Source organism: Ursus americanus, chromosome 16 (assembly GCF_024610735.1).
Source record: "Ursus americanus isolate L20-20 chromosome 16, mUrsAme1.1.p, whole genome shotgun sequence".
Classification (NCBI taxonomy): Eukaryota; Metazoa; Chordata; class Mammalia; order Carnivora; family Ursidae; genus Ursus; species Ursus americanus.
The window spans coordinates 56,086,819-56,218,812 of record NC_142142.1 but is presented as its reverse complement, the minus strand read 5'-3'; the positions used below and the strand labels follow the sequence as shown (position 1 = coordinate 56,218,812).

The window sequence follows — 131,994 nt, the reverse complement described above, 5'->3', positions numbered from 1 at the left end:
GAACGTCTGTCTGCGTGTGACAAGCCCACTGGGCCCACTGGGCAGGCGCTGGTTCATGCCTAAAAGAAAGAAACGTTTCTCCTTTCTCTACTCACAACACTCATGACACCAAATGTGTGGGTTTTCACCCACCAAGCAATTCTCCAATTCTCAGCAGATGCCAACTGGGATTCCTACAATTTAACTCTGTGTTGACACTAACTACCCAGAGTTCCTGCAGAGCCCGCAGGCTAAGGGTTCAGTCCCATAGGACTGCCCCCCACTTCAGACGCCAATTACAAGTCACAGGCTGTCACCTGTACTTCTGACTGATAGTCTATCCATCAAGAATTCCCATGACCTCTTCTTTGGATTCAATAATTTGCTAGAATGGTCAGAGAACCCAGGGAAACAGTTGACTTGCTATTCCTGATTTATTATAAAGGATGCCACTGAGGAACAATCAAATGGAACAGATTCATAAGCCAAGGAGTGGGAAGCTTTTGTGCCCTCTCTGCAGTGTCCCCTTCCAGGAACCTCGATGTGTTCACCAACCCTTCAGCTTTTGGGACCACATAACTTAGGGATTTTCATGGAGACTTCATCACGTAGGCAAGACGGATTATTAACGCAGTCTCCGGTCCCTCTCCCCTCCCCAGAGGACGGAGTGTGGAGCTGAAAGTTCCAAGCTTCTCATCATGGCTTGGTCTTCCTGGTGACCAGCCCCCATCCTGAGGCTACCCAGGAGCCCACCAAGCATCACCTCAAATAAAGCAAAAGATGCTCTTGTCATCCAGGAAATCCCAAGGGATTTAGGAGCTCTAGGCCAAGAACCGGAGTCAAAGACCGATATTAGAAAAAGCAAAATGCTCCTAGCACCCCTGTCATTCCGGAAATTACAAAGGTTTTAGGAGCTCTGTGTCAAGAACACAGGGCAGAGACCAAATATATATTTCATATTATGTCACAGTGCCCATTCTTTTCTCCATTTAAGAGGCATCTGTTGCTAGCACATATCTCCTCTGTTTCCCAGTAGAAGCCTCCCCCTTCTGCTCCCGCACCCCTGTAATAAAGGTGCCCCCAGGCCACAATGAATTATGGATCTCAACCACTGAATCACCTGCTCCCTTCAACCATCCCTCAAGGATAGGCCAGAGAAATAGGAAAGTCCTGGGATAAAGGCAGGATGGAAGGAAACAGAGGGTGCCTTGGTCCCCGCTTTGGCATGCCTGTTCTGGGGTCCCTCACACCTGCCTTGTACGCCCTCGCCCACCATAACTACCTTGTAGCAAATTTATCAGTGAAGTCTCTGCCAGGCTGTCAGGAGCTACCCCACCACACAGCAGGTGCCCAGCCCTGGAGTGAATAAAAAAGCTGATACAGAAACATTGTGGTTGGAATATCTGAGGGCTGTTCCCAATACGAGATAAAGGAGACAAATACTAATCGTGCCTGTGCTCTGTGGATTTGTGTTTATTCTACCAAAACATACCCTTGTTTCACCCTCCTTAACAGGCTGCCCCAGACCATCATCAGGTCTTGCTTGGACCCAACAACCTGCCTGTCTGTGCCATGTTTCTGAACTCACCAGCAACTGAAGCAAACACAGACAAAACTTATCGCCGACCCACACGCTTCCAGCAACAACCATCCACTCAAATCTGCAAAGACTTGTTTCCTTGGGATAAGAAAACAACCTTTCTGGGGTCTTTTTTAAAAGTGTATTTAATTCTATGTAAGCAATTCTGGAGTTATAAGCAAATACTGGAAGCATACTAAATAAAGGATATTTTAAAGCAGAAGCAAGTGTCTGTTGCAAATGAATGCTTTCCAGCTTTCCCAATGCTATCTAATGTCCAAAATGCCTCTGCAGGATTCTGGACATTTCTACACTAACTTTCCTCTAGAAAATCATTATGTCTTTGAGTTTTGGATACAGGACCAGCCTACAGGGAAATGGTTACAAACTCTTCAGTGGTGTGTTCAGCTCGTGGAAAGAGAAAGGTATACTTGTGGTGACATTTCTTTACCATGCAAAATAATGGGATCGCCTCTGATATGCTGTATCTTTTCTGTCCTGCTGCTTGTACCCAGAAACTGTTGTTTCTGATGGATTCTACAACCGGGTTCTGCGTGGCCGGCGACCTACTATAGCGGCGACCTACTGTAGCGATCACTCACGGTAAACACAGCTCGGTGCTGTGGGGATATTGAGAAGAAGAGAAAGACAACCTGGTCGGGGATGAAGGACGATATGTACACCGCTGACCGGCATGGAAAGCAGCATGAAATCAGTGCCATTAGAGAGATTGAAGCGAGAAGCACCATGAAATGGGCCATTAAATCCACCTTGGTAAAGGCAGCCTTGGCGCTGAATCTTGAAAGGTTTGTAGAATTGCCATCACACAAAGTGAGAAGGGTGCTTCAGTTTGAGAGAATACTATAAACAAGGGTAGACAGATGTGCAAGTCGATGACTTATTTGAAAACCAACCATTATAGCTAGACCAGGGGCCCCCAACCTTCAGTATTTATTAAGAACCACATGGGGAAGGGAGTTTGCTTAACATGCAGATTGCCCGGCAGGATCGTCAGATAGTCCCAATCAGCAAATCCAGGAGAGACTACGGTCCCTAAGCTTTGCAGGTGACTCTGAGGCGGGCAGTCCAAGACCCCACAGTACGCTGGGATAGAGACTGTGTGAGGGAAGAAGCGATAGGCATAATGAAAGGTAGGACAGGCCAGGATCACAGAGTGCCTGAGTGCTGTGAGAAGGTTGGACTCCACCAGCAATACATGTCACATCTGTGTGTCTTAAAATGGTTGCACTCTACTGGAAGGTTTAAAATCTTCCAGTGCAATGTTGAGAAGAAACAACATGCTTGGGGAATGTATTGCAGAAATAGTAAAGTTCACTTAAGAACATTTATTTTATTTTGCTATAGAGCTATTCTGTTTGAGGAGTAAGAAAGAATGAGTTGGGAAGACCCCTACTTGAAAAAGAATACAAATCACGGGGCTATAGGATCAGTGTAGCTATGGCACTTCCTCGTCTCGTTCACTTAAAGGAGTAAAGGTAATTGGGAAATTGAGACATATTTTGTGTTTTTGGTTTTCGTTTAGAAATGTAGAGACCATAAGAGGTATATTCTCTCTGTTAGAGAAGTGCAGATACAAAGTTTTCAAATCTGTGCATTAGAACAGTCTAGAAACCCGTTTATACTTCAGATGTTCTTCCAGAGAATCAGGTCTCAAACCATGTGGTCTCAGAACACTTTTACTCTCTTATAAATTACTGAGAACCCTAAATGCTTTTTTAAAATATATATATGTTTTAAAATATATATATAAACATATATATGCTTATATTGGAAATTAAAGCTAAGAATTAAGAAAAGATATTTACTATTTATTTAAAGTAACAATAATGAACCATTACATGTTGATGTAAAAAAAAAACTTTTAATTAAAAATAACTATGTTTCCCAAGCAAACAAACAAATTTATTGAGAAGAGCGGCACTGTTTTATGATCTTGCAAATCTTTCCTGATTGGCTTCACAGAAAACAGCTAGACTCTCTCAGATTTGCTCCTTCGTTCATATGTCACTTGCCATGTAGCCTCTGGAAACTCTTCCATACATTCAAGAGAGAAAAAGAGAATAAAAGGCAAAAAGTTATTAGTTTCTGAAATTGGTTTAGACTTTGCAGACCTCCTGAGTCAGTATCCGGGACCCCTGGGGACCTCCAGATCCCACTGATCTGAAATGGTGTGAGAGCATGTGAGACAGAGCCAGGGTGGAGGTCTGCCAGACGATACCTATTTCAAGCCCTGAAATTCCAAGTCTCATACCAATCCAGACTGAACTAACTCTGTTTAGGACTGGGAGACAGAACCAAAATTAGGTTAAGCAGCCATTGTAGTTCCTTGAAGATGAATAAGGGAAATGTCAGAAAGTACCGAAAATCTGGTTGTTTGGGGTTTTTGTTTTTTGTTTTTGTTTTTGTTTTTCTCTAGAGGAGTTTATGACACTAAATAGTCCTCAAAAAGACTGTTTTTAAAAAAATTAGTTTTTTTCTATTATTTTTAGAGGGAGGGGGGACAGAAGGAGAGGGAAAGGGAGAATCTTTTTTTTATTTGAAATCAATTAAGCTAACATATAGTGTATTATTAGTTTCTGAGGTAGAATTTAGTGATTCATCAGTTGCGTATGACACCCAGTGCTCATTCCATCAAGTGCCCTCCTTAATGTCCATCACCCAGTTACCCCATCCCTCCACATACCCCCCTCCATCAACCCTCAGTTTCTTTCCTATGGTTAAGAGTCTCTTATGGTTTGTCTCCCTCTCTGATTTCATCTTATGAGAGGAAGAATCTTAAGCAGGCTCCCTGCCCAGTGCAGAGCCTGACCTGGCATGACCTGAGCCAAAACCAAGAGTCAGATGCTCAGCTGACTGAGACACCCAGGCAGCCCAGTATTTCAGAAGCTTCTGTATGAGAATTGGACAGGGCCGGGCATAGGTATTTTTACCAGGTCCACTGCAAATTCAGAGGTACTGCCGGGTTTCAGAGCCTCTGGTTTAGATCATATACTTACGTTTTATATATAATAGGAAGGTTAGCCAATTGTATTAAAACGTATTCATTTTTTATTCATTTTGATTTTTTTCTTCCTAGAATTCTATCTACATCTGAAAGATGCCTAGCTTTTAAAAATTATATACCCACATCTGCATATTACAGGCATAGATAGAACCTATATTTCCTACCAGAAGCTAAGAGCTTTTTGTTTTGCGCTGTTTTTTAATTAAAGAAATAGAAAATGCCACTGCTATTCACAAAACAAATAATGGATTCCTTGTTTCCATAATAAACTTTTAAGAGTCTGTTCCTAATGGAAATTCATTGTTACTAATAAAAATCTTCTTGGGAAGGAAAAAAGTACCTTATATATAATCTACATTGGGGATGCAAATTGTAGAGAAACAGACACTGAAGGATTTGCATGTAATCAAATCTAAAGCAAGTCATTTCAGAAGCATCACTACCATGTACAGAAGCCTTTCGCATCAGGATCAGGCTGACCTTGCCAGAGACCAGGATCCCTTATCAAGGAGAACACGACATTCACCCGATACACTACATTGCTGCTAAGAAGGAAATTCACCAGAACCATCCAGAATGGAAAGTGGTGAGTCAATGTCAATTATTACAATGTTGAAAAAAACTTTAATAGTCCTAATGTTTATTTTTAACATGACAAGAAGAGATACCCCTAAACTCTGGCCGGAGCAAGTAAAGCTACAGAAACACAGACCAGAGACCGGCAGTTTAGAGCTCTTGGTCGCATTTTCATAATTCTGGTCACACTGAATACTAACTGTTGGGTTTACCTTTGTGCCTAGAGTTTAGGCAGGTGTTTACTTAGAATCAACTCTACTGAAAGTGATTTTTATAGAACGGAGACTTACGTTATTGAGGCATTCCATTCCAGGCTAGGGAAATGTTGTATTAAAAGGCACAACTTCTGGTAGGCTCTCAATTATAAGGAAAGGAGGAGAAGAATCCACATTTATACAGAACTTGAAATATCTTTTATTCATGCATCTTGTTTTAGGGTCTTAGTCTGAGAATGAAGGACGTGCCACGTGCATGTGATAAGGAAGAGCCTGAGGGGTCATTTCATGAATTCAGACTGTCTACAGATCCTTCCCAATTTTTTCACTCTGAGGATGTGGATTTTAGTGTCCACATAGAGTAAAACCCACCCATACAGAAACGAATTTGAGACAAAAAAATTAGAATTTTAAGTGTTAATAAATTATGACCGAATATTTCAAAAATGCCTCGTAAAGTACCTTGAAAAAAATTAATATTCTTAAAAATGCCCCAGCTCTTCAAAGTCTGTAGCCGAAAAATAAGATGATAGAGCCTTCACATGGGGGCCTCTGTGACCTGCAGCCTGGAGGGGTAATTGACGGAAGTGCTAAGTTTGGGGTCCGGCTGTGAGACTGCGGGTGGGAGGAAGGCCGCCCTAGGGAGGGGGCTGCGGGCCCCTGCACGGTGAGCAAACCAAACTGCTACAGAATCCTAACACAAGAACTAATCCGGCCTCACTTTCAAAAGTTCAGTCTCTCTTTCCTGCTGAAGCTTTCATAAACAGTATATATTATTTTCTGCTTAGTAATTAATATTTGCACATTTTATCATTAATCGCAGAACTTGCCTTTCCTTGTATTCTCCTGGAGGTTTCGCATAACGAAACCGATATGACATCAGCCCCGCAGATCAGAAATGGCACCACGAAGGCCAAGCGTCTAGTGGGTGTAGAGCTAGCACATGGTATGCGTACGTGGGGATCTGCCTCCCTTCGGTAAGGGGGCGTTCGTCCTCAGCAAGGCAGGCCGAGCTGGCTAGTGGGGCAGAGAGGGGCACCCGAGCCAGAGGGTGAGCTAATGCAACCGTATTGACACCAGACCGTCCGGGTCCTCGTTCTTGGCCCTTCCCTGGCAGGCCGAGACATGGAACAAACATGGACACTGTCCATCAACGCTCCATCATTCAGGATTTTTATTCTAATCTGTCTTGAGTGAGAATGTACCAATCCATACCACGAGGGACTACAATTCAGAGAGACATCATCTATTATCTTAATTTTTCTGTTGTCGAATGATGTGACTCGAAATATGAATTGCTCTCTCCTAAAGTTATGGGATGGTTTTCTGTTCTATTCTTTTTTTGTTTCAAGCTCTCTCCATTCCCTTACCTTAGATAACAAGCACCTGCTTAGAGAACACAAGGAAATGTATTCCAGAGAGTGTCATCAAAAATAGTAAAATAAGAAAGTGCTTCAAGTAAACACCATAAATGTATTTGATATTTAATAACTAAAAACAGTTTACGAATCGCCTACATTTTAAATATTCTATTTCAGAATACATGCGTCTGTTTTGATGGAAAAAAATGTTTAATTTTCAAAAACAATAAAGCAACAGCACTATTCAGCATACTATGGGCCAAATTCTTTCTCAAAATAAGCAGCAGGAAGGCAAGGAGGTGACTGAGACAGTTTGCCAAGTGTACGTAATCACAATAGAGCAGTACAAAATTTTTTCCCAAATTCTAAAGGATAAGTTGATTCTTCTTAATAAATTTGCTTGTGCTTTCTCTCCGGAAACACAGGTCTTTGTTTTCTCAACAACTGATCTGAATGCAAGTTTGTATCTAGAGTATTTGAATAAAAACTCTTAAGCATCTCCTGGTTTATGCAGGTGTGGATTCTTTAAATAGACACAATGCACAGGGAGAAAGAAATGTTTGGTAAAAGGAATACTGGTAGAATTTTTAACTCCTCTATAAAAAGGGAGGATGGGACAGGCTAAAGAACTTTCAGAATTCTCGAAACACAAAGCATACTCCAGGTGATAGTTTAAAGAAATTGTGCTGGCCTCCATTGCTTAATTAAAACGTATTTGAATTCATCTTTTGTGCTGTGTCAGGTAAGTATTTGCTTTTTTGTAACACTGCTTCAGAGCAGAGTTCATGCCCCTGTGTCCTTGTCTCCCTACCACCCACACCCCCGTGAAGCCCTAGAGAAAGGATTTCATCCACCCCCTCTTATGAAAATGCTGTCCCCCACATTCTGAATAGCTGGCACCTTTCCAAATCCTACGGTCTTTCTGTGCCTTCATCTGCCCCTAAGACATTTTATTTACTCCACAAGTATTTATCAAGCATGTATGAGGTGCCAGATTCTTTTTTTTTCCCTAAGATTTTATTTATTTATTTGAGCTGGAGCAACAGTGAGAGAGTGAGTGAGAGAGAGCATGAGTGCAGAAGGGAAGAGGCAGAGAGAGAAATAGGATCCCACAGAGCAGGGAGCCCGGTGCGGGGCTTGATCCCCGGACTCAGGGATCATGACCAGAGCCGAAGGCAGCCGCTTAAGCGACTAAGCCACCCAGGTGCCCCGCCTCCCCCCCCCCCCCCCCGAGGTGGCAGATTCTTGACAACAGATTATTCCTTTCTCTAAGCTCTTTTTCGCACTTCCTTGATGCTAAGGCCCTGGTACGTTCCATACCTCCATTTCTGACCGCTCGTCCCCGCTCCCACTTTCCCTGTCCCCTGCCTTCCCCTGGGCATCAGAGCTGTAGCGGCTTCCAAGGCTCCATGCTTGGATGTCTACTCTTCTATTGCTGCAGAGTCTTCCCTAGAGAACTTTATTTTTGTAGTTCTAATTACCATAGTTTTAAGGTTGTTTCTTAGACGTGCTCGGCAGAGCCCCCATCTTGTCTGTAGGATATTTGAGTCTGATAACACCCCCACAGCCTCAAAGTCAACATGTTCAAAACTGAACTCTCATTTCCCCATGAAAACCGTCTCTCTTCCCTGTCTTCTTGACTTTTCTTCTTGATCCTGGTGGTCATTTTGTGTGTGTGTGTGTGTGTATGTGTACGTGTGTGTGTTTTCTTTTGAAAGTTCTCTTAAATCTGTGCTTTCCCTGTCATTTCCGCTGTATCTGGTTAGCCTCTGTTTTGCCTTTTCCCTTCCTACCTGCTTCCTCAGCATCAACCCATCCTGGGCTCCATCCTTGGATTAATCTTCCAAAACGGTATCTAAATCTTCCCCCAAAATGACAAAGTCACAGTACTCTCCTGTTCAGAAGATTTAGTGGTTTCCATCACCTACAACATAAACCATACTTTTTTACATTCTGGTTTTCAAGATCTTCAGCATGTCCATTAACCTCAACTGCCCCCCACAAAAAGGATAACTGGGGGAAGAATAATCCAGATGGAGTGGACGGCCAATGCAAAGGTCCTGAGGTAGAAGCAGTGTGCTTGGTGCATTTCAGAGACTGGTGGAGTACAGTGAGCAAGGGGAGAGTATTATGAGGTGAGATCAGCGAGATCATGAAACAAGTTTCCATAGAGCCTTTGGCTTTTACGCTGAGCGAAATGGGGAGCCATTGTATTGTTCTGAGAGGAGAAGTGACACAATTATGCTTTCTTTTCTAAAGGATCGCCCTGGGTGCTGAGCTGACAATAGAGCAGGCCTGGGGGGAATGGTACTGAAGGCTGTTGCAGTAATCTACAGACAGATGACTGGAGACTGAGCCTGGATATTAGCAGCGGAGGGGGAGGAAAGTCAGCAGCTTCTGGATGTATTTCGTAGGTAGCCACATCACGAATTCCTAAAGGACAATTTGCGAAGTAGGACGGAAAGAGAAGAACCCAGGATGATGCCTATAGCTTTGGGACCCAGCACCTAAAAGGGTAGAGATGCTGACTGAGAAAAGGAAGGTTTCCAGATAAGCAAATGGGGAGGGGAGAATGGAGTTTGGGTTTGGACATGTGGAGTTTGCAATGTCTCCTGGACATAGGAGTGGAGATTGATACCCAAGTCTAAAGTCCGGCCAGGATAGGTCTGGGCTCTAGGATATCTATTTGAAATTCATGTACATGGAGATCACATTTAAGCCCATTAACTCCAATTATGCTAGTTCCTTCCCTTTCCACATGTGCCTTATTCCTTTCTGCCTCTGTGTTTGTTCATGCCATGCCCAATGCCCACGAGACATTTGTCCCTGCTCCTAACCCATCCACATCCTTCTAAGTCCAACCTGAATCCCGTCTCTTCCCACAAAACTGTCACCGACCACCCAAATTGTACTCTTCCCTTCCCCTCCCCTCCCCTTTCACATGTGAATATCTCATTTCTCTCCCTAAAATAGGATCTCTTTGAGGACATCTGCTATATGTTCTCAACTTATTTTGCATCCCCTGTGGCATTTGGCCCGTACTTTGTACTAAGTCGGTGCCAACTGGTACATAAGACTGATTGTTTATGACAAAACTTCAGAAGTCTTGATCTGGTTATTTGCTGTCTCGTGAACTTTATCCCTCTATCAATTACCATGTGGTTATTTGTTAAACTTATTTAAAATAGGTATATTTCTTCTAGGCTTTTTGGCATACACATAAAGCACAAATTGATGAATCAGATTGAAATCATCAACTCAAAAGCCCTGCAGGAAAAAGTGAAGCCAAGACTGTCTGTAGACAGACAAGGGATCCAGGCTGAACCTCTTCGGCTCCCACCCCTCTCTCTTTCTCAGACCTGCATCCATGCCCACCGTCAGTCACCAGATGCTCCCCTTTTCACTCAGCCAGGGGGACCCAGGTTAGAGTTGGCCCCCACCTGAACGGGAACCCGATAAAGTCCTCCCTATTATGTATATCTGTGGTTCTCAGACTTCAGAAAACATTAGAATCACCTGGAGGGCTTATTAAACCATGGTTTGCTAAGCCCTAGCCCTAAAGAATCTGATTCAGTACATCTGGAGTAGGGCGTGAGACTCTGCACGTCTAGCAAGTTCCTAGCAATGTTTGTGCTGCTGCCCAGGGATCACACTGTGAGGATCACTGGGGTGCCTTCTCACTTGGACCTGTCGCTCTGGCTCTGCCCCCTGTCTTGTTCTGTTTGTGCTTGAGTCACTCTCCTAGTGCAGGCTTCTTCCTACACACAACGGCTGTCACAACCACGGATCAGGCCACCTGGCTGCCACCCCTCTCCAGCCCTTCTTTGTCCCAGTCTCAGGGATTGAGAGCCGACTTATGCCCTTGCCCCCAATTTCTTGCTTTTTCTTCAATCTCCTTCCATCAATCGCTCCCTTTTCCCTAAGTCTTTTCTTTTTTCTTTAAGATTTTATTTATTTGACAGAGAGAGACACAGCAAGAGAGGGAACACAAGCAGGGGGAGTGGGAGAGGGAGGAGCAGGTTTCCCACCAAGCAGGGAGCCTGATGCGGGGCTCGATCCCAGGACCCTGGGATCATGACCTGAGCCGAAGGCAGATGCTTAATGACTGAGCCCCCCAGGCGCCCCCCCTTTTCCTAAATCTTTAATCCCTTCCTCTGACCTGTTCAAATATCCTCATATCTCTATAAATATGGAGATATAAAAATATAAGCAAACCTCTCCTTGACCCTGTAGCTCTCTCCAATTATCATGCAACTCCTGCTTCCCTTTCTCATTCAAACATCAAGAAGAAATCTCCATCCCTGTTCGGCACTTGACATGATGATCTGGCTTCTAGCTACACTTGCAAAGCTTCTCTTGCTACGGTTGACATCAACCACTGAATGGAAAGCAGTGGGTGCCATGCTCTCCTTATCTTCCTGGACCATTCTCTCCTGCCTTTCATACTTTTCCCTTCTTCCTTGAAATCTCTTCCCCTGAATGCAGTGGATGTCTTATTCCGCTGGAGTTTCCTGGTTCTTCTCCAACTATTTCTTCTTCATTGTCTTCTTCATTTCTCTCTTCCTCCTCTGCCAATGCTTCAGATGTGGACGTTCCCCAGGCTTTCATCTGTAACTTCCATCTTTACTCCAGAGCTTCCCCAGCCAGTGTGTTGGGAGTCAGCATTATGGGAGTTCCCAAGATATCGATCCTCTGGGGCCTTGGGAGCAGCCTGGCCTGCTTATCCTGGTGTCCAGGACACACGGTACTGTTTCTGCATGAGCCGTCACATGACTCTACCTTTTGAATACTCCCCCAGGCAATTCCATCCTCTTTCCTGGTTTCATTACCACCATATCATGATGGCTCCAAAACTTACGTACCTAGACCAATCCCATGGGGAAAACTCGGGAATCACCCTTGAATCTTCCCTCTTCTTTTTCTCCCACACCAAAGTAATTTTCAGATGTATGCTCCTTGCCCTCTTATCTGTCACTACTCAGAACCCATTATCTCTTGGGCGGAGTGGGGGAGGGGTGCTGGGGGGGATTCAGTGGCCCAGTGGGTTAAGCATCTGACTCTTGATTTCAGCTCAGGTCACGCTCTCAGGGTCATGAGATTGAGCCCCAAGTTGGGCTTTGCGCTTAGCGTGGAGTCTGCTTAAGATTCTCCCTCTCCTTCTCCCTCATCTCCCTTCCCTCCCTCTCTAAAAACAAAAAAACAAAACAAACAAAACGAAACCAACAACAAAACGAACCTATTATCTCTTGTATGCATTCTTCTAGAATCTTCCTGACTCATCTCCCTGTGGCTTTGTGATTCTTAAATCCACCCCCTACACAGCTGCCAGAAAAGTCTATCTAAAATGCAAATCTAACCATACTGCTCACTTGCTTAAAAGCTTCCAGTGACTCATTGCCCACAGGATGAAGTCCAAACTCCTTTGCCCACCAGAAACTTCATGACTGAGCTTATTCCTTCCCTCTTCCAGCCTCACCTCCTCCCTCACACAGCGTGCTCTGTTCCTGCCTCCAGGACTTTTTCCCTGAGGTCCTCGATGCCCGGAATGTTCTTGCCCACGTTATCCTCACCACACAGCCCTCCCTCCAGCTTGGGTTCCCCTCTGCCTTCCCCAGACCCCCCACCCTCACAAGGAATTGACACATCTGTGTTTTTCAGAATATCCTAGGCATAATTCTGTTGTTGCTCTTAGCACCTTTGCATTAAAGTGATCTTCTAAGTTTCTCTCTCCTTCCACTAGACAGCAAATTTCTTTAAATGCCCAGTTCTGACGCAGTGCCTGACATAGAAAATACTTCGATAAATCATTAATGGGTAAATGTGGCCTTAGGCTTTTCCAAAACTGAAGGAATCACTTGTATTCTAGAAGCAGCACCTAGATTCCTTCGGAACAAACAAAAAGTCATCAAGCTTTAAACTGGAGGCTGATTTGAAAGAAGTACTTCAAGCCTCTTTAATTAAAAGATATATAGACCAAAATTAGATCCTGTCGAACTTAGACCCAAAGGACTATTCAAATAACTTTATTATGCTGAGATCAGGTTTGTGTGTCACTTTGTTTGAACTAAATAATACACTGCCTTGGAATCTAGATTTTTTTTTCCTCCTTCATTTTGTCCAGGCATTTTGGGTAAAACTTGATAGTTCAGCGTATTTTCACACGCCCATCTTAGAAAATGCTGCAGAGAGATTTTACAGACAAAGAAGCTGGGGCTAAGAGGTGTGATGGTCCCCAGTCTGTGAGCAGAGGAACACGTGGTCATGCAGGCACTGCCCGCTGGGCCCGCAGCCTCCTCCATCCCATGTGCCTCTAGGTCTCTGGTTTGGGTTGCGGTTCTTTCCTTCCTTCCTTCCTTCCTTCCTTTTATTCTCTTTGTAATGAGATTTGACTCAGAAGTCAAATATATCCTAGACTATCCACAAATTTCACCAGATTAGAGGATTTGTTTGGTGATATGCCCACGCATATACATGTGTGTACCTTCTGCCATGCGCACCGATGCTGAATTCTGGGCCAGCTGAAATCGCTAGTAAGCCAGCAACGGCTCACGCAAAATGAATTGAAACCATCCAACCTACTACAGAACAGTGATTTCAGAGTTAGAACATATCTTATAGTTCCTGCAGTTCTGCTATGATTCAGTGCTTGAACGCTTCTGTAATTGTCCAAACAGAAGGTTTTCCTGTCATTGCTTGACTGTCCTCTGTGACAAGGAACTCGCTATCCCTAGGAGCAGTGCTGCCAATTTCAGAACCTTAGGGAAACATTTTTCTCTATAGTCTGGTATCTCTCTGTAGTTTCCTCATGGTAAAAATAGCAAATGCTCCCAGTCGTTAGAGCTACAATCTAACCTAAGTCTGGATCCCAGCTCCATTGCTTACTAACAGCTATGAGACGTTGGCAAATAACTTACCTCCAGACCTCAGTCTCCTCATTCATAAAATGGATCAAATGAAATAATACAGGTAAATCACCAAGCACACTAATATGTCGGTAAGTGCTCAATAAACATTTGTTAAATGAATGAATGACTCTTCCCTTATACTTGGCGTAGTTTCAAAGCAGCACCCCTCCATGTCCAAACACTATATTTTCAATAATAAAAACTGCTTAATTTAGTGCAGTAAACAGAAACAGTTGGCTTTCTTCTGAGGAGCATAATGTTAAAGCACTCCGGTTGACCAGCTCACCCACCTCAGGTAGGAATATGATATGGCAGGAACGCTGTCACTCTGCAAACTGAATCATGCAAATCTAACTTTTGCATCAGGTAGTAAGAAGCATTATTTCAAGGTGCATCCGATTCCTGATCTTGTGCCTGAAGCATAAATTGTAAACCTTCCTGGAATAAATCTTGACCAATCAGGGTACAAAGAGCTGTTGTGTAAAAGGTGGAATGGTGGGGGGGTTTTGCAGGTAAGCAGAGCTTGGATGAGTTTCTATCAAAAGAAAGACGCTAAGTGGCTTCTATTGAAACCACTTCAAGTTCAAGTCCGCCATTCTAATGAGCAAACAGCATCACAATGACCAGCCCTTGAATACATCCCCCGGGCAGGTATCCTATCACTCCACCCACCTTTGATCATTACTTCCATTTGCTTAAGTCCCAGGAGACTACAGCAAACGTGTGTATCAAGGCGTGCGAGTGAAGCACACGGTCAAAGATCTACTGGCAGAAAAACGATCCAGGCAGACCAGTAGCTCAAGATTTAATGTAAGTCTCGATTTAATTCATCCTGAAGTCTCTGTGAGCATAAGTCCTCTTTTAAGGTTCGTTATTTCCCTCTCCCTTCTCTAGACACCAGGTCTCACTTCTTGAGTCTGATGTTCTGGAGAGCAAAGCCTTTCTTGAGCGGGCGCACAATGCATAATGGTGATCACTGATATCGTGGTACAGGTGTCGATATATGAGCGAGCCCTTCGAGAGCTCTGTGAACTTATGGGCTGGCTTTCTCAGCTAGTGGCAAGGAAAGGATGCTATGTCCTAACTTTTTCATTTCTCCCAATCATGAATTAACTAAGGTTCAGCTTGTGGGGATAATGGTAACGGTCATCGACATGTTATTCTAAATCTGGTAGAGACAGCGTAGAAAAAGCCTCTCTGTAGCATGCAAAATTGGATTGAAACATCCTAGTTGGAGATGTTTTCCATCTGAAACTTCTGTCTGCCCTCCGTGTCTTCATAAATAGCTCCGCCCTATGCTTAAAATGTTTAAGTATTTGCACCCATATCTCCAAAAATGATTCTAGGGTGGGAGTAGCAGTTGGCTGCCAAGATGGGTTTGTGATCACTTAGTCTATTGGTAAGATGTAACGACGTGAGTGTCAGGCATCCGTCGTGTGTTGCTAGGTGCAGGACACAAGAGCAAATGTGGTAAGCATGTAAAGCACCTAGTACAGGGGCTGGCGTGCCATGGGCACCCTTTCTTCTGGGGGGCTGCTCAGAACATGGGCTCGGCGTTCAACACCACTCCATGATCAGACTGCTGGGACATGTTTCAAGTGAACCAACTCCAGATTCTATTTCCTCCCATGCAAGAACTTTTATTGCACATCTTCTGTCTTCCTTTATTTTAAAGCACGTCCTCTCTTCTAGTTCAACAAATGGAGCTTAGTTGATAAAAATAAAATCGGAGTAGTTGGCTCCTTGTCTGTTAGCGAAGCGTTTCTTACCGTCTGCTCAGAGTCATGGCGGCGTGCGTTACAAATATCCCTACCAATTTAGTCTCTTAGGGAGAGAAAGGAGGAGACACAGAGAGGCGGGCTGGGGGCGGGGATTTGTTTTTATTTTTCTAAGATTTTATTTATTTATTTGAGAGAGAGAGAGAGCATGAGGAGGGAGGAGGAGGGGCAGAGGGAGAAGCAGGCTCCCCACTGAGCAGGGAGCCCGACCTGGGGGCTCGATCCCAAGACCCTGAGATCATGACCTGAGCCAAAGGCAGATACTTAACCGACTGAGCCACCCAGGTGCCTGAGAGAGGGAATTCAGAGTCTACTCCAAATGAGTCATGGCTTCATGGGAGTAATGTGGCTTGGTCACAGCTACAGCCAGAATTGTGAGATCTAATGGACGTTCCAGTCATACTGCCAATGGGGAAGGCAGGGATCACAGATTAAAGACATAGTCAAGGAGCAGATACTGTATCTGCCCAGTGTGAGTGAGGCTCTAACTCACTCCTTGGCATCATCATCAATACATACATACAATGATAAGGCACAATGCCAGACAGAATTACAGAAAAAGACAAGAAAGCATAGTATGTCCAAATGGTGGGTATAACTATATTCTTCTTTTAAAAATAACCTACCATTTTTTTGCTTAAGATCTGTAATTATCACATAATCCATTTTCATTATTTTTTGATGTTTTACTCTTTCAGAGATGTAACATATACACATAATTCATAATAAACCATAGTGTTTGATTTTATTTTAAAGTGCAGATTCCTGATCTCTGTCCCAGGCCTATTAACATAAAGATTTTGAACTGGAGCCAAGGAATGGTCATTTTTAACCTGTTCCTTGGGGTGATTCCTTTGCACATCAGAGTTTGAGAACTTGATCGTAGACCAAAGAGCTGGGCTTCAAGCTTCACACAGCCAACATCACCTCTCAACATCATCTCTACCCTGATCATAATTTGTTGAGCTATTGCTATTGGCCCATTGATACTGACAATGATATAGTGAAAGTGGAGACAAGAAACACATAACACACAGTTTGTGACATTACACACCAAATAACCTGGTGGAAAAGAAGATTTATACATTTAAAAAAGACAAGACCACATAACCAAGCTCTAGACTAAAGACAAAAGACCAGGCAGATAGCCATGTGATATGAAGACTACAATACTATTTACATAGAGACAGTTTAAAGTGCACTTCCTCGTGTTGTCTCATTGAATGGACACACTAATCCTGTGAAGTTGGTAGTTACTTGGTTTTCCATTTTACAGATGAAATGTTGAGAAGAAGAAGAGGCAGGAAGTGATGGTTCTCAGGCTGCACAGTTAGCAGGTGGCAGGTCTTCTGGCTCCCAATTCAAAATTCCTTTAAAAGGGACAGAACACATGCCAAGAACTCCATGCCAAGAACACATAGGACAGATCTATGTGGACTGGGGTGGAACAATCTCTGATTCACACTGTCTTAGTCCGTTTGGGCTGCTGTAATGAAATACCACAGACTGGGTGGCTTATAAACAGCAGGCATTTATCTCTCACGGCTCTGGAGGCTGGAAGTCTAAGATCAGGGTGCCAGCTCGCACGGCCAGATTCTGATGAGGACCCTCTCTGGGGTACAGACTGCTGACTTCTGATTGTACCCACACATGGAGGAAGGGCCTAAGGGGCTCTCTGGGGGACTCTTTCATAAGGGCACTAATAGCATTCGTGAAGGCCTCACCCTCATGACCTACTCTACTCACGTCCCCAGGGCACCACGTATTAATAACATCACAGTGGGCATTAGGATTTCAACATGGATTTTGGAAGGACACAAACATTCAGACCATAGCACGTGCAAACAAGGAAAATCAAAACACAGGAAAATATATCATGTGGAAAGAACTTCTAGGACAAGGAAAGTACAAATGCACCCTAACTATGGATAGTTATTCTCAGGCGTCAAGTGCACAGGCAGCATGAACTTAACCTTGTCTACGGGTTCACATATATTACCTGATATCTCAACACTAGTATCGTATTCTTTCTTTTTTTTTGAGATTTATTTATTTATTTATTTATTCGACAGAGATAGAGACAGCCAGCGAGAGAGGGAACACAAGCAGAGGGAGTGGGAGAGGAAGAAGCAGGCTCATAGCAGAGGAGCCTGATGTGGGGCTCGATCCCAGAACACCAGGATCACGCCCTGAGCCGAAGGCAGATGCTTAACCGCTGTGCCACCCAGGCGCCCCATAGTATCGTATTCTTATCCTCACTCCAATGCCCTGTTAAATTTAGGTAATTAAATGCATATTTCCCCAAAATATGGTTATTTGGGCTTAAGGTATCTCCATAAAGTGATTTTACTGTCCACCTGCTAACCGCTAGTCTAGATTATCTGTCTATCTCAAGAGAGACATCATGATCCTTAGAAGACCTATTTCTGTCCCTGTTGCAAGGGAAACCTGATGAGCAGGAATCATGGAGAATCACATTGCTGGTGGCACTTGAGATTCTAATTGCATGGATAATACTGAACCTACCTTCTCTTTTTCATGCCAGTGCACCAGGCAACAGTGAGTTGAATGTCTTGAATAAGTTCAGATGGGGAAGCCATCCTTAGGCACGTTCAAACTTTGCTACTGACAGCATGGGTAATAACCAGTGAGAGGCCAGCTTGAGGAGATTAGAGATCCCACCATGCAGTTCTGCCATACAGAGTGTGATAGGCCACTCTGGGGACCCCCAAAGATCCCACATCTAAACCCTGGAACCTGTGAATGTTCCTTTCTATGGCAAAATATGTGATTCAGCTAAGGACCTTCAGAGGAGGCACCTACTCTAGATTATCCAAGCAGATATTGCCTTGCATTACCCTGAATGCAATTACATGCATCCTCATGAGACAGGCTTTGAGAGACACACACACACAGAGGAGAAGACACACAAAACAGCAAGAGGCAGGGCGGTCAGGAGGCAGAGCTTGGAGTCACACAGACACAAGCCAAGGAATGTGGGCAGCCACCGAAAGCTGGGAGAGGCAAAGGGTAGATGTTCCCCTAGAGTCCCACAGGGAGCACAGCCCTGCCAACACGGTGAGTTGGGCTCCTGGCTTCCAGAACCATACAGATAGACAGTTCAGTTTTTTTAAGCCACCCAGGTTATGGCAATGTGTTACAGGAGACCTAGGAAGTCAGTACACATCTATGATGAAAAGTACATCCCTCTGGATAAGTATCCTTCAGAAAGTATCCATTGATGCCCAAATTGGTGCTCTACTCTTTGTGACAACACTTTGATAAGTTTATGCAGGCTGTGTCAATCCATCTTTACCACAATCTCCTTCAAGAACATCTGTTTTTGATACCGTGAAATGTTTTTCACATCTTCACAATGCAAATTAAAAGGAGAGAAATCCCTTTCACCAAAGACTGGACTTAAAACCACTTCTATACATCCTAGCCATGAGCCTGTGGTGTCACACTATTACTGTAGACATCTGGTTTTAAATAATGATTTTTCTCTTTCTTTCTCCATTTTTTCTGTGTTATTCTTTACTCCACTACCCGATCTTCTATCAGAATATTTAAAATATGAGCCATTCACCCACATCTAGTACCAGAAAATATATATAATTAGACCTTTGATGTAGATTTTTGTCACGTGTTTTTTTTCAATTACATGATTTCAGTTGAGTTTCATAAAAGCAGATTATTGAAAAAGTTTAAAAACATCATAAAATTCAGTGAACTCTCAGTTATCTATAGTAAAGAACAAAAAGAGATAACAAGAGGAAGCAGTAAGGCTAATAGCCACAATTATTCATTTTGCTTTGAAATTGGTTGAAGGATTTGCAGTCTCTTGAGCTTTCTAATCAGGTTTTTCTTGAGCTATCATAAAGATTCGTTTAAAATCTTTGAGTACACAACAGCTGGCGTGAGGGATGAGCCTGTGATTGGGGTCCGCTGTTCAGTTTCTTTTATCGGTTTATGGGCATGCTAATAGCTAGCTTGCCCATTCATCAAAATGCTAGAGTGAGGCACAATAAGGAAATAGTAAAGTTATTTTAGATCAATATTCTACATAAATATGAAGGAAAATACATGAAGATTTCTAGGTTGTTTTGGAAAGCCTGAATGAAAGAAAATGATAAGGTGAGACAGCCCAAGTGGGAAATATATTTGGATTGTATCAGTCTTGAATTATAAATAGCAGATACACGTACAGACCAAAAGTTAGCTGTTTCCACTTGTCATGGTTCTTTTACATCAACCTCGGTTGTTTGCTTCCCAAGTCGTAACAACTTACACTTATTTTCTTTTTCTGTATTTTCCCAAATCCTTACATTTGAATTACCTGCTGAAATCTCCATACCAAGAACACATAGGAAAAGCCATATTGTCAGCTGGGTGTCTTGGTTAATAATATTTCCTAATTATTTCTGAAAGGAAAGCATTGTAAACACAGAAAGAAGTATGATGACAGTACATATTGATGGGAAAATTTGGAGTAACAGAAGGTAAATGGGTGCCATAGAGTGCATTTATGGCTTAGAGTAATTGAAAGTGTTTGATCTTTATTGACAGATAGCAAAACTCTAACTGTGAGACAGATGTGTATTGCCTAGCTCCATCCATAATAACTGCCTGCCTTTCTATCAAGACTGCTAGTTAGAGGTTTGCTTAGTTATATATCCAGCTGCTGTTTTGCGGTACCAATCACATGCACACTTCAGTTGCCACCGAGTGTAAACATTGCGATGTCTGTATCTGCAATTTGCATTTGGATTTCTCACGAAGTGGTTAAAAAAATAGGCAATTGGCAACCGTATATCATAGCATCTCAAGATTTCTTTGATTTCTCTGAAGCTCTGAAAAACACATCCAGGACATCTCTTCTACACCAAAAGAAAAATGCTCCTTCCTCTGTCTGTTTCAACCCCTTCTCCTGGCTCTCAGTGATCATGGGCAACTCCTTTCTTCTCACTGGGTCTCAGTGTCCTTGTGAATAGAAGTAGAGAGTCCATCTCAATATTCAGTTTGGCTTGATAGCTTTTCCTGACCTCGGAACATGTCCCACGCACTGACAACACTATCCCCAACTTCCAAGGCCAAGCTGAACCCCTCTGTTTTCTGAGAAAGTTAAATCCCCTTTCCTCTAGTTCAAGCAGAGCTTTGCAGATTGAGTTTGCAAGGGAAATGGGGAACAGAAAAATCACATAAAGCACAAGACCAATTATGTGGAGTGCAAGTGTTCTGACACTAACTTTAATGTCTAGTCAAAGACTGGTATGGGTGGCACCGTGAAGGTGACTTTGAAGCCTGGGTCTCCTACTGTCACCTCGGTTCTTTCTGGGGTAGATAAGAATGTTGAATAATAATAGTTATCATTTACTACTGCTAGCTCTGAAATAGGGACTTACAAATATTTTCATTTATATACTTTACAGTATATGCCATTTATCAGCAAGAAGCACAACAGCCTTGGAAGGGTGGCCCTCATATCTATTTTTCAGATGAGGAAAATAAATATCAGGTAGAAAGCAGCGGAGCATAGATTTGACCCAGGTTTGTTGGATTGCCTTTGTTTTGCCTTCTTAATCTACATTTCTGGTCCAAGGAAGGACTAGCTTTGGAATAACCACTTTGCCTCAGGACCTCCACTCAGCTCTCTTGTCACCCTTCAGATTCCAGGCATGCTGTTGGGTGCCGGTCATGACCTTTGATCCCTCTCAACCCTCCTTTCCCTGCAGTGATTCCACAGATTGTTTGATGATGCCACACCCAGTCTCAATCAGAACCAGCACCCTCCATTTCTATGATACGCAGACATCCTCGAAAGAACTAGACACAAAAAGTTCTTGATGTCCTTCTAGAACCTATCTCTAGCTCTGTCCTAGAACTTGCTTCCAGACTGTCATTCCTCTCTGTCATTCCCCACCACTCCTGGACCTCTGATCTCTTGGCCTCTCTATAAAAAGAGGAAAACATTTCCTGAACCGCACAGACCTTGCAGACGCCTCCCTGCTGCTCTCCTGGAGATCTCTAGGGTCTACCTCACCCAGCCTACTTCTCGCTGAGCTTTTCCTCTTGCTGATAGCTCACTCTCCTGCTATGCCTTTTGATGAAGTGCGATTTCTTTTTTGAATACTACCTCACTTCCTGAGAAGCTGGTAGCCCATGGCTCACTCCTGGGAATGGATATCAAATGTCACTTCTCCCACTTGAGAAGGCAGACAGCATATCGGCTCCCTTTTGAGGGCTGGAAGAGACAGATGCCTGAGCCCAGGGAAATGCAGAGTTTACCAGCTCAGTTGACCTGCTGTCTCTGGTGATCCACCTCTTAGATACTCTTCCAGTCTCCACGGTGTCCAGCATTCTTTCATGATCTCACACACTAAAGACTCATATGCATATGCCTGATAAATATAACAGCCACCAAGGAAAGGGAGAGTAGTCTCCTTATGCTCTTAACTTCCTATGAAAGGTTGGGAAAAGATGAAGAGAGGTGGACCACCAATGGTCTCATTTCCTAGACACTAAGCCAGTTTTTAGTGTTCCATGCTAAAGACAGATGGCAGCCTTTACTGATATCAAAATCCAATTTTAATCAAGATATACCCCCCAAAACCTGCTGAAATTTGGACAGTTTATAGACTGTGCTACTTTTCTTTGGTATTCTGATGTGGTGCTACAATAATGAAGAGGCTAAAAGAAGAAAGAAGACTATGAACTGATTACCCATGCTTTAAATTTAGGGAGTCGGCCATACTTTCCTTTTTGAAGGAAAAAATCCCAGCCATTGCATCTGTGACTATCTTGTCAAATCAAAGAACAGAGCACTTGTAAGTTAAATTGAATCCATGGTTGAAGAAGGGGAAGATTTGGGCGGTGGTCCCAAGCTCTGAAGACATACAAGTGCAAAAAATATCTGTACATCTATTACAAGAAATACCCATGCTCTTCTCTGATTTCTTAAAATTACTTTTTATCTCAGCTCTCATGAACTGAACCCATCCTACAAGGTGATTTGGCTTTAGTAAGATTTTCCTGGTTGCCTGGACACAGCAAATGGTCATCAGATGACCCAGTGTTTGTCTTCCTGCTTTGCTAGTGTTTTATTTTCTTATTTGTTAGAAATACCTCTTCCTCTTGTGTTTGATTGTTAAATCTCTTAGGAAAACTATTATTTTTCTTTAACAAGTGCATCTCACTTGCCCTTGCTACTTTTTTCCTGAATTGCCAGCAGAAGGATCCACTTATTTGTAATGTTTTCAAGGTAATCAGTGTCTATCCCAGGAGTGTCTCCCCCACACCTTTTGCTTCCTCTTATATTGCAGTGCTTTGCATATTGCTTGCTAAGGTTGCCAGCTCACCCCCTCTGTGAGCCCAGAAAGAATTAAAAAAGAAAAAAAAAACATTTTCTGAGCAGGCAATGCCTTGTCAACTCAAAATGCGCACGTTTGAATACAGACGTACATATTATGTCCTTGGCATTCGCTTGAATGAAGGCTTTATATATAATGGCCTTTCAAAATAGCCCATTGTCCGACATTAATTAGCCCACTATCCTGCCTTGTTTGTAGAACTGAACCACATTTCCAGGGTTTTCCACGTTCCCCACCCAACCACCTGCTCTTTCACAATTGCAAAAATTTTTTAAAAACAATAATAAAGGCGAACCTTTTGCAAGCAACTTATTTTTTCAGCTGTTCTATTGGTTCTGTAATTCTTCTTCTTCTTCTTTTTTTTAATATCATGACATCTAAAATATTTCCTGGTGGTGAATTCTTTCCTGCAGCTTGTAAAAATCATCAGGTTCTGCAGTGAAACAGCCATGGCAAGTCCATCTGGCTGGGCTCAAGGTCTGCATATGCCGTTCTAGCCACAGTGTACTGGACTATTTGTCACCGAGCAGCCCCTGTGGTTCCTGTTGTCTAACTTAGCTACGTAAATACACAGAGCGTCCCGAAGGCGCACCAGGGGTAAAAAGAAATGTGTTTCATTTTGTAACTTAGGCAACAGGAATCACTTTCTCACAGAGACAGCCCAGACATCATTTTGTGACCAGCAGGAGAGTTTTAACAGTCGAATGTCAAGAAACTGTCAGAAATTTAGAATTCTGTAATTGTGTTAGTTTTTCAAAGGACATAAAATAGTTCATACACAGAAATGTAAGACACTTGGAATCATAGTTTTTTTTTTTTATTTTGAGATTTACAATAAAGATATGACCTAAATTCTATTTTGTTAACTTTTACTAAGGAGCTGTTTTAATTACAAAAGAATGCATGGTAAAATTTCCAAGAGAATAAAGGGTATAGAGTAAAAATAGAAGTCTGCTGACCTCTTCTGATTCCCCATCCCCTTGTCCTACTACCCCAGGGTCAACACACTTAGCTCCATGTACGATCTTCCAGAACTTTGCTGTGACATTTTATTAAAAAGAAATAACGTTGTTGTACTAACAGGTCAATGAACATCAAAATCTATGTTCAATATTTACATGCCCTATTACAAACGTGCATAAATTAATGTTCTCGTGGTAAATTCCCTTCGCCCAAGAGAGAATCTAAACAAGACTTTAAGTCTTCAGTGTTAACTGTATACTATTTGAAGACTATAAGCAAATCATTTAACCCGCTTTTGTCTCCGTTGTATACCAATTGCATAGTACGTCCTACTTCGCCAGAGACCGGCGGTAACGAAAGCCAAGCACAGAACAGGTGAGCAGGTGCTTTGTGAGGTCCATCTCCTGCAGTCGAGGGCTTTGTGGACAAAAGGCAGATGCTTTTAAGGATATATGTGTCGATATTCCTTCCTCACCATTGTTTATTGGACCTATACAATATACTATTAAATCATTTAAGAATGTAGGGGGGTTTTCTTTGTAAATAGTGCAGTCTGAGGGGGACGTGCCAGCCCCCTCTTCATACAAAGGCGTCAGCGGGGAAGTTGGTGATAAAGAAGAAAAGGCAGAAAGAGCCCCAGGAATTGGTACAACTGGGACAGGTGGCCAGCAGCCCTTGGCAGCACTCACACAGCGAGTGTCAGCCTTTGGAAGGCTCTAAAACAAAGCCAGATCGAGTTTGATATAAACGTTACCTGCTGACCTCCTGACATTCCGCCCCCGTGGAGAGCCCATCGGGCCCCCTCATCGCTGGATCTCTGTTCAGTTGCAGTAGCGCATACACTCACCCATCATCCATTCCTGACCCACCATTTTCAGCACCAGATTAAATTTGCTGGAATGCCAATACCACTATGTCCACACGGCTGAGGAGCTTCTAAAAGACCCTTGCCTGCTACTGGACAAAGTCCAAGCTCTTCAGCATGGCTCATAAAAGTCCTTTATAACTTGGCTCCTACATCCTCCACCAGCTTCTCTTCAGCCTTCTGTCGGCCAGCTTCCTGCACACATTTCCATGTCGTCGACATGCTGGCCGCACATTCGAGCCTTTGCTTTTCTCCTCAAATACAATGGCCCATATCCTCTCTGCTTCCTGACTTCCTCTCATCCTTCAAAACCAGACTCAGATCTCTCCCACAATAAGTGTGTTCAGCCACCTTCCCCCAAGAAGGCAGCCCCTCACCCCCACCCCCTACCTGCATGAAATCAGGCTCTGTCACTTACTGGCTTTGCAGCCTTGGACAAGTCCTTTATACTGTCTGATTAGTTTCCCAGTCTACAGTCTAGAGATAACTTACAACAATCTATGTCATTAGTTAATAGTGAGGATGTGATGATAACGCATGTCCGTCATTCAGCACAGTGCAGGGTACATAAACCACATAAATATGAATCTTTAATAAAAATGATGAAACGCACACTAATATACTCAAAATGCCTGCCATAGAATCTGGCATGAAGTAAGTATTCGTGAAATGCTTCCTCTCAACCCTGTTTATACAGTTATGCTACTGTCTTCGCTATAAAACTGTGTGCTCCCTAAGAACAGAACCCTGCCTTATTCCTCTTTTTACTTCTGGGAACTATCATAATCCTGATACATAGTAGGCACACAATGCATTTTTATTTAACCAATTAAGTGAAACTCTTACTCCTGACAAACCAACTTGCTTATTATTTCTTGAAGAAGGGTTGTGCTTTCCCACTTCTGTGCTTGGCTCACAAAATTCCTCACACCTGGGAGCCTCCTTTCTCCTATCTGCATCCCCTCATCCTTCAGTGTCCGTTTCAAATCCTCTGTCTCTGTTTCCCCCTTGTCGGACTTCCAGCGTATGTAGAGCATGGGCCATGCCCTTGGAAACCAGGTGCATGGACTCCAAAATCTCCCACTATATAATGTGTTTGGTTGCCCTCCCCCCCGGCAGCAGCTCACCTCCAGCGCACCTCCACATTATATGATCTAGCCTGCATTGGAATCCACGAGCTCTGCACCATGAGTAGGGGTATGTCTGCACCAGTTACTTGTTGCTGCGTGAGAACCCACCCTAACCTTAGTAGGTGATAACTATTACTTATGATTTCTCACAATTCTGTGGGTTGGCTGGATTTTCCTCTGCTGGTGTCCCTGGGGCTCAGTCACGCAGCTGCCCTTAGCTGGAAGTTCAAGATGGCCTCCTTCACATGTCTGGCCGATGGTACTGGCCGTCAGCAGGAGCATTGGAATTCACTTCCACAGTCACTCATCCTTCAGGATTCGAGACTGACTTCCTTAAGAGATCATAAGGCAGTATTTCAAGCAGGAGAAGGTGAATGCTGCAAGTCCTCTTGAGGCCTAGACTCTGAAGTATACACATCACTTCTGTTACATTATTAGATCAAGTTACAAAACCATCCTAGACTCAAGGGGTAGAGGGACAGACTTCACTTCTTGGTGGAAGAGGCAGCAAAGCAACTGGGGCCATAGTTAATCTACCACAAATGGCTTGTCTCCCCAGGTAGATCCCAGTCGAAGCTCCGGGGTTGCATTTTTGTCTCGCACATGCAACATTCGGCACTATGCCTCTCGCGTCAGAGGTGCCCAGGAAATGTCTGGTTTGATGGAAGGGCAGGTGCAGAGAACTTTCTTGTTCCATCATTAAGAGCTTGATGGAGCAGAAATTTGGGAGTCAGAGACTCTGGGTTTAAATCCAGCTCTGGAATTTACTAGATGGGCAATCTTGGGCACCTTACGTAACTTCTCCGATGTTTGGTTTCCTTATTTGTTAACCTGAGGTGGCAATATCTAGTTTATAGTAAGATAACCTCATATAAAGCACCTGACACATGGTGGATAGATGCTTCGAACTATAGTTCCCATTCATCATGGACGATTTTTTTTTTATTTATGGTTAAATTACTATGTAGCTCAGATAAGTAGCCCATAAATCAAAACCTTCCTCAAATGTTGCAAAACGAATAAAATTAGAATGGGTTTGGCATAGTTCATTCACAGTATAAGATATTACACCAATCAGAATGCCCCTGCTTCTACTACATGCTTTAACATTAACAAAGGCATCTGATTCTCTATGCCCATTTTCTTCTGGAAGAATAAGGTATTCCAACCTAACATGGATAACCATTTGAAGACTCACTGTGTTACATCCAGCATTAACTGTACATTCATTTCAAAGTTGGAGGAAAATCATATGACTTATGGTGGGTCTAAATCCAGATCTTAAAACATGGTTTTAGGGGCACCTGGGTGGCTCAGTTGGTTAAGCATCTGACTCTTGGTTTCGGCTCAGGTCATGATCTCACATTCGTGGGATCCAGCCCTGCGTCAGGCTCTGCTGTCAGCATGGAGTCTGCTTTAGATTCTTTCTTCCTCTCCCTCCCACCCATTCTCTCTCTCTCTCTTTCTCTCTCTCTCATAAATAAACATATAAATCTAAAAAACCAAACAAACATGGTTTTAGAATGTTCAGTATAGTGTCACCATCTTGACCCATCTCTCAACCATAGGTGGGATGACAGTGAGATATTAAATATATAAAGTGCTATGAATTCCTTTAAAAGGGAGCCCAGCTACTCATAAGGGGCTGTGATTACTATTATTTTAGCATTAGTAGCAAAAATTAAAGAGATGCTTTCTAAACTATGTCATTAGAATTTAAAAATAAATTATATACCAGTATGAAAAATCTTAATGCTATTTGGAGATCTTTTCCTTAGTACATTTCAATATATTTCTTTAACTCCGTTGGCACCTAAAATATTATAGGGTCATAAAAATGATGATAAATGTACTCAAGGTGAAACTCCTAATCTTATCACTTTACTACCTCGGTGACCCATTAGTTCAAATTAACTCATTTTCATGGAGGGGCTTTTGGGGCAGCTGCGAGGCTGCTGTGTTAGCTACAGGAAGTTGCAGACTGGCAAATTTCATTCAAATATAAACCTCCGAATTTGGCTACCTGGCATTGCAAGATCCTGTTGTTTGCAGTATGCAAAATAAAAATTATATACCATCTTGCTTGGTCAAAAGTTATGGGCTCCTCAATATTAATTTCAATATTATTCCTGGAGGATTCATATGATAAGAGGCAACTGTATGAACATAATATTTTGAACAAGGAAGAAAGGAATGAGAGTTTTCCCTTCGTATGTCTAACGACAACTAGTGACATGCTAAAGACTCATATTTTAGGTTGTTCTTTCTCAACTTATAAAATCCGAGAATGAGTTGGGGGAGTAAGTACCAGCTCTGAAATCTGTCCAGTGAAGCCCTTCCCGGTCCGTACCCAGGGCCTTTAGAACTCAGTTCGATGTTCTGTGAGGCAAACTGACGTGGTGCGTTATCATCGCCCTTCATATTTACCCCCTTAAGTATTTCCCAGGTCACCATAGAGAGGGCAGCACTCAGAGCTGTAAAATAATTGATTTGATAGAAATGATTATAGTAGTGGGTCACAGGAGTCTATCAAAATTTGTCAAAATTCATCAAATTGTATGTTTAAAATTTGGGAATGTTATTATATGTAAATTGTACTGTAATAAAGCTGACCCCCCCCCCAATAGTGTATCCACTGAAGGACTAAGGATATGTATGCATCAGACAGGGAAGTATCAATCTCACTAAGTCCTCTTTGTGAGCTTTCGCATAATTACATGCTCTCTCTGGATGTCCCTAAGTCTCCTGTGTACTAAAAAAAAAGTTTAAGCTACGTATGTTTTCTTATTTTCATTTTTGAGATATTAAAACGTTTGGGAGGCAGCATGGTGCTTTAGTTAAGAAACGGACTCTGAAATTCCGAAGGTCCTTATTTGACCCCACCCACCACCATCACTATCAGTTCCACCTACTCAATAACGTGGCTTATTTCTCTGTTCTTCAGTCCGTCATCATTAAAATGAGAATAATATTACTTATCTTTGAGGATTGTGGTGATAATTAAATTAGATAATATGTATAACACATCTGGGCATGTGGTAAACAGTTTGCTTATGAAATCAGAAGTATGGGTTTATGAATTACTTCTATTATAATTTAAATCTCTGCAAGAGAATTTGAAGATTATGGGAAAATAAAATATTTTATGCTGTGCAAAAATAGAAAGGTATCTACATCTAGTTGCGATATTTAGCTACTCAGTTGTTTTGGTCAGACTAGATGGTCTGGGGGTGGGGAGATCTCACCCACAACAAAACTGGGTCCTGCCTAAAACACATTTTAATAAGTTGTTGACCTGGCAGGAAGTAAAGGAAATCTCCAAAGCAGAGGGGCAGGGGATGTGGGGGAAGGAGTGTTGGCATGGGGGGCTGGGAAAGATTTTATCAGAAATTAAGCCGTTGAGTGATGAGAAGGTGATTACACCAAAAAGGCAAGTTCCTCTGAGAACAGATGTCCAAATCAGCTTTATGCATCAACTGGTCCTTGAATGGTTGCCAAGGTTGGGGAGCTGAACTTGGGACTCCAGGATTAACCGGGGGAAACTGGAAGGGAGCTGGCTCCCTAGAAATATAAATGTAAATCTTCTGAAGGAAAGCAGTCTCAAATTAGGACACCAGATTTTTACAGATTAAGGTTAACCAGCTATAAGCTTCAACCAAAAATCACCAAATGCATAAGGAAACCAACCACTATGAGTGAGAGTCAGCATAAACAATAAACAATAAATTTACATTCCTAGAACTTTCAGATATTAGAATTACCAAATACAAAATATACAGTAACTTAATAAGTAGCAAATGGTCAACTAGAGTCTATCAAAAGTTACCAAGCAGATTTTTTAAAAATCAGATGGAATTTATAGAAATTAAAAAATATGTATTCATTGATAACTTTTAAAATACAGTATATGAGTAAAACAACAAATTAACTACAGTTGAAGAAAGAATTAGTGAATTGGATGTAGATCTGAAGAAGCCTATAGCAATTTATAGCAAAATACAGAACAGAGAATCATGGATATAGAGAATACATAATGGGAAATTTGGGTTATAGATAATAAAGGTAAAAGGTTTAACATACGTCTAAACAGAGTCCCAGAAGGAGAGAATGGGGATGATACAGACAAGGCGATATATAAAGAGAGGACAGTTGAAACTTTTCCAGAGGTAAGGTGAGATTAATTTGAAGAAACTTGAAGACAAAGGGAGTATATTAAAAAACAGAGATTTTAAAAAATGGGCAGAAGACCTGAATAGACATTTTTTTTCCAAAGAAGATATACAGATGGCCAATAGACACATGAAAAGATGCACAACATCACTCATCATCAGAAAAATGTAAATCAAAACCACACTGAGATACCACCGCACACCTGTCAGGGTGGCTACAATCAGAAACACAAGAAACAACAAGTGTTGACGAGGATGTGGAGAAAGGAACCCTCGTGCACCATTGGTGGGAATGCAAACTGGTGAGGCCGTTGTGGAAAACAGTATGGAGGTTCCTTAAAAAAATTAAAAATAGACCTATCCTATGATCCAGTAATTCCATGTCAGGGTATTTACCCAAAGAATACAAAAACACCAGTTCGAAGACATATTTGCATTACTCTGTTTATGGCTGCATTATTTACAATAGCCAACTTATGAAAGCAGCCCAAGTGTCTTTCAATAGAGGAATGGATAAAGATGATGTGTACACACACACACACACACACACACACACACACACACACATACAGTGGACTATTCCTCAGCCATAAAAGAGAATAAAATCTTGCCATTTGCAACAACATGGATGGAGGTAGAGTGTATAATGCTGAGTGAGTAACAGACTCTTAAATACAGAGAACAAACTGGTGGTTGCCATGGGGGGATGGGTGAAATGGGTAAAGGGGATTAAGAGGTGCAAACTTCCAGTTACAAAATAAATGTCATAGGGATGAAAAGTACAGCGCAGGAAACATAGTCAATAACATCGTAGTAACGTTGTAGGGTGACAGATGGGGACTACACTTACCACGGTTGAGCATTGAGTAACGTATAGAATTGACAAATCACCACATTGTACATCTGAAACTAATATAACATTGTGTGTCAACTATACTTCCATAATAATTTTTTTTAGAAAGCAGTCAGAAAGGAAAGAAAAATTGTCCAAAGTATAACTGCAAGGTCAACAGCAACATGGAAGCCAAAGACAGTGAGGCGATATCTTTGAGGTGCTGAGAGAGGAATAACTATAAAGTTACGATTGTGAATGTAGCAATATTATCTTTCAAGTACGAGAGAAAAAGACATGGTATTTTCAGATAAATGAAAACTGAAACATTTTACCATCACCATCACCTACAGGAAAGGAATTTTCTAAAGGATTATTTTAGAAGATGGAAAATGAATAATAAAAAAAAAAAAGCCTGAAAAAAGAGTAAGCAAAGAAAATGGTGAACACGTAAGAAAATCTAATACAGATATACTTAATAAAATGATGACAATTATGATGTCTACTTTGGGAAGATGTAATAGAGAGAAACAAGCTAAAATACAAGAGAACAGCATACTCACGTGGGTTATGAGAGGCATAGTGAGAGTTAGCGTTCTAAGGATTTTGTCAGTGGGAGTTTTCAGATATTGTTTGTAGTCTTTGTTACATATGCAAGGTAAAACGTTACGGGTAACCATAAACAATGAAAACAGGGTTGCAATTTCCACCACAGGTAGAAGGTAACACCGTGTAGGAGAAATGAACACAAGAGGCTTCTTTTCATCAAATAGTAAATAGAATCAACTAGACTCGCAATCGGGAAATCACTGTAGGGTCTTCAGGTGCTAGAGCTGGGCTGGGGGCAGGGGCAGCAGTGGCTGTCCCACAGTGATAAAGAAGCCTCGACAGAAGCAGGAGTGTAAGAAGATTCCAGAGACTGAGGGTCGTACAAGAGAATGAGAGGAAAGCCTTCTCAGCAGAGACGCCGGAAGCTGTAAGGGACCATGTCAGCCTAGACTGAGCTTTATCCCCGCCTGGGGGAAGAGTCTGGAGGCAGAGCCATTCCAGCAAATACAGGTGCGGCCCACTGATGCTGAGGGGAGACTAGGGTGCTGATACTTCTGTCCATCGGGTGGGGCATGTGCCAGCATCTCACAGAAGCCTGGCCCAGCTTAGGCCAGAGCCGTTTCTGGGGAGCAGGCAGAGAGAGCAGGGGGGAGAAGAGCAACAGGACATCGCCCTGGCAGCACTCAGGACACACTGTACATACATAAGGACACCCAGGCGGAAGCCGGAGGGTGTGCGCCCCCCACCAGACAGAGCTGAATAAGATGGGCCCTGGCAAGATGGGGAAATGTGCCCCCACCCCAGGGCTTTATGTTTAATCACCGCCTCCTTTCCTTCCCGGATAAGATGTAGGGCACCCCGATCTACACCCACCTCTGATCCTGCCTGCCCAAGGTCCCCTTCTCCCACTTAAAAGTGTCAGTTTCTTAAACAGCAAGACACATAAATCAGGAAGGGTTTAGAGGAATATGCCATAGATCTGAAGGGGCATAGAGATGCATCTGAGGGATTAGGGCTAACACTTCCTGCTGCTTCTAGGGCAGGGACGATTCGGAGCGCTCGGCGTACGTGATATCATTTAATCTCAGGTTCCCAAGATCACACGGCTAGTAAGAGGCAGAGCTGGGGTTCAAACACATACACTCTGGCTCCAGAGTCTTCACTTAAAGAACCCATGCTCCTTCTGACTGGTTGGAGGATTTTTTTTTTTAAGTAGGTTCCCCACCCAGCAAGGAGCCCAGTGTGGGGCTTAAACTCACAACCCTGAGATCAAGTCCTGAAATGGGATCAAGAGTTGGACCCTTAACTGACTGAGCCACCCAGGTGCCCTGTGGTTGGACAATATTTGGCCTGGAGAAGAGTGAAATCCGTTTTGGTGCTATGAACTGAATGTTTGTGTCCCCTCAGAATTCCTAAGTTAAAGCCCTAAGCCCCAACATGATGGTATTTGGAAATGTGGCCTTTGGAGGGAATTAGGTTGTGAGGGTGCAGCCCTGGTGAATGGGATTAGTGCCCTCATAGGAGAGATACATGACAGAGACGATCTCTCTTTCTGCCACATGAAGACATGGTGAGAAGCCAGCCATGTACAAAGCAGGAAGAGGGCCCCCACCAAGACCCCGACCACACGGACACCCTTCCAGCCTCCAGCCTCCAGCACCAGGAGAAATGTTTCTTGTCAAGCCACCCTATCTATAGTATCTGGTATAGCAGCCCAAACTGATGAAGATAGTTGGGAAATGATGAGTTGTCTTTAAATATTTGAAGGGCCATATATAGAAGAAGGGTTAAACCTATGGACCAAAAAGATGAGAAAGAAGAAAGTGATTCTGGGGCGCCTGGGTGGCACAGCAGTTGGGTGTCTGCCTTCGGCTCAGGGCGTGATCCCAGCGTTGTGGGATCGAGCCCCACATCAGGCTCCTCCACTGTGAGCCTGATTCTTCCTCTCCCACTCCCCCTGCTTGTGTTCCCTCTCTCGCTGGCTGTCTCTATCTCTGTTGAATAAATAAATAAAATCTTTAAAAAAAAAAAAAAAGAAGAAGAAAGTGATTCTTTTCTGCCTGCTTTGTGACAGCCAGAAGTGCCCAGAGAAGAAATGGGCTTTGGGAGAGGGTGCTGGGTTCTGCAGCCCTAGAGGCTAACTGTACCAGTGTTGATAATATGGACAGGATTTTTGCATTGAGTGGGTGGTTACACAAGGCTCTCTATAACATCTCTTCCAACTTTTGAGAGTCTGTGGCACTGCGAGGGACAGGGGCTCAGATCCAAAGAACCAGATGTTGAGGACTCTTAACTTTTGCAACAGCTATTTTTTCCTACATGACTTTGTTCCTGGGCAACGTGGAGCCAGAATTTGCAATCGTATACTTTAGGACTCTTCACACCTAGATACCCTTCCTCCAGAGGTCAGCTTTGGCATCACCTCCTCCCGTTCCCCGGATGTGTTCCCTGCCCTATCCCTGACACCAGCTTAGATGCCCCCCTCGCTCCATCTGTCCCCGACCACGTCACTTCTCACACTACACTGCATTGTCTGTTTCTTCGTCAGTAGCTATGTTGGCTTCCTAAGCCTGCAGTAACAAAGTGCCACAAATGGTCGGGTGGGCTTAAAGTGACGGAAATGTTTTATCTCACAATCTGGAGACAGAAGTCCAAAATCAAGGTGTCAGCAGGGCCAGGCTCCCTCCGAAGGCTCTAGGGGAGCATACTTCCCTGCCTCTACCAGCTGCCGGTGTTGCTGGTTCTTACCCTGAGGTCCGATCACTCAAACTTCTGTCCCTGTCTTCACGTAGCCTTCTCTCTTCTGTGTCTGTCTCTGTGTGTCTCACTCCTCTTCTTAGGACACCAGTCATGTTGGATTTAGAACCCACCCCAATTCAATATGACTTCATCTTAATATAACTAGTTATATCTTCAAAGGTCCTGTATGGCTATAAATCACTTGATCTATAGTTGATATTCCCACGAACAATAAAAAACGAAAGACAAATTATTCCGTTTCATCTAACCTGTACTTTTAGCATGTTTACCAGAATCTAACTTTGGTTTCTCTCTGTCTCTCATAAAACTTTGTTCTCTGATACTTGAATATTTTTTTAAGATTATTTATTTGAGAGAGATAGCATGCGAGTGGGGGGAGGGGCAGACGGAGAGAATCTTGAGCACACACACCCCTTGCCCTCCCCCACCGCTGAGTGCCTGAGATCATGACCTGAGTGCAAATCAAGAGTTGGGCACTTAACCTACTGAGCCACCCAGGCGCCCCGTGGTATTGAATTCTTAATCTTGGTTGCCCTCCTTGTTGAACCCCCAATATGTTTCTTAGTATCAGAAAATAAAGCTTGTAAAATGTATTCCTAATCTTTTTTTTTTTTTTTTAATTCACACTTGCAACTAAGGACAACACTTGCGCTCTCTTTGCCTTCCAGAGCAGCGCCCGCGACGCCCCGCCTGCGTCTGCTCACATGCCAGGTGAGTGCTTGAGTCCAACCAGCAGCTAATTAATTCCCTTTTGCGTGTAAGTCAGGCACTGGGGCTTCCATTCTTTTATAACGGCCTTACAGCACTTTGGAAACTTTACTTTTTCAAACTAGGTATTTTTAAAATATAAAATCAGGGAAGACAGACCTAATTCAGTCATTCCTGAATTCAAAGTTCCTTCTGTCTTGAAGGCAGCCTTTCCATCCCTTGCCCAGCAGAAGCTTAGTGAGCAGAAGCAATAGTAATCAGCCCCTTGATACAATTTTAAAATGTCTAAAATGCTGGCACGGTGATCTGATAGATTATGCACCTGCTTTAGAACAGAAAGAGACTGGTGGGCAGATGGAGGAACTACCATTTATTGGGTGCTCTCTATAGGTCAGGCACTTAGATAAGCATCTGGTCCTCATTTCAACACAAAGGTCTCATTAAATACTCCTGCAGGGATGGGAAAGGGGCATTCTTATTCTTAGTAATAGGGTTGGGGGTTCCCATCCACCTGTGTGCATGTGCTTGTGCCCGCGTGCGCACACACACACACACACACACTCCTTTCAGATCCCAAACTCAGAAGTGGCATAGGCTTTCTCAATAATTTTAGTAAGCTTCAGAGCTGGATAAGGAGAGGAATGAGAGCAATAGGAGATCTCACGTATCTGAATGTCTCATGGTGTATGTTCTAATCGTGTTTACCATCACCGAATCTGGTTACATTTGCTCCCATCTATAGAAGGACATTTTTGCAGCTTCTCTTGCTATCTCAAATTGTCCTTCCCCTTTTGAAGGAGAAAAATATATGCTTAAGAGAGCACAGGTTTTTTTCTTGGTGGTTGTTTTTATTTGGAAATTGGAAGCGAAGATGTGAGATCCTGGATGCCTTCTTTACCTATTCCTCATTCTCTTCTCAGCCTTAATGACTCCCATGGATATAAATTCATGGCATGAAACAGAATCTTATCTATTGATATTAATTTTCACTTGCACAGATATTTTTCTTCTATGGAAGCATGCTTATGATGAAACCCCTAACCGCAGCTGTCAAATTCATGAGCAGATTAGAAGTTTGGGGCTATGGAATTTAAGATGAAAGTAGAGTGAGTAGAATTTGCTGTAAGTTTCTATAGGGAGTTTTGATTTCCTCTGAATGCATGCATAAATTTACATATAATTGTTGAACACAGTATTATACTGCTGGATTTACAGCAAATGTATGAGACGTAAGCCCTGCCCCGTGGAACTGCCCTGTGGATTAGAAAGAGGGGTGTAACTCAGGTGAGGGAGCAGTGAGCATAATATAAAGTGTCACACTGTGTGGCAAGGGCCAAAGAGCCGTGTAGGTGGAGTAATGTGTGACTGTGTCGTAATAACAAAGGAGAACGGTCTTCTCTCCCTGTGGACGCGTAAGCAGAGAGGGCGGGGACAGAGTCCACAAGTGGCCCACTCTGGTTGGGGGAAGGTAAGAAAGACAAGCGCCTGCATCTTCCTCCCCGCTCAGCCTTTTTGTGACCTCAAGGTGTAGGTCTCAGCTAATTAGACCACATCCGCCACCAGCTGGAATCATTAACCCACCCACTTTACGGAGCTTGAGTCTATGTCCCCGAACGTGTTCTAAATGATGATGTGTTTCCTGCTACCGCGGAGCTGCTGGGTCTGAAAGGCTGTACCAAACACCTCTCTTCCCTTATGGGACAATTTTACTGGCCTTGCCATGAGTGAGACTCTTCTTAGCTTCAGCTTCTTCCCCTGTTTTCCCCCAAGGGAACCTTTCTGTGCGAGGTCTTCTCTTCCCAAACTCTCCCAGGGCCCAGGTGAACTGAGTCAGGGACTCTGCATGGACACAAGAGGGCAGCAAATAACACGAGACTCTTCAAAGCCAGAAAACACATTTTTTTTTTTTGTAGTCCTCTGACTTGGCGCAAAAGCTCTATCATCCCAAAGCAAGCGAGCCATTTCTTGATGCGTGCTAGGTACGAGACATACGTTGGAAGGTCAGTATACGAAGAAGTAGAAGCATGCAACCTGCCTCCGATGGGGGTGGGATTGTAGTAGCCACGAGGTTAGAGATCCTGAGTCTCAGACACCGAGCCCAAGGGCAGCCTGCTGCTAGCCGTCCTGCATATATGGGGACCGGACTCAGACGCTGGGAAAAAGACCCTTCATTCGACAGAATGTGAATGGCGAGGGATTTCTTTTCTCTTCACGCCCAAACTTTTCCTAGGGCAGTAACCGGAACACAGGAAGTGCCTAATGTATGTTGAATGAGTGAATGAGAAGAGTTACTGCACCATCTCAAATGAACTCATCTCCAAAGGCAGAGAGAAGGTTAAACATATTAGTTATTTGGGCTGGACCAGTTAAACGGGGCAATGCAGCAATATTTAATGCTTTTCAAGACCTGTCTCTACTTAGATGTTCGTCTTGGTGACCGGCCTGCATTAGACAGACCACTTCCCCGTGGAGAGTGTCAGCTGCCACAGACATGCCCGGACTTCCCATGGCGGAAATTTTTGCCCGTTTGTTTTCCCTTTGGCCGCAGGTTCGCCGGTCATGTCAGGTTACTATGGGGTCAGAAGATCGTTCCTCTCCGACTCAGACTTCCACAACACTAAACAGTTCGCAAGCGACATGTGCACCTCGGGCCCAGCGGCCAAGCCCTTTGCCTGCGAGGCCCCCGCGGGGCAGAGCCACCCAGGCCTCCTGGATCCCTACTTCCCGGAGCCCTACGGAGACCACCGGCCCCCGGGCCTGACCCCCAGCACCGGCTCTCTGTTCAGCGCCTCGCCCCTGCCACCGCTCCTGCCGCCGCCCTTCCCCGGGGACCCCACGACGCACTTCGTGCTTGTGAGTATGCAGCTCTGCCACGGTTAGGGGGTAGCCGAGGGCTGGGCCCGCGCGTCTGGGCAGTCCGGGCGCCTGGCCCCAGGTGGAGGCCGGGTCTGCTCGCCCTGCACACCCCTGAGGCTGCTCCACCAGGACCGGCTCCGAGGGGCCTCCCTCAAGGATTCCCGCTTCCACGACCTCCAGTGGGTCTCCCCAGGGGCTTGGGAGGGGACGACTATATGGCAGGGTTTGTATCCGTTTTGTTAGTACTCTGCTGATTTTGCCCGATGTTCCCCCATCGTTCCTCCCTCACACAAGGGAAGACACTGAGGTCCCATCTCCCGCAGACTAGGCTGTAATCTGCCTGCCGGAGCCGGCGCTTCAGGCCTTCTGCCCTCCCAGTCCCCGAGCCGCCCCTCCCCACCGTATTTCTACCCTATAGAATCTGGTTCTCCCCCGATCCCAACAAAGAGGTGAGTTCATAAAGATCTGAAGAATACTGACACCCATCTTATGGAAAACTGTAAAGCCTTCAACTACAAAGGAATGACTCTCTAAAGATGGGACTTTAGACTAAAGGGGGGTGAAGGGGCTGGGAATTAACATTATGGAGTATCCACTCCAGCCAAGAACTTCTGTGTGCCTTTGTTCATTTAAAACTTGCAACAACGCCAGATATCCTTATTAAAGCCCCATTTTACAGATGAACGGAGTGAGGTACTCAGAGTCAGGAAGGTAGTAACTGGCACAGACATGGACAGAACCCAGATCTTTCCAGCTCCAAGCCTATGGAAGCTCCTACCCCTTGGCTCACGGTGGGCAGAAGCCCATCATGTAGCTTAGAGACCTCCTTCTTTCGGGAGTAGCCGGAGCTGACACCCCCAGTGTGGAAAGGGCATTTCAGGACCCCGGGTGTTGTGAGGCTCAAAAGGAAAGCAAGACCTAGTTTGTTGGAAACGGTAAAATGCTGTATTATTGTTCATTCTGTTGTTCTCTCATTTTACTCATTTAATGTTGTTTTCTGGGAAAGGAATTGTAATGTATATAGGGAGTCTAATGCTAGAGTCAGAAAGGAACTAAAGCTCTCACTGCTGGTGTCAAACACCAGAGGGAACTACCTGGTAAGGAGGCGGGAACGGCAGAGGGAGGAGACCAGAAACTGAGGCCGCTCTGGAAACTGGCAGCCAGTGTTGCTGAGGAAATCTGTCTGCACCAGAGTACCCCCTAGTGACTAACCCCAGTGACCTTTCCATTCTCCTCAGAGGGACTCGTGGGAGCAAACGGTGCCCGATGGTCTCAGCCAGGCCGACCCCGTGCCCACCGACACCCTGCAGACCCTGCCACCCAGCGCGGGCTGCCTCTCCCAGCTGGAGTCAGGGAGCACCACCCCGCACAGGAGCTCCAGCTGGGGGGCCCCCCTGGCTGGGGCTCCGTCCTACTCTCTGCATGCGCTGGAGGATCTGTACCACGTGCCGGGGTACCCCACGCCACCCCCCTATCCCTTCACCCCTTTCATGACGATGTCCAATGACCTACCACACAAGGTGGTGCCCCTCTCCCCAGATGAGGGGGCAGACACCTCCGGCCTTCAGGACCCTACTTCATGGACCAAAGAGGGGAACATGGCGTGGGGGTCGTATGAATGCCGCAGAGCTTACTGAGGGGTGCCCAAAGGACTCCTGCGTGCTTTTCTTTGAGCTGGGTTCTGTATTTCACAGATCGTTTGCAGGGTGTTTCCAGCTCATTCAGAGCTGGATTTTAGAATAGGCCATCATGCCACCCTTTGTAAGCGGACCACGGCATTCATTTGTAAGCCTCCTTCCACAACCCCACTGAAATACAACGTGACGTTAATTCAGGATTTCAGGGACTGTATTCTAGTGAGACACCGGGTACTCATGTGTCATTGGAACTTTAGTAACCCATTACGTTCTGAATTTCTGTTAGCTTTGAAATACCATTTTTAGCGCTCATATTTTTCTTAAATTACATTTAAAAAGTTTGTGCGGATCGTGAAATATACTGATTTTCCTGTTCCGTTTTTCTTAGTTATGAACTAAGTGTGTTCTATAATAAGAGAGAAAGCATACGATGTAATATAGATTAGGGCACATAAAACAAAACTCATTTTATACCATGTGATTTTTTAAAGAGGAAAGTATTGGGGTGCCCGGGTGCCTCAATCAGTTGAGCGTCCAACTCCTGATTCTGGCTCCAGTCGTGGTCTCAGGGTCGGGGAATCGAGCCCCACGTCGGGCTCTGTGCTCAGTGCAGAGTCTGCTTGAGATTCTCTCTCTCCCTCTTCCTCTGCCTCTCCCTGTCCTTCCAAATAAATAAATAATCTTTTTTAAAAATTAATTTAAAAAGAGGGAAGTATTATTATATGTTTCTCTCCTTAGTGACTTGTAAAGGCCCAGCAACAAATACGGCACCATATGTAAATGCTTTATTGTGGTTAAAATACGATGAGGTCAGGAGACTGTCGCTTCGTAAATACATAGCTTTGACCCCGCCCTAAAGTCTAGGATGTCCAAAAATGGGTCTAATCCAAAAAATGATATGGGCCCAAAACTTTCTTTGATCCACCGTAGCCTTAATTAAGCCAGACATTGTTTTTCCGATGGAAAAACCCATAGTCGTTAGAGTGGATTAGTAAAAGCAGTGTTCTGTGATCCAATAAGAATAAAGAAAGAAAATGCCGAGAGCATAGCTGGGCTGTTGGCAAGAAACAACAGACCACAAAACACCAAGAAGTACAGGGGCTTTGGAGAAGGACCTATGGCCAGGTGTGCACCAGTAGCCTGACCCACAACACGTGCCGTGTGAAGGAAGACCTTGCTGGTGGCTCATTGGTCCAAAACGGACAGCTCTTACCGCGTATAAATGAAGACGCTGACATCTGGAGCCTCCCTCTGTCTCCTGTATATTTGATCGGGGTAGATTCCTTTGCCAGTTGAGTTGACAGCAACTCCCACCAAACAGTGGGCCTGGCTGTAAGTCAAGCCTGTCATAAAACCTCACACACACTGACTTCGCAAAACATAGGTCAAGGCCCATGGGTCCCATCCCCATGCCTTCTACTACTTTCCTGCCACCTTCCTTCCTTTATTCCCTTATCACATTTTCCTGACCCCTCTGGTCCCTCTTGACCCAGTGCCTTTTCCTTCCATCTCCTGGGGGCCCATTGGTTCCACCTGGTTCCACCCGGTTGTCTAAAGCCACTCAATACAGTTTCTATCACATCTTCTCTTACAGTGTCCTATGCTCTACCCCTGGTGTAGGAGTCCAGAAAAAACAAATACGGACAGTAATTCACACTTAGAAGTGGCTAATTGATACTCCTCCTTCTCTGTGCCTTAGTGGATATCTTCTGGCTAAGCAAATACACTCCCAAGTTATGGAGTGCGCATGGAAATGCTTGGATACGGAGCCTCATGGGACAGAGCATTCCCAAAGGAGCAGGTCAGGAAGGAACATTAATGGTCCCCAGACACTGGGCTGCCCTCCCCCGGGTCCCCTGCCCTACTTCCTCCCTCTCACCACACCTTGTCACAGCCTGATCTCTATTTGCTCCATATTAGCTCTTCACTGGAAAGGGGCAAGTTCCACTGTGGGCAAGAAAGCTACTCTTTAAGTCCAGTGAGACTTCCTCAGTCCTGGTCCCAGAATCTTTGGCAGAGCCATCTGTCATCCAGGTCCCTGCATCTGAAAGAAGAGATCTGGGTCTCAAAAGCCATTTTTTTCTAAATTGGTTGTATACATTTCATAATAATTCCAGTCATCCGCTGCTGACCATTGTTACAAAGTAGCACACAACACAGTTCTCCTGTGTAGACCATGTGTCCAGACCTCCGAGCGGAGGTAAATGCAGGGAGTGCAGTGCGATCCGCGTTCTTCTTAAAGCCTCCAAGCCCTTTCATGGTGCTTCACAGAACTAATTTACAAGAAAGGTTTATATTGCATCTAGTATCCATTTCAGCTACCTGGTCTAAAGGGGGTGGAGGCCTGGGGAGTGGTGTTAGTAATTCCAAGTGGTAAATGATTTGGGGGAGTTCTAGTGAGCTTGACAATGTGTTTCTATGTTATTACTATATTTCAGTTTGGTTCAGGTTTGTTGTTCTGGGAATTGGCAATACTTTGTCAAAAAATGAAACCAAGCTACAAAATTACGACACAGAAATGAATCCTATTTCTCTATCCTGTTTCCCACTCAAGTATGCTCTATGTCCCTCTGCATGCTGGGGACTTAGTCTGGTCATAATAATGCACGATGCCAGCATCAGGGGGGAAAAATTCTCATCCTCATCTCCCTTTCCTTCCCTATACCTGCTATCCTCAGATTCCTAACTTTCCTGGAGAAAGCAGGGAAAATCAGAGAACTCAGGTTCAAAACACTATCTCTTTTAGGTCCTTTAAGGTTGAAGGTAAGCAGAAATGGTGGTGGCAAGTTCATGTTCCCCAAGAAAGCTGGCTAGATAATAATGTCAGAAGAACCAGAAAGCGAATTTGCCCCTGCAAACACTGAAGTATACACAATCCTCCCCAAAATCACTGGAAACAGACAGTAAAAGCATGTAGTTGAGAGTGTTTGTGTTCCTCTTGTAATGTTATGCAAACTCCAGGCAATGAAAGAAAACCGCATCTTTACCTCGTTTGTTTTATAAATGTTCTTAAATGAGCAGTATGACTTGCTACAGCTTCGTTAATAATAGAATATAATGGTACTATTGTGGTAGGGGAGGAAATTCTCTAGTACTCTAAAGTACTAGAATTCTCTGCAAGAAATTCCACAAAGGGAAAAGAATTCCTAATCCCAATAGTAAAATATACACGTACATACATACCGATGTACACACACACACACACACACACACATATATATATATAACTGTTTGAGCACCGGGGTAGTTCAGTCGGTCAAGTGTCTGCCTTTGGCTCAGGTCCGGATCCTGGGATCCTGGGCTTGAGCCCCGCGTCAGGCTCCCTGCTCAGGGGGGAGTCTACTTCTCCCTCTGCCCTTCCCCTCACTCTTGCTTGTGCTCTCTCAATCTCTGCCCCCCCCAACTTTTCTCTCTCTCTCACAAAAATAAATAAATAAAATCTTTTAAAAAATAAGCATTACTAGTATCTTTGTGCTCTTTTTTTAAAATATGTAAATCTCAATAATACATTCACAAGAAATAAAACATCAGTAACGCTTAAAAAACTATTGACGAGGGGCTCCTGGGTGGCTCAGTCGTTAAGCGTCTGCCTTCGGCTCAGGGTGTGATCCCGGGGTCCTGGGATCGAGCCCCACATCGGGCTCCATGCTCTGCTGAGAGCCTGCTTCTTCCTCCCCCACTCCCCTTGCTTGTGTTCCCTCTCTCGCTGGCTGTCTCTCTCTCTCTGTTAAATAAATAAATTAAAAAAAAACCCAAAAAACTATTGACGGTTCCCAGGTTTAAGTCACCTTAACATTATAGTGATTCTACCAACCACACACCAAAATCATACTTTCTTTAGGTCCTACCGTTGGGTTCTGTCTCAAGTATCTTTTCTATTCAAAACATTACACTGATCCTTCACAGACCCTATTTGGTAAGTACCGACCCTAGACAGCCTAGATGCAGGATCTCCACCGGAGCCGAAGAGCGAGTCTCTGACCAGACTTACCAACCAGGGGACTCAGGAATGGCTCAGCGATGTGTCTCCAGCATCTGGCTTAGTGCCCAGCATAGTACAGGTGCTCACTAAAATTCTTGTTAAATTGAACTAAAATTATACCACAAAAATGATTAACTCTTTAGACCCTGACTGTGGGTCACATCTCTCTGAGACTGATGTGTAAGAAAACCCAACCGCGTTTAGTATTTCACACTAGCCATAGTCTCTGCAAATGTTGATAGTAGGAGTGGTACTATATCTAAGATGATTGGCTTAGTATTTTTAAATTCCTCTAAGAAGGAATACTACTGAACTTTGACATAGGACGGAAGAATGTTTATGTATTCATTTAGTATCTACGCGTACTGTTGCTAAGAAATCTGATGAATAAAAGTTATTCAAAGTTGGGTGTTATCTCTGGTGTAAATAAAACAAATATGATAAATAGATATGGAACTAGAATCCCTAAAGATCAGGCTAAGTAAATAAGAAGAAAATCTTCTAATATTATCTGTAAATGATGATACCATATTATCTTTGATCTTGGATACAAAAGTGTCCTCTACTCTTAACCTCTGACAAATAAGGGGTGTGGGTTTGCAATACGTACTATCATTGTTAGTACATTACAGGCCAAAAGAGGAGGACAGTAAAAAATCTTTACAAGTTCCAAAAGGAAGAAAATATGGACAAAACAAATGATATTTAAGAATTAGCTCTTGTGTCTTAGGAAAACTGACCTTCTTCCTAACGAAATACTTGAGTGGAATAATCCAAAAGCTTAATGCTTAGTAAATTAATTTAGTCATAAATGAAAGATCATTTCATTTTTTTTCCTTCTGAACCTTGGTAATATATTCATAGGCTTTTAGTACCGTCATCTTCATATGCTTTCATATGTCTCAAATATTGCATAATAAAACTGTTTTAAGTAAAAGGTAAACTTTTCAAGCAGTATCTGACAGTATTTTCCTTACTTAAACGATAAATTATCAAATGTTTATTCCCTACAGAAGCATCTTAAGGAAAAGTTAACACTTTGGATATGTTTTACGGGAAGAGCCTGAGTGACCACCAGTCATTAAACACCTTCCATCTGTGAGTCTTCCTGGTCATTTTCATATGGACCAAACGTTCACTCTGGGCCCAGGAAGGGCTTGTTTCTGCCATGTTTTTGGAACTTGATATTTCCCACAAGGTCTGGTAACAGTGTCCCAAAGTCAAAATGACAAAGGAACTTTGCATTAATAAAGAGAATTTTAGAGCTGTAGTCAAATTTGGAGGGAATAAACCCCCTTTTTCCTTATACCGAAAGTCTTTTCATATTCATGAAATCTCCTACTTTGGGGGGAAAATAAAATGCTCTGCAGTGTCATTTGCATATGAAAGCCTGCCAAAAAATTCAGTTAAATATTCCATTTAAAACTTTAAAGTAAATGTATTCTATTCCCATTATTCTGGGTACTCAGTGACTCTAAGAAGGTCAGTGACAAACTAGAGGGTTTCTGAGCTCAGTGGCCCAGAGACCTGGAAAACTAGAATATGTGAAAAACTAGAGAAACTACAAATAATAAGCCTCAAAAAGAAATGGCCTGGGGAGGGGCAGAGCTGGGCATGACTTCTTCAGCCCTAGCATGGGGCCTGGCCAGAGGAGGTGATCAGTATCCCATGTTATTTACAGAGCAGCTGATGGCAGAAACCAGGATTGATTTGCCTTTGTGTTCCTGGTGCTTGCTATCATGCCTGGTACATAGTTGGTACACAATTAATACCTAATTGGATTTTGGTTCAATCAATGATCATTCTATTTAAATGGTAGAACAGGCTAGCTTACAAAGACAGGGCTCCCATTTCCTCCACGCATGTCCCCCATAGGCCAGGAGCTCAGCCAAGTGGTGGAGGGAGCCAGAGGCTGGCTGACTACCAGCAGGAATGTTGGAAAAAGACTCTAAGACTCATTCAACAGCTCAAAGGTCCCTTTCAACATCCAAACATCAGGACCCTGTGTTATATTTTTAAGCAAGTGAGCCTGTTAAAGCCTGTTGAAAGCTCACAACATTTTTTTTTCAGTCTTTTATTAAAACCCCAGATTGATTATCAGGATTTCAGGGCAGACACCCTGGAGGTGACAAGGCCCCCAGCGAGAAGGAAAAGTCCCTAGTCTGAGAAGCACAAACTGTAATTAGCTTAATGAACAGCTCACCCTCTCCTCCAGCCGGTCTCCCCTTCAGGGGTTCTGGCACCCCCAATCCTTACAGAGTCCTTTCAAGTCGGCATGCTGTCCTGCCTGGGTCTCCTCACACACCCTGACAGGAACACAAACAGCACAACCAAATACTTTCACATGCACGGAGCTGACAAGCATGTTTGCCCATCTCACAGAATTTTTCCAGTGCTGGTCACAACTCATTCGTGGGTCAGCAAATTATCTTCATGACGCCCAACCAGCATATATTTTTTACAAATAGAATGAAATGGGAAAAAATAGGATAGGAAAGGTCAGAATGCCTCGTATACATAGGTGTACATTGTTTCATGAGAGATTCGTTAAATAAACACGTAAGGGTTGTGATACAGTATGTGAGCGTGTGAAATGGACTTATGATCGTGGGTTCAAGTCAAAAAAGGCCGAAAGCCTCTGTTATAAAGGATCAGCAAGACAGCATTGATGGCGAAGAGCAAGAGCTTTGGCGGCAGATTTACCAAGTTTGAGACCCGGTCCTGCCATTCCTGTGCTCGGAAATCTTGGGCGTGGCCCTCGCCCCTCGAGCCTCCTCCGTGACACGCGGAGTCTATACAATACAGTGCCGGATGTCCAGTAGACACTCAACAAATGACACGGCTTAGAAAATTCTCCTGTGAGGACCATCCAACTCCACGGGGTCTCGGGCTAGACCTGGTTGCTCCAGGCTCATGACACACACGGATCTGTAGGAGTCACGGAACTCATTAGAAAGGACTCTCCTTTGCACCCACAAGCACGATGACTGGATCTTAACTATCTGTGCTGGGGTTTCACAAGGATAGAAACACATGATAGAAACCCAAACTCCTTCATGTCGGGGTAAAAACCGGGAGACGTATTTCTCAAAACGGGGCTCAGGCCTGAGGAAACCCGGTTTTCTGAGGTTGCCGGCCAGCAATGGCGCTGGAACACCCATGCCGAGCGCAGGGGCCAACATGGAAGCCCCTAGAACTGCTGCCGTGGTTCAGGCAGAGGCTTCTCAAGGAAAGGACAGAGGTCTTCGTTGTCTCCACAGACCCTGTGACTTCCAAGGACCTCATCTCTCGTGGCCCCAGCCTCCGCCCGCCTTCTGCGAATACCCTGGAGCCAAACATCAGCATCAGCTGCAGCGATGAGGCCGGGGGAGCTCAGTGGCCTCCTGGCACCGCTGCCCATCTCCACGCAAAAGGAGAGGTTAGCAAAGAGAGTAAGCCTGAAGAAATGAGAAAGCACCCAGAACAGAGGGAAACTGACACACTCGGGGGGGGTGGGGGGGAACAGCAATGCAGGCGAGAAACGGGGAAGGCAGTGACAGGAGGTGGGATGAAAGGAAGAAAGAAAAAAAGAAAGAACGAGAGGGAGGGAGGGAAGAAAAGAAGGAAGGAAGAAAAGAGAGGGTGGGAGGAGGAAGGGAAAGAAAGAGAGAAAGAAAGAAACTAACTTGGAAAAAAGTAAATAGAAAGTCCAAAAGAAAGATTTTACAAAGCAAACAAAAAATAAGTGAAAAACAGAAAAGAGAAAGACAAAAGAGAAAAGAAGTAATGGATGAAGCTTTGAGGACAAGAGACCCTCCCTGTGTCCACAGTTTTGTTCACTATTCCCCAGACGGGCAGGGCAGGGAGAGAGGAAACAGGGGGTCTCTGAGCTCCCAGTGTCCTTCCCCTCCTCCCGAGTCTGGTCCTCAGGCCTGAAGCCCATCAGGAAAACTCAGGACACAGGCTCAGAGGCCTCCACGGAAAGAGACTGCAGAGGCTGACAGATTCCAGCTGGGCTAGAGACAAACACACCCCTGTCCTGCCCTCCAGGGCCAGGTGCCATCTCAAGTGTTCCCAGCCCCAGTGCCCTGCCAAGCAGCTCCTCCCCACCCCAGACTCCAATGCCTGGTCCCCTCGGAGAACCCCACTCCCCCATCTGGGCCTGTCCTGCCTTGCAATGGACCCATTACCGGAATCCGGATGATTTTTCTGGGGCCTATGGGGCTCAGCTCCACTCTTGGCATTTCAGAGAACTCAGGGAGCAGAGGCCTGTAACCATCGTAACCATCACCTGGCCTGGCATCCTGGGAATGTCTTGGCTTATTTGCAAAGGGAACCCCAGCCGGTTTCTCTGTCTTCTGGGGCTGCCCTCTTCCCTCAGGGACTAGAAGGGGGTCTGGCCTGGCACTCACTGCCTCTCTGGACCACTCCTGTTTTCCTGAGCTTCCAATCACAAGGAAGAGGCACCACAAGTCCTCCGACAACATAACCCAGCACAGTTGTGTCGTCTGGGAGGGGCTCAGGCTTGCACCAGCCTGGCAGCCTGGCGTCAAGAATTTCCTACCTCTCACGCAAAGTGAGAAGGCCTGAACACAAATCCATGTCCTTTCAGCCAAAATGAGCAGGAGTCAACCTAATCATTGCTTCTCAACACATGCTCCTGCAGCACAAAGGGCAGGGACGGCTCAAGACAGAGAAAGAGGAGAGGAGGGGGAACCTCACAGTGCAAGAGACGCCAGCCTTGGAAAATCTCGAGGGTGAGGCCCCACAGACATCCCAGCTCCTGGTGGAGGAGCAAAGGGTCTGAATGGGCAGGCATTCTGACTTGAACCGGCAGTGTCGGGAGCCCAGGCAGAGAGCTGACCAAAGGCAGGGAAGCCACGGGTGGCCAGGCGGGGCCAGAAGGAGATGAGACACAGAGCTGAGGCCTCTGCCAGGCCTGAGGCCTGTAACCTGGAGCCAGGGTGACTCCCTCCTATGCCGAACCTGCTGGCTGCCATGTTCACTCCCCGAAAGCCGAGATTTTCCCTTAAAACAGAGACTAGGGATACAGGAATCAGTCTGATGGGCCAGCCTGGCTCGGGCGGTCATGAAGGGCCCCCTAAGTCACTCGGGGCTCCCGGAGCTGCCTTTGAGGCAGAAATACAGAGCATCTTTGAGGACTCCTGCTCTGTCTGTGGAAAGGTGGGCAAAATGTTTAAAATACACTAAAAGCAAGGCCCAGGACCCAAAGGGGTCTCACTCCCTGTTTCTTTGGACTGTCTGTGGGGAGGCTGTGTGCAGGATTTCTGCAGAAGATAGTCCATTTTGTGAAGCCTTTGAATATTCAAATTGAAAGTATCGCGCAATCATTGATTGTCAAATCATGGGTTTCTAGAGGTTTTAAATACTTGGCATGAGGGGGAAAAAACTCAAACCTATACCCGAAGGTATAAAACATTAATTCTGTTTGTCTCCTGCTCCAGGAACCTGGGTGCAGCTGGATGCTTTGTGAAACTTTAAAAATGCTGCATCTCTGCTTCTCTCCCTGCACAGGAGCCCTGGGAGGCGCCGAGTCCCTGCAGCTTCAGCATCCAGCCAGCGCCCCAGCGTCTGCTGACCACCATGTCGGGTAACTGGGCTGCTTCTCCTGGGGTAGGCTCACGCGAGCCAGGGGCCTTGCGATCCGGGTGTATTTCCACAGCTTTTCCTGCACAGAACAGAGAGGCACAAAGTCAGGGCATGCGAGTATGAGCCAGGGATCCCGAGAGGGCACGGGCCACCTCTGGCCGCTCCCACTCGGCGCCTGCTCCCCAGGCCAGAGGCCCAGAGGCCCGCTGGGCCACTGCGGACGTCCGCGTACCCCGGTCCCCCACCCGCCCTTCCACTTCACCATGGCTGTGACCCTGGCACTTCTCGGCGCGGACTCTGCGTGCCCAGAAGCGGCGGCGGGCGGAGCTAGAGGCTCACGGTGAGCCCGGGACTCGAGCCGCGCGCGCCGCCCGCCGCACAGGTGTGGGCGGTGGCAGCCCCTCTGCGGCCCCGAGGCTGCACCCACTGCCCACCGGAGCCACGAGCCGCTCGGGGAGGGCGGCTGGGCGAGACTGGACCGCCGCGAAGGCGCGGAGCCCAGGCCTTGCGGGCCAGGCGCGGAGTTCCGTAGGTCTGGGCGGCGAACAGCGCAGCCTCCTTTCCCGGGGAGACCCCCTAGCTCCCCGGACCCGGCGCGGGGGCTCCCTGCTGTCCGGCTGCGGTCTCGGCTGTGACCAGGCGCGGCGCTGGCGGCCCTGCTCTGTGGCCCGGCGCCCGGGCTACCCGCCCCTCCCCGCGCAATTGCCCCGGCGCTCACTCCAGGGTCGAGGTCTGCGCCGGAATCGCCCGCGCTCCCGCGGCCGCCCCCGATCGCGAAACCTCGCCGGCCCGGCCCCGCATGGCCCAGCAGCCCGCCGAGTCTCACCTACTCACTGCGGCTCCGCCGGGCCGACCCGGGGCCGCGGCTGCCCCGCTCCTGGCGCGCCCGGACTCCCTCCCCGCCAACCCTCTGGCGCCGCTCGGCCTCCCCGCGGGCCGCGCAGTCGGGCCCGGCCCCGCCAGCCCCGAGGGCGGCCTCCCCGCGGGCTGCGCCGTCCCGAGAGCCCCGCTCGGCGTGGCCGGAGGCTCGGTGCGCCGCGGAGAGACGCCTGCACCAGAAGGAGAGGGCGTGGGGAGCGACGGGAAGAAGGGAGAGCTGGAGCGGGGGCCCAAGGAGGGAGGAGGAAAAGATGGAGAGCGGGAAAGGCGGAGAAAGGGGGCCAGGGAGACGGGCCGAAGACAAATTCGGGAGGGGGGGAGTGCGTGCCCCGGGCCTGGTCCCTTTCCTGTGGTCGGTCTAGCAAGTCCCTCAGCTGCCCGAGGACAGGGCTCTCCAACCCGCCCCCCACCCCCGCCCGCCGCTTGTCCCAGGGCTGGCTTCCAGACCAAGGGCATGTAGAGGTTAGAGCCTCCCCAGAAGCCGCGCTTGGCCTGGTAGGGAAGATGAGGACTCAGATCTAACACACGGGTGGGAGCATCGCGGTGGGGTGGGCTGCGTCACCCGCTCCAGATCAGAGAAGGCGCCCCTGCTTTGGCCGTGGGCCCCTCCCAGGCCCATAAGTCCCTCTCCCAGGCTGGGCCCAGAGCCCGCGGTTCCCCTAATTTAGCCAAGGTGGTGAGCTTCCCTAGGCTGCTCTCCACATTCCTGAGCAGAAAACCCTGTGTGCTATTGGTCTAGGGATAGGGCCTAGCCTGGGGCGGGTGGCCCCACAGATCTTCACAGGTTCTGTTCCCACTAGGGCCCTGAAACCTGCCCAGCTTCTCCTCACCCTTTCAAGTTGGTGAAATTTGGGGTTCCTTCCCACCTGTCTTTCAGCATTCTCCAAACTTAGAAACCTGGCCTCCCTCCTCATAGCCTATAAGGAGGACCCCCCACATCCCAGTCTGACATCCAAACCTCCCATTTGACCACTGACTCAGTTGCCTTTCCCCAGAAAAACCGAAGGTGTATCAAGGTGTCCGGGTGAAGATAACCGTGAAGGAGCTGCTGCAGCAGAGAAGGGCCCACCAGGCCGCCTCAGGGGGAACCGTAAGCATAAGCCCTTCCCTTGTTCCCCGCCTTGCCTTCGGCCTCATCTAACCCTGTGTCTGGAAAGGTGTAGGAGGTCACAGTAAGCTCAGTCACCATCCCCAGACCTGGCCAACTTTTGTGCTGCATGTCTTCCCAGTTCAGCGCAGGAAGCCACAAAGAACAGCTAGAGCGTGTTGTGGGGCTCAGGATCTGGGGGGAGCTCCTCCCTCACTGATCATAGTTGAATGTAAAGGGCTTGTCGGCCAGGTGCAGGGAGAGCAGCAGGTCAGCAGGGTGTTATTCTGGTGGGAAGACCGTGCGTGTGCCCTCACACACGCAAAGAAACTCTCTCCCAGAAACTCATTTCAATTTAGCGCACCCTTCAAGGAGAGAAGCTCTGTGGAAATGCCCCCTGCTTCTCATTCTTATGAAACCCAGCCTCTGAGGACATTTATCCGTAAATCACCAGGCATAGGAAGTTCCCAGCAGAAATGGGCCATGCGTCTGCAGAAGAGACAAGTCAGGGTATAGAACCACCTCCTTCATGTGAAGCCTTAAGCAGTTCCAGGTTATCACGAGGTGATATGGGCAGGCATAAGGGTACCCTGCCACTGTATATACTTTCTAAAGCAGACAGTACTGCCAAGAGTGCTCAGGGCATCAGCAAAACTAAATAACCTAGTTGGGCTTCTCCTCCAACAGAGGGTAATTCATCGCTGAAAGCCCTTGATCGTACCGTTGCTTGTGGGTTGCTTGTGTGGATGTGGGACGTGACAGACGAGCCCACATCGCCAGTGTTAGGATTGGTCCTGTCTCCAGCTTATTGGCATTCTCCCCACAGTGGTTTCTGAGCCTGGTGCTGTTTGTATGCAATGCACAGCTTCCTGAAATGGGCCTTTGTGGGCAGAGGCAAATGATACAGGAGTGATGAGCACAGGTTCTAGAACCAGTGGACTGGGTTCAGGTCTCAGCTTCTCCGTGGTATGTGCGTGTCCTGGAGCAACTCCTCGGGCTCATCACCTGTGTCCACATCTTTAAGCTGGAGATGATGGGATTTTGAGGGTTGAATGAGTTATTGCATATTAAGCACTTAGGAGAGTGCTTTCCATTTAGCAAGTGCTCAATAAATCTTAGCTGTCATTATTATTACTTGTGAAAAGCAACTAAAATAAAATTACAACCAAGAATTAAAAGCCAGCTATCCAGGAATGGCCCTTCGCTCCCTTTGCTCAGAGTTTCGAGCTCAGGTGTAAGCTTGCTGTGATTAGCCTGTAAAGCACAGATTTTTTTTTTTTTTTTACATTCATTGGAGAAGTTAGTACCTCCATGTACAGAATTCTAGCCAACACCATAAAGCTTCCTCCCATTTGCAGAGGGTTTTTACAGTGGTTAAGAGAAAGCGCTCTTACACACTCATTATTTCATTTAGTTCTTATAACAACCAAGTGAGGTAAATAGGGATCTGTATGCTTCTATTAGAGCTGAAGTTCAAAGTCTTACAGTTACTAAAGGCAGAGCTAAAAATAGGGCCAAGGTCGTCTTACTCTTAATGTAAAAAATACAAAACAAAACAAAAACAAAAACCATTTCTACCTCTGGGCTCCCTAAATTCATCCTTCTGCAGATCCAGCTCTGCTGAGCGGAAGTCTGGTAGTCTCAACCATCACTTCCTTCAGTAACAGAGATGGTTATAAAATTAATAAAACCAGGAACAAGGGAACTGGGAAATTCCTCTGATGCAAAAAAAAAAAAAATCATCAGGATGGTCACAACAAAGTATAATCTTTCATTAAGGAGTTTGGTATGTGGTAGAATTCTGCTTCGATGCACCTGGAGAAGTCCCACGTGGGCATGGTGATTTTATTGCTGTTGGCCTCTTACAGGTTGGTTTGGCCACTGTTCCCCTTGTTAGCTAACTGCGGGAATGAAAGCAAAGGGTAAAACATTTCACTTGTGTGTCTTACCAGTATCCGTTTCCTGGAGCTCTGTGATTTATCGAAGTTTTTCTGAATTCCCCCCCACCACCACCACCCCCAAGAAATAATAAAGCAGTACTTTTGAACCAATGCCTTGCAGGGACATGCACAGAAAGCCTGCTCTTGGCTTCCTGGAAGATTATATCGGCCCGTGCCCTCACAGGCACAGAGAAGTAACACACAGATGATTTAATCAGGAGAGCCAGATGTAAAACCCCTCACTCAGAACCATCAGAAGGATCTGGGATTCTAGGAAAGCGGTGAGGGTACACTCAGCCTCAAGGAGGCCAGCTGTCAGGGGAAATTGTATGCCTGCTTCTTGGTATGGACCTTTTGGTTTCCCGAGATGATCTCCAATTTGTTCAGTGGTCAAAGGATGCCTCTGGGAAGCTTCAAGACAAGGAGAGAGTTAATTCTATCAAATATACAAAGCAGGAAGCTATTTATCTTAATTTGTTATACAGTCAGAATAGTATCCACCATTTGAAATTTTAAGAAGGCAATCATGAATGGAAGTTATAGATCGAGGCAAATGCCAGGTGACAAAGAGTGCCGGGAGAAATGTGTGCATGCCAGATTTTTAAATTTGATCTAAAAAAACCTTATTTTGGCCAGATCAATTTACAAACACCCCCCCACACACACACACTTCTTTTACCTTTAGGAGAAAGGGAAACTTAAGTTAGTATTTCTGAAAAGATACACTTTACCCTTTTATAACCAATTTTTTAAAAACAGCCTTGATGTGTTTTTATAAATTGTAGAGTGTGGATTTTTGTGCCGTTTTGAAACCTAAGAGAAAGGTGCCTTTCTTTGTATTCTTGGAGCAAAGTAGGAAGTGAACCCATGACTAGAAAGATAATATCGAGCAGGAGACTGTAAACATACCTGAGGGAGATAATGTGGGTAGGCGGACAAACAGACCGTTCCCGGGGAGGAATGGGGTTAATGTGAGCTCTGCCGTGAAGCAGATTTTTTAAAAACCCACTCCTTCCAAGGTCTTCAGCTCAAGCTGCAGCCAAATATTTGCATGAAGAGCTGGTGAAGGATTCCAGCTTCCTGGTTCATGACATTACGGCATGGATCATTTTCAAAATTAACACCACCTCCTGTTTCAGCAGCGGCTGGCAGGGGTGCCCTGGCGGAGCGCTGTGGGAGTGAGTACAGCTGGGGATCCCAGAGAGAGGTGGGGTGAGCTTGACTTCCCAGCACAGACCGCAGAGCAATGCTGGTCCCTTTAAACTTTAAAGGCACCATCTGAAACCCTAAAAAAAAAAAAAAAAAAAAAATCCTGAATTACTCAGTACAATTATCAGTTCAATGGGAAGAGACAGGCTGCTTTATTTTAAATAGTTAAGAGGGTTAATCTCATAAATGTCACTAAATCTCAGGTATTCAGAGTAGTGAAAAAAGCAACTCATATAAAGAGTTGAAATACTTCCCGAGCATTACCTAGAATGTAGAGAGGCTTCAGCTCACTGACTACAGTTTGAAGAAAGTATTTTCTACTGTAATATTTCGTAGCTAGTAAACACGTGCATAGTTTTAGCTCTTCAGGATTAGCAAAGTTAGAAATTGTGTCCTTTTGGGAGAACAAATTCCTAACGCTAAGCAGCCAGAGAGTATATGAAAATTTTGAAGAAAATGATGGACTAAGTCACAAATGGTTGGGATTAAATAAGTTAGCTCTTATTCATTTTAAATTGAATCATTTAATAGAAAGGCTGTTTACTGGGTATTCTCGAACTATTCCATTTCTCTGTAATATACAAATCATTTACATTCATTTTTATCTAAATTTAAATTTAAAATTTAAGTGGGAAAATTTGATATTGGGGGGAAATAACCCCAAGCCGACATAAGAGCTGAATCTAAAAAAAAACAGAACATTGGTTGTATGTCACGATAGCCACCTTTTTTTTTTTTTTTTTTTTTTTGGAAGAAAGAATCTGGCTTACCTTAGAACAGAAGGCAACAAAGTTCATGGGAGAATGTCTTCGCTTTCCCCTGAGAGCACTTTGAGTTCATGAGCTCTGTGGTCCTGTTCTTGCTTTCGCAGCTGCCCGGAGGCAACGGCGTCCGCCTTCCAGACCCAGTCCCACCATCTCCTGCAGGTCAGTACAACCAGCATCACCGTTCCCCCCAAACCTCTTTCAGAAGTCCATCTCTAAGTCTCTCAGTGCTTGATTCGGGGGTTAAGATAGACACCACTGTTTAATTGGAATCCAACCAATCAGAAGGTGAACGAGGCATAGGGACTCCAGATACAAGCCCAGCAAGGGCACATTTTTGTCCTTGCTTCTGCAACATCTGTTTGCGGCTTCCTGTCCTGTCCTGAGAGCTGGTTCTTCGCATGTACTGCAGTCCCTCATCGCCGAGTCACTAAACTTGACTCACAGATCAGAATCGTTTTCAGAAACTTGTTATCCTTTTTAATGCACTGTTAGGTGGTATACAGGACACCCTCGGGTTCTAGAATACTGCCTTTGCTCCTGTTGATTTAGTGTCTAGCCAGCCACCAACGGGGCTTCCTTCCCCTTCTCTCTCTCGCCGGGAAGCAGCTCAAACAACTATGAGTGTTCTCAGCCCAATTCGAATAATTGTGTTACCTGTGCCAGCCAGCAGTTCGGTGCTTCGTGTACAAGGAAATCTGTGCTTATGGTAGCTCGCCACTGACCGTGCCACTTTCTTTTAACCTGAAGGAACCTTGAGGCTTCAAAAAATGCAGTGTTCTATTGTCCTCTGATGGATGCACTCTAAGCCTGTCTTCTTTGAGCATTTAAGGCCAGCAATCAGAAATCGAACCTATTAATAATAAAAAGGCAGAGGAGTCTTGTTTTCAGAATAGGTTTGTTTGGTAGCTAACAATTTATTTTAATTTTGTTAACATGTGAACATGTTTCCTAAGGAAACATTTTTGCTTTTTGTAATTTGTAGCAAGTACTACTGATTCACTTCACATTCTTGGTTTCTGTTTTTATCATTTGCATTGCCATTGTATCACTACTCGAAGTTTAAGTTACTGAGTAAGCATGAAAAGTTTAGGAAAGCAATAAGCCTAAATCAAGAGAATTGATTCCCATGACCTCAGAAGCTTTCCTAAAGCCTCGCACAGTGTGGTATGTTACTTCTGAGAGGTGAGGTTTACTTGAACTGCAGATGGGATGCTGATGCCTCATAGTCCAAGAAAATAGAGCCTTGAGCCATTATTTGACTGTGACAGTTGGACACAGGTCGGATTGTCATTCTTTTGATTTTTGCCCTGGCCACATTTACAGCCACTTTCCACATTATTAACCAGATTCGATCCACTGGGACTCAAATTCACGAGGGCAATGAAAAAATACAAATTGCCTGCCTGTTAACTTTTCTAGAACTTCATAAGACCCCCTTCTCCCCTAGACATGGTAAATATTCAGAATATAGAATTTTATTCAAAGTCATAAGTATAATTTTTAAACAACAACAACAACCACAAAAATCTCTTTTCCCCTTTCTCTTCTAGGGATGTATTTTGAGACTGAACCAGTTTCTTCTGTGCCCAATTATCTTCAACCCCGAGAATTTTCCAGTTGTGTTTCTTGTGAAGAAAATACAAGCTGCCTCGACCAGATCTTTGATTCCTACCTTCAGACAGAGACACACCTGGACCCTTCGTTCAATTCCACGCAGAGCACTCCGCACTATTGCCCTGACAGCTTCCAAGCTGCCCCTTTCTGCTTTAACCAGAGCCTGGTAATCTATCTCAGTTCTTTACAAAACCTGATTGTTGCCTACTCTGGGGTAGTAATGCTTTGTAAGAGCGTTTGCATCATCTTGTGAGAAATCACAGGAACACTATCAACCAGGAAGGCATCCAGGAAATGAGCAGAGAGCCACTGAAAACTCAGTGGGGGTCGGGGTAACCACACATTGCAGGGGGCAAACCTCTGGATACACGAGTGATTATGGTTTCCCAAGGCGGCTACGCCCAAGTCAAGTGGTGTGTGGCAAAAAAAAGAGGTTTCCTGGCAATATTCACTGAATGTTTTTAAACTCTAGTTAAGACATCTGTGAATTGGAAATCATTGATTTTAACAGTGGTCCTTGGATTTTCTGGAAAATGGCATTAAGGCTGCGTCTACACAGTACCAAACCGTCATTCCAATGAGGGGCTTTTGTTTCCTTCTGGAACTGAACTGGCTCCACTAACTGGTGGTTTGGGTCTGGTGTAGACACAAGAACTCATTTGGGTCTGAGACAGCTAGTAAAAAAGGAGCCCTCATACTTCAAAGAATTTGGATTCTCTATTCTTGATGAACCTCATGTGTTTGAAAATATGGTATTTAAAATGGAGTAGGATTTCCATTAGTAGACACCAGTTGTTTGCAATGTCTTTTAGATACTCATATAGTTTTTTTAAACTTTTTTTTTAACATACATACTTTTTTCTTTTGCTTTGTCAAAAGTCTGTGTAGGTATCAGACTAAATTTTCAGGGTATAAGAAATTAACTCCACAGGATACGCACACAGGACCCCAGTCATCGAGTTCCCTTCTGGCTTCCAAAGAAGGCTTTCTCAGTAATAACTGGAGGCCTGCTTAAGAGAAAGCAGAAGGTACCTTTCTCCTCTGGGGACAAGACTTCCGCGACTGTAAGAGTAGATGCACGTCTTGGAGTCTCCCAGACACTGGCTCCCTGAAGACCCCAGTAGCACCTGTGTGCGCTCACGTTGTTCTCCACGGTCAAGGGTGTGGAGGAACATCCAGGGGGCCACCTGCCGCTTATATTGTGGCCCACAGCAAGATTGGACGTGCAGGTGACTTAGAGCACAATGGGATTTTGTGGCTTAAGAACAAAGCATCCTCTAAAGCCTGGTTATAACAAAGGAAGCCAGTGAAGCAAGGCGATTTATTGTTGGGGAAGAAAAAGGCAAATACAGAATAAGGTGTCCTGAAATCATGCAGTCAGCAAATAAAATTACTTCTGCAGCCCTGGGTTGGGCTGGGTGTTGTGTTGTGTTGTGTTTTCCCCCCTCATGTTCTTTCTCGGAGTTAATAAATCCTCTCTATTCAGCTTTTTTAATCCTGTCTGAATGATCAAGTTCTTTGTTCCTTGGCTTTCTCCAGACCCCAGGATCGCCTTCGGATTCCTCCACTCTGTCTGGTTCCTTAGACTACAGTTACTCGCTGGCGCAGGCATCTTCGTGTGTGCCGGAGAATTACACTTCTCCCCCTTCTCTGGACACCAGAAACTGTGGCTATCCCCCGGAAGACTACGCCTCCTCGCACTTGCCCTCGTACACGCAGTACGACTGCTTCTCCTCAGCCAGCAGCTCCGTCTGCTACTGCGCGTCCTGCGAGGCCGAGCACTTGGACACCCTCAGAGCCACAGAGTACTTCTCCTACCCCAGCGCAGACTATGTGAACTTTGCCCCCTCAGCAGCCACTGCCAGCGAGTTCTATAAGAGGGGAACAAACTGGGACATCTGCTATAGTTAATAGCAGTTACGTTACTTTGGAACATGGCGTGAATATCTCTGTCTTTCGGCCACACCAAATGACAACCGGAAGTATGCAGCCTGTTAACAAAATATCACAAGCCCGGTTCCCATGTCACATTTGCAATGTTCTGATGGTCACTTACGCATTATTATCAAGTCCTCAGACCGGGTCGCTGTGCCACTCCTACTTTGTACGCTTACAGTTACAATTTTTGTAGGGAATGGTCAGTTGTTTTACTTTTCTATGTAATGAACAAATTCTAATTTTTTTAGCTAATAAATTTTGTATTATTAAACATTGGCTTATTATTTTTTTTTAATTTTCTGATAGTTTCCAATTGGTTTGAATAATAACAACTAATTCTGGAAATCACCAATTATTTTTCAGTAGTTTAATCTCACTTATTCTTGAATTTTAAATTATCTTAATTTGGTGAGATGCCTCGGCTCCCGTAGAGATGGAGGGTGGACACAGCTGTGATGGCTGAAAAGGGGAGGCAGTCTCACCTCCAAATGAGGGTGTAGATCTTGGAGCCACATCAGAGAAAGACATTTATGAATCATTAGCTTCTCATATCTAACATTAGTCAACGAAATATTAATATGACCAAATGGCACATCTTGCCTACAGCAATATTAACCCATAGATCATTCTTTTTCATGTCCAAGGTGTTGTTTTGTAAACTTTCTGGGCAAATACTTGCTCTTTTTTTTCTCTTGAAAGCCTCCATACTGTTGATGGACCACAAAGTTTGGAATCATTGTTACCTTAGATTTCCAAATTTCTGCAGTGAGTCAAACGTGCATTGCATCGCTCGTTTTTTGCAGATTGGTTGAGCTGATTGACCACGTTGTTTACGACTGAATTTCAGAGTTTACCGCCTCTGATTAATCTATTTGAACAAGCTCAACTGTCATTCAGGGTGAAGAGGAGCTGCTTAAGCCACCTATGCCAGCCTCTACCGTTCAATCCTGTTTGCTGAGGGCATTAAAGCACAGGATCGAATCCCTGCAGTGAATCCCTGCAGCCCGGGGGGCGTTTTCCATGTCCCAAGTTTCTGCACAATGGCGGCAATACTGGTACCATTGGTCCTGGCCTCGGCTACCATTTTCGGAGCCCTCCCCATGTGCCAGAGTTGCCTTCGTTTTCTCAGTCCTCTCTCCTCTCATGCAATCTCCACAGTAACATTGACGGCAAAATCAGGAGTCTGAGACTCAAGAGAAGTCAAGTTACCCGCCCACTGTTACCTAGTCAGTAAGTACCCGGGCTTGGGTCTGAAGAACACCAGAGCTGTGCTTTGTACTCACTCTCTGGTGGTGAAAGGTTTGAGCCGTCGTCTGTGGAAGACTGCTCTGGAACCTCTGAAATCATCCCCCCATTAAACTCCGGCTTCCTCATACAAACACGGTGTGTCCCCCACACAGCTAGTCAGAGCTCTCCAGAAGGCCCGACTGTCCACAGAGAAGAAAATGCCAAGCACAGAGCAGAGGCCCCCACTCTGGGGACCAAGGGGGAGAAGCTGACAAAGCACCGCCTCAGAGGGCCTTGTTCTATCAGGAAGCAGATAGGCCTCATTGTCGCCTCCCTGCAGACTCCACGAGGGCTTGGGCAAACAGAACGAGTTGCAGCCTGCCACATGGGATAGCTGTGCCAGCAGGGAAACAGAACAATCACTGCCTTTCGGAGATGCCAATAAAGCTTAATTTTTAATAGTTTCCAACTAAATTGAAACTGGCCTGTCGTCAATAAACATCTGTTCGGACAGACGGAAGCCCCTGCACGCCATCCGCCCCGCCCCACCCCGGCTGGCCCCAAGGGACAAAGAGCAGAGAACCCAAAGATGACCAGGGGTTGACACAAAAATATCCTTTTCCTATTGCCATTCTTTTTTTTTTTTTTCATTCCCTGCTTCTATCCTCTGCCTTCTGAGTCAATATCTTGCAGATCTAACAGCATTTGCTCCTTGCTTCTTGTTCTTTCTTCGTATGTCCCTTAGTGTTTGCCTAAATCTAGTTTGGAAAAAGAGTCAAAAAAGAATGTGAAACATGGGCTAACAGAGCTTGCGATGCACCTCACGATGAATAGCTCCACCTTAAATTGGTCTTTTAAGATCTTTCTAGGTATTTGGCCAACAGGCCACCCGGCACACGAGGAAGCGAATGAGCACTGCCCACCGGGTGTCTCAGGCGCTAGAGCTCACACAGAGCGGCTCGGGAGCCCTGCGGCAGCAGAGAGAACACCTGCCCGCTGCACTGGGACAAGCCGGAGGGCCTCTCGTCAGCATATACCCGGGAAGCTGCAGAAAATCCAGACGTCTCTGCCTCTGTGTCCGAAAGCATGATTCAGTAAGTCTGCAGTAGGAGCCAGGTATCTGCATTTTTTAAATGGGCCTAAGTTGATTCTGACAGAGATGGTCCTCTGTAAAGCCCTCACGTGCTCAGTGTCTGAATCGTCCCACTCTAGGACCTAGCAGCCAATAGGGACTAAGCTCTTCCTATGGCCCAGGGCTGCCGGCCTTTATCTCATTTAATCCTCAAACAGCAACCCAAGATAGATGCTATTACTGTTCTTGTTTTTTTAAATCAACAATGAAAGTGTAGCTTGGAGAGCTAAAATAACCTGCCCAACGTCGCACCACCTGTGACCAGACTGAGTTCTCCAGCTCGGGTGGTCCCAATGTCCCAATGTCCTGTTAGTAGACTTTCCAGGCATTATACCTGGAGGAATTATCTATTTGGAATTGGATCTTTTCCAAGCACATCTGTAGCCATGTCCTCATACCACAGAGGCATTTAATAAGATTATAAATGGGAGTGTCAATGAATGAATAATTTTGTTATTCAGAAGCACTGGGTTAATAAAACAAAATATTAATTAAGCACTTATTATGTGCACGACTGATTCTGTACCTTCAAAATGCAGTCAGAGGGTAAAAGGAGATGTGACTTCAGAAACTTAAAACTGGGAGAAGTTCAGTTACAATGGACATGCACTAATTTTCAAATTCTTGGGAAATTTAAATTAGAGGTCAGTTCTTGGAGTCTGAGAGAGAAGATGAGACAAAGTTGAAGGCAGTAAACATTTGGAAATGACCACCTCAAGCAATGGCCCAGAATAGTGGCGTCCTGGCTGGGGCCTGAGCCACAAGCAGACATCGGGGAGTAAAGTGCAGAGAAGGTTACCTGCGATGGACCTGGGGGAGAGGGGTGAGGAGGGAGGGAAGGGGGTGCTATCTTTTGATAGAAAACATTTTTAAAAATCATTATTCAGGGGCACCTGGATGGCTCAATCAGTTAAGCATCTGCCTTCAGCTCAGGTCATGATCCCAGGGTCCTGGGATCGAGTCCCAAGTCGGGCTCCCCGCTCAGCAAGGAGTCTGCTTCTCCCTCTGCCTCTCCCCTGGCTTGTGCTCTCTCTCTCTCTCTCTCAAATAAAGAAATAAAATCTTCAAAGAAATCATTATTCAGTCTAGAATCAAGGCCAATGAAAATTGTGAATAGCATAGATTAAAATAAATGTGGACTAAGCATCATCTCCAAATCCGCAAACCCTAAGTAACCCGCAGCACAACCCCTGGCGGAGCTGCTCAGAAAAGTTATTAACCCTTACACTGCCTGCCTGCTTTTACAGATGAAGGTGTGGAGATGACCCACACGAGATTGGTCTGCATGGTGTCTCTAGGTCCTGGGAGCTGGATTGTAGTGTGGCCAGAGTGGGCCGTTCAGAGCCAGGCGAATTTATGCTGTGAAAGGTAGGGTAAGTAGCCCCATTTCTTATGTTCCTAGAGGCCTCTGGGCAAGATGTAGGGGCTGGAGGATGAAAAAATCTGAGGGCACGGCTCTGCCCACAATAAAGCATCAGACGCATTGAGGGCAGGAATTGGCATCCACTCAAAAAATAGTTTTTCTTGCTTAATATGGATAGAGGACATGCTGTTGGTTCTTGAGAAATGTGGAAATTGTGTGTGTCTGTGAGTGAGAGAGAGACAGAGACAGAGAAAGAGGGAAAGTACCATTCGTTGTCATCTGGATAATGGGGAGGAAAGAGGAGACATCTGCCCTTAACCTGTCAGGACTGGACCTGGAGCTGCCCCAGCTCCAAGCCACCACCCCCCTCCCCTACTGTGCAATTCTTGGTGGAGTAAGCCAGATTTCAAGAAGAGCACTGCTGTGGTTACTCTCGTCCTCAGACTGCCCTGATGAGGGGGGCGATGAATCCAAGGGAGAGATCAGTTTGTGGGAAGGTGACGGTCACCCTAAGGGGAACTAGAATTTCATCATGGTTGTACAAAGAAAGAGGCATTCTCTGAAAGGAGGGCCCATCAGAGGACTGAGAATTGGGGAGCACGCTCAGGCGGGCTTCCTGTGAGAGGTCCAGTTTTGGGGTGCTTTTCTTTCAGACCGTGAGAGCACAGTCCCATTCAGCGTTGTTTGAATATGCCCCCTGCCACATTATAATGCTATGGGTAACCCCAGCTGTTCAGCAGCTTCTGGTTCCCCATAGAGCTTTGGGTGGAAGTACAGAGAATAAAGTGAAGCCTCTTTAGAGGGAGGCATTTGCCCTTCTCTGCCAAGATCTGAGCAGTGCTGGTGGCACCTTGTGGTCCAGGGCAAACCGAAAGTGGTCTCCAGCCAGTGACGGTGGCCCGGCCAGCAGCGGGAATCCCAGGAAGGGCATCAGTTGAGAAACAGCTGCTCCAAGACACAGCCAGAGGGTAGCAATTCTTGAAAGTCAACAGGCAAGAGCTCTGGTCCCTCAAGTAAGGGATAACTTTAGGACAGATAAAAGAAACTTTTTACATAGCAAGTAATACACTAAAAAAAAAATTACCCCTACAAGTTGAACATTTAAATAGTTTCAATAGGGGTTGAGATTAAGATAATATTTTAGGGCTGGAAGGGGACCCAGAGATCACCTGGTTCCATGGTTCTCAACCCTGGCCACATGTTACAGACACCTGAGGACGTTGTAAAGATGCTGACGTCCAACCCCACACCAATGAATCACAACCTCTGGGGTGATCTGGGCATTAGGATTTTTTTTTAACTCTTTATTTTGAAATTACAGGAAATTACAAAAATAATGCATACCCTTTATTCAGCTCCCCTCAGTGGTGACTGACATCTCGAATAAGTATCGTATAATATTAAACCCAGGAAGGTTCATTAGTACAGTGCTAACTAGACGATGGGCCTCGTTTTTCTGCAGGCAAGCATTTCTGTGCTGTAGGTGCGTGGAGGTCTCTGTGAATAAGCATTAGTATATTGTAAACTCCCCCAGAAGATCCCAACGCACAGCCAGGGTCGAGACCCCGTGGTTTTGTCCCATCAACCCGCTTTCCACAGGTGAGGAAACTGAATCCAGAGTAGCTAAGTGACTTGTCCAAGGACACCGCCATCTTTCAGCAGGGAAGGCCGTGAACTTTCTCAGTCCAAAGATCTTTACTGTACATACGCTTGTTATGAGTCAACAATGTGCTATCGACAAACAGCTGATTGAGGGCTGGAGCAACAGATGAAGGGGCATGTGCTCATTTTTGAGGTCGCTTTAAGGGACAAACCCAGCATACAACCTTCGGTGTCTCTTCCAACCTCATCAGGTTATTGAAAGACAGTTGTTTTAAAGTTCATCAAAAGCATGGGTCTTGGACCATAGTAAACATCCCCCCATGTTCATTATTATTATCAGCGGATTCTGGCCTGGAGGGATCACCAGAGTGACATCACATGGAAATTCTTTGACTTTCTCTGTGTGTCTCCTTCTGCTTTCTCTGTGCTGCAGAGGGACTTTGCATGGTTGGGAACACACGGCCAGACTTAAACTCACCTCCTGCCATGTTCTCCCTCTCTTCTCACCTCCACTTGAGGCGCTGAGCCGGGCAGGTGGGAGAGCTCGCTCACTTTCTGCGGGGCTTGGTGTCTTCATGTTAAATGCTTTTTGGCCTGATTTAGGCACAGAGATGTTGCTTCCTTCTCCGGCAGCCTGGTCCCACACGGTGAGCCTCAAACTGCTCTCGGTGTCCAGCGCGTGCATTCAGCGGGGGGCATGGAAGACAGCCCCCGTGCCCCTCTGGGGGCAGATGGCCCCGGCGCCAGCCCTCCTCAGCCTGAGCACCTTCTCGTCTCAGTCAATCTTTCCGCACACCACCCTTTCCCTGAGACAGACAAACACAGTCAGGCCTCCATCCACACTTGAACTAGAGTCCCGGCCCAGAGCAGCTGCCGGGGTTTGGGGGGGTGGGGGGTCTCTGGCGATGGGCGTGGCAGATGTCAACCCTGGAGCTCTGGGCCCTGGCTCTCCTCCCCTGAGCGCCCCCGGGGACTGCTTCTCAGTCCCCGCAGCAGCCACTCTGAGCCGGGTTTGAGGAGCCAGACTCTCCGTGAGTAGCTTTGGGCCACGGTCTCTGTGAGCAGAAGCAGACGTGCGTGCTGGAGGGTCTCTCTGCCGAGGGCTCTGTGCTCACTCGCAGCCACGCTTTGTGAATAAGATGAAGAGGATGAGGTCTGCCCCCCAACATTTCTCAGGGGCCAAAGGAAGGAGCGAAGCTACAAAGGGCTCTGCTGCCCTTTTCAGAGGCTAGTCTTCCGTCCTGTGAGAGTGACTGGAGAAGTGAGTGCTCCGTGCGGAACCGGGGGAGGCCATCCACGGAGGACATAACTGAGCCTTCCCATCTGGTCAGCCACGCAGCCTGAGCCTCGGTCTTCCCTCCCAGTCTACCCCGGGGTGGGGGGGAGTGCAACCCCTTCCTGCAGCCCAAAGGCAGGGAGACCCAGACATTGACCCCATCGTCTCCACACAAAGCATGCAGCCCAGACTTCAGCGCCCTCGAGCCACGCAGTCCTAGGTTTGATTCCTGGTACCACCACTTACTTGGTCTGTAGTGTTGGACAAGGACCTCAACCTCTCTGGGCTACAATTTAGTGACCAAAACACACAAATCATTGGAGTAAAACCTACTCACTCAGAAAACCTCTTCAAAATTGGTTTTTGTCCTGGGGACAACTGGTAGAATGCTATTTTCCTTGATCACAAGGAGGTCACACCAGGCATCATCCCAGGAAGTCCATTGACGTGACATGGCTAGACCCTCCAAGATCTTTCCAAATCCCCCAAGGCGCTGACACAAGGGCCATCCTGTCTTGGAGGGAATGGGGATTCTGCGAGCATCATCAAGAGTACAGTTGTCTAAGAAGCGTCCTATTCAAGCCTTTGGGAAAGATTTCCATGCCTATCTGGTTTTTATGTTTTCTCTGCACTTTAGGAGAAAATCATGTTTCTGCTGACTTCAGTGGGTCACCACTACGGATGGAGCTCCCCAGTCACTTTGTGTCTGCCAGACCACCTACATGCCACTATTTCATTTGGCCCCCATCATCAACCAACAGGCTGGGTATTGTTATCTCATTTTATAGACAAGAAAATGGAAATCTAGAGTTTGAATCAAATGCCCAAGTCAGTAAGTGAGAAGACCATAATTCAAACATCATCTGTCTAATCCCATAGTTTATGTCCTCATCCTCTTAGGGAAAGTCCTAGATGCTTCCAGAGCAGAATTCTCCTGAGTGGGGAGTGCACCCTACTGACTCCCTCTCCATCCACGTTTGGCGTTGCCCATCAGCAGAATGAGGACATCACTGACTCTGAAAACAAAATGATGAGTGGGAAACGTGCAGAATGGAAGAGTAACTGGGAGACTTGGAGCAGATTACCGTGGCCTCTACGAGGAAGCCGCTCCGGTACGACTCCGTGGAGCCGTTTCCATGGAGCTGTTATTTTAAATGTCCTAAAGAAAGTCCGGAGGCCCCTTTAGGAAGCATTCTTGGGAAGAGCCAGGATTTGCTGTTCCACATTCCAAAGCGTTTATTGCGCAGTTACTGTGTGGACAACGCTGCCCCAGGAAGTGCACAGGCGGAAGGGCGGTCTTGCGATGATTTACGTGTCAATCTAAGCTGGATTGTCTCACTGCAGGGCCCGATTTCCAGAAAACTTTCTAAACTTTGACACTATGGTTTTCCTTTCGGAGGTAGAATAATAGAGGAGCTAAGAGCACGGGCACCCGCCAGAGTCCTCTCAGGCTTGAATCCCAAGGCACGTAAGCTTCACCAAAGGACTTACCCTTTCTTAAGCCTCAGTCTTCTCCTGCGTAAAGTGGACATAACAATAATACTTGCCTGCCTCCTACAGTAGTTTGCGGACTCAGTGAGGATGTGCATGGAACAGCCAGGTGCCTGGTTCATGCCAAGGGCGCCATTGGCATGAGCTCTTTAACTTTGAGCTTTCAACGAAACTCTTCTGTGAAGACTCCTTGAGCCCTCGCCCTCATGCATCTCTTGCTTTGTGGTCACAGTCCATACTGACGAAAAGCCAAGATTTTGCCCTTAATATGTGGGTAATGATAGATTTTTCTGTGTAATAACATCCTGTGGATAGAGCTCAGCAAATTCATTTTGTCTTTTTTTGTTTGTGTTATTTTTTCAGACAGGCTGAGTCAGAAACTTAAGCCTCTGACTTGTATAGTTTTTCCAGCAGCTACTAAGAATTTTTGCTGCCATCCAGAACATAAAGAAATGCAGCAAAGGGGAGCTCTAGACGTGCTCCTTTGCTTCTGGAAAAGAGTGGAGACAAGCAGCTGCGGATAGAGCCCCGGGCTGTAGAAGACAGGACAAGCCATCTGGGGCCAGAGACGAGCAGCCAGCAGCTCCCGAAACTGCCCCAGCGGCAGCTAGAGCCACAGCCAAAGAAGGCGGCCAGGAAGGCATGCGGAGAAAGGGAGCCCCTGCCTTGGTCTCTGCAGCAGGGGCGCGGGCCAGAGAGGACACGGCCTCCCTGAGAACGAGGCTGACACGTACTTCTAGAAAGTCTCTGCATTTGCCAGGAGGGGTGCAAGTTTGGGACATGGTCCCTCGTCTCGGGGAGCCCACAGTTTTGTTAAGGAGGCAAGACTGTCAGGGGTAGGGACCAATATCGATGTCTAGAAAGGGGAGAGTTGGGGACAAAGAGGCTAGAAAAAAAGGAAAATCAGAGAGGCAGAGGAAGTTGAAGGAAGGAGGGGAGAGAAAGAAAGAGAAAGAGGATGAGGGAAGGGAGGGAAAGAAGAAAAGAAGGACGGACTGTATTCCAGGAACGGGTCCCAAATACCGATGGAACAGAACGGACGGACGTGAGGATGCTGGAGCGCCCGCTGCGGGGTGCACCCTGACTGCTCGCGGGAAAGGAGCCCACTTGCCCCCATGTGAGCAAGGAAGAGGGGCCGCGCAGTAGCCCTCCTTCTTCGCAGGGGACCCCGACACCGCGGGTGGGGGGACCGCGGTGCACTCGAAGGGATTTGATGCATTTTGGCAGCTTTGGCTTTTTTTTTCCCTTAAATTTTAATGAGCATATGAATCACCTGAGGGAGAATCTTGTTAAAAATGATTGTTGATTAAATAGGTTTGGGGTGGGGACTGAGCTGCTGCATTTCTTTTTTTATTGAGGTATAATTGACGTATAGCATATTCGTTTCAGGTGTACAAGGCAATGATTCAATATTTGTATACATTGCAAAATGATCACCACAATAAGTCTAGTTAATATCCACAGCACACAGAGTTACTACAAAAATTTTTTTCTTAGGATGAGAACTTTTAAGATCTACTCTCTTAGCAACTTTCAAATATGCACTGGAGTGTTGTTAACCAGAGTCACCATGCTGCGCATTGTGTCCCCAGGACTTACTTCTTTTCTAACTGGAACTTTGTACCTTCTGGTGGGCTACCTTTCCAAAAAAGAATTTCCAAAAAATTATTTTTGTCCTCTATTCCTTCTACTTCAGCCTGTGAAGTTCAGAGGGATGGCAGCCCCCGTTGGGGGTGGAGGGTTGGAAAGAAGAGTCAGCCAGCTCCCAAGCCCCAGTTGGATGTCTCCAAAATGGCCACTCAAACCACTGTGTCTCCAGCTCTGGACCTGACTCATGTCACCAGCTCCTGCCTCTCTCTCGCCAACCTCTTCTCGCAGAGGGGTGCAGGGATTGCACGTGGCTCTCCAGGCTGGCAGCTGGGCGAGGTAAGATTAAGCCAAGGTCTCAGACCTCCATGAGGCCTGATTGCAGAAATCTGCCCCTCCTGGCCCAGTGCTGTCCACTAGGCAGCCCTTCTTGCTCTCTGGTACTCACGGCATCAGCTTCCACGTGCTTTTGCAGATAAGCGCAAGGCCAAGGTTGCATCTGCGGAAGCCACACCTTCTCCAAACACACTGATTTTTCCTACATTTGCTGGAGAAAAATAAAATTCTTGTTTGATCCACTGGACCACCACGTTGAAGGGGTCGGTCCACTTTCTGAAACTCAGAGGAGAACCGTGAATGAACCAGAACTACCCTCTCTTTCCACCAACCCTGTGTTATGTGCACCTAGGACTTTGGAACTGCGGGCTGGTCAACCGGGTGTTTGAGAATAAAGTCGATTTCAGTCTGAACTAATCAAAACTCCAGGCCAATGAAGATTATTCTTTAGAGACTCTCCCTAAAGCCAGACCTACCCTCCCAAAAAATGTCTCCATAAAAACACCGTGCAGTCCATTGAAAGCTTTTTTGGCAATAACTGTCCAGAGAATTTTTACAACCCTCTGAAATAGTCAACCTACCCTATCTGCTCCATGGCAGCGGACCAATGGTGCCTCACATAATTAGTCAACTTCTCATAAAATGTCAGAGTTTTGGCCTGAGATTGTTCTCAGAGATATACTATGCAAATACCCAGCTGGTATCACCAGAGAGCAGGAATTTAGTTTGGAAAAACACAGTAATTAGGAAGCCAAAGAATGGGCTCAGGGTCTCCACTGGCCCAGAATGTCTTCACAAGGGTCCCTGGGGCCCCCCTGGCTGAGGTTTGCAACACAGGAGGCTTGATGTCAACGTGGCACATCGTTCTCACTCTGGGTTTCTTAGAAGTGATCTCGGGCAAGTCCCTTAAGCGGTCTGAGCTGGTTTGCTCGCCACAATAATAATTGTAATAATGCCAACCTAACAGGGCTCTTGTAAATGCCAAGGGGGAGGGAGAGGTCAAAGGACGCAGGCCTTGTAGTGTGAGAAAGGGTCAAAGAGGGGGGCAGGAACTTGCCCAAGATCACACGCTGGCAAGCTGCAGTTAAATCCAGGCTGTCGGACACACACTGTGCTCTCTCTCCAGTAAGCCCGGGATACGACGGGCGAGAATCCCCCACCGGCACCCGCACTTGATGGTTGCTACAGTTTCCAACTGGGTCCTGTGTGTGAGCTAAACCCCCCTCAGCCCCATGTCAGCCCAGCGGTGACCTGTCCGGGGCAAAGCTGTGTCACAAGCCCACAGCCTGTCTGAGCAATCTAGAGCACAGGACTTGCTTCTGTTCAAACTCGGCCCACATCCCCTCGGTCTGCTCTGGATTTGAAGCTCGGGTTCCTCCAAGTGCGAACAAGACAGGTGGCATCAAGCCCCCCAACACACTCTTGCACTCATCCCTGTGCACTATTCTAGAGCTCAGAACTCTCACTATTCCAGAAGCAGCTGATACCATTGAAAATGGCGATTATTAGTTTTATGGAGCAGCTGGCAAGCAGGTCAGGCTCTATAACATTTGATACTCAAAATGAAACTAAAGGTTAATAACTTTTATCATTCCCATTTTATGGTGAGGAAGAGGAGGCCTAGAGAGTTGAGGTGACCTGCCCAAAGACATACAGCCAAGAAAGATGGGCAGGATTCAAATCCAGGTCCTCTTACACCAGGACCAGACTTGTCCCAGGATGCCCTAACCTGGTCGGTGCTAAAGAGCAAGCAGCCGCCAGGGCATCACCCCGAGCACACCGCTCCCCACCCCCTGCAGCCAGGCCAAATTCTCAAAAATGCAAAACTCGAAGGATGGGCAGCCATGCAAATGTGTACATAGTTCCAAGTGGATCTATCCTGACAGAGGCGACCCAGGTGGCCACTTGGCCGTGGAATGTGCCCAGCCTGATAAGAAGGCAAATGCCTGGCACCTTGTGCGCCCAGGGTGCGTGTCAGGTTTCACCGCTGGGCTGTGGCAAGGCAAAAGTCATCTGTGGTCTCCAGCTGCCCGGACTGGTCGGCACTGCTGCCCGCAGCCCTCCAGGCACGACAACCCCCACAGTGGGTCCCAAGGGGGCCTCCTCCTGCCCTAGGCAGCACTCCTAATGGCTTCCTAGCGAGGCACAGTTCCACAGCCCCCGAGGCAGCAAGCCAAGCCTGTGCCTCTCCGAGCCCTACCCCTCCTTTGAGGTCAATGCAAGCCTGCCCTCCATGGTACAGACTCCAGTGCCAACCAGCCACTTCTGGTCGTATGCCCTTGGACAGGTCATTTCAAACCTCTGAGCCTCGGTGCCCTTTCGTGAATAAAACAGGAGTAAACGTGCTCACCTGCAGGGCACTGGTAAGGATGAAGGGGTCCAGTCCTGTGGAGCCTGGCCCATAGTAAGTGCTCAGTAAATGATAGGCATTTCCTCACACCTCCCGGGGGCCGTTCTTCCCTGCGTTTCCATTCCTCTCATCACCTGCCGCATTCACCTTACCATTCTGGACACACTGGCTGGGATCTGTCATCTTTCTCTGGTCATGGCTGTCTTGTTTCTCCCAGATCGCCTTAGGGCCAAAAAAAACAAGATCAACCCTCCTCTTATGTGTGCACCCACACTGTGACCCATTGAGCACAGGATTAAACACTCTTTGAGGGAGTCTGTAAGTATGGCGTGCTGTACTGTGAGCTGGGAATTTCATCCTGGCAAAATGAAACAGGAGCTCTTCGTATTTCTGTTGTACAGGTAACCAAGTTACCTGTAGGCTAGGGAGGGTTAAAGGAAGTGCCCAGAGTCCCAAGGACAGGAAGAGGGAAGAATCAGGATGGGAATCCACATCTGTCCGACTCTAAAGCTCATGCTCTCAACTATTATCTTAATTAAAATTACTTCGGGTCTCTTCTGTTGGACCAGAGTGTCCCACAAAAAAGCCCACAAGGAATTAAAGGAAAAAGAGACCAAAGGAAGAAGCAAAATGAGTTCTGAGGGGAGCCCCAGAGTTGCCAGGCATTTTCTTCTCTGATCCAAGATTGACCCAACTGTCATCCAAACAACAGCCCCCAACCCGCTCGTGTTAAACCCACCCACAGAAAACAATGTCATATCCAAAAGCAGGGGGAAAAAATTCCTTCTTCTCAGAATTTTCTCTGTTTTCCTCTTTAACACCTAAAAAGACCTAACAGCCTAAAAGGACCACAGGATGGAAGAGAGCCAATACGGGAAAAAATAGTCTTGCTTTTTAGTGATCAGTCTTACAGCAGGAACTACCAAGGAAGTGCTGGCTTTGGAGTGTCGATTCCACCTGTCTGTTACACCTCAAATTAAAACCATTTGCATATTGGCTAGAGGGCTTTGAAATTAAGAAATTCATGTGCTCCAACTTGAAAGCCAAAATAAATCAATCAAAGCCAGCCAGGACATGTTCCCAGGAGATATAACTGAAATGCACCAGAATTCATCCATCTCAGCGGGTTTGGGGTGCTTTCCCTGCAGGGTGACTGTCACCGCCGTCTGGGTCTCAGCCGAGTCTGGCCTCCCCTCTCAAGAGTGCTGGATGGGGACCCTGGCCTGGCTTTGTCAGTCACTCTGTGCCCATGCTCCAAGCACGGGGACTGCCCAGGGTGCACTGGGCCCTCCTCAATGCTTGTAAGCTCAAGGAAGACGGCAGATCATCAGAGAAGGTAGCCTCAGGACCAACGTCTTCATCAGGCAAGGAGTGATCCCAAGGAGAGATGAGAGGAAAGGAGCTCCTATTCTAGACCATGACCTTTGACATAAGGGAGCTCCTTTAACTGAACTAACCCCGCAGCTCAGAGATCAGTAACAGTACCCCCCTTTTATAGATGACGGAACTGAGTCTTAGAGAAGTAAAGTGATTTGACCAGGTCACGAAGTTAGTAAATGGAGTCAGGATTTGTGCTCAGGGCTGCTGGCCCCAGAGCTCACCTCCTTGCACTTGGTCGCTTACCCCACAGAGGCCACGGTGAGCAACCTGCCGACAGGAGCATCATCTGCACGTACCACAGCCGGGCAGCGCACCTGCTTCCTCCTGGCTCTCAAGTCAGATGGAACGATAACTGGGCCAGAAGGTCAGGTGAGGTGGCCTCAGGGATCATCGTCTGACTGGTTCCTCATCCTCGCGACAGTGCTTGGCGTCTGGCAGCAGAGACAGGGGCTGGGTGCGTGCCAAGGCCACAGTCCAGGACAAAGGGCAGGCTCATAAAGGCCCCTGGACCCACCCAGCCCCTATCCGCCTGCTGGCTGTAACAGGTCAGCCCCAAGCCCTGTTACCTCCCACCAGGCTCCTGGCCTGTCCAGGGCTTGGCTCCGGTTTGGCTTGGAGACACCCAGAGGCGTGCAGGCGGCCGGCCCAGCATCCCCACAGCCGCCAGCCCCCCGACTTCACAAACACACACACAGCACGCTGTTCCTGGGTACACAGGGATCGGAATCAGATGGTAATAGCAACCAGGCTGTCCGTGGCCTCATGCCTCATTTCTAATAACAGAAGAGAGCAAAGAGACCAGAATTAGCAACCACTGAGCGTCTCCTCGTTGCCAGCCACTGTGCACGCTTCATACCTTTTTTTAACTTCTCAAAAACTCAGCAGGGGAACAGATACGGTAATGGCCTCATCGTGCCAAAGCCACAGACTACAGCAGTTGGCCGCATAGGCTCTGAGGGAAAGTTTGCTTGGATCCAAATTCTGGCTCCTCTTTTCACTGCCGTTTGCCCTTGGGCAAGTAACTTCACCCCTCTGTGCCTCAGTTTCCACTTCATCAGCCCTTTCCTGGTCTTCAGCCTGCTGGCCCATGCTGCAGATTTTGGATTTGCCAGGTTCCTTCGTCACGTGAGCCAATTCCTTAAAATAAATCCTGCCCCCACCCCACCTCTCTCTGAAATGTGTGAGCCCTTCTGCTTCCTGTCAAGCTGACAACTGCCAACAGTGGTACCAACTACCAAGCCCAAGAGGCCACCCCTCAGGAGAGCTGGCCCAGCCCTGGCACTTGGGGTCGGTTATTGCTCTCATGGTTATATTTACCTAGGTTGTCACAAAGGCCTTTATCTCCCTGCCTTTCAGCCCAACAACCAGGGTGGTACCTGGTGGGGGCATCATGGCTGGGGTGGCGAGGGCGGGGGGGCTCTCGCACGGAGATCCCATGGGCTGTTCCTGGAGTCTTGTATAGCAGTCCATTACCCTTCTCAACAAAACTTCCTGAGTCACAGAGACAATAGGTCACTTTCCCAAGGCTACACTGCTAGTGGGTTTCAACCCAGATTTGCCTTCAGGGACCACCACCTACTTCTACTTATTGTGAGCATTAAATTAGGTAATAACCCAATAACACACATAAGGTGATTAATAAGCACAATATCTTGTACTCTTTATGTGTTCCATAAGCACTAGCTTTTCTTATAGACATTTTTGTCATCCAATTTTTACAAAGGATTGAGACTTAAAGCAGTTCCACGGTTTTCTCAAAGTTACTCAGATCGAGCGAAGGTCAGAGCCAAGATTTGCCATGCTGATAGGAAAATAAAACCCACCAAACGAAAGCTTTACTACTTTATTGGCATTGCCTCGATGGCCTAGAATCCTGCACATTTGCCATACAAAATGTGAAAGAAGTTAGGGTTTAAAAAGTGAAATATTTCAAAGGCAAAAAGTTGACAACTCGAAAGCACAAGAGCATTTCTTGTAAATGTGTAGTTTGCATAAAAAGATGATGAATGTCCACGCTACACAGCCTTCACCTCTGCTAGGCTGGCCTGTCAAGGCTGAGGTCATGGCTGGCGACTCACAGCTCGCTCTGAAATTGGCTGGTCCCTCGTACCGCCATCCAGGGCTCTGCCTCCAGGAGATGGCGCTGGGTCCAGTCCAGGGGTGAGCTCGCTATGCTTAAAGATCTTCCAGAAAAGACCGCTCGAGGGCCGCTGCTCATCATTTCCTTCCCATGCAGCTAATGATCCTTGTCACCAATTCTTCAGGTGGACATGGCCATACACTATGAGCTTTCATAGATCATCTCAACTAATCCTCGCAAGAGCCCTCTGAGTGAGTGAGATTGTTGGCCCCATCTTGCAAATGTGAGCACTGAGACTCAGAGTGCCGGTTACCCGCCCGCCTCTCAGGCTGCCTGCGGCTGTGGGAGCTCTAGTGCCGCTAGAGCCCATTTTCTCTCGCACTGTCCTCCTGGAGAGAGGGCACTTTACCCCACATGTGCCAACGATTGTTACAACGTTACTTACTGGTGCGACCACTTTGGAGAGTCACGTGTCGGTATCCACTAAAATTTTAAATTTGCATTCTGTGGCACACGTCGGTTCTGCTTCGTCTGCTGTGGGAAAATACTCAACAAAAGTACACGAAGAGCCATGTCCAGGGATTTTGGTTGAAACATCACAACGGTGGAAATCCGATAACCACTGAGATGTTCACCAACTGTGGAATGACAAACGACACAGAAACCAGACAACGGAGGTGTGTACCCACAATAGCAAATTCTAGGCAGTGGCAGACAGAAATGAATGAATCCACGATGCTTACCTGGAAAGAGGGTCAAGATATCATGAAGTGAACGAGTCTTCAAAATGCTGGTTCTGAGCACAGTTTGGTGAATTGACGGGTACTGAGCAATGCAATGTTTTCTATGCACATACTAAGGTGAATGTGAGATACGAAAAGCCCTGAAATTGTATGAGCCAAACTGAGGATGATTACCACTCGAGTGGGGAAAAGTGACAAAATATAGGGGATGTCGATCGAATGGGATTCCAGCCTTATCTGAGCAGTTTTCATTTTTTCACAAGAATAATGCATCCCTGTGCTACTTGTGCAATTATAGGAAATTGCAAATAAAGGTGTTTTAATTATTTACATTAGAGGAGCATGTGGTGTTAAAGGATGTGGTGTAGACTCAGACAGATCTCGGCTTCCATGCGGACTTGACCACTCACTAGCTGTGTGACCTTAAATAAGTTTACTGAACATCTCTGTGTCTTGTCAGCCTTGTCAGCTAGCTGAAAATAGCACTTAGCTCAGAAGGTGTAGTGAGGAATTGCATGAGGTAATGGAGAAAGCACTTCACGCCCAGAGCAGACGTGATCAAGCACTATCGGCAGCTCGTATTCCTCCCAAAGACCCGGGAGGAGCTGTCACTTACACCACGGAGCTGGCAGAGGCCCGCGGGGGAGTAGTCGTCACCACACACAACTGCAGGATTTCTATCAGGGAGCTATGGAGAGCTCATGCCATCCCCCCCATACACACGCACGTGCACGCACACACACACACACACCCCAGGAGTGAAGACACGGAAGGGCAAGTGACAGCCACAGGGGAGTTGGGTGGAGAACGCGAGTGATAGCTCTTGTCTGTTGAGATCGGAGGGTGTTTATGGAAGCAGGTCCAGAGACCCAGGACTCACCCACCGTCCCGTCCCCAGCACGGCTGAGCCCCTCAGCTCTCAGGGCAGGGGGTTCCCACAGAAAGACCACATCCCTAGAATAAGTCATTTGGAAACAGAAAGGAGGAGAATGATTCCTGTGAGGCCACCACTCAGGTGACCCTGACGAGGGCTGAGCAGGGAAGGTAGACAGAGTAGACCAGGATGATAATGGTGGGGGTGGGTTGGGTGGGGGGGACTCCAATTAGGAGGATGGGAGGGACCTTTCACAGAAAGGAAGGGCTAGTGCCCCAGGTTCTGTCCCCGCAGCCCAGCGCAGACGCAGAGGGCAGCCTGGCTGTGAAGGATGGAGTCATCCGGGAAGGGGGAGCTACCCAGCACGACATCTCCATCTGAATTCCAGTGACTGACTTGGGGAAAAGCAACTCCCTCATCTCGCCCTTAGAGCAAGGGAGGGACTCTCCTTGGCACTTAGCCAGAGTTTACAAACACAGGTCCTCGGTGTGGCGTTACAGAGCCAATCCTGTGTATCCTGATTAAATATTGGTAATAGCGCTACCTGCCTTATCTCGATTCGGCGGAGACCTGGTCCCCACGGAGCCGCGCAGGGTGGAAATCACCTCCCACGCTACACACCAAGAAGTCTCTCGTGAGCCATCTCTGCAAAGAAGCTGCTCAAAAATCCATAAAATCCAAATGTGTGCTCCTTGGCAAAATCAGTTTTCTGACCATTAAACCCTCAATAGCAGTCTCCTCCGGCCGTCTGGGTCTGGGAGGTCAAGAGCAGCAACGTCACCTGCAGGACTTAATAAATCACTCATTAACTTTCTCCAGGCAGGTTACCTTGGGGGAGGGGCTGTGTGAAGGGCCGGGCGTGCAGGATCCCTGTCCCCTGTGCCTGACGCTGCTGACCATCCAGGCCCTCCTCACCCAGGGGCCAGGGGCTGCTGGCTCTGAGGGAGTCTAAGAGCCCCAGACCTAAAGGAAAGGACCAGCGTCAAGTGAAGTTTTGAGGGGGCAAAGGTTATCCTTGGTCTGAGTTTGCCAGGTCCACTGAGGCCCTTCAGACTATTCTGTGCCATCCAGGACCCGGGCCTCTTTGCATGTCTTCCCTGGGACATCCCAGGCCCCTGCTTAGGACTCCTGTCTTTCCTCCTCCCCAGCCAGCTGAAGGGGCAAGATTAGAACACAGCGATCTCCCACCAGGTGAGGAGGGGGTGTCCCACGCCCTAGGTCTCCTTGTTGAGAGAAGTCATCAGGCTTCTGATGGCAGAGCTCACTACAGATAAGGAGCGTGGGCTCTTGTAACTCCTCCGAGCAGGGCGCCTGCTCTGCAAGGGTGAGCCGGAGGGTTCTCTCTCCCCATCAACCACCCCCAAGCCCATAGCAGAGAAATGACTCTGATCAGTAGCACAAATGCACAGGACTGAGGTTTCCATTTGCACAGCACCCTGAGACTCCGGTGGTAGGAGTGCTGATTCACTGCCGTCCCACACTCCCTTCCACCCCTCCACAGGCAGCAGGTCGCCGAAGGATGGAGTCCAGAGTTCAGTGGGAGAGGGGCCACATGTCTCTAGAACACTGAAGACGATCTTCCGTTCCGGGGAGAATGTTTTGGCAATCCCGTGGGCTACGGAGAAGGATCTCTGAGACATCAGGTTTTCTTTCTTCCTCAGTGCCACCAATCTCTCAAGACACCAAGCCCCAGGCTAGGTGCTTTGCATCTCTTATATTATCTCATCTAATCTTCAGGGCAATCCTTCCAGAACCCATTTTATAGATGGAGAAGCTAGGGCAGAGACGCACCAAGCAGCTTGCCCTTGGTCACAACGCTCCTGTTCGAATCAGGATTTGAAACTAGATCCATCCGACCTCGTGGGCCATGCTCTCAGCCGGCCACAGACTCCCGAGCAGGACTGCTGCGGTTACTGTCATATGAAATGAGTTAATACCCGTGAAGTTCTTAGAGCAGAGCCTAGAACATAGTAGCACTGTGCGAGTGTTTATTAATTAATAACAAGTCTTGTGGGACCACGGGAGAAGATGACCTTGAGCGTCTGTGTGGCCAGCAAGAGGCCCACAAATGGAGGAGTCTTGGGGCTAGACCGAAGAGCCTCCCATCTCTCTGCCCCATTCACGCTCCGGACCGTACCCCTAACCCCATGTGGTGAGGAAGAGGTGAGAGTCGCCACCAGCACCATTCTCACCCCTGACGTAGGACGTTCCATCTGTACTTTACTGTTCCTGGGGCTGGAAGGGGCAAGACTGATCTCCTGCAAGGACTCCCAGCAGAGGTCCAAGCAGCCCCTCAGCCTCACACGTTAACACAGCTGGAGCTCGTTTGCATTGGGCTCGCAGGGCACTGCATCATCCAGGAGATAAGTCTGCATTATGCAAATGACTTGTGCCAGGATTCTCCAGAAATTACCAAGCCACAGGGGACTTGCCTAACTGCTTAACCCTTTCCATCCAGCTCCAGCTTCAAAACAGACACCGCTGATCAATGCAGAGTTTCCCAGGACTTGACAAGCTGATAAGCAGAGGGGGACCACTCGTGTGATGGGAACACAGCTCACCCAGTGGGTTTGTGGGTTTGCTCTGAAGCTGCTTGGAAGCCCAAACTCTGCCTTCCCTCCCCTCTTGTAGGGGAATGCGTTTCCTCCAGGAGATCCTCGAGCCTCACAGAAGGTGGGAGGATTCCTACAATGGGCCCCAGGGGCTCAGAGTCATTTACTCTGACTGACAAGATAGTGGGAGTTTCTCAGAGAAGGTGGTATTTGAACTGGGCATTAGAGGACAGTCAACAGGAGAGAAAGGGCATGTCAAGGACACAGAAGCAGAAAGGTCTACAGTTTATTTTAGGAACAGCAAGTGATTGAAGTGAAGTGGACTGGGAGGCTACCGAAGGTGAAGTGATTTTTTTGTTACAGAAATCACTGTAAAGCTAGGAATATTTAATAAAATCACAAGTTCATGTCTATGAGTTATAAAATTCACCACTTGCCCAAAAGACAAACAACAAACAAACGAACAATTCTCCAAATTCCCTAGACAGATTTCCTTCAGGCAGGCATGCGGGCACTGGAAGTTTCAAAGCCAAAGGTGAGGTCAGCACAAATTCAAGCTCATAATTGATATTTGCATAGCTGAGCAACCAGGTCCAGCTGGAGCAGACAAGCCCCAGGAGGACCAACAGTCTGGCCACCAGTGGCTTAGATGGCCAGGTGAGAAGCAAGGAAAGCCTCCTTAGAGAAGGTCAGTTTCCCCATGTGAGTGGCAGCTTGAGACCTCAGCTTTTCTTCCGGCTTCCATAAGAAGGAGTCATGGAATCTTAGGGCAGGGGGCTGAGCAGAGAGCATCTGATCCATCCGTCTAACTCCAGGCCACACTGTACATATGACAAAATGGAAACACATCACTGATGCTCTTCAAATGCGTCTTATGACGGCGGTGCTCACAACCCCACCCCCTCTGATGCTCAGAGATCTTCATGATTCCATTCACCCCATGGTGACAATGTCTCGCTGCCTTTATAAGCAAAAGCTTTTTCTTTAGAGTCGACCAGGAGCCCTGGACAGGAACTGTGAGCATCCATGTCTTTAGCTGTTAGAAAATGGACCACTTTCTCTGCATGTTTCCCACATTTGCCCTGACTTATCACTCGGCATGCCACACTAGAATCCTTCAATTCTCCTTCCACCTCATCTACGAAGAAAAGCCTATCGTAATGGCCCAGAACCAGGCGCTGGAACAAGACAGGAACCAGGCACCATTTCCACTCCCTAAGCACGGTGCTCTTGGGAAAGTCACTTAATTCCTGTGGACTCAGTTTCATCTCTGTAAAATGACGATGACAGCATCGTTTCCCCATAAGATTGCTGTGGAGATCAAAGGAGAATGTAGAAACTGAATCTGTTCATAAATAATGCAGTATAAATATAAAATATTACAGGATTATTTCTACTTACAAAGGAACACCAATACTGAGCAAACAGTAAGCACAAGGAGGTTGAAGTGGCTATATTAACATCAAATAGAGTAGACTTCAAAACAAACAGTAGGACCACAGACAAAGAGGGATGTTTTAGAATGATAAAAGAATCTATTTATAAAGAAGGCATGACAACCGTAAATGCGTATGTGCCTAATAACAGAAATTCAAAATACACGAAGCAAAAGTCAACAGAACTAAATAGAGAAATAAATAAACTCATAGTCATAGAGATTTTAACACCCCCTCTTTTAGCAATTGATAGAGTAGCTAGACAAAAATCACCAGTAAATACATACAAAACCTAAACAACACTATTAACCACATTAACTGAATTAACATGTATAAAATACTACATCCAATAATTACAGAATTTGATTTTTTTTCCTCAAGAGAACATGGTATGTTCACCAAGAAATACCAAATGGTGGTTCATAAAACAAGTCTTAATACATTTGAAAAGATTGGCAGTCTTACAGAATATATTCTCTCACAATAGAATTAAATTGCAAACCAGTAATATGATATCTGGAAAATGCCAAAATACTTGGAAAGTGAACAAAACATATCCACATACCCACAGGTCAAAGAAGAAATCACAAGGAAAATTACAAAATATCCCTAATTTAATTGTAATGAAAAATGCAATATAAAAATAATTTATGATAAAAATAATAAAATAAAAATAAAATAATAAAAATTTGCAAAATATAGCTAAGGTAGTGTTAAAGGGAAATTTATAGATTTAAATACATATATTTAAAAAGGTATTAAAAGAAAACTCAATGACTTTAGGATATATCTTTAAAATATAGATCAAATATAATTCTCAACCAGGAGTGATTTTATTCCCTAGGGGATATTTGGCTATGTCTAGAGACATTTTTGGTGTCACAACTGGGTGAGGGAGAGCTATTATCATCTAATGGGGAGATGGCAGGTTTGGCCCTAACCATCCTGCAAAGCATCAAACAGCCTCCCACAACGAAGAATTATCTAGTCAAAAATGTCAATAGTGCCAGGGTTGAGAAATCTTAATTAAATATGGCATCAAAAACATTCAAAAATATTTTAAGATGCCAATTATCTGTAGATTGATCTACAAATTTAGTGCAATCCCAATCATAATCTTACTAGGCTTCATTTTTTTGGTAGGAATTGACAAACTGATTCTAAAATTTACGTGGAAATGTAAAGGGCCTAAAAATATTCAAAGCAATCTTGAAAAAAGGAGAACAAAGTTGGAGGACTTAACGTATTTGATTTAAAGTTTCACTACAAAGCTACATGAATTAAGAATAGATGCATGTATCAATAGATCAGAAAAGAAAGTCCAGAATGAGAGTCATACTTATGTACTCAATACTTTCAACAAAAACATCAGATAAATCCGATGGAGAAAGGAAAGGCTTTTCAACAAAAGGTATTAGAAAGTCAAAAGTACTTGTGGGGGGGGAAGCCCTTGACTCTTATCTCATACCCCACCAAAAAAATGGATCTTAGATTTCTTTTTTTTTTTTAAAGATTTTATTTATTTATTTGACACAGAGAGACAGCCAGCGAGAGAGGGAACACAAGCAGGGGGAGTGGGAGAGGAAGAAGCAGGCCCCCAGAGGAAGAGCCTGACGCGGGGCCCAATCCCAGAACTCCAGGATCACGCCCTGAGCCGAAGGCAGAGGCTTAACCGCTGTGCCACCCAGGCGCCCCGGATCTTAGATTTCAATATAAAACATAAAACTACCAAGCTTCTAGAAGAAAATAGGATATCTTCACAACTTGGAAGGGGGGAGGGTGGTAGGCAAAGATTTCTTAGATAAGACACAGAAATAAATACCCATGAAAGAAAATACTGCATCAAATTTAAGAGCTTATTCTCATCAAAAGATACTATTAGAAAAATGAATACAGAAGCTGCAGCCTGGAGAAAAATATTCACAAAACATGTATCAGGCAAAGGAATTGTATTCAGAATACACAAAGATCATATAACTCAATAAGAAGACAAATTACCTTTTTAAAAATGGGCAAAAGATTTGAACAGACATTTCCTGAAGGAAGACAAATGAACAATAAATATGGGTAGGACAGTGTCCAACATCATTAATCATTACGGAAATGTAAAGAAAGACCAAAGTGAAATACACCAAATATTAGCAAGGATGTGGAATAAAATGGCACAACCACTTTGGAAAAATATCTGGCAGCTTTCTTATGAAACTAAACATATACATACTGTATGATACAGTAATTTCATTCTTGGGGACTTACCCAAAATCAATAAAAGCATATGTGTGCACACACAGACATACACAAAGTAAACCGACTTGTACAAGAATGTTTTTAGCAACTGTATTCATAATAGCCAGAAACTGGAAACAGCCCAGGTGTCAATCAATAGGTAAATGGATAAACAAATTGTGGGATGTTCTTGCAATGGAATACTACTCAGCAATTCAAAGAAAGAGACGCTGTCTATGTGCAACAATGTGGATGAATATAAAAGCATCGCGCTGAGTGACAGGAGAGTCACACAAGGGAGTGTATACTGTATGATCCCATTCATGTTAATTCTACAACAGACAACGCTAATGTATGCAGAAAAATAATTGGTAGTGTGTCTCCCAGGAGGTGGCAGTGGAGACGGCGTCGGGGCATGAGGGAATTTGGGAGTGATAGTAATGTTTTGTATCTTGATAGAGATTCAAGTTATACAGGTGCGCTCATTGAGTTTATATGTTTCATTGTATGTAAATTTGGCCTCGGGATAAAAAACAAGAAGCCTAATCTAATATCAGTTTAATACATGCATCCTAAAGTACTTAGGGGTGAGTGCACCGATATCCACAACTCACTTTGAAATGCATCTAAATACAAAATAGATTAATGGAGAAATAGATGGATTAGATCCGTCCGTGATAAACTAGACGTAGATGTTCATTGTAGCTGTAGATGGGGAGTATATGGGTGTTCACTGTACAGTTTTTTGAATTTTTGTACATGTTTGAAAATATTCATGATAAAATGATGTGTAGGGGGAAAAAGTAACACTGATGTGGAATATCAGAACTCTCCCTGGTAACCTTAGGGCAAAACCCCGAGGAATTCAGGGATAGGTGTGCCTGTCCCTGCTGTTTGCCAGCTCACAGCCCGTCTGTGCCACAGATGGGTTATTCGGCACACAGGCTTCTGATGAATCCACGTCACCGCATTGAACTTTCCCAGAAGAATATACCGTGTTTTCGGTTAAGTCTGCACGTACATTCTAATTTTAATAACCGGGGTCACCAATATATAGGGTTATGACAACTACATTATTTAAGTATATAAAAGATACTCTTATGTGGGACCTAAAACCGGTGACAAGCGACTGCAAAAAACAGCAAGGTAAATTATTTTGTAGCCAGGTGATTCTGTTTTAATATCAGCTAGAAGAAAGTTAATTTGCCTTCAAATTTTATGAGGTGTTCCTAGCATACGTGCGAGCTGTTTTTAAATGTTAAGTGTAAGCTGCAAGAAGTTCTTCTCACCTTCTACTTAGAAGGAACTAACATTTATGGAAGGCTTATGATAGAAATGTGAGACGTTACAATGGGCACTTTAATTATATTATTACATATATTATACCCATTAGTTTTGTCTGCTCTAAACTGTTCTTTTGGCTATGTACCACTACCTGAGATGAGGTAGCTGGCTTTCAATGTGTGAGAGAGCCTCTAACTCCCTTTCAGAAGTGCATCTAATCAGAGCTTGCAGCTATCAGAACTTGCAGGTGGACCACAGCGGGGAACCCGTAGCCTCAGAACTCGGCCTTGTGAGCTGTTGCTGAGTCATTGCGGTGAGCTGCCAGGTCCGCTCAAAAGCCCCTTCAGCATCATGAGAAGCTCCTCTCTGCCTCCTTGTCTTCAAGTTCATAGACCAGCGTGAGTGTTCCCGGGGCCAAGAGGGCCAAACGCTGCAACTCCACAAAATCTTCATCCTGACTTGCTTCCCTAGGCAGAAAGACAGGAATACAGATCTACAGTGGGCGACCGAGCGTCGTTAACGCGTCTTTACCCAAAGCCCTTGCACTCTTTATCGGCTTGTGCAGAAAAGGTTATGCTTTTCCATTTAGTAAGATGGCATGTAGATTTCTGTTTAAAAGCGGGAAATGCATATATGTAAATCCAAGATATCTGGAAAAACAAAAGAGAATCCCCTTCAGAATAAAGGGAAATACCTATTTCGAATTTTCTCATAAAAACTTCATACTGACCACATCTTTCCTTCCTCTGAAACACATTTTTAAATCAAAATCTGCAGGATAGGGTACTCTAATGAATAATTTGCAAGAACTGAATTCTATGTTGAAATTGACCAAGGTGTTTAATACATTTAATTTCAGTCCCTTAGATATTCGGATTTATGTTAACTATGTCAGGAAACAAAAAAGAAAGGCAAGGAATTCTTGATTTATAAAGTGCCCCAGTACCATGGCTGGACATGGTAGCTACTATGATACTGTGATTTTAAGAAATAGAAACTTAGTCTGTATCCCATTCCCAGCACAGTGCTCCTAAAACCCTTGGAATTTCCTGACAGAGGGCTCAAGGTGTTTTTTGTTTTGTTAATGAGGTGATTTAGGAAAGCCCCTAGGTAACCTGAAGAGGGGCTTGTTGCGGGAGGAACCAACTTGTGATTGGCGGCTAGACCCTCCTGAGAGGGAAAAGGGGCTGGAAGTCGAATTATCTTCAGGACCAATGATTTAGTCAATCAGTGACCGCGTAAGGAGCTTCCGTAAAAAGCCGAAAAGGTGAGGGGGTGCCTGGGTGGCTCAGTCGGGCAGGCGTCTGGGTTTGGCTCAGGTCGTGATATCAGGGTCCTGGGATTGCGCAGGGAGCCTGCTTCTCCCTCTCACTCTGCCCTACCCACCCCCTCATAAATAAATTTAAAGAAAAGAGGGTAAGGTTCAGAGAGCTTGTGGATTGGTGAACATTTGCAGGTTTGGGGAGAGGGGTGGGTGCACCCTTTGCCTTGTGCACCTCTTCCAACTGGCTGTTAAGTAAAATACTCTGAGTTCCAATCTAGAGCCCGAGGGTCAGAATTTACAGTTGTCGTCTGAAGTGGTGGGGTGTAGTCTTGTGGGACTGAGCCCTTAACCTGCGGGATCCAAACTATCGCCAGGTAGATTGTGTCAGACTTGAGTAACAGAATTGAACTCACTAAAGCATTTGTTGAGCGGGTGAATAATATATCAAAAGGAATGCAAAAAACGGAGCATGACGGACATAAAGCAACCATCATCGCGTCCTCCGATTTTGGGAAAGCCCCCAAGGACAAGCTTGTGTAGAGTGCTTTGCAGCCACAACCTAATAATCCTTAAAATTCCTCACCCTAAGAAATGGGCAAATGATACTCCCCTTGACTGATAGAGAAAACAAAATCCGGGCCCACAGGTGGCATGGAAGGCTCAGAATCTTAACGGCAACTTTGAAAATCAAAGACACCTGAGAAGCAGCCTCGGCACACGCCATGTTGCCGCGTCTGCAGACACAGCCGTTGGACTTAGGTCTGTTGAAGGACAAAGCTTCATAGAGACCACGGAAGTACAGAAAGGTAAGATTTCTGGCTACAGTCTGTGTTATCCGTGAAATATATTTAGTTATGTGAATCTACATCCATTTATCTCTCTACATCGTGTATATACCGTGTATCCCAAACGGTATTATCTCATTTAGTAGCAAAAGCCGTGGGGTCTGGGTATCAGCACATGGATAATTAGCACCGTGAGGTTACTAGAGAGCACAGAGGACTTTGAGGGGAAACACCACGAACCACGGAGATTCTAGATCGCAGGGCAACCGGCCGGCTGACCTAAAATGGCGCGTCCTCTCTCCACATGCGTTCCGGATTCGGTGCTGACTGGGTGTCCTGGAGCACACGTCTGAAACTTCGTGTCCGCCTCTCCCTGCCTGCTCCCTTGGAATGGATTCTCCCCATTCGTAGACCGCTGAGTAAGTGCAATCTGAGGCGCTCCGGGCGGGGACGTCCCAACCCCCCGGTTATCTTCATCCGTATCTTCATCTGCGTCCACCTTTTTCTCACAGGGTAGACAGTAAATAATTGCTTGATGAATTGAGGTGAATATGTGAACTTGGACAAGTTACTTAACCTCTTTAAGGGTTTCTTCCCCCTGTAAACAGGAATTAAAATGGTACGTTCCTTATTTGCTTTTTGTGAGGATTCAAAGAGATCATAGTAACAGCTTTTTTAGTAAGTGTGCGGTACAGAATGCACCTGGATTTCTATTTACCACTCTGCTCACTTCACTACATTAGAACCTTCCGTTTGCTCTGCTAACCCTGAGTTTCTTGTGATAAGGGCTATGCCTGACTTTTTGAATTCCCCGACAAGTAGCACAGTACCCAGCACATCAAGCAATTATTTATTGCCCGTGGCAAATGAAGCAAGGGTCTCCAGTCTCATTTACCAGAAGTTAGTGACAGCCTCTCTGGAGCCTTCCTGAGTCACTACAGACACCCACATCTTGCTTCACTGAAATAGGGAGAATTCTAAGACAGCAAATAAGGACATTGGTCGTGGCTGAATCACACCCTGTCGTTGGGATTAGCAGATTTTTCAGTCCTGCATGGTTCATGCTTTACAGTTTGGTTTGGCTTGAAGTTCGTTGTGGCGCACTACCCAGGGAGGGAGGGCCTACCTGTGGATTCTACCATAGCTCCTGTCTCCAGGATCCCTGCTCCATATTTGAATACATCAGTCCCTGACTGAGGTTTAAAAGTACGTGGGTGAGGGGCGCCTGGGTGGCGCAGTTGTTAAGCGTCTGCCTTCAGCTCAGGGCATGATCCCGGCGTTCTGGGATCGAGCCCCACATCAGGCTCCTGCGCTACGAGCCTGCTTCTTCCTCTCCCACTCCCCCTGCTTGTGTTCCCTCACTCGCTGGCTGTCTCTCTCTGTTAAATAAATAAAATCTTAAAAAAAAAAAAGTACACGGGTGAGACAGAGGGAAAAGGCTCCAAATACCCTGCTCTTTCCTTTGTTTCATTCTTGCATTTGCTTAGGGGTCTACCCACGAGGAAAGTCACAGGCTGTCAGATAATTGGCATTTAAAATGGCTTTAGCTGCTATCTCTCAACCGAGTCTACCCACCCCAGAGGCCTACCATAGTGATTGCTAAGACCTCTGGGCTTTCCCTCTCTGAGGAGCTTACGCAGTAGGACCATAACACTGCCTGGTTTGGTAGGAACCCGACTCCGATTCAGTCGAACAGCATCGATTCTGTGTGTCACACACAAGTTGCGTCTGAGATCTGCTTTTCAGCATTCAGACACAAGAGGAATCCACAAAAGCACTGGAGGGGCCAGGGTAGGTGAGCCATGGTTCTCAGCTTCGGCTGCATGTTGGAATCACCTGGCGAGCTCCAAACACTCCCGATGTCTGGTTCCCACTTGGAGCAGTTCTGTTTCAGGGGGTCCGAGTCACGGTCTGATGTGGGGATTTTTAAACCCCCACAGGTGACCCTAACGCACAGTCTCAGCTGAGAACTGCGGTTATAGTTTCTTGCCTGATTGGATTGGTACCTTGACCTTACGACCAATGTGCTTCCTTTTAGGATTTTCCCCAATGAGTTGACAGTCATGTTAATACAGGTGTCACTTGAGGACCAGGTTGGATAAAGAAAAGCTTTTGTGAGGATTCGATTGAGTTGGAAGGGAGTGCGCATGACCGCGTGTCCCATGCTACCACTGCTCCTTCTCTCCAACATCATTTTGATGTTCCCGGATGAGTACGGACTTCGAGCAGGAGTGGCACCGTTCTGCGGGCCAGAGCCGGCTTCCCTCCAGTAGTCCCCAGGGGAGCCTTCAGGGACAACTCCAGCAAGCAAGAATCTTTCATTCAAGCTCCAAAGTGGGGTGTATGTGTCTTAGGGATCACATGAGACAATCTAGTGGGGCACAGAAAGAAACTACTAATTTATGAGAAAAACTAAATCTTCTTGTATGAAAAGTATGTGGAGGAGGGGGACCAAATGTCCCAGTTTGCCCTGAACCGAAGATTTCCTGGAACTCTGGATTTTTCAGTTCTCAGTCACGGATGAATTGTCAGCCCAGCATGGACTGATGCTGGTGCCCAAACTTGGTTATGTGACCCATGGGTCTGAGAGTGTCCCCAGAGATGAGAGGGAACTCTGTATGGGAGGAAGGGTGACGATGGTGCCCTTGCTCCATTCCTTCACTTCCATCCTGTTGCAACACAGGAAGTGGTACGTGATGATTAGCGGTGTGATTAACTTTATAGACACAGCACCTTTTTCATAATGGTAGGAGACGCTTGCACCACAAAGAGAATCTCTGATTGCCTCAAGGCAAAAGACTCTGAAGAACTGTCAAACTGAAAAATGAATTATGTATATTTAAAAAATATATAATCATACTAAATTTGCTATTCTTTCTTGGTTGATGAGTTGACTGTCCAAAATAGGTTACCTGCAGATTTTTTTTTAAATAACAAACACAATTTGCATTTAATTGGCCCATCAAGGCAAAAATAACATTTTAATGATGCTTTTAGAAACTTATATAGTGGGAAAAACATTTAGGAAGTGGAAGTTTAGTAGATACTTAAGAATATATCCATCATTGATCTTGTTGGTAACAATTACAATATAGATGTGTGTCACCTATGAAAACTCTCTTATCTTCATACTTTTTTTTTAAGTAGAAGCAGAATGTTTGAGCTTGTTTAAGAGTTTTTCAGATAAAGATTTTGAGTGGTTTTAACTCAGTGTGTTAAAAATGTGAAAAGGCAACATCTTCAATGAGTTAGTCAGTCTAGTTGAAATCAGCTAAGATGGGAATTTACTAGCGAGATTTATTTTTTTTTAAGATTTTTATTTTTTTATTTGACAAAGAGCAAGCACAAGCAGGGGGAGGGGCAGAGGGAGAGGGAGAAGCAGAGTCCCCACTGAGCAGGGAGCCCAATGTGGGACTCCATCCCAGGATCCTGAGATCATGACCTGAGCTGAAGGCAGATGCTTAACCAACTGAGCCTCGCAGGCACCCCTACTAGCCAGATTTAAAAATAAAATCTTTGTAAAACCAATGGAAGGAGTTATGAAATTATTTTTGTAATTTAGCACAGCCAACAATACACTATTTTTATTTGGATCTCAGTATCTTTGTATGGTATCTTTTCCAGCTATGACATCCATTCAAAGTACTTAAGTCAGTCAAACTTAGACCCAGATCTTCAAATTCAAGTATCACAAAGATTTAAAAAAATCAGTTTAGACATATTTAACAATATTTCTCCTTCTAAATATAGTTAGCAAGGTTAAAAGAACTTTTATACCATTAATAGTTAAAATGTTATCTATTTTATGTTTACTTCATCTTTTAAATTTCTATTGTGACTGTTTTATAATGGATATTCATAGAGTAATTCAGGGATATAATTTATAAATAACTAAATATACATGTGTAAGAATGGACACGGATACCAAAATCACGGATCTCAAAAACTACTTCAGAGTAGAAATCTATAACAATTCATGATGCCTGCCTAGTCCAGAGTCGCCACTGAATAACGTAGAGTCAATGAATGAACAAATGAACCCCTTCATCAATGTCGTCATATATTGTAGGATTGCCTTTTTTAAGGCTGAATAATATCCACTGTATGCATGCCACATTCTCTTTCTCCATTGAGGACATTATGCTAAGTGAAATGAGCCAGTCACAGAAGGACAAATACTGCAGGATTCCACTTATAGGAGTTTTTTTTTTTCTAAAATAGTCAAACTCATAGAAGCAAAGACTAGATTGGTGGTTGCCAAGGGCTAGGCAGGAGGGGAAAGGGAGTTGCTAATCAGTGGGGGTAACATTTCAGTTGTGAAAGATGAGTAGAGATCTCATGTATAACATTGTGCTTGTAGATAACAGTACTGTATGGTACACTTAGAAGTATGTTGAGTGTTCTTAACGAAATTAATTTAATTAATTCCATTTTAAAGCCCTTCCACGGAAGCCATAGCTGTACATGGAAGAACTAACAAGTTGATTAAGAACACCAGCTTCTGGAAGTTTCTTTGCAAGCATTCAGGAGGGAAAAAGGCATCTGAGGAGCATCGTGTGTCTCCGAGTCTAAGAAAGGAGGCTTGGCTGTAATCGGCTGCATCACACACATCCGTATTCCTTCAACGGGCTGTCCTTACTTCAGTTCAGCAAGGTGAGTGCCTCACATCTGGCTCGCAAAGTAAGTTACTACAAAATAAGTTATCTATGATTTCTGATTTCAAGAAATTCGTGTTTAGCTTTAGAATAGGTCTCCAACTTCCACTTCGAGGAAGGATCAGAGAATTTGAGCCTCTTGGAGATGTTATTACTTTGTAGAGGCCCAGCTTCCTTGTCTCACTACGTATGCGTCTTCTCCTTGCTGCCTCTTTTGTGCTAGAAATGGGCAGCTTCATGGGTCACAGTCTGGCAGAGGACCCAGACCGAGCTAGTCACGTTTTCCACATTGCAGATCAGTGGCTCACACTAATATCATGAAAGCTGGTGAGAAATGCAAAATGCATTTTTAAAAGATCTTCCCCTACCCTTGAGCCTCGACAAAACTAGAGGGGAAAAAACCTCAAGTACCTTTCCTTTCATGTCATTTTTCTGGTTTATGACCTACAGAGAGAATAAGTAAAAAGACAACTGTGGTGATAATCTAAAGTGAGCTAAGTAGCTGGAGGTACTGTTGTCCCCCAAAATCTGATAACAAGATATATGGCAGAATAAAGTAGACTATTGGGGCACCTGGGTGGCTAAGTCGGTTAAGTGTCTGCCTTCAGCTCAGGTCATGATTTAGGGGTGCTTGGATAGAGCCCCATGTCCGCCTCCTCAGTCAGCGGGGAGTCTGCTTCTCCCTCTGCCTCTGCCCCTCCCCCCCACTTGTGTGTGCATTCTTGCTCTCAAATAATTTTGAAAAGTGGACTTTAAAAAAAGTGGACTATTAAAAAAAGTTATCCCAGTAGAGATGAACAGTGAAGGCAGTGAACTCAGAAGTTGTTAGTAACTCAGAAAATCACAGGAAAAGATCTTTCCGGACTGTTACTCCAAGGACTCATGTTAGAGGGGACTGGTGGGCTTCTTGAATTTCCATTTCATGATGATGACTGGCCCTGAGAGATGGCTTCTGACAGGTGGAAACACCAGTGGTTGAACTTACCTCTGAACACCCAGCATCACGAGACTTTACCCGTGTAACATGAATAATGCCAAGGGCAATAGAGTTAAAAGTTTTCCTTCATTGCCTCAGATCCCTGCTCTCCTGGAGACCCAGCCTCCTGGCCTCACATGTTCCGGCCCCGGGAACTGGCCAGCAGGCGAGTGGGGCCAGTTCCATCCTCCCTTGCTGTAGATCAAGTTGCAAAGTCAACAATACTCATGTAAGCTCCTGCCTACGCTCACCCTGCCTGACATGGGACTGCAAGCTAAGGGGGATTAATTTGATAAGAAATAAAACACTTCAGCAAAGAAAAATCTGAGCAAATCTTTATTAAAATGTTTCCATCTTAGCAGGAAAACCCAGGAAGAAACCTAGAGAGACGATTACACCCAAGACCTTTTACTTCAAGATAAGGAGAAAAAAAATACTGTATAAATCTTAGCAAATACTTGAAGTACTTTATTTCTATGCTAGTTTTTGCCAACTTAAACTCCCTTGTGGAGATTGCTTCTGCATTGTCTCAAACCCTCAAATAATAAGCTGAAAAATCTTGCATAGTGTTTTCTCTGGGTAACTCAACAGGCCTGAGACCTCGTCTCCTTTGCCTACTCACCGTCACTGTACCAACAAAGATGTAAATTTGGTATTGAAAATTTTAACCTTTTAAATCTAAATATTAAGTCTGAATAAAAACAATTCAAAATATTCGTATTGGGATTTTAGGCAGATGCTGAGAAAGCTGGGTCAAAATAATCCCAAAGCAGGAAAAAATCCAGGGAAAGGCAACTTTCTAGAGTTTTTATTTAAGATGGGAAAGAAAATGTGGCAACGAAGCCATCATTTCTGAGAAAAGTTTGTCACCTCAACATGGATTCCACCAACGAACGTGTCTGCCCGATGCTGATGATGGTGTCAGCGGACAGGTGTGCCGGTCCTCAAAGCACACAGCCGCTGCCAGCAGCTCTGCACCCCCGGCAACAACTGCGCCCAAGCACCTGCCAATCTGAAGCTTCCCCAGAGAAACAGTAAAAATTGAAATGAAACCTAGCGGTACTTCTGGCTGAGGCTCTAGAAGCCTCCAGGAAGGCAGAGCTTCAGAAGGAGACCTTGGCTCCACAGAACAGCGGCTTACGGAGGTTTTTAAGACCCACTAGAAGCACGTGAGGCAGCACTAAGCGAGGACCCCATCATCCCTGGGCTTCAGTGGGTCTTGGCCCCCGGCAAGCACCACAGAGGGTCTGCACCTGGGAGATGGCAGTCAGACATATTCATGCTCCTGATTACAAGAGCCCAGCTTCCCTCGCAAGCATCCTCAAGCAGAGCAGCAAAACCAGCCATTAAACCAATATTTTTCTTAAGTTTATTCTCCTTCTTAATAAGCCAGTAATCTGGAGCTAAATAGGTCCTCAGCCCCTCCTTCTCTCAGCCCAACCTTTCTTTCAACCCAACCCAACCCAACCCTACCCCCTCCATATACACACATCTCATTCCCCTCCCTCCTCTGTCCCTTGACCCAGCCCTTGCCCCACTCTGATGTTCCCTTTTCTCTTGGGACCACCTCCCCCACCGCCTCACTGAGCCCCAGGCCTTGAGACTCTGCTGCCTGAGACCGTAAATCTGGCCACACCGAGAACAGCAAACTAAGGAGCAACTGGGGGGACTGACAGCTCAAGGACTCTGGCATTGGGTCGGCCCTTGGAGGGGCGCTGGACACCCCATCCATCTCAACATGACAGAGGGCAGGGCAGGGCATCACTGGCCTGAAGACAGCTCAGCCAGGCTCCTGCTCCAATGGATGAAACGAGGCAGAAATAAAAACACCTGGGTCTTAGGTTTGCAGCACTGGCATCAATATTATCACTAAAATCCCTATAATTCCTTCTCCGAAAGGAACAGAAATGGAAAAACAAATGAGAAAGGATAGAAGGGAGGGAAGGAGGGAGGGAGGAAGGGAAAAGGAAGGAAGGAGGGAAGAGAGGAAGGGAAGGAGGGAAAGTCTATCACTCTAGTTTGGGGTGCCAAGTGTAGTCGTAATATGGCTACTCCAAACAGATGTGAATCCTGTTCCCTGTTTTAAATCCTGTTTTAAATCCCAGTTTCAGGGAACAGGATTCTTAGGCGGGAGCACACCCTAAAAGCCTTCCACGGAGAGCGTGTGGTTGAGCGCGTAGGCATCACCATCCTCTTCCTCCAAGAGCAGCTTGTCAATGGTCAGGGAATTCATGGCTCTCCTGGGGTCTTCCATGTCCTGAAGGACTGGCTCGGGGATGGAGATGGGCAGCTGGACAAACTGGGGCCCGGGCAGGGCTGGGGCCGGAGGCTGGTATTGCAGGGTGGAGGTGGGCAGTGTGGACAGGGGCTGAGGCCATGGGAAATAGGTGAGAGGCGCCTGGTGCTCCGGGCCCTCCAGCTGGGGCCCCACTGTGGGCGCAGCCGCGCTTCTCGTCTGTGATGGGAAAGACACAGGACCAAGGGTTAGCAGCGCTGGGGGACCCACTTGTCCTTGCCCGTCCTTGTCCTCATGGGGATCTCTCCATCCCCCTTTCCTGCTGGCTCCCCCCAGGGACTCTGTCTGCACCTGCTCAGAGTCTCCCCCAAGGGAGAAGCCACACAGACTTCAGCTGGGTCCCTGACTCTATCCCTTATTACTAGCTACAGGTCCTTGCTCACGCTACTTCCTCACGCGTCCGTTTTCTCTTCTGTAGAGAGAGTTACAAATAGAACTGGTGCCATAGGGCTAAACCAATTAGAGATGCTTTTCCAGATATAATTGAATATACATTCCATCCCAATTTCAGAGATATTAAAATGTAGGTGGGAGGAAATGTATGTCTTAAAAATGAGTGAAAATACACCGTGTTAAACAAGACTGTCCCCTGGCATGGTAGCTGTATCCCAAAGGTGGCCACTGTCATGCCTGGACACCGAGACAGTCCTGGCTCCATACCGCAGCTCTGACATCCTGAGGTCCACCTGGGCCAACATAGCTCCACTGCCCTCCCTCCTGCTCTGGGCCAGACCTGGACACTGGGGAGGCACCGCTCTGTTAGTAAACAAGGCTTTCCTTAGAGCTTTCCAGCACCTTCCACGAGCTCATCCTCCTCTGTCTCTGAGCTGGGCCCCCCACGGCTCTCCCAGGGCCATTTTCTCAGGTGCCCTGCAAACAGTGCCCCTCCCCTCTGCAGCAAGCGCACCGCAAACCTGAGGTGAAGCCTGCACAAGACACAGGGCCTGGATCCTCACTATCGTCTACAGCTGAGGAAGCAGGTGGAGGAGGAAGATCTCTGCGTGAAATGATGCGAGCGAGGCCCAGATCTCCCCCTGCTGCCCCTAGCTCCCCCCTCCTATCCCTGTCTGGTTGCCACTGTGTTTTCAGAGTAAACCATTAGAGTCATTTCGGGACGAGCTTATTTCAGTTTCCTGGGAATCTTGTGACAATGTAGATTTTGGCCCAGGAGGTGTGGGGTAGGCCTGGGACTCTGCATGTCCACTCAGGTCAGTGTGGCTGGTCCAGGCACGGTAGTTTGAGTAGCAAGGCTTTAGGGTGTTTTCCTATAGAATGCGAGAGCTAGAAAGGGTCTCCGAGGCCTTCCAGCCTCCCAACAAAGCCTTACTCTTTCCAGTACTTCAAAAATGCTCATGGAAATCCTCCTTTTTTGAGTCATAAACCCATGCAGGTCACCTGCAATGGCAGGTTTCTTGGCTCAGAGATGGAATTCCATCAACCCAGTGCTACAAAAGGTCTTATCTCCTGCTCATCGGGAGTGCTAACTGGTAGCTCGAAACAGCTTTGATGAGTTCATTTACAAAGTGGCAAAACAAATAAATTATTTCTTAATAAATAGAGTTTGTTTGATACACAGAGCCTTTCAAAGTAGGAGGTGGGGTTAATGAAAGATAAATAATGAAAGAAATCCTTGGGATTGAAATGACTGGGAACAGTTATATCTGGCACCTCCCACCCCCACCCAAGGCTCCTGATATGGAAATGAGTTGCTTGGGAAAGGTGTTGAATTCATTCCTTCCTATCCACCACCATGTAGGCCCCACAGCTGGTTTGCTGGGTAGCCAGGGGGGCATGGGGTAGGAGGGCTTCTGGGGGCCCTTGCCTGGATGGTGATGAAAAGGCAGGTGCGTCAGGATGACGCTCAGCCCCTGAGGGAAATGGTTGGGAGGCAGGGAACCAAAGCAAGCTCCAACATCAATGTGGGCTTTGCAGCTCCTCATGAGGCCCCAGCTCCAGCCCCCGCAGTCTTCCCTGAACTGCAGCTGGATACGGCTATACCCACAGGCCTCTTCTCCTCTGAACACTTGGGGGATTCCCATTCATTTGCTCAAACAGGTGCCATGCACATAAAACTATTTCTCTTGCTTTCTTCATTCCTTTCCCATTTGGCACTTGGAGGCGGCTCTTGGTTAATGTTGTTGGCCAACTTTAATCAACCGTAATAACATTTATGGAGTATTTTCTGTATGCCAGGAACGATGATAAGTCCTCTACACATATCATCCCAATTGATCCTGACATCAACCCTCTTGTTAGTATTCTCCATTCACAGATGAGGACACCAGGGCTCAGAGAAATTAAGTCACTCAGTCCAGGGTTTCATAGCTTCTAAGTGAAGGGACAATGATTGAGCCCGGGCAACCTGATGCCAGAGGCAGCACTCAGAACATTACCCTGCAGGTGGGTCTGACTTCATTAACAGTAGATTCTGTGGGGTGCCTGTGTGGCTCAGTTCGCTCAGCATCCAACTCTTGGTTTTGGCTCAGGTCATGATCTCAGGGTCGTGAGATCGAGCCCAGCATCGGGCTCCATGCTCAGCAGGGAGTCTGCTTGAGGATTCCCCCTCTCCCTTTCCTCTCCCCCCACTCACATGCTTGCTCTCTGTCTCTCTCTCTCTCTCTAAAAATAAGTAAATACATCTTAAAAAAAAAATGGTAGTTTTCAGAAAAGTTGTGTCACCTATCGCTTAGCCTTAAGATCACTTGGAAAATCCCGTTGTTAAGTGAACAATCACCTCCCGAGGTATCTGAATAGAAAGAGGACACTGACTCTGGTACAAGACCCCGTGCAGACCCCACCTGATACCCCATTCACTGAAAACTTACTGTTCCAACCAAGACTTGGCGCTTGGGGGCAGCAGGGGAGATCTGGGGCAGAGACGCTGGAGAAAATCCCCAACCCTGAGGAGCCCAGTCTATGACCAGAGAGGCCCTAAGCCTTCTTGTGGGAGCTATTTTAGGTCACTGAGAATATGAGCAGGCCTCCCTGCAGGACAGGGTGGGCTTGGCGACTCCATAATCCTGCAGGTCAGGAGCAGGAATGATCAGGGGTCTGGAAGTCAGCCCGCATTCCAAAGGGTGCCCTTGGCGTGGCTTGGTGCCGCCATGCATTTGCGTGACATACCGTGACGTTAGTGATGAGTGGCTGGGAGGCATAGGTCAGCACAGAGGAGGGCCCCACCACCGTGTAGCTCGGGCACATGGGCTGCACGTACATGTCCGCTGAGTAGGGGCAGCTGACAGCTTCGTGGGACACGTACTCTGTGTAGGGCGTCCATGGGGCCAGGGGTTGGAGGGTGGCTGGGGCAGGCTGGGAGAGCCAGCCGGCACACAGGGCCCCCTCCTCTGTCACCGTGGAAGCAGAGACCTCCATGTCAAGGCAGGAAGGACCTGTGGGAAGAAGAAAATTGCAGAGCTGCCGGTTTCACCCAGATGGCGGTCTGCGGGGCGTCCCCAGGGCTGTGGGAGCTCTTACCCACTGCGGTGTAGGTCGCCAGGGGCTGATGGGGCAGCACCACCTAGAGGGAGAAGGACGACTAGGATCAGTGTTCAGCCAGCTCCAACTGGCCCTCTGCAGAAAACTTGCAGGGCCCCAGGGCAAGCGAGTACAGGGGAGAGTCTTCCTTATGAGAGCAAAACACCCGCCCCATGTCCCAACCATCACCACCCATACTTTGGGGGAATTTGTGTTTCCGTTTAGCAAGAACCTTGCGTACTTAGGGAACTGGCATTTTCCCTTCCCATGGGGAGCCCCCAGCTCACGCTGGGATGTGGGAGTCCTCTGCTCCCTCGGGCTGAGCAAGCCAGCATCCCCCTCCTACTTGGGGGGTCACTGACTCGTTCCACCCTGGGTCCGTTCTCCAGCAGCCACACCATGGCCCTGTGTCGCTTTCCGGCCTCAGAGAGCATCCCATAGAGCAAAGAAGTACACTCCCATCCGACCCCGTGGGACACCCCGCCACCCCCACACACACGCATACACACACACCGGCCATGATGGCCCCCTCACCGCCGTAGGTGTGACAGCCGCCCCACTGCTGGCGTGGCCACGTTTCCTCCGGAGCAGTTCCTTCACCGGCTCCTTCACGCGGACACCCTGGTACGGCCGTGGTGGGGCCGGGGCTTGTTCTGGAGCTGTGGCTGTGAAAAGCAGTGTCACTGGTGCTCATCTCCCTCTCAGCCAAACCCCCACCCCAGGGTGCCCGCTCCCCTCAGTTGTGCCTGAACACGGAGGACCCACGAGACTTCTTGGACAGTTTCCCCCAGTATCGCCCCTCCTCCTGCCCCAAACCTTCTATGGCTCCCTTCCATCCCATTGATTAAGGCCTGCAAACATCATGGACAATGGAAAGTCCTGGGCTGTGCTAGCTCAACCCATTTTCCAACCACTTTGCACACTAAGTGCTACCTACACCCCTACTCTGGCTGGACATAAACCCCAACTTCTCTTTGTGCTCCTTGCATATGTCATGTTGTTGTCTTTACTTGAGATTTCCCACGGTCAGGATTCCTGCTCACGCTGCTCAGCCTCCTGACTCGTCCTGGCTCAAGACTAGTGTAACCCTCCTGGCCGCCCACGGCTGCCCACAGAAGTGGCTTCCTCCTCCAGCCTCTTAGACTGTGTAGTGCTCAGCATAGGGGGCGGTAGAGGCCGGCCTAAGAGCAGGCACTCAGTCCAGGTGGCACAGGCCTCGACATCTGCCCCTGCCACGTTCTAGCTGTGTGATCCTGGCCAAGTTACTAACCCTCTCTATGCAAGTTCTTATCAAGGAAATGTCATAAGGAGTCGCTGGCCTAGTAAATGAGAAGCCCGGTAGGTGCTCAGTATAAAATCAGGTACAGAGGGAGCATTTAGTAAATTTGCAGTCTGCTATATGATAATTAGTAATCCTTTGGGTATAAATTTCTTATGCCCCTAACTAGCTTATGAACTTGTCAAGGTGAGATATTGTATCTTCTTTCTCTATATCTTCCCAGATAGCATGTTCAGTAGCAAGCTCAGTAAGGTCTTTGTTGATTAATTAGTTGGATGATGATTTGAAATGTGCTGCCCTTCATCTTCCCTTCACCTCTCCCGGACCTTTAGAGTGGGCTGCAGTGAATGGTTCCTGGGTTCTCTGTGGCCCCGAGGACAGGACACATACCCGATGGTGATCCACATACTGGGGACCAGAAGGTGTCCAGCCTTGCTGCTGAGAGAAAGTTCCCTATGCCTTTTGTCATCAAAGCTGGCAGACCAAAGCACTGAGCTGGAACAGGGTACTTCCTGGCCAGGGAGAGCAAGCCAGCAGCAGGCATGGCTGGGCAGTGACAATCTGCCCACCCAGACGGCCCACAGCCTAGGGCCCTGGGCCTTTGGAGGGCAGGCCTGGGTCAGCCAAGAATATGAGTACCAGTGGCCCTGGGGACTCACACAGGGAGTCCATTATCATCCACCGATAAGGGTTCCAGGGACCTGGGCTCTGATTCAAAAGCCTGAAAGCCTGGGTATCTATTAAACCCGGAACCATAGTGCTGCCCTAGCTGAACTTTGCTCAGTAAATACCCAGCTGATAAGAACCCATGCTTGACCCAGCACCAGTCCTCCAGCCATGCTCCAGGCACACGCACAGCCTGGCCTTGAAGCCTAGGAGGCAGAGAGAGGCAGCAGAAAGAGGGGAAGGGGACGTACAGAACCCCAGGGACACATGATGCAGAAGACCCCAGACTCAGATGCATGCAAGGGGGCTTCCTAACCTGGCCAAGTGGCAGAACTAACCAGGAAGGGATTCACAATGCAGATACCCGGACTCCCAGAGAGTTCTGATCCTGGGGGGGGGGGGGGTTTGATGTGGGCCCAGGAATCTATATTTTAAAAGTCCTTCAGATTCTGAACCTCGGGCGGGGTTAGAACCACTGATAGTTCATCCCTGATCTAATACAAGAATCTCCCTCTAACATCCTAATAGGAGATTTATTATCTTCTTTTTAATTTCCTCCATCATAACAAGGGATCTCTATTGGTATTCATTCATTCTTTCCAATATCCCGGGGCACTGAGAACACATTACTGAACAACACAGCTGTGGGCCCTGCCCACATGCATCTTGCATCTGGCGGGAGAGACAGCAATGGAACAGGTCCGACTTGTGAAATTGAGGCCAAAACTGGAGTGTGAAGCAGAGAGATCCAGCCCAGTGCCAGTGCCCCGGGACTGCCTGTGAGCCGGTATTCCTATAAGCAGCTTTAACAATGGACTTGAGAGCCAAAAGTACCTGTATTCAAATCGGGGCTGTTGCTCACTGGTGGAAAAGTCTCAGGTGATTTTGTAACACCCCTGGGCCTCACTAATTCATGTCTCCCACAGTGGTTGTGAGGATTCACTGTAGTAATACACGGGATACCCTCAAAGCCACATCCACCTATGGTCCCTGTTCTTTTCCTTCCCCTCCCCCGCCCACTTCCGCCTTCCTCTGGGGACCTACAACGTCAGGAAGCTCTCCTCCCCGCTTGACCTGCCACATGGTAACAAGCACCATTTTTCCTTGCATTGTCTTCTGATGAAACTCGCCATCATAATCCAGCAACGGCCTTCTCATCGACACAGCAAGGATCCTAAGGGTACGTGCCTGGTAGGGTAAATGCTTAACGCAGAGCTTGCCCTGAGGAAGCGTTAAGTAAATGCGAGCTAATATTATCATTCGTGTTAGTAGCAGGATCCTTTTCCAGCATCTGAAGACAGATACCAGGTCTCCTGTAGAGTCTTATGAACATCCCATCCTTCCAGCTATTCCTTAATCCCTCCTTGTAACCTTCCTTCTGGGAGCCTCACCCCTGCACAGGTTCCATGTGCCATTTCCCATCATGATCGATGATGCCCAGCGTTGGCCCTGGAGCCCAGGTGGGGCCTGACGGGGCAGAGAACAGGGCCACCTGCCCTCCCACACTCTGCTCACTCATTCTCAGTCACCCACAGCCACATGGGCTTTGTTCACACCCATATCACTCAAGCTATGCATGTCTGCGATTGGGTTTCCTGCTATTCTGAGGCACAGAGTACTGCCTGAGGCATTATGCACTGGAGAGAAACTCAGGGGACAGGGTTATTTGGGGGTCTGAGCACTGTGGTCACACTCCTAATTCAGCTGGGGGACAAGAAAGGCTCACTCCCACAGGCCGGCAACTCAGACCAGCTCAAAGACAGGTACCAGGCTAACCCCCTCTAATTTGCATGTACACTTCTGGGGAAGGGCCCACAGGACTCCTGAGCCCTCTCCCTCCCAGGAAGTGGACACATCGAACACTTGGCTGCAAAGGGGCCAGCTGGGCATTTCCAGGATCTTGACAAGTGACAGCTTCCTGCCTCCTGTTGTTTTCGAATCAATGAACAAAGAGGGCTTGGGGGAGGTGCTGTGAGCAGAGGGTATCAGCCACTGATGTCTGGACTTCCTTAGAACCCACAGTGTCAACAGGTGTGCCCGGCACAACGACCATATGGAGAGCAGTTTCTAAGTCCCCACCTCTTCCTATTGCAGTCACAAAACTCCCACAGCTCTCAAGGATCCTGCCTAACCACCTATGAGTCCACAACCAGCTGCCAGGGAGTCCTGCAACTGGCCGCAAGTGTGCAGGCATGAGCGACGGTGCTTCCGACAGTGTCTTTGCAAAGTGGCCGTGACACATCGGAATCAGAGGCCTCAGGACGATCCGCAAAGGAGCCCAATGGCCAAGTGTGTTTGCAAAGCCAAAACTTGCAGTTGGTGCCTTTCACACCGACCTTTGGGAAGCAACTATAAACGTTGCTAATTCTGCAGTAAACACTGCACTCCCTACCGCCACCAGCATGAGAAATGAAACCACAGATAGAAATTTGGAATAGGAAAAGAGGTTTGTCTGAAATCATGATTGCTTTGCCTTGGAGTTTCTGGATCCCTGAACTAAGCTAGCTTTAAAACAACTAAACTAGAATATTTGAAAGAAAAATTTTAAGATTCTTAAAATAATTTCTTAAAATAAGAGACAAAATAAAACAGAAGGTCAAAATGCTAATACACAAGTAGAAAGGATGAAAGTCCAGTGTGCCAGAGCAGAGCTGACCAGAGATTTTAACAATCCCCTCATCAAATTGCAGCTCCAGGTAGCATGTCCTCAAAGCCTGAAGCTTGCTCACCATTTATCTCGAGGTTTGAAGGCCCATTAAGTCTCCTGGGAGCATCCACTGTCCGCCACTGAGAGAAGTCTTCCTGCCTAAACATGAGCCTCGCTAGGAATCTCCTTTTTCAGGGTGAGAAGTTCAGCCATGTTCCCATCCCACACTGGAAGTCAGTCACCAGTGGAGTTTGGGGAAAAAAACAAAAAACAAGCTCATTTACAGAAAAACCTATAAATTTGGCCCCAGTGAGGGCTTCCCTTTTCCAAAATGAGCGACGAAAAAATCTGAAAGTATAAAAAGTCAGCAGAAGACATTTCAGTTCCCCCTGCCACACACCCAGACATGCTCCACATCACAAAAATAAGAGTCCTACAGCTGTTGTTCCTCCGGAGAGCACAGAGCATGACAGACCGAGCCAACTGGTCACTTTAGGCAGTGCTCTGGCTGCTTGTGCCTGTTTGCACCGAGCTGAGGGAACATATGGATTCTACTGATTTAAATAAACATGGCCCTCCAGTTCCTTGAAGAAGGACAATAAATATCACCAAGTACATACGCAAAATTTTCAGCACTTGTTTATTTAATGACCCCATGCAAACCACATTCACACCACAGTGAGCAAGCTACTTGGCTAAGGAGGTAGGTCCCTCCTAATGACTCCTAGTGGAGCCAACAGCCAGGCATTTATCACCGTAACTTCTCCAGGCAGCTTTCAGAGAACTTCTTCAGATGGGTGTTCCTAGAACAGCCTCCAAGATCCTCTTGAAAGAAGACTCTTCTCTAAGCTACTGTCCTGGTACAGATTTCCCATAAGCCACCAGGGCCAGGCAGTAAGTTGAACACCAGTTAGGATTGCTGCTCTAAACGCTAGTTGGGATTCAGGGTATGCCTACATTTCTATCATCAGGGAACCAGGAAGAGGCACCCATCCCACCCATCTTGACAATCTAGCTCACTGCTTTCCATTTATGACTGACTGGTGTGGCCTGCAGCCACAGAAGGCCATTTTGAAAGATAAAACCTTCCTAGCCCAGAAGGACACATGGCACACTATTGATCCCTCCAAGTAACCACAGTAAATATTATTCTCTTTTGCTGCTGAAACATCAGTATTTTTTTTTTAAATCCACTCTAAGGAGAAAAACAAATAATTTTCTCTTTACTTGTGGCAAAACCAAAACCAAATAATTGAACAATAGAAATTCAAGCCTAAGGCTAACAAACTTGTCCTAGCTTCTAACTGAAAACAAAGTCATAAAAGTTGCTGACACTTTTCACTTTAATGTGAAGAAGCTTGTTTGTGTTCTCGGCCCAAGGTAGTTGAGGGCTCCTGGGAAAGTTTAGCTCAGGTCGGCTAAAGGATTATCCACATCCTTCACTGAAACACTAATGTGAATGTTCATCTTCTGCTGAAGATCTGAGTCAAAGTTTTCAAATTTGTTCTTTCCATTCATGGACAATGGCTGATTTTTTTCCAAACAGGAAGAAAGAACTTGGGCTTTGGCCAAAGACTGGACTTGACACGCTACAGAAAGCCTCTCCCGCCCAATTTACACTAGATTGCAGTTTACTTTTTTTTTTTTAATGGAGGCCAACAAAGAGATTTCATATGCATGTAAATGCGGGCTTTCCATTCACTAATGTTTGAACTGAAAGGGCTCTGTAGCCACCAAGTATCACCACGTCACTCATATATTCTAGCAATCTGGATAACATGCAGGGTAGAGTGGAAAAAGATAGATGGACAAAAAAGTGCCTTTAAATGTGTTCAGAAGAATGGTGCCTGGGTGACTCAGTCAGTTAAGCGTCTGACTCTTGGTTTTGGCTCAGGTCATGATCTCATGGGTCCTGAGATGGAGCTCCTGGGACATCTCCATGCTCAGCGGGAAGCCTGCTTGAAGATTCTCTCCCTCTGCTCCTCCCCCCACTTGTGCAAGCACACTCTTTCCCTCGCTAATAAATAAATCTTAAAAAAAAAATAAAGGTGTTCAGAAGATATGGGAAAGTGGAACCTCAACGGAATTACAATCTGATGTTGCTTGTAAGGCTGCTGGGGCAGCTGGGGCAGCTGAAAAGGAGTAAAAGCCATAGCGTCTTGAAATGTAGGCTGGGATGTCTCCATCAGGAGAGCTCCAAGATGGCGGGTGATCTCAGACTCTCTGGTCTGATCAGAGAAGAGAAGGGGAAAGTAGTGATATTTGCCCTCTTGGTCCCCATTCTAAGAGGCATATTCCCATCAGCCCCACAGAGCTCAGTGATCAACCATCACTTGATCGATCATCATTTAAATAGAACCCTCAAGTGATCTACCATGATCCCAGGAGGTCACTGTGAAAGGATAGAGAAGAGCCACAGAGCTGAGTGGGCCAACCTGAGAAAGAAGAGCCAGGGGAGGATCCTAAAGTACATCTGGGTTGACCACAGAGGCTTGTTCAGTCTTAGAACCACAGAGCCCCAGAGCAAAGGGGTCTAGGAGCCAAGTGATCCCTGTTTAAGGGAAGCCCCGGACAGCCTGGAATGGACACCCAGGGTGATGACACACTCCTCCCAGATTATGTTAGGCTTTAAGGAGAGAGCCAGTTTACCTGTCGCCCGCTCTCATCCGCCAAGTTCCTGCCTGAGGCGTTCCCACTCCATAGCCTCAGGATTACCTGGATTATCCTGAAAGTTCTGGAGGTCCCACTCCATGACCTTGCGTGAGATCAGCTAAAAGGCCACTAGTGCCAGTGCCTTCAGACTGTCTTCACAGGCACTGCTGCCAAGACATCCTTCCCCCAGGGGCTCTCGGTGCATTCCACACCATGTGTCCACCTCCCTCCAAACCTTCTGCAGAATAAGCAGAGTGCACAAGGCCCTTGGATTCCTCTCTCTACTCCCAGAGACAGTGTCAGGGTTCTGCCTTTTCTTCGTGAAGACTCAGGCGCGTTGAATGCATGCCTGCCAAAGGTCTCTGTGTTTCCTGGTCACGACCTTAACCCCCAGGAACTCAGAAATCACCACGCTCACCTTTGCATGATTTTCTGTGACTCACACAGCCCTGACACAAATGATTTCATCTGAAGCCTTGCCACGACTTCTGAAATAGGCAGGGGAGGTCTTCACCCTCCTTTTCACTGATGAAGAACACGATGCGCAGAGACATTAAGTGGCTTGTCCAAGTCCTCACTTGTAAATAGCTGCGTCATCAGCTAAACCCAAGACCTCTGATTCCAAGCTCAGTCCATTTCTGCCTCACTGCCTGCCTGCCCCCTTGCGTGAGCAAGTCCATTTATTTCTCTGGGTAACCCCCAGAGGTCAGTCACCAAATGTTCCCTGCCCCATTCTGACCCTCATTTCTTCATGTCAGAGCCTGGGCTTGGACCACCCTGATCCAATCTCCCTTGACCACCAATTTCCCCAAGAAATAGTATTTCCCATCTGAGAGAGGAATAAGAAGTCCATGAGAAGGTTACCAGCAGTCTGCTCACATGAGTGACGAGAACTGAGAGACCTGAACAATTTCCCGCAAAGTTTTATTTTTGGTATTTTCGACTGAAATGACAGTGGATAGGTCCACCTGAGAAACCAGCTGCATCTGCCCGTCTCTTACAGAAACTGGGGTCACCGGAGCAGAAAGGGCTCCCATCTGAGATACACTGAGTCCCAGAGTAGGGGACAAGACTAGGAGAGCCCTGGCAGAGCATGCCCTGAACAAATACTTGCTAAGCAGAGTAAACCAGGTCCCTGCCATTGTGGAGCTCACCATCTAGTCAAGTGGGGTGGACATCAATTACACAAATGCATCAGCAGACCTAGAATCACAAAGTGTGGCAGAGCTGCGTCCTGGCTGGTTGGGCTGGTTTCCACCTCCACTTGATGCAGTAGGACTCACATGAGCAGCGAGCAGGGGTCCCCAGTCTGCAGGGGTATGTAAAGAGGAGAACGCGAGAGGCGTAGTGGTTCCACCTTCGATGCAGGGAGTCTGGTCTGGGGTGAGGCTCAGCCTACACCATGAATGTGAGTCTTGCCCAACACAGACAAAGTAGTCCCAGATGTTCAGGGTTCATCCCCAGCCTCAGGACCCTAGATGAACCCCAAAGACGTTTCACCAGCTGGTCCTTTCCTCTCTTGGCTGATCAGCCCACTAGAGGAAGACCAACCCTAGGAACTCCAATTCCAAGATGGAAATCAGCTGGCTCCAGAGGTTCCGCACTGTCTCACATCTAACTTCTTGAGGCTCATATCTGTAGGCGCTTTTGAGTCAGGCTACAACTGTTCTCTGTGAAGTAAGAACCCACCTCCATCTAAGGGTGGACTTACTTCCACTGGGAAGGGAAGAAGCATCTAATGGAACCCTAAAATCCTTGGCACTGAGAAGTGGTATGATGTTGTTTGGGACTCAAACAGACCTAGTTTGGAAAGCCTACTATGTAGCTTATCGTGTGTGATCCTTGGCAATTCACTTAACATGTATGTGCCTCAGTTTCCCTATTTGCTAAATGAGAGTAATGGTATCCACTTCATGGGATTATCATGAGGATTGTTTGAAATTAACACATTTAAGCACCTAGGACATAACAGGTGTTCAACAAATGGCTGTTTCTCCTGTGATCTCAGCCTATCACTCATCAGAGAAGTAGCTAGGCCTGGTGTTGTGATTCTAACTTGCCCTTGTCCTGCTATATCCTGGTACTGAGTGTTTCTATCCTCAACACACCCAGAGCCTTCTGCTGCCAGCAAGGCCTATCTCAACCTGCCTTCATTGTGCTCTTAGAAGTCATGCCTCAGGTACCTGGGCCTGGTGTCCTCAAGCAGCAGGACAGCCATGTTTAGGAGACAGGGGGCCCATGATGCTGCAGAGAGCCTGGTCGAAGATCTCACTTGCAGACAGAACAAGCCTGGACAGGAGACATCGAAATCCTAGCATCAGCCTCCTGCAATGATACCATGAGCTGAGCAGAAGGACTTCTTTCCTCAGAAGCCAGCAGAGGAGCGGGTCTGTGGCAGAGTGAAATGTTTAAAGGACAACTCCAGGCAGGAGCACCTAGAGATTTTTGAGAGGCAGACAGAGTAAGATGGCATGCCTTTGTCTTGACCTCAGATGTAGCCCCTCAAGGAACTTCTGTGTATCTCCCAAAGGACAGGGCCAGGGCCATGACTGAGGCCATAGTCATGATACTTCTCCAAAGGGCTAGAAACCTAGGAGCACATATCCCACATGGGATGGAAACATGGCAACATACACAGGAAGACTCTTTGGCAGTCCGGAGGGAAGTTTTATCAACTATTAGAAAGGCAAAATTCTGGCGGAAATATTGGGCATTGCTTTTGCTTTATCGAGAGCAACAGGGATCAGAATGGGGAAAGAGAGGGACTACACTAAGAGCACGAGACCATATTGGGGGTGAGCCAACCCAAGGTGCCCATCCAAATTCCATAGCAAGCTAGCACCAGAGTGAAGAGATTGAGCGGAGGAAACAGAATATCTTTCTTTGTGAGATTAAGACCCAGAACCTGAATCTAGAATTACCAGTCTGAGAACAGGAGAAACCTACAGTCAGGCAGCTGGAGGAGAAGAAATGCAGTTGTTTGTTCCTTGATTTAAACTATCTAGTTTGGGATTTTCCACACCAAAGAGATTCTTGTTGAAGAAATCAACTTTTCCTGACCAGTTCCTTGGAGGAAGGACTCTCCAGACCCAGCACCAGCTACACATTGGGGGTCGGGTCTAAGTGCTTCAGCCCCAAGGCTTGTGGCGACCCAGGGCATAGACCACGTGAGTGAAGTCAGCCCTCCTAATTGGTTCATGATGTGAGACGTAACTGCCAGTCAAGATGAGCTTTTTTGCCAAGTCTCTGATGTACTAACTAATGGTCTCAGGATGTGGGGACATTTCCTTGTGAAGGGCCCTGAAGCAGTTGTTAGAAGAGCAAGCCTGGGAAACGAGTCACCAGTTGAGTCTTTGAGGAACATACCCCTGCTTTGTTCACAAGACACCGACACAGACTGAAAACATGACCTTCACAGCTTCAAAGCTTTGTGGAGCCCAATACAACATGCTTCACAGTGACTCACTTTGCTCTAGGAGTGTGGGCTTTACCCCAGAAGCATTTAAACCGAGGACCTGTGAGCAGCTATCAGGGATCTGGCTGAAGGAGTGAGAATTGTTCCAGGTCACGGTTGTCAAGAAGTGATCTGAAAGTCCTGGAATACAGTGGAGACCCTGTAGTTACCAACAAAGGGAAGGAAGCAGGGGAGTCTGGATGTGAATGAGCAATCAGAGCTTCAATATCCCCCCAGAACTGCTCCATTTTTATTTTTGTATTGGAGTTGTACTGTAGGTTTGGTTTGAATAAAGACATTTGTGCCAAAAAATATTGTAAACACCTAGACATCCTTGGATTTTCTTCCCAATCCTCATATGTTATATCCTAATATGCCTCTTCGTCTCCCCAGATCTAAGCAAGAAGTCTAACTATCATTTATCCTTGAGGATCTATACCCAATGCCATATGCTTCAGGACACCCTGATTCTGTCTCCCCCCACCCCCCCGCTGAAGACAATTTATGACAGTGCTTGATTTTTCTACTAAGAATAATTCCATTATTGAGTGGATGCATGCATGCATGGGACAACAAAGGGTTTGTTGATTTTCCTTCTATGCCTTTCTTTCCTGAATCAGTGTTGCCTTCATCCAGCACTAAAACTTGCTCCTGCTTTGAACTCACTCTCCTCCCTTTTTTTCTCCTTTTTCTATCTCTCCGGCATTTCGCAGTCCTGGAAAGTGATAACAATCTTTGTACACTTCCTATCTTCCAGTTAAATTTATGAGTCTTTCTAGAGGATTAAAAAGTAATTCAGCTTTTCTTAAGTGTGGTCAAATCCTTTTTGGTCCCAACACCTGGTCTGAGAATGACTCTGGTTTATAATTCTTTGGCTGCCTGCTCTTCCCAGAAAGTGATACTCATGAAACCATTACTAAGAAAGGCAGCACATTGCTGTTTCAGTTTTCGGTATCATTTGTGCTATTTCTTGCAAAATTCAAGGGTCAGTCTCCTGACAGCTAGATTATAAACACCTCAGCCCAATCTTGTGAATTAGAAGAAAACAAACACAGTTTGTCAGTCAGTACGAGCCTGCTGCCTTATGAGGCGTGGAAGAAAATGGTGGCCCGAGTTCCAAGTTTGGTCACAGAATGGCCATCTTAGCCATCAGCCTTAGCCCTGATCACTAACCCACCACAAGCTGCAAGACTGGAAATGTACGCCCTGCCGTTTCACAAGAAATGCAGAACTCAGAGGCGACAGAAATTACTATCTATAATTAGTGGCATAAGTTTTATTCTCAGAGGTAGAGTGAGAGAGAGCGGGAAAATAAGAATAGTAACTAATATTTATTATTGAGCGTTGGCTTAATGCGAAGCACGGTAGTAAACACCTACCACAGCCCCATGAAGCAAAGAGGTAAAAACTGTGGTCCCGTTAGATGCTTTAGGAAGTGGCAGCAGAGTGAGGCAGAAGGGCTTGCCGGGACCGTGCAACCAGTGAGGCATTAAATCTAGGATTCAAACTCAGATCTGCCTGCCCCAGAGGCTAAGCTTTAAACCACTAATGGCATAGAAAGAACAGAGACATCACTCTCTAATTCCAAATAAACCCCGCTCTCTATATGTTGCTTTCCACGCCACATCACACACGTGCACACACATGCACACATGCGTGAAGGGATAGCCTGACTCTTCCAAAGTCTAGACAGTTCAAAATGAAAGGAGCACCACGGAGGCAGAAGCCTTGGGTCCCAGCTCAGGCTGCCACACAGGGCTCTTGATTCATGCTGCCCAGAAAACAGAGAGGCTGGGTTTGGGGGCAGACGATTCTAAGTGGCTGTCTCCCCTTCGAGCCGTCCGGTTGCAGCCGAGAAATCTGCAGAGAGCCCAGTGGAGGAGGTATAGCTGCATAGACCTTATTCCTCGCAGTAAGTCAGATGAAACACGCATCAAACTGAGTCCGTGACATCGGCGCAGTAATCCGCCAGCCGGCCGCTTCATTTTTGCCATTGGGTTTCCACTCCTTTGCCTGACGTGGAAGGCCTGTGCCTTCACCCAGAGCACCCTCCCACGCCCTGTGGGTGAGCCAAGGCCCACGGCGGAGACACGGGACAGCTTCGTAAGACAATATTCAGGCTGACTTACTAACCTAATCTTCAAGCTTCAGTCTTCCCGTCTATGACATGGAGCTTAACCCAGAACCTGCCTCCTGGAGTTTCTGTGAGGATTAAATGAGATAATCCATCCAAAGGGTGGCAAAGACTGGCCACTGCGGCACCCCACATCGGCCCTCTCCCTCCTTACTAACAACCCCCACGTTATGGAGGGGGGAGTCATGTACCAGCTAGACAGTGACATGATCCTCCCTTGCAGATCGGCACAGCGGGCAGACGTCCGTAGTGGTGGTGGGGGCAGCAGGAAGGCATGATCTTTTTGCTGTTCTTTTCTCTTCTTCCTTGTCTAAAACACAGATGAGGTGGCTGGAGCTAAAGTAGCAGCTATGAAACAGCTTTGAGGACAAAAGCCACATGCCTAGGACAGCCAACCAGAAAACAGAAGTAACGGGAGCCGTTGCTGGCCCTGCACTCTGTAGACAGTCTTGCATGGCTTACTGCAGACTTTGATGCGAGAGAACGTACACCACTGTCTTATTTAAATCCAGCTTGTTTCGGGTCTCTTCACTAGCAACCAAATGCAATTAAACTGATGCAACAGATCAGTTGGTACAGCGCAGGGCACTGAGTAAGTACTCAGGCCCCAGGGCTGGTACGTGTTCCTATGGAGAGGACGGAACGTGTTGGGTGCCGGGTGAATTGTCCAAAGGTAAATTAGAAGCCCTTCCCTGCAACCTCCGGGTCACTAGTTCTCAGCTTGGCCTCACATTCAAATTGTCTGGGAAGATTTGAAAATCTAATGCCCAGGGCAATTTAATGAGAACCTCTGGGTTGGGACCTGGACATTAATATTTCTTAAATTTCCCAGAGCCTTCCAACATGTCGCCAAGGTTGAAAAGCACTGCTCTGTGCTGATGGAGGAATGCCTTCTGTTAGATTAAAGACTTGTGTTTGAAACATGGATTTATTTGGTATAAGCCCTCGTGAAAGCTCAGCAATTATAGCTGGAAAAGAACTTGGATCAAGTTTAATCTCCCTGCCTCTTAGCCACGTAAAGGCAATTCCCGTTTTACAGCTGGGATGCTTGAGACCCAGAGTGTTTAGGCGGCTTGCCCAAAGCCCCGCACCTAATAACCTGTAGATTGGAAAGTCAACTCCACATCCTGCCTGCAAGAACAATGCTTTGTCCATAGTATCACACAATCGGGACAAGAAGATTCCAGGAAAGGCCTCTCCATCCCTGGCAGACCCATTCTTATCAAACAATTGTTCTACAAAAAAGAAAAAACTAGAACATCGATAAGTATTTCATAACCGGGAAATGTATGCGGATAATCAATCAGCCAACTTTGGTTTGGTTGGATCAAAGTCAGAAATTGGTGGACATCTTCATTAGTAGGAAAATAAACTTCTTTAGAAAGAAGTCAGAGGGGGGAAAGAACCTGATACCTTTATTTTGTACTGGGAAGGTTTAAAAGCAAAAATTTACAGAACTTCTAAGTGAATTAAATGTCCAGATTTTTAGCTAATTAAGTGTAGACAACTTTGGTTCTTTTCATTCCTCACCACAGAACAGATCTGCAGATGTGAACTGGAAGAGAGATTTCCAAACCTCTGGCTTGCAAACTTTCTGGGTATAGAGAAAAACAAAGTTGGCATTTTTCTTTAGTAAATACAGGGAGAAGGAAGTAAAGTGTCCACCTTGAAAATTATTGCTCTTTCACCAACTAATCTGTGTGCTTGGTAGATGTTTGTCCCTTATTTCACTTCCTTCTGTGCTAGTGAATTTGTGTCTGTCCTTTAGACCCTACGTGTCCTTATCAACAAGAACCACTGAATCAATACATAAACTTGGTGCGAAGTAAAGGTGCTTATTAAGTGGACAAAGGTGGTAACACACAACAGAAACGCTAGAGGTACTTGACAGACCTAAATTACTTCTTGTTATAAGTTTGCCTGAGTTTCTGCAAGTGATAGGGTTTCAAATATTACAGGGTTATTACAGGTTTTCCTTATGTTTAACCAAATTTTTGGCTTCCCTACAAAAATTGGCTATTTAGCGAAACCCTGAAATAAATCCAGAGTTCTACGTGAATGAGAATTTTGAGACCCTAATTTACCTGTCTGGGAACCTCAGCTCTGTTGAAATTGTCTGAAAGCAAAGGCACATCCATGCTGTAATAGTTTAATCATAACTATTTCCTGTTCCTATCCTGCCTCCCTGCACACTGGGGCCATGTCTACAGGACATCAAGACAAGCAGCCAATTCAAAGAAAGTCAGCCTGCCTTTCATTATCATGTAAATCTTTCCCTTACACAAATAACAACAATAAAAAGCAGTCATGTGATTCATTCATTTTCTAACAAATGGTGTTGAGTTTATTGTACACAGTTCCATAGCTGTTAAGGAAGAAGTCAATCAAATCAGATTTTGGCTTTATGCAAATCATTCAATCAATTGACTGCAAGTTTTATCTCCCACTGGTTTTGGCATTGTGTGACCCCAGGATGCAGAGAAACCTACGGAAATGAGCATGTAAAGTATGACCCAAATCATTTAGTCCAGAGGTCAGCGAACTTTTTCTATGCAGGACCAGATAGTAAATATTTTTGGCTTTGTAGGCCATGTATATAGTCTCATGGCACCTACTCAACGCTTCTGTTGTAGCAAAAACAGACCCGGGCGACATGTGAACAAAGAGATATGGCCATGTTCCAATAAAATTTTATTTCCAAGAATGGGGGTTGGGGCCAATTTGGCACTCAGACCGTGGTCTGCAGACCCCTGATTTACACCCTTGGAAAACCATTTGAAAGATCCTATCACTAAGGAATATTTTGATCATGCCTTTTTAACTATTCTGATCAAAGTGTGGAAATGGATAGACAGGAAGGAATTTAGAGGAACCCTGATCCCTCCAGATGGGCACAGGGGAGGTGCCACGGGATGGAAGGTGCTCCCTCACCGCTATCCGGACACTTGATGACACTACCCACGCTCCCTACTTTCGCTCCGACTAAAACCTCGTAAGGCAAGCATTAAAACCCCCATTTTGCAGATTTTTCAGAATCTGCGAAGGTCGAATTACTAAGCCGCAGAGCCAGCTTTCAAACCCGGACCTGCCTCACTCGATCGCACCGGCCGTTTCTGCCGCGCTGTGACCAGCTGGCCTGAACAAGGCCTCTTGTTGGAGTGGCTGTGGATTCACATCCGCGTGGGGCCTGCAGCACCAAGTCCAGGACCCAGAAGGAGAATCTGCTGGCCGAGTGACTCCTTTATCTAACTGGCCAGTCAAGCAAAGCTCAGAACCGTGAGTGGTAACTCACAGATTTCCACTTCTGTGCGCCAGCGGTTCTGAGCTGATCCGAACCAAAGTCAGTGTGCACATTTGGTCCACCGACAGGGATCATGGGCCAGGTAGGGAGGAGGCAGCATTTACAAAGTGGATGTTTTCTTAACCCTTTCCAGAACACCATAGTACAGTCATTTCAGATCATGGCCCGAGGGTGTTTTCTGAAAAAAGAAAGTGTCTTTTCAGCACTCTTGGTGTCTGACTGCAAACTCTGCCCTTCCATCAGGTGATTCTAAGTGGGCTGACAATGCTGCCCTGTTTTTACTCGTTCCCCACAGGGTCTAGGCACCCAGGTCCCCTCGTTGCCCCAGGACAAAGGTTCTACTCAGATCCCGGGTAAGGGGATGGGTCCAGTGCCCAGGGCCTTTCCTAAATTCCTTTAAGGTGCCAAAGGATAATTAAAGAGAATTTTGACTGTGTGCACCTGATCATGTGGAACCGTTCACCCAGTTATTCCACAGACGAGCTTACAATGTGGTCTCCCTAAGGATGGAATTTTATTGGACCTGACTGACGTCCAGAGTGTGAGCAGGAAACATGCCTCCAGCATCTCCTTTGGGGAAAAAAAAACTGCTAATCTCTTAAGAGGAATTAAGGAAGAATATAGTGCACAACCAAGAGTGGGGAATACGGTAGCTCACAAAGGGAAGAGAGCCACCCGTATCTCAGGCATTGAAGCAAAACCGAAGCAACCAACACCACTTCAGTGGCGCCCCAGCTTACCACGGGAAGGGTAGCTCTGAGGAATGGCTATTATTTTTACCCCATTTTACATATGACAAACCTAAAGATTTAAAAAATTAAAAATAATGAACAATTTTTAAAAAAAGGAAAGTGATTTGCTCTGAATAGGTAGGAACCAAGGCAAAAGTTCCTCAAGAGCTCACATAAAACCCACCAATTCAGCCCAAGTGTAAGGGCATACGACACTCAGCAGCGTCCAGTAAACACAGCCGTGCCCACCTGCCTTCAGCCACATTGCTCTCCCTGGGGCAGGCTGCTTCTCCTCTACCCTTCAGGTAGCCCTGCGCCCCACCCATATTAGCATATCTCTAATTCTCTTGGAAGGATTCCATAGCTCCCAAGCCCAAATTAAAGTCATCTCTTTTTGTTAAAAAAAAAAAAAAATTGCATCTGGCCAGTATCAAACAATGAGACTTCACAATCGGAGAAATTTTGAAATCACTCCTCCAAATTATATATTAACAAGCTCAATCCCAGAGAATTTACACAAGAAATAAAGGAAACAATGAGTTGGTGATAAAGTGACTGTAAGTTATGTTTTAATCGGTGAAAGCATATTTTCAGAACTTTAAGGCCTCCAAGAGAATATCTTTTTGTAAAATAAACAAACACTCCCCAATTTATCTTTTCCTGTAAATCTAGATTCTCTTATATTAAGTTTGCTTGAAGCAGGGTGTACATAAATTCATTAAAAGGCATTTTAAAGACGTAAGCTCCTTTGAAAAGACAGAGCGATTTTTTGGTGATATTTCTTTCTTGAGGAAGTACAGGACTGAGCCCCAAAAAGGTTCAACTCCCATGAGGCTGTCGAGTTGATTCTGTTATTTCAAGAAAGGAATGTTGTAGACACTCTCTGTATGATTTCAATTATTAATAACATGAGTCTCTGTTTGATCCCACATAATGGAAAATAAAGTTCACAGTTGTTCCATCCAACCCCAGGGATAAACATGAAGGTTAAAGATAAACCCGCTGCCCCCTTGCACGGGGGCACACGAGCCTTGCCACAGAGCGCGAAGAAGAATGACAAGAGGCAGGGCCGGGAGCGAGTGAAGACATGCCTGCCAAAGCCAGGTTTCCACATTGTCCCAGGGCACTCACAGAAACAAGTCATGCCTTCAGCAGAAACCAAAGTAACTCAGAGAGAAACAGGCCCAAGGACTGGAACCATAAGGTCAAGAGCAGCTGTTTATGAAAAATAAAGCCAGTCATGTAAAGGACTCCACGGCTTTCCCCCGTCGGCCCCAAACCAATGTCACATTTGGCTTTTCGTGGGGTGAATCATGAACTGGCCTTTCCTCACCACGGTGATTCATGCCTCGCAGCGGAGGCACGATGAGCTGTCCCACCTTGGAACACTAGTTCGTTCCCCCCCCGCCTGGAAAATTAGCATCACCTCTGACAGGTTGGTTTCTCCACTGGGCTCCATCGCCCACCTCACCCCTGCATTCTCCCCGGGCTGGGGACCCAGACCCCTGTTGCCTCCATCATGACCACATCCTCTCTGAGAAGTCCCAGGCTCACTGGTGAGCTCCGGTGCCTACCTGTGCTGACACGGCTCTGACAGCCACGGCCAAACCACTTACGTTTTTGCCAGAGCATGGCCTGTGACAGGATGTTGCCTTTTCTCTTTGAAGCAGACAGTTTGGCTTCTTGAATGTGAGACCTGGGTGTGCTCTCCTCCAGTGTAGCCGCTGCTCGCTCAGAGGCTGTTTCCTCAGCTTTTTAAAGGCCCGAGTTCCCGCTGCGCGGGGGCACCGCGTCATCACATCCTCCCACCCCAGGCACGGGTGCACTCTCTCTTCAGCAAGGCTGCCTGTCACCCCACTGTGTGCGCCCTCAGAGGCCCCCCGGCTGTAGGCCGCTTGACTCACGGAGCCAGCCAGCTGGATCTGAACAACGACACAGCACAGAAGGCCGTGGTCATCCAGATGCAGCCCCAGAGTGCAGTGTGATGCACGTGGGGAGGGTGAACACGTCCGTGGACGTGAGCTGTGCGAGCACGCGTGTCAAGTCTTGGACCCCTCCACACCCACGATGAGCCCAAAAGACCCCTGGAAACTCTGGGTTTTCTATGGTGCCTATTCAGGCTTCTATACCACAGGCATGTCAGCAGGACCCAGTCCGCCATGGGCCCTGCTCAACGGGAAATGCAATTCCCAGGGGTCACTGGTTCTCAACACAGGAGGAAACACCTGTAGTTTCTTCAAGCCTCACTAAACAACCTCTTCATTCTTTTAATACTGGTTTTCTGTTTATTCCATTTTGAAACACAATAGCCCCTCCCTTGCCCCCTAGCCACTACCAAAATGGCAAGGCTTAATCATGCTTAAATATGGGGGACACTGGTTCCAATGGTCCATACACCCATGGAGAAAGAGGCCAACTCTCTCAGGGAAGAGAGAAGACACCCATGCTCTTTAACGATACAATATGAAGAGGGCCTCCTTCCTACTACCCACCCACCTGCTAGCATGAAGCTTCTCAAAGGAAAAGTAGTGAGGCTCACCACCTCATAGCATATGGGGATTAGGCCACTGACTCCCTCCCAGTATGGAAGCTTCCTGCCACTGTGTATCCTAATCCACATGCTCAGGCCCCAGGGACCCAATCATTTGACCCCCTGACTACGGCTCCCTAGCCCAGGCCCCCTTGCTGCTCTGTCCCCCACACTGCTTCAGAGCCATCTGACACAGCTCTGTCCACTGGAAACCAAGGGACATCCATCCAACCTGGCTCAGTCATAGGAGGGGTGGGTTCCCAGTGAAGTTGTGCCACTCACTGGCTGTGTCCTCTTCACCAAGTCACGTAACTCTAAGTCTCTGTTTCCTTGTTTATAAAATGAAGAAGCAGTTCTCTGAATGTCTCATGGGGTTCTTAGGAGGATATGTGACCTCACTGTTCCTGCCTCACATTGTTCTGAATTTTGTCCTATTTCTCCAAGTTCCATGAAATTAAGAACTTTTCCTTATTTATCTTGGTCTCTCCTCCCGGCCTAGCATAATAAATTCCATGAAACCATCATAATAACAACTACTTACTAGGCACCGAGCTCTATGTGAAGCCTTAACTGCATTATCTGATCAAGTTACCACAACTCTGTGAGGAAACTTCTATCCATATGGTTCAGAGAAACAAATACTCAGGAAGTTTAATTGGCCCGGTGTCATGGGCTGTTAGGTAGGTGATAGGCTGGCTGTCAGACCCAAGTTCATCTGACTAGAGCCAGAGTTTTAGATAATCACACCGACAGCTATTTGTTAAGTTGAAGTCAGTGAAAGCCAAATGTCAGCCATGTTTAAAACCTAGAACAGATCAGTGGACGATCTGGGATAATTCTCTGTCCTCTGGAAAGAAGGGAGGAAGAAGACAAATCTAGAAGTGTGCTGACAATTCAGATCTTGTACAGCAGCAGGTAAAAAAAATGTCAGTACGTAGGCCCACCGCCATGCCCAGCTCTAAGCCCTGCCACCTTTGACAGCCTTGAAGCTCAGGAACCAGATTCCAGCTCAGTGCTTCCAGCAAAGACTCTGGACATCAATGACCACATATAAGCAGGTATTTGGGAACCGAGACTTGGTCAAAAGATCCAAGATTTGTTGGGAAGACGTTTTCCGTGGCTGAGAATCCAAAGCCAAACTGCATGGCATAGTTCAAAAGGGGAGGAGGTGTCCATGTTTAAGAAGTCGAGGGAAAGGAAAAATTCTTTTAACTCCTCCAGGTGTTTCAAATTTGGGTGTGCTCACATTTTTAAAAAACTTTCATATATCGAAATCAAAACTCCTAAAATAATTCAATAAAGGGGCACTTGGTTGGCTCAGTGGATTAGGCATCTGCCTTCAGCTCAGGTCGTGATCTCAGGTCCTGGGATCGAGCCCCATATCAGATGCCCCTGCTCAGCAGGGAGTCTGCTTCTCCCTCTCCTTCTGCCCCTCCTCCTTGCTTGTGCTTTCTCTCTCTCTCTCTCTCTCTCTCTCTCTCCCCCCTTCCTCCCTCCCTCCCCCTCAAATAAATAAAAAAATAGTAATTCAGTAAAGAGCACTGATTCGCATTGCAAAAGAATCCTTAGCTTTGCAAAAAGGATTTACCGCAGACTTCATTCCTTCCTTCAGTCAACAAGTATCTACTTGTACTCACTATGTGCCATCATCCAGAGTAGGCCTTACTTTCCCCTTTCCATTTGAGCCTTCATCATCCTTTTCAGTCATGGCACTTTATCATCATGGGTCCCCGAAAGGTTCCTCTCTTACTCATTCATTCACTTATTCATTCATTCATTCCCACCCCATCTTCCATTCTCCCATGCCTAGTCTTTCTCTTGTCACCACTCACCTCCATCACATACCAGTCAAAGCAGGTATTTTCATCTGGTTCATGTCAGTCCTTTTACTTGTAGACATTTGTACCTGTCCTTACATGATGTTTTGCATGCACGGATTTTTTTTTCATGTCCATGGTAATTTATTGTAAGCGCTCACACTGTTCCTGAGTTTGTCATTCAGGATTATGCTTAAGGTCCATCTATTCTGCCATGTAGACATTCTGTCTATCTCTTCTGATGTCTTCAAAGGAGCCCACGGAATGCAAACACAGCATTTTACTTACCCAGATTGTCTCCCACTTCTCCCTGCACAATCAGAGCGTCAATGAATATTTCAATGCATCCTTTTACAGATACGCATGCTTTTGTGGGTTATATGCCCAGAGGTAGAATTACTATGTGTGGATATATTTAATTAAGCTGACAAAATACAACCAGATTGGTCTCCAAGACTCCCACCAGCTTCACGGATTTCCATCTCACCACCAAACTTGGCACCATCCAGCTTCCCAATTTTTGCTGACCTAATAGGTGTAGTGATAGCACGCTGTGGTTTTGTTCTACATTACTAATACTAATACTAATACTAATGCATAGTAATACATACTCTTCCTACACTTGCTAACCTTCTGGATTTCCTGCTCTCTAAAATGACTCTTTATTCCTTTGCCAATTTCTCCAGTGGGGTTGCTGTCATTTTCTTATTGACTAGGAGTTCTTTGTATATTCCACATGTAAAATTCTAGATATTATCAGTTTTACTCAATATAAATTTCTTCCGCTAATCTGGCATCTGTTAACTTTATTTGTGGTGTCCTTTTTTTTTTTTTAAATAGAAATACCTAATTTATGTACATGGGCCTGTCTTTAAATTCCACTGTATTTCATTGGTCTCGTCTGTTATTGTACCAATACTTGAAAGTTTTCACTATTACTTATTATAGTACATCTTAAAATTTTAGAATATGTTTATCAAGCTCCTCCAAAGAAATACAACTGGAGTTTGTATTGGTTTTTCATTGAATTTATAGATTGCTTTAAGGAGGACTGATATCATTATAAGATTAATTTGGCTCAGCTAAGCAGGGGATAGCTCTCCCTCTATTGAGATCATATTCCATATTCTTTATTATTAGAGTTTTAAAACTGTCTCCCTGGAAGTCTGGTATATGCCCGGATAAGTTTATTCTTACTTGCTTCATGGATCCTGTTGACATTGTGAATGGCATCTTACTTTCTATTTTATTTTTGAGTTGGCTGTTGATGTTATTGAAACATTCTAATAATATTTGTAAGTTTATCTTACTTCAAGCAACCTTGCTAAACTCTTGTACTTGTTCTAACAGTTTGTCTCTTGATTATGATGGTCTTTCTAGGTAGGTGATCATCTCTTCTGCTAACAATAGTGGTTTTCTCTTTTCCTTTCCAATCCTTACATCTCTTTTTTAGTAATTAAAGATAGATTGATTGATTGATTGATTGATTGATTGATTTAGAGAGAGCACAAACAGGGGGAGCAGCACAAGCAGAGGGAAAGGGAGGAGCAGACTCCTTGCCGAGTCAGGAGCCCCATGCAGGGCTCAATCCCAGGACCCCGGGATCATGACCTGAGCTGAAGGCAGACACTTAACCAACTGAGCCACCCAGGTGGCCCAATGCTTATATCTCTTATTCCTTTCCTTATAGGGTTAGTGAGTGCCATGATAAAAAGCAATGCTGATAGTGGTTATTCTTGTCTTGTCCTTGTCTTGTGTATGATGAAGATAAATTCCTAAAATTTAAAAAGAAATTATGAAAGATCTAAGAAAAGAAAGAGTGACGGACAGTCAAACTATAGAGGTGACGAAAAACTAACACCTGGACACATTATAATGAAGTTTAAAAAAAAAACTCATACAGAGAGGAAAATCTAAAACCGTACAGAGAAAAAGAGTATATTAACCACTGAGGAACGAGATCATATTAATAGTATTCTTCTCAACAGGAAAACTAGATGCAAACAATGAAGAAATATTTTTAAAGTATCAAAGAAAAGAGCATTGAGCCTATAATTTTAAGCTGGCCAAACTATCACTTAAATATCATAGCATAACAAAAACATCCTCAGATAGACAAGTCCTCACATTAAATTGGTCTTTGAGAAGCACTCAAAATAAAAAATAAAAAAATAAAAAGGCACCCAGGAGAATTTCAAGAAATACGGGAGCAAAACATGGTCAGACCCATAGGTAAAGTTTATGACAGGAATTTTCTTTAAGCTGAAAAGAAAGAGAAAATACATCCCAAGCCACCCAGAACAAAATATCTAGAAAATATCAGCATGATTGCTCAAGAGCAAGGGACTCCATTCACTTTATATTCTGTTTAATTTGCAGAGGCATGATGTGTGGCCCTGGGGGAGATCAAAGAGAAATTAAAATGTGCTAATGGTTTTGTTTTACAAAAGGGAAAATATAGGTATTGATAAATTTAAGAAATCAACAAGGGAAAACATAAACCAAAGTATGGATCAGAAGTAAGGGGTGACTGCCAGTTTTGTTCTTACTATAAGAGCAGATATAGAATGTTACATTTTTAAACCAGCTGAAGCAAACTGGATCTTTCTTTGGAAAACAGAAAGGGGGTATTTAAAAAAAATACAGTGAATGGAAAATAGAGCTAGGGTAACAGGATAAGTTCTAACAGCACAATAACTATAATAAATATTAAAAAATTAAACTCACTAATTAAAAGATACAGATTCCTGGATTGATTTTAAATTCTAAAAAACAAAACAAAAAAACACAATACTATGTTGTCTCTCACATAGAATCAACACGAAAAAGTCACGAGTAGTTTGAAAATAAAAGGCTGATGTAATTCTCAATTTTGAAACTAAAAGATAAGGTCAATACAAGAACAGACTACAAGCCCGTTTTAGTTTGTGAACATAGATTCGAAAATCCCAAATAAAATTTTGGTTTGCTGATACATGATGGTGATATACTAATAATAATAACAACACATCATGATAAAGTAGGATTTATCCCAGGAATACAAGGATGATTTATTCTTAGAAAATTTATCAATGTAACTCATCACATTAATACACTCTAGGAGAAAAATTATGAAATTACCCCACTCAATGTCTCAACACTTGATAAAGTCCAGCATCTAAATGTAATTTTAAAAAATAATAGTAACCCTTAGAGAATTAGGATTAGAAGAGAATTTTCTTAGCTTGGTAAAGTTTATATACCAAATATCTATGATGAGGTACATAATGGAGCAATTATAGATAAATTCTCTTTAAGAACAAGATTTTTCTGGGGCACCTCGGTGGCTCAGTCAGTTAGGCATCTGACTCTTGATTTTGGCTCAGGTCATGATCTCAGGGTCCTAAGATCGAACCCCATGTGGAGCCCCTGATGGTCTCTGTGCTGAGCATGGAGCCTACTTAAGATTCTCTCTCTTTCTCCCTCTTTCCCTGCCCCCCCCAAAAAGTTTTCCTATTACATGTATGTGGTTAATTTCCAAACATTTTTGCACACAACAATTTTTAAAAACACATATTCAACACAAAAAATAAAACATGTAATTATACCAAGAACTGTTCTAGGCTTCAGGGATACAGCAATGAACAAAACAGAAATTGTCAGCATCGTATAGCCAGATACTTGGTGTTGAGGGGACAGAAAAATCCGTATGACCTTCCAATGAATGATTTATCATCAATGCAGATACGGACAGACTAGGGCATAGAAAAAATTAATGGCCTACAGGTTGAACATCCCTTAGACGATGAAGATTTTCTGTGGCCCAGAAAATCAAAGCAATTTCTAAAGTCATATCTAGGGAAAGATTTCCTGATCTTGGGGGTGGAGTAGGAGAGGAGGGAGGGACCCAGTGATTTTAAAGTGGGGGGGTCCTATGTGCATATATACATTTTCCTTGGGAGACAGTCTGTAGAGTTCATGAAAATGCCAAGGTTGAAAACCACCATTTATTTCAGAGAAAAACTATGATATCAAAATTTTAAATACATGAAAGATACATTGCATAAGTCTGGCTAGAACAATAATGAGCCCCAAGTGAAATGGGTAATCCACGGGTATAGTATCAAACTTCATTTCCGCCTACAGGCAATCCCCCATGTTTCCTTTACACACCCAGTCAGCTAAGCCCATTTCTCATTTCTCCTGAAAACAAGTATCATTTCACTCTTCCATAGAATTTGCCTCTGGGCAAGACAGCATGGTGAAGACACAATTTAATTTAGAGTCAGAAAGCCCGGCATGGAATCTAGCTGCACTGCTAGCCGGGTGGCCTTGGGTAAGGCGTTTCAACTTTCCTAGCTCTAGTGTCCTCCTCTTCCAAACCAAGATAATAGTAATAGTAATCATAAGGATAATAATTGTTGTTATTGCAATGATTAAATGCAATAGCCTAGCGTAAGTCCTCTGCACTCACTAATTTTCATTGTTTCGTTCTGACCGAGAGACTAAATAACTGAATTCCCTTTCATGTTTTTTTTCTCAACATTCATGCACTCTAGGGACCCTTCAAGCTTCAATGGTTTGTACTTTTCCAAGATAAGAGCCGTTTCTGCTACCTCTGCCGAAGGAGTGGTGGGATTCAGACCGCGTCCTGTCACCCCAGTTCCAGCCATCATCTGCAACTCCGGCTGACCGCTGCATGGTAGGTGCGTAGCTGGGAGTAGCCTCCATGGTTGGCACTTCCAGCTTTATTATGCCTTAAATAATTAGATGATATGACTAGGTACAATTAAAAAGGAAATCACATTCATTCTGATCAAATAGAGACTGCATACACCCCAGGCAAAGTGGCCTGGATGGGCGCCAGGACTCAGAAGCGCGGGCTTTCTTGTATATAGCAGCCTGGTGTTCTTGACAAATTGGAGGATGGCTGGCTCTTTTTATGGCTGTACTGAGTGCCCCCTGATGCTAAGCAGATGGCCCCCAGTCATACTGACAACGTCTCTTCGACAGAAGCAGCTGGCAAGTGTCCATGTGCCCATTTTTCAGATGAGAAAACCAAGGACCAGGTGGCTTTAATTGTTATCTACGGCTCAAGACGGCCATAAATAATCCTGGAAGGTAGTCAAGAAAACTTAGTCGTTATTACCTTTGATTTGCTTGTTACCCTGGAGCTTTAAAAAACAGCCTTTGCAAAAGAGAAAGTCTCTAGGCTCCTCTACACACATGTGGTCCTTTCAGGGCAAAGGGACTTTTTTTTTTTTTTTCTCATGCTTTACCATTACTTGGCACCACACACTGAGTAATAGGCTTAATTTGACAGTTTCACCTCCGAGTCAACAGTACCCTCCCCCACGGTCTGCACAGTCGATGGCCACCTTTGAGAAACAGCTTCCATTAAACTTCTACAAATGCTTTTTGAGCACTAACTCTATACTGGAAATTACACTAGACATTAAGGATTCCATACGAGGAAGACACAGCCCCTGTCCCCAAGCAATTATCACTGATAGGAAAAATCAGATTTTTTTTAAATGGAAAGTCCTGCAAGAATTCCCAAAGAGTGGTTTCCATCCACATTACACAGGATAATTATTACAGAGAAATATCCTTGGATCCTGCCTCAGAAAACCTGACACAGTAGGTCTGGGAGTGGACCATGACCTTATTGGCTATTTTTTTTTTTTTATTTTAAAAAAGTCAGGAATTCAGGTGACATTACTTTGGGATTTAGGAAACACTAACTTAGGCAATCAGAAGCTAGTCCTTCCTGAGGCTCCGGAGCCCTGCCAGCAGCCTCTGCTCTCACTCCCCTGTCCGGGCACAGCCTCATGTGACTGACCCCATTCCAGGGAGGATTTTAACTGGCTGGATTTGACACATGTGCCTGCCCAGGGTGGCTGTTGCCTCTGATTGGTGACCTCCTTGACCATCTGCAGCTCAAGGCACTCCAAGAGTATCTCTTATGGGTCACCTTCTCCCCTCACCCTCCTGGGCCAAAACCCAAACATCTCCCACATAAGTGTGGTGAGAGAAACAGCCTGTCAACTTCCAAATCTCTTTTCCCATTAAGTGTGCTCTTCACCGTGGGCTTTATTAAAGATGCAATTTACCGGATTATGGAAGTTCCTTCCTGTTCTGGTATAGTTAGAATGTACATGATGATAGGATGCTGTGTTCTGTCCTATCCTTTTCCTGCATCTACTGAAATAGTCACATTGTTTTTCTTAATCTGTTAATATGAATCACATTCATCATTAGAATTTAAAAAAATGAGTCCTTCCTTTTTTCTCAAGATCTCTTTTCCTATCTGTCCTCTTTCAAACTCTTATTCATTGGAATGCCCCTAGAAAGCCCTGATGAAGAAGAAAAACAAAAATCTCCAGCTCAAGTGTAGCGTGGAAGATCCTTTGTCTAGGGAAGCATATAACCATCGTTTCCCACACAGAGAAGCACTTGGCACCATGAATGTTGTGTGCCCAGAGAAAATCCCTTTCCTTTATTCCCCCCACCGAGGAATAGTGATCAGGTGGCCCTCTGACCTGGTACCCACTCGGCATGCCCATGACTCAGACCACTCAGTCTCACTGTTTTTCTGTGCAGTGTTGAAAGTCTCTCAAGTGACCAGAGCCCCCCAGGCAACAGACATCAGGGACGTCTGAGCTAATGGCTCAAAAGAGTAAAGGGAAGGGAGTTTGTCCAATGATGTTTGTCAATCATCTTTCCTTCTAAAGTCCGATGAAAAAAATCTTCTCCAGTTCCTCTTCCTGCAACACCAAGCCCTCTGGTGACTCAGGATTTTCACCAGGTGTAGTTCATGATTTGTGCCCAAACACTATGGAAATCGCAACTACAATAAAGCTAAGGTCTGTTTCCTTGTGAATCAAAGGTTTAGTTTACTACAGAAAGGAAAAGGCTGCAGCATGCCACGACAAGTCTATTTGCATGTGTGCCATGCTCCTGGGCAGCCGTTGGTCATGGGGGGAGCTGTCGGGCAGCTGTAGTCTGGTGGGAGAGCAACTTGAATGAATGAATGAAGAGGTGGAGAAGTTGAAAAGGAGATAGAAGTGTGAGTGGAGAAAGAAGAGAAAGAGGAAAAGGATAAGAAAGAGAGAAAGACAACTCAAAATTTTAGACATCTTAAAGGTCCAAGGGGGGGAGAAAAAAAAAGATCTGCCTTCAAAGACAGAGCTGTTAATTCAATCAAGCAGTAACTGTGCGAGGTACGTGTGGCCGCAGTACGACCAGGGAGAGACTAGTGAACCAAGGAAGCTAAGCGTGTGCTCAGTGAACCCAGAGACAAAGTCAGACACTGGCAGTCAACACCTACACGTCATTGTCCCTGGTCTGGGCCATCACGTAGCCACCACAGTGTACAATGCCAAGCACATAGTAAAAGTCTATAAACGGTGGCCATTGTCGTTGCTATTATTTTTAATATGAAATATTTTAATTCATATGAAAACTTTTGACTCAAGCCCAATATCTCTGCCGTTACCTGTGAGAGCAAATATGGAAAACAAAAACACAAACAGGGTTAGAAATGTAACAGGCACACAATAACTATAAATTGATTGGCATGAGTATATTTAAAAAAAAAAACAAATCTCCCTTAGTTAATATGTTCCACAAATAGACACAGGCACACCATGAAAAAATAAATAAAATAAAAGTGAGAGGAGGGAGGCAGAGATCAAATGTACCTCCCAGTTGCAAAGCCAATGATAGCCAAGATTTCTGGACATTTACTATATGCCAGGAACTGTTCTAAATACTCTGCACATATTATTTCATTTAATCCTCATAGCAATGCTTTGAAGTATCAGCCTCATTTTACAGATGAGAAAACAGACAGAATGAGGTTAAGAAACTTGGCTAAAACACACAACTCCTAAGAAGAGCCTGGGATCCCACCTGGGCACTTGGATTCCATAGCTCTTTTTTTTCTTTCTTCTTTTTTCTTTCTTTCTTTTTTTTTCTTTTTACTTGAGATACAATTGACATATCAATTTCAGGTGCACAACACAATGATTTGATGTAAGTATATACTGCAAAATGATCAGTTCATTGTCTCATGAACATCTACCCCCACACAGAGTTATACATTTTTTCTTGTGATGAGAACAGCTCTTATCAACCATGTAACACCACTTCCCCACAAGAGAGTTAAGTTTCAAACAACCAATCATTCATCTACGTATTCATTCAGCAAATATTTGATGACTGTCATTCTGTTATCCAGGTTGTATATAGCACTGAGGATATAGTAGTGAACAAAGAAAGTCCCTGAATTCAGAGAACTTGCATTTTAGTGGGGTTTGGGGAATGGAGGAGAGACAATCAGCACAAATACTCACACCAGAACAGGGAAAGCAGTGGGTCAGAAAGCCTCTCCCCAAATATACGTATTTCCACAGAAATATGCACATGCAGAAAAGCATTTTTGTAAAAACCCAGCTAAGGGATACAGATAAAAGCCATCGATGACATTAAATCCGGATATTCAACAAATGTCAACTGAGCACCAATCACGGCCCTCACAATGGCAAAGGAGAGACTGAGTTCAAGGAGGCCCAAGCTCAGCCAGTTAGCGGAAGATGGCGCAAGGGCTCCAGTGGGATTTCCACTCTGCCACAGATGCCTAAAGGAGTTTTACCACGGGATGGATGCTGAGCCTAGAAGCCAAAAAGTCTCATAAGACCCCAGTGTCCTTGCCTTCACTCTTTCTGCGAAGGCTGCCAGTCCCACTTGCTCAGCCGAAGATGCAACTCAGACCACTTATCCCTCTGCAACCAGGTGACCATTTTGCAACTGGGAGGCGGCCTTCACAGGCAGGTGACAGACTCTAGAGCGAGTTATAGACAGATTGCTCAGCAGTCCCAGAGCCCCCTCAGCTTGAGCATGGATGGCCCGATGCATTGATGGCACCAAGCTCTGGAATGCAAAAACCATGGCGAACTGCCTCTTCTGCTACAAGAAGAGTGGGTTCCTTAAGGAAGCATCTTGGGTTTCTTTTGCGCCCAGAAAATTTGACACAATGCCCGTTGTAGAGTATGTGCTCGGAAAAGTTTCATGGATGTGTTGATCACTGGCCATTTATCCTTTCTCAGAGTGTGAGACAACCACGTGGACAGCAGTGGTGGCCCCTGGAGTTAGAGAGCAGCCTCCCCAGCCCATCAAGGCCAACTGCAGTCACCAAGCACCAGGAACTTTATTCAGGCTGCTGCCTGCGGGGTACAATGGCTCACAATAGACTCAAACTCGTGCTGCTAAAGGTGTTGAGTCTTGAGTCTTGAACCAACACATCCACCAATCTTGGGCAAGTTATCTTCTCTAGGCATATAGATTTTAAAAATTTTGTAAGGATTAGATTAGTAAATATTTGCAAACCGCTGAAAGTGCCTGGCAAATAGTAAGCATCTAAAAGGGACAGCCGTGACCATCCCAGTGCTGCGGCTGGGCTGGGCCCAGGCCCCAAGGGGGGGGTCTGGCGGTACTGCCTGCACCACGGAGGGGCATGAGGACAGGTAACTGAGTGACGGTAGGTGACGCGATACAGCCACCTGGAGTCATAAACATACTTACCAGTGAGTGCAAAGATCACTAGAAGCACAGAGAGATCCTACATAGATCTCCCCGAAGCCTCCTCCAAGTCCACCGTGGTCAGGGAGCTCCCTGTTATTTCTCTGGGTTGAGGAGCCAGGTTACTGATTCAGTTTATAAATGATGGTGAGTCACACAATGTAATCTAGATAGGCCTCTGCTCTCACCTGTCCAAGAATAGGATGCCAGCTTGGCTGGATTCGATCAGTCAGAGTAAATGGCTGGCATCAAACATTTGAGCACCTGCCGCGTGCAGCCCTCCAAATGCTCCCAGGCAGCACTGGCAGCTGACCGTGGCTCTCAGTCCCCGTGAGAAGGACATTCTGAAACCAGGCAGTAGCTGAGTGCAGGTCCCTGGGATGCTGGCCTCCGGAGAACTGTGTATTTGAAGATCTACTTTAGTTCTAAATTTCAGATGCACCACCAGAACCCCAGGAGAATGTCCTCATTAGCCACTCCCATCTTTGGGGGCCCCGGGACAGAGTTTGCAGAAAGAAGCTGTGGGGGATGGCTCCTAAATTACTAAGAACAGAGTGTCTAAGGTGCAGCATGGGAAGGAAATGCTCTCGGAGGGAGGGTGAGTGACCAAGTGACATGGCCCACAACACGAGACCAGCCCCACCCTGCAACTCTGTCCTCCCAGGAGCTCTGCCAACCCTCAAAACCTCCCTCCGAGCTTAAATCAACCACCACCCCCACCCCCTGACTCAGCACAGTCAAGATAGGCTGCCACCGTCCAGAGGATTCCACAACAAAAGGCAGTTAAGAATTTGATCTCTGGAATTAGATCAGTCCCGGTTCCAATTCTGGTTCTACCACTTAGAACTGTAATCGTGAGCAGGTCACTTCACACTCTATGCCTCAATTTCCTTGTCTGCAAAACACAGATAATAATTCCTTACCAGGCTACTGTGAGGATCAAATCAAAGATTACATGAAAAGGAGCACCACAGTCCTGGCAGGAGTAGATGCCCGGCGAGGGTTCGCCACTGTCTTCCTAAGCACCACCTGAGGAAGAGACTATGGTGGGAAGGAGCCCAGAGAACACCAGGCTTGGCGAAGGAGCCATGCCAACCAAGTCCGCTTCTAGAACTTGCCACAACCAGCTCATTCCAACAGCTCACGGGTCCTGCCTTTTCCCTACGTGATGTTCAAATGGATGCCATGGTGTGGCTCATCTCTATGGCCACCTCACTTCTATTTATCCCCACGCAGGCCCGCTCTGACTCCGCGCTCAGATGCCTGTGCCCAGCCCAGGCCTGGTCGGAGAAACAGGCCTCCTCCCCATGTGACCAACACCAGGAACAGTGTCTCCTTGTGATACAATTACTCCCACTCACCAAGAATAGCTATACCTGTGTTGGCCCAATAGTCCTAACGCAGGGGAGAGCCCCAGCACGCTCCTAAAATCACTCGTTCCACGGATGTTGATGAGCGTCTAGGAGGTGTCCTGTCCCCGCCTCACCCTTCCAGAAGCTGCTGCATTAGATCCTAGTTTCCCCGCTCAGGAAATGCCTCCCAGATGGTAGGCAGTGAGGTGGCTGTGGGAGAAGGCTGAGCAACCCAAACACAACCGGGAATCCTTCCCTGAGCAGTGGCGGGGACAAGGTCAGGGACAGGGACAGGGACGGGCCCAGTCCTCAAGCAGGACCAGGAAGTCAGAAATCTTCAGGGCCAGGTGGGCTGGGGCGGGCTTCCCAGCAACCACTCCTGCCATCCTCAAGGTGCCCGGGGCTCTGCTGCAGGTGCGGTCAGGAGATGTGCCAGGGGAGGCTGGCTCAGGGTCCCCTGTGGCTTCCTGCCTGGACAAACACGCCTCCGCAGCCCCGGCGGACTGTCCCCTCCACCGAGCCCCTGCGGGCCGCGCTCACACTAGCCCATTGTTCTTCCTGCTGGCAGCTCTCTGGCTTTTGCTCCCCATCCCTGCCCCCCAGCGACCCTAGCAGAGCCCTGGCTGGTCTGTACATGCCGAGCAGATCCTGGGGCTCAGCGCTTCCACCCTGGTGCACCTCACAGAGTCGGGTGCTCCACAAAGTATCTTCCCTGCTTTGAGGATATTCCTTCAAGTAGGGATCAAGATAGAATGCTGTGGAACGGCCAGTCGATGGGCAAAGATTTTCAACTGATTTCTATCATCAGAATCCTTTTCTTTTTCAACTCAATTATTAAGTGGATCTCTAAAGTATGAAACAGGTAGAAGACGACTAACTCTAGGCAGATTGAGGTCCAGAGGCTGTCTTTGGGATCTCCCACTCCTTTGGCTTCCCTGGTCCTCAGTCAGGCAGCCCACAGGCATCTCCAAGAGCGCACATAATTGGAAACATTCTGCCCTGTGATCATCCCCCTTGAACTCACCTTGCAGACCGATGTCTCTGGCCAGACTTTGAGACACATTCCCTGCACTGCCCCCACAGTTCACCCAGGTGTCCCCCAGAGTCATGCCTGTCCTCTCTCAGCCTGGCCTGCAGGGTCCTCTGCTGCTGCAAAGCCAATTTTAGTCCCTCTGCCCTCCCACCTCCTCCCTACCTCCTGTCCAGGGTGGTGGCGGGTGGCCATCAAGTGGCAACTTGTACCTGGGGCTTAGGGGCAACTCAGAGCCCAGTTGACCCTTTGGTACAATTGAACTCTGTATGAGAGCAGAGTGCCTCAGCGCTAAGGGGCTGAGGGGCAAAGAGCAGGGGTTCCCAGCGGGTGTGACTTTAGAAATGTCTCCTTCTGTCATAGATAACTTCTGAACTGTCTTGGCACTAGGTAAGGTTCTGGAAAGCAGAGCACGCTGGTTTCTGGGGTGGTCAGAGTTATGGAAGGCACGCTGTACTCCCCAGCCGCAGTGCTGGGCCCCCTCTGTCCTCCCCAACACCTGTTCCCCGTCGACCCAATGCGCCTTTCCAGATCCTGTAGCTCCAGCAGGGGTGGCCGGGAAGTGACCACTACTTAAGATGGGGGCATTTGCTACTCCCTTATTCTCTCCCAAAAGCTAGTGTGTTTTTCTTTTATGTCTGAGGCCCAGTTGACTTTCCCTGAAAATCAAGACAAACTGAAACCACAAATGTTGATCGAACCACAACGCCCATTGCTCACCCCACTCCCCCTGCTGCACTGACCTCCCTTAGCTTGTCCATCTGTCCACACCCACGAGCTTTCCAAGCCTTATTCAAAGCCCCAGACCTACATCTCCCACAAAATGACTTCTATTACTTCTTTTAGAGCATTAATGATTCCATCCTCATTTTTGGATAGTAATAACACACAGCTTGAATTTTCATTGACCGTTTAAATGGTTTTATTTCCAAATTGCACTGTTAGTTTCTTGTGGGCAAGGACAAAGGCTTCCTGGGATTCCGCATGGTGTCCAGCCCTGTGTTTTATATTGTGATTTGCAAGAGGCTAGTGTTCAATTTTGTATCCATTGACTTACTCGTGCCACTGACTAGGAACTCCGCATGTAGGAGGCATCCAGACACTGAAGGTAGCTGCTATAGATGTTTCATCCAAAGAACAAAACCTGGGTTGAGGAAGAACACAAGAGGAAATACATTTTAATCTCATAATTTCTTAGTTCATTTTGTATTTTTCCTAAGCAAACAATCACAAGTTCAGTCCGTATAATAGACAGCTCCTGTCTCCCAATACCACTGCTCCCCCCACCAATCCACTTTCCGAAGTGCAGCCAAGAGATTTATTTCTCATGCAAATCTATCATCTTCTTCCACTGCTTTAAACCCCTTCGTGGTTTCCAGTTGCCTTTAGGCCTTAGTCCAAATCCTTCCTCTGACTTCCTAGGCCCGCGGGGATCCGGACTTGTGCCTTTCCAACCCCATCTTCCATGCCATGCCCTGCGCTCTCCTGCATGTTCAGCTTGCAGCTCTTAAAACTTCCACACCAGGCTCTCCTTTGACCCCCAGGCCTTCACACAAGCTCTTCCTCCTTCTAGAAGGTTCTTCTCCCCACCCTTTTTTTCCCTCTCCTGCATCCCTTCACCTGGCTGATTCCTGTTCAACACTCACTGACCCAGGGAGGACTTACCTGAGCCCCAGATAGCAGATCAGAGAAAGTACCAGATGCTCAACTCCTTCTTGTGTCTCCTCTTCATTGAGGTCCCCTGCTTGTTTCCCCACCTAGATCTTGAGGTTCGGGACAGTGACCCTCCTGCTCACCGACAAGGACCTCTTGTTCATCAGTCTAGTTCCAAGAGTAGAATAATCAAAATGTCTCACATTGCAGCCAAACATGTAGGACATCTTCCCCACATACAATGCTGTGGGCCACGAAGACATTACCCTTCAAAGGGAGGGCTTTGGGATCACTGTTTTTGAGATTAAATTTATAATTAAATAAGTTGGGGTCTCCAGGTGGCTCAGTCGGTGAAACGTCTGCCTTCGGCTCAGGTCATGATCCCAGGGTCCTGGGATCGAGTCGTGCATCGGGATCCCTGCTCACTGAGGAGCCTGCTTCTCCCTCTGTCTGCCCCTCTCTGTGCTTGTGCTCGCTCGCTCTCTGTCTCTGACAAAGAAATACATAAAATCTTTAAAAGAGAGAGAGAAAGAAAT

General features: G+C 46.1%; 3 protein-coding genes across 4 annotated transcripts; 2 read left to right on the top strand and 1 right to left on the bottom strand.

Annotated features, from left to right (window-relative positions):
* Positions 1 to 11,117: 11,117 nt before the first annotated feature.
* POU2AF2 (POU class 2 homeobox associating factor 2) lies at positions 11,118 to 39,912 on the top strand. 2 transcript variants are annotated; one of them, XM_087868561.1, is made up of 6 exons: positions 11,118 to 11,127; positions 14,341 to 14,450; positions 28,415 to 28,434; positions 34,968 to 34,990; positions 37,313 to 37,617; positions 38,859 to 39,912. In XM_087868561.1, exons 1-6 carry the CDS (start codon positions 11,118 to 11,120, stop codon positions 39,255 to 39,257), a joined length of 867 nt encoding a protein of 288 aa, XP_087724687.1. In that variant the 3' UTR covers positions 39,258 to 39,912. The 2 variants fall into 2 exon arrangements, with proteins under 2 accessions (XP_087724687.1, XP_045653476.2); XM_045797520.2 differs by lacking the exons at positions 28,415 to 28,434; positions 34,968 to 34,990 and adding an exon at positions 15,995 to 16,010 and having other exon boundaries at positions 14,341 to 14,477.
* A 6,469-nt stretch (positions 39,913 to 46,381) lies between these two features.
* Positions 46,382 to 58,527, top strand: POU2AF3 (POU class 2 homeobox associating factor 3). The gene is made up of 6 exons (XM_045797740.2): positions 46,382 to 46,657; positions 49,138 to 49,858; positions 50,703 to 50,797; positions 54,815 to 54,869; positions 56,261 to 56,490; positions 57,864 to 58,527. Exons 1-6 carry the CDS (start codon positions 46,382 to 46,384, stop codon positions 58,233 to 58,235), a joined length of 1,749 nt encoding a protein of 582 aa, XP_045653696.2. The 3' UTR covers positions 58,236 to 58,527.
* Positions 58,528 to 91,211: 32,684 nt separating this feature from the next.
* On the bottom strand, positions 91,212 to 115,441 carry POU2AF1 (POU class 2 homeobox associating factor 1). The gene is made up of 5 exons (XM_045797742.2): positions 115,132 to 115,441; positions 97,186 to 97,316; positions 96,652 to 96,694; positions 96,301 to 96,566; positions 91,212 to 93,336 (listed from the first exon to the last, which is right to left on the bottom strand). Exons 1-5 carry the CDS (start codon positions 115,145 to 115,147, stop codon positions 93,022 to 93,024), a joined length of 771 nt encoding a protein of 256 aa, XP_045653698.2. The 5' UTR covers positions 115,148 to 115,441; the 3' UTR covers positions 91,212 to 93,021.
* Between the last annotated feature and the right edge of the window lie 16,553 nt (positions 115,442 to 131,994).

Bases quoted from the DNA above. Each gene is read 5' to 3' on its own strand.
- POU2AF2 (XM_087868561.1), top strand. The intron at 28,435-34,967 runs GTCCTCTTTGTG...TCTGTCTTGAAG, and splicing joins GGAAGTATCAATCTCACTAA to GCAGCCTTTCCATCCCTTGC. The intron at 34,991-37,312 runs GCAGAAGCTTAG...CTTTGGCCGCAG, and splicing joins GCCTTTCCATCCCTTGCCCA to GTTCGCCGGTCATGTCAGGT.
- POU2AF3 (XM_045797740.2), top strand. From the start codon at position 46,382: ATGGCGCTGGAACACCCATGCCGAGCGCAGGGGCCAACATGGAAGCCC. The intron at 46,658-49,137 runs GTTAGCAAAGAG...CTGCGTGCCCAG, and splicing joins ATCTCCACGCAAAAGGAGAG to AAGCGGCGGCGGGCGGAGCT. The intron at 56,491-57,863 runs GTAATCTATCTC...GGCTTTCTCCAG, and splicing joins TCTGCTTTAACCAGAGCCTG to ACCCCAGGATCGCCTTCGGA.
- POU2AF1 (XM_045797742.2), bottom strand. The intron at 96,695-97,185 runs GTGAGGGGGCCA...TTCTCCCTCTAG, and splicing joins CGGCTGTCACACCTACGGCG to GTGGTGCTGCCCCATCAGCC. The intron at 93,337-96,300 runs GTATGTCACGCA...TTCCCATCACAG, and splicing joins CACTCATCACTAACGTCACG to ACGAGAAGCGCGGCTGCGCC.